This window comes from Trichomycterus rosablanca, chromosome 16 (genome assembly GCF_030014385.1).
Source record: "Trichomycterus rosablanca isolate fTriRos1 chromosome 16, fTriRos1.hap1, whole genome shotgun sequence".
NCBI classification, from domain to species: Eukaryota; Metazoa; Chordata; class Actinopteri; order Siluriformes; family Trichomycteridae; genus Trichomycterus; species Trichomycterus rosablanca.
Genome location: NC_086003.1, coordinates 9,578,474 through 9,722,652, shown reverse-complemented (window position 1 = coordinate 9,722,652; position 144,179 = coordinate 9,578,474). Strand labels below are relative to the sequence as shown.

Sequence of the window (144,179 nt, the reverse complement as noted above, 5' to 3'; positions counted from 1 at the left end):
TCTCTTGTAGATAATTAGAAATAATTACTGATAAATGTTAAGGCGTGGTTCCTCTTTCACTGACAAAGGTATGGTGGGCATGCCTTGACTCCTGGTGAGTCCAAAGGATCCGGTGTGGTTAGAGTCCATGCCAGTTTGTTTAGAGTCCAAACTCAAAGCCTGGTACCAGGTCAGTTGGTCCGAGTCCAACTGTGAAAGCCTGAACGGGTTCAGGTCGGTTGGTTAAAGTCCAACCGTTTGTGTGGTAAGTTATTTTCTGGTCCGTGTCGAGCAGTCGGCCCTGAAAACCAATATAGCAATTGCTTTGTGGAATAATCAGTGGAATTGATTAAGTTTCCTATTGCATGGTTAGCAATTGGTTAGTAAAGTCAGTGAGGCTAGAACTGGTCAGGGAAACTACTTACCGGGGTCTTGGTGAGGTCAGTATGTGTAGGATTGGTAATTTTAGTGATATGTTGTTGTTGTGGTATCCCGTGCATCAGGGTATTAATAGAAAAATTTGTGATAGAAGTAGTGTGTAGAGGAAGCAGAGGGGGGCAGGATCCACCAGTTATCCAGATGATGTTGGCTGATTTGTCGAGATATCATGTAGATGATGATGAGGATGACCTTGAAGGTGGGCCGGAAGACCCACTTCGAGCAGTATAAGTGCTACTAACTCTGCTTAATTAAAGGTAAAACCGACCAGACAAGATGAGGAGAGAGGACCAGCACTACGGATCATACACAGAGACTCGGAAGGACTGGCAGAGGCAGACACTGAGGGGACTGGAAGACCCACTCCAAGGGACAGAAGTGCCACTAACTGGACCTGCCTACAGGGAACAAACCACAGCAGAAAAGCCCGACAAAACCGACTATGTGGAAGAAGAGTCCAGCGGAATCAACGGAGCGGAACAAGACGAGGGGGGAGAATTTAGTTAGACTAGGAGACAAAAACATAAACATATAGTTCGCAGACACATAGACCAACTTTGAAAACACTAGTTAAGTGCAACACACATAGTTTAGCTACAAAACGCAAGGGGTTAGTTCAGGATTGTTTACAATGTATATATGTTTGGTACTCTGCTATTTTTAGGAAATGTTTGTGCTGCTGTGGAAACAGGTAAGACCGACAGGGGAGAATCCATAAGACATTAGGAGTCATACAGAGACACAGGAGCTATGGGCCCCTTCTGAATATCTGCAGCTCTGTCTGGTGGAGGACAACCTGAACGGACTTCCTGTAGAAGCCACGCACCCATTGTTTTTATTTTATTTTTCTCATGTTTGATTTCCTATTTTTTAAATTACTTTATTTTGATTTCCTGTTTTTATTATTTTTTGTTTGTTTGTTTGTTTGTTTTAGGGTTAGGAGCTGTTGCGATAGGTACGGTTCCTTTAGTTTAATTGGTAGCCTTTTTATTTTTAGAAACGTTTTATTGTATAAAATTCAGCCCAGTGGCCATGTAGTCAGAAGGGGTTAAATTGGGGGGTTGCTGACGGCTATCCTTATCTCCTGGGATCTAGAAACACCTAACCTATAGTTAAAAGTTATTGTGAAAGCATTAAGATGCTTTCAAGGGGGGGATTGTTAGGTTTTTAACATAACATCATTATTAAACATAAATTACATCCAGGCCACATGGTCTAGTGTTCAAAATGACGCCGTGACCTGGATCCTCCCCCCCTGACTCATACCGAAGGGGGGAGGCGGAGCCCGGGGCTTTTTAGCACACTTCATTGGCTCCACCAGCAGTAAAGGAGGAGGAGCCTAGACTAGTTTAAAAAAGGATGGCGGGCTCAGGTCTGCCTCTTTCTTACGTGGTGTGTCTAGACTGCAGGAGTAAGGAGCGCCGGCCGGCTTAGCTCTGATATATATTCACAGATTATTTTTACACTTAATAAAGTGTTTTAAAGAGTACTTTCTGGACTTCTCGACTGCTTTCTTCAGGACCTTTTTGAACCAAAAGATTCATCCTAACACATGTAACATTTAGTGCTGAGCAAATGCTAAACAATAACAGTATTAAGTATATTAATGACATCAAATTCATTATTTTTTTAAAACAAAGCAACAAACAGCTAAAAATGCTTGATAAGTAGTGAAAATGAATGGGGCTCTATGGGATGTTTGGAACTATACAGAGCTCCACAACCCGGAAGCTGCACAGAAAATATGTCCCGCCCCCTTTCCAACGGTTCCCTATGGGAGTGTCGCCACTCTGTTCTCTCTACCGCTCTGGGTTCGTCCAGTTAGCTGCGTCTTTCTGGTTTAAGTTTGTAAAAATGTCGAAGCGCAGGAAAGTTGATGATGAATGTCGCGTCTTTCAAGAAAAAAGGACAATGGATTTCTTTTTCGTAGAAGTGAAAGGAAAACCAGTATGTTTAATTTGTGGAGAATCTCTCGCTGTTCTAAAGAAAAATAATATTGAAAGACATCATACCACCAAACACGCAAAGTATAGCACTCTGCAGGGATCGGAACGAGCGGAGAAAATAAAGGTGCTCAAACATAATTTGATTGCACAGCAAACTTCCTTCACACGACCCAGAAAGGAACTGGACAGTGTGACTGAGGTGAGTTATGTGGTGAGTTCACTACCGTCACATTGAAATGATGATAAGGTAAGTCTGAGATCAAATATAAGCACTACATGTCATCAGCATAATTTATAAAGCCTGTATTATTTGGCTGTGTGTTGCATCATTGTAGTATGTGGCCCGTGACCAGATATGTAATTATTAATCTGGCCCTCGGTGGATAAAAGGTTCCCCACCCCTGGTTTAAAGACTTGCAGCGCTGTTTAAGTCACGATGGGGAATGTTTGCGGCTTCCAGAGGTTGGCAGACCACTTGTTAAAACATCGAGTAAGCAATGATTTGAGAAGTTTGTTGTATAAATGTATTGTCGATAGTGTGGATGATTTTAGATTGTTTAATAGCATGTATGTTGTTGATGCTAAACGTTTACAAAATTTCAAGAACCAATTAAATATTGTTAAATCGACGTCAGATGATTGGTGTTATTTGACACAGTTATGTAGAGATTCTAACGATGCAGCCCATGTGACTGTTAGTAAAATTCTGTCTCTTATGTCTACGAGTGACAATACAGTAAAATACAGTCATGTGCTTTGCCTATGCGCATACATATTAGACATTTGTGTGATAAAACTTTCAACAATGAAGCCGATTAATGTTTGTAAAGTGGTTGAAACACTTGTTGAACATCTAGTAGAGAGAAATGTAGATGTGTGTGTGAAATTTCTAGATTTCATTGATACATTGTGAGTCTTTGAATAAAACAGTCAACCAAACAAATCTGGGGGTCATTATTTTCTGCAATGTCGTCTATCAACATGGCAAATCTTTTAAGAACTGTTTATTACACACCGGCTAATTCAGGTTCATTAGGCGGTAAAAATCGTTTGAAACGGGGTGTTTTAGAGAATGCAGGCGTGTGTCTGTCTGATCAACAGGTTTCAGACTGGTTAGCTGGTGAGGATGCGTACACACTTCACAAACCCATACGTCATAATTACAAAAGAAACAGGGTTATAGTATATGGAATTGACTCTCAATTCCAAGCCGATCTTGTTGATATGAGTGCATATTCTAGGGAAAATGATGATTATAAATATATGTTGACATGTATTGACGTATTTAGCAAATACGCATGGACCCGTTTGTTAAAAAATAAGTCGGGTTTGGAAGTCTCAAAGGCATTTGCGTCCATACTAGAAGAAGGTAGAGTTCCTCAAAAGTTACAGACTGACAGGGGTAAAGAGTTTTTCAACAAACATTTAGAAAAATTAGTATCAAAAAACAAAATTACACATTTCGCAACAGGTAGCGAGCTAAAAGCCAGCGTCATAGAACGTTTTAACAGGACATTAAAAAGTCGTATGTGGCGATATCTAACGGCTATAAATTCCAAAAGGTACATTGATGTTTTACAAGATATAATGCGCGGTTACAACGATAGTTACCACCGTAGTATCAAAATGAATCCTGTCGAAGTGACAAAAGAAAATGAATCTATTGTGTTTGAAACATTGTATGGTGAACAAAACAAACTAGACAAGAAAACCACCTTGAGGTACAAGGTTGGTGATGTTGTGCGTATTTCTAAAGTCAGGGGTCCATTTACAAAGGGCTATGAAGAGAACTATACACAGGAGTATTTCACCATATCAGAATGTATTCAACGACATCCGCCCGTATATAGATTGGAAGATTATGACGGTGATATTATACAAGGTTGTTTCTATGAAGAAGAGTTGCAAAAAATCCACATGTCTAGGGATAAAGCGTTTAAAGTTGAAAAAATTTTAGATAAAAAGAAACGGTAAAAAAACAATGGTATTAGTGAAATGGTTAGGATGGCCATCAAAATTTAACAGTTGGGTTTCTGAAAATGATGTATTGGACATAGAAAGGCCTTAAAAGATGTGTAACTACGCAAAATAGTTCATTTACATGCTTGGCCAATATAGATGACAACGGTTTTTGTGTCACTTTGCCGAGCAATTCGTCTAGGTCTGTGTACCCTGACAACCAAATTTCTAATTATAGAACAAAACTAACTAAACCCATCGATTTAAAAGGTGACTGGGAAGTAGGTGTGTTAGAGTTTCAGTACCCACGAACATGGAATACATTTTGCGAGACAGATGCCACATTTAGAGTAAATGACAAAAAATTGGGTAAAACAACAAAAATAATGATACCCACTGGATATTATAACAATATACAAGCATTGGTTGACGAGATTAACATTCATATAGCAGAACATTCGATAGTTCTTGGTTATGACCAAATAAGACACAAGGTTTTTATTAAGACACGGTCTGATATAGGGCTGAAATTTTATGGTAAACTAGCCATCATTTTAGGTTTTACACCTGGGGTGTTACTAGAGTGTAGTGTTAAAACGAAAGATTCAGATGTCGAACAGAAACAGTACGCGCCACACCCTGCCGACATCTATGGCGGTTTCTATGCGCTGTTTGTTTACACAGACATCATTGATTACCAGATGGTTGGTGACAGTTTTGTACCCTTGTTAAGATGTGTACATATAAAATGTCGAAGCGCAGGAAAGTTGATGATGAATGTCGCGTCTTTCAAGAAAAAAGGACAACGGATTTCTTTTTTGTAGAAGTGAAAGGAAAACCAGTATGTTTAATTTGTGGAGAATCTCTCGCTGTTCTAAAGAAAAATAATATTGAAAGACATCATACCACCAAACACGCAAAGTATAGCACTCTGCAGGGATCGGAACGAGCGGAGAAAATAAAGGTGCTCAAACATAATTTGATTGCACAGCAAACTTCCTTCACACGACCCAGAAAGGAACTGGACAGTGTGACTGAGGTGAGTTATGTGGTGAGTTCACTACCGTCACATTGAAATGATGATAAGGTAAGTCTGAGATCAAATATAAGCACTACATGTCATCAGCATAATTTATAAAGCCTGTATTATTTGGCTGTGTGTTGCATCATTGTAGTATGTGGCCCGTGACCAGATATGTAATTATTAATCTGGCCCTCGGTGGATAAAAGGTTCCCCACCCCTGGTTTAAAGACTTGCAGCGCTGTTTAAGTCACGATGGGGAATGTTTGCGGCTTCCAGAGGTTGGCAGACCACTTGTTAAAACATCGAGTAAGCAATGATTTGAGAAGTTTGTTGTATAAATGTATTGTCGATAGTGTGGATGATTTTAGATTGTTTAATAGCATGTATGTTGTTGATGCTAAACGTTTACAAAATTTCAAGAACCAATTAAATATTGTTAAATCGACGTCAGATGATTGGTGTTATTTGACACAGTTATGTAGAGATTCTAACGATGCAGCCCATGTGACTGTTAGTAAAATTCTGTCTCTTATGTCTACGAGTGACAATACAGTAAAATACAGTCATGTGCTTTGCCTATGCGCATACATATTAGACATTTGTGTGATAAAACTTTCAACAATGAAGCCGATTAATGTTTGTAAAGTGGTTGAAACACTTGTTAAACATCTAGTAGAGAGAAATGTAGATGTGTGTGTGAAATTTCTAGATTTCATTGATACATTGTGAGTTTTAGAATAAAACAGTCAACCAAACAAATCTGGGGGTCATTATTTTCTGCAATGTCGTCTATCAACATGGCAAATCTTTTAAGAACTGTTTATTACACACCGGCTAATTCAGGTTCATTAGGCGGTAAAAATCGTTTGAAACGGGGTGTTTTAGAGAATGCAGGCGTGTGTCTGTCTGATCAACAGGTTTCAGACTGGTTAGCTGGTGAGGATGCGTACACACTTCACAAACCCATACGTCATAATTACAAAAGAAACAGGGTTATAGTATATGGAATTGACTCTCAATTCCAAGCCGATCTTGTTGATATGAGTGCATATTCTAGGGAAAATGATGATTATAAATATATGTTGACATGTATTGACGTATTTAGCAAATACGCATGGACCCGTTTGTTAAAAAATAAGTCGGGTTTGGAAGTCTCAAAGGCATTTGCGTCCATACTAGAAGAAGGTAGAGTTCCTCAAAAGTTACAGACTGACAGGGGTACAGAGTTTTTCAACAAACATTTAGAAAAATTAGTATCAAAAAACAAAATTACACATTTCGCAACAGGTAGCGAGCTAAAAGCCAGCGTCATAGAACGTTTTAACAGGACATTAAAAAGTCGTATGTGGCGATATCTAACGGCTATAAATTCCAAAAGGTACATTGATGTTTTACAAGATATAATGCGCGGTTACAACGATAGTTACCACCGTAGTATCAAAATGAATCCTGTCGAAGTGACAAAAGAAAATGAATCTATTGTGTTTGAAACATTGTATGGTGAACAAAACAAACTAGACAAGAAAACCACCTTGAGGTACAAGGTTGGTGATGTTGTGCGTATTTCTAAAGTCAGGGGTCCATTTACAAAGGGCTATGAAGAGAACTATACACAGGAGTATTTCACCATATCAGAATGTATTCAACGACATCCGCCCGTATATACAGTAGATTGGAAGATTATGACGGTGATATTATACAAGGTTGTTTCTATGAAGAAGAGTTGCAAAAAATCCACATGATAAAGCGTTTAAAGTTGAAAAAATTTTAGATAAAAAGAAACGGTAAAAAAACAATGGTATTAGTGAAATGGTTAGGATGGCCATCAAAATTTAACAGTTGGGTTTCTGAAAATGATGTATTGGACATAGAAAGGCCTTAAAAGATGTGTGACTATGCAAAATAGTTCATTTACATGCTTGGACAATATGGATGACAACGGTTTTTTTGTCACTTTGCCGAGCAATTCGTCTAGGTCTGTGTACCCTGACAACCAAATTTCTAATTATAGAACAAAACTAACTAAACCCATCGATTTAAAAGGTGACTGGGAAGTAGGTGTGTTAGAGTTTCAGTACCCACGAACATGGAATACATTTTGCGAGACAGATGCCACATTTAGAGTAAATGACAAAAAATTGGGTAAAACAACAAAAATAATGATACCCACTGGATATTATAACAATATACAAGCATTGGTTGACGAGATTAACATTCATATAGCAGAACATTCGATAGTTCTTGGTTATGACCAAATAAGACACAAGGTTTTTATTAAGACGCGGTCTGATATAGGGCTGAAATTTTATGGTAAACTAGCCATCATTTTAGGTTTTACACCTGGGGTGTTACTAGAGTGTAGTGTTAAAACGAAAGATTCAGATGTCGAACAGATACAGTGGGCGCCACACCCTGCCGACATCTATGGCGGTTTCTATGCGCTGTTTGTTTACACAGACATCATTGATTACCAGATGGTTGGTGACAGTTTTGTACCCTTGTTAAGATGTGTACATATAACAGGGGTCAACCATGATACTGTCACTATTAGATACAACAATCCACACTACGTATCGATAGCAAAGACACAGATAAACGATATCGCCATAGAAGTGAAAACTGACCAGAACCAACATGTAAAGCTACATTTTAGACCTGTAAAACAAGCAATTAGGTTTTGAAAATGGATACTTTCAACAGACATGCCATGGACCCCGAACGTTACATTTCTTACTATCAAAATCAGGCCGGAGGCCTCATGCCGGGCTATACAGGTAGTCCGGCAATGTATGGTGCAGGCTTTGGAGGGATTTTTAGAAATTTATTTAGAATGGCTATACCGCTGTTCAAGAGAGGGTTTAGTATAGCCAAACCACATCTAAAAACAGCCGCTAAAAACATTGTAAGCGATGTTGTCAGCAATGGTCTGTCACGTGTGATGGAACACAAACACAATCAAGATGGTTCGGGCATGTTGGTGATGGCACGAAAATCTGTAAAACGCCCACCTGGTAAGAGGCGTGGCTGTCCTGCTAAGAAAACCAAGCGTGCAACGAAAAAACACATAGTGTCAAAAAGGAAGAGAAAGGGTAAACAGACGCGGGCCCCATTCAGTAGAAAGACTTTGAATACCATATTCTAATCATGGCTCTACTTCATCGTATGTCTGAAGAGTGTATTAAATCAGAACTGGACTTGTTTACAGTACCTTTAACACAAACAGCTATAGAGAAAAGTACCTACAGTATGTCGAAATCCCTCCGTTGTCAGCAATATCCGACACAGCTCCATTGGAGTTTTTCATAGCTTGACATGGCGAAGATTATACGGATCTAAATAACACACTCTTGTACCTTCGTCTTAAAATCACAAGACCTGATGGAACCGACATCGATGATGGTGCAGCTGTGGGGTTGATAAACTATCCAGGGGCTACGATATTTTCACAGGTCGATGTGTCACTAGGCGACAGGCTGATATCGCAGAGTTCAAGTACATACCCATACCGTAGCATAATAGAATGTCTCGCAAACTATGGGAAAGATACCCTGGAAACTGTTTTTTCTGCGGGGCTATTTTATCAGGACACAGCTGGGCATATGGACGAAACGAACCCTGCAGGGAACAACCAAGGCTTGACAAAGAGGGCAGCATTTACAGATGGTAGCAATGTGGTGGAACTGTTGACCCCAATTCATAGCGACATATTTTTTCAGGAGAAATTGATGCTTAATGGTGTTGATATAAAAATTCGAATGACACGCTGTAAGGATGAATTTTGCCTAATGCGGAATGATGCATTAGCATACAAAGTCAATATGCTCTCAGCATCATTATTTGTTTAAAAAGTGTCTGTGTCACCGGGTGTAAGGCTGGGTCATGCACAGGCCTTGTTGTCGACAACCGCTAAATACCCTATTGATAGAGTGTGTCTAAAAAAATTTTCAATACCTGCTGGGACACGCGTTTCTAATCAAGAAAATTTATTTTTAGGAACGTTACCAAAGTCGATATTTTGTGTATGTTGGAAAACCAGGCTTTTACGGGAGCTTATAATAGAAACCCATTTGCATTTAAACATTATGACTAGGAGTGTCTAGCCGTCTATTTAGACAGACAACAATTTTCAGCTAAACCACATCAACCCGATTTCCAATCCGGCTCAGCAGTGCGAGAGTTCTTCCAGTTAGCCCTTGCGTCAGGAAGACATTTGAAAAACCAAGCCTTATCTATTAATAGACAGGAGTTCTTACAGGGCTACACACTGTACGCGTTTAATCTCACACCTGATGAAGAATGTGGTCAACATGTGTCCTTGGTCAAATCGGGTAATATTAGATTGGAGGCCCGTTTCAGACAACCACTCCCACATACCGTAAATTTGATTGTGTACGCCGTTTTTTATAGTATCATCGAAGTGTCTAACCGAAGACAAGTTTTGGTGGATTTTTTACTGATGAATAGTTTAGAACTGACAGCTGTTATGGATAAAGTGGCCGTCAATACACATTTTCTCTGTGTGTTAGCATGTGACCAATTACCTACAAATGTCATAAGGAAATTACCAACAATGACGATTATTAATACACACACATCTGATCTTTCTGGCGAACACTGGCTAGCTTTCTACATAAACGAAGATCGTGTTGGGTATTTTTTTGACAGTTTTGGAAACGCTCCCGACTATGAAATGTTTTCTAAAATGATTAGTGATTTTCTTAAAACCTCGTGCATAACACAATATTATTCTAACAGACAAGTACAAGCCATTACATCAAGCACATGTGGTCAACACTGTGTGTTTTTTCTATACCACATGGCTAAAGGGTACAGTTATGAAGAAGTGATGTCCAAATATGGTTATGATTTAGTAAAAAATTACAAAATGGTGTCAACTTTTGTGAAACATATGTATCCATGTATTTGTAAAAACAGATTGTTTAAATGTGTACAACATGTTCAAAAAGGAGAGATGTTTATTGTATAATATCTCGCTCTGTGTGTAATGTAAATTGTTAAATAAAAACAAACAAAGCAAATATTTTTTACTTTGACTCATTTATTTACAAATATACCATATGACAACTGTGACATCAAATTACATACATAATAACACATAATCAAGTAAACAATATACACAGCAAATAAATATACAATATTTAAAAAAGAAAAATTAAAAGTTTAACCAATTACTATCATCTAGAACGGGTGAGACTAATAATCTGGGAGTTTCAACAGGTGATATTTTGATATCGCACGCTGAGACGCTAGCCTAGTTGTTTGTTTGTAGCCTTTAGCTAAATAACTTTTTATATACGTATGTTTTAAACATATAATTTATACGTTAATCTTCCGTGTGTTGTTGATTTAGTTTTATTTTGTTTATCGTAAAAAAGCGCTTGTGTTTACTAACGTAAATTCGTGCTGTGTTGGAAACTAGGAAACTTCTGCTACCGGCATCCGAACGAAGCCGGTTTTGTTTGTTTTTGTACTTCAGCGCATAAACATCATAATTATCCAGAATTAAAACCGTTTTCGGTCCGCACGAAGCGCGTTTGTGTTTGGTTGTGTTCTGTATTTCAGCTCTTAAAACACCTCTGTTTTGTGGGGAGTTATAACCGTTTCTGTTCGTAGGAACCGCGTTTATTTGTTTTGTACACCAGCGCATAACACCGTTTTCCTTTAGAATTACAGCCGCTTTTGTCCGAACGAAGCGTGTTTGTGTTGCTTTGGTTGGTGGTTTTTGTATTCCAGCTCATCATCGCCTGTTTCATCCGGAATTAAAGCCGTTCTTCTGTGACTACCAGCAGAAGCGCCGGTGAATCCAACATAAACATCATCTCCAACTCATCTTGTAAAGCTAAGTATATTACTTTGTTACTATGGCCCCAGCAGGAGCTTTGTATCCATGTTCCGAGTGTAATATGTTCAGTTATTCCTTCTCCGTGTTTAGTGATAACTTTACATGTGATAAGTGTAGATTAGTGGTTAGTCTAACGGAGAAGATCTCAGTGTTAGAAGGGCGCATTCGGGCGTTAGAACAGACCACTACTAGTGAGGGCTTAGTTTCAGCTGTAGCAGTCCCGAATGCCAGCAGTTCAGGTACAGAACCCCAGACTCCGGCATTAGAGCCCTCACAGCGGGGCGACTGGGTGACGTCTCGGCGACATAGTCGTAGGGAAAAGCACCGACCATCTCAGTTGCACGTGTCCAACAGGTTTTCCCCACTCAGTGAGCCACCCGCTGAGCAGCCTGTTAATGTAAGTGCTCTGGTTATAGGAGATTCTCAGCTCCGACACGTGCGTATTGCAACCCCCATAGAGACACCAGCAACCATAGTCACTTGTATTCCGGGGGCCAGGGCGCCTGACATCAGAGCAAACCTGAAAGTGCTGGCTAATGCTAATCGTAGATTTTCGAAGATTGTTATCCACGTCGGCACTAATGATGTTCGTTTACGGCAGTCTGAGGTTACTAAGAGTAATGTTAAAGAGGTGTGTGAGTTAGCTAGGTCGATGTCTGAGGCAGTAGTGTGCTCTGGCCCCTTACCGATTCGACCCAGTGGCGAAACCTACAGCAGGTTGTTGTCGCTGAACCGCTGGATGTCTAAATGGTGCTCAGAAAACTGCATCGATTTTGTAGATAACTGGTCCACCTTTGAGGGAAGGCCTGGTCTTTTGAAGCGGGATGGTGTCCACCCCACGTGGGAGGGTGCTGCTCGCATTTCTTGCAGCATAGGTGACAGGCTTTACCACCGCGTTAGTGTAGCGGCAGATAGTGTTAAATGACTATCCAGAGCCAAGACCAGGCAGCAGACTAACAGGCCTAACCGACTGTCTGCGAGTCGCCATCGGACGTCACCCGGAATCCTTAGGTCACAAACCATTGAGACTGTGTCTGTTTACCGTGGCAGGTGTAAGCCAAAACAAAATCAAAAAGTATGTCATAATAACTTAATTAAAATTAATCTAAATGAGCATCATGAAAACCCTAGTAAAGTTAAACTAAAGTTAGGACTTCTAAACATCAGGTCACTTGCATGCAAAACAGTAATTGTAAATGAAATAATTACAGATAATTGTCTTAGTGCCCTGTGTTTAACCGAGACCTGGGCTAGACCTGATGAGTATCTAGGTTTAAATGAAGCATCTCCTCCGGGTTACAGTTATGAACATAAGCCACGTCTTAGCGGTCGTGGTGGAGGAATAGCCGCAATTTATGATAAAGACATAGGTCTTACTGTAAAATCAACTCCCATAACAAACTCGTTTGAAGTTCTTATCTCTGACATAACCAATAAATGTTCATCTGATAAAAATAGTATGTTTAAACTGGTTACTGTTTATCGACCCCCTGGTCCTTACTCAGAATTTCTTAACGAATTTGCCGATTTTCTTTCTAAATTAGTCTTATCAACTAAGAAAGCTCTAATTGTTGGTGACTTTAATATTCATTATGAGGATAAGTGTAATCCACTCAAAATTGCGTTTGATTCTATTTTAGAATCCTTAGGCATCACCCAAAATGTAACAGGACCCACTCACCGCTGTAAACATACCTTAGATTTAATACTTACTTATGGTATAAACATAGACAACCTGGAAATTATACCACAGAATGACTTAATCTCTGATCACTCCCTACTAATATATGAAGTGTCCCTGTCCAATAATATACAGCAACCAAATCGTTTTAAATGTAAGCGCACTATTACATCTGCAACTGCAGCAGCGTTCATAAACTGCCTACCAGAATTACCAAATATATCAGCATCAGAACCTAAAGAACTAGATCAGGCAACTCAAAACCTAGAGACCGTACTGCGCACAACCTTAGATAACGTAGCCCCACTCAAAACTAAACTGATTAGGGAGAAAAAACTTGCTCCATGGTACAATGACCACACATGCGCACTTAAACAAGCAGCACGGAAATTAGAACGTAAGTGGCGTCACACTACACTGGAGGTGTATAAGATTGCTTGGAAAGATGCTCTAACTGAGTATAAACATGCACTTATAAAAGCTAAATCTGTATATTATTCATCCCTAATAGAGAAAAATAAAAACAATCCTAGATTCCTTTTTGAGACAGTGTCCAAATTAACTAAAAACGTCAATGAAACTGAATCTAATATACCGCCTGACTGTACCAGTGATGATTTTTTAAAATTCTTTAATGACAAGATAGAAAAAATACGACTTCAGAGTCAGAGTGTGTCACTTGCCAATGTTAAGTATGGACTCACTCCGAGCAGCATTGGTGATAATAGTAACGAGTTAATCCAACTAAATTCCTTTAATCCAATCTCCCAAAATGAACTAACTGTGTTGATTAAATCATCGAAGTCATCATCGTGTATACTCGATCCTGTTCCAACTCATTTACTTAAAGATTTACTCCCAGCTATTGTAGAGCCCCTGCTTACATTAATCAATGCATCCCTTAGCCTTGGGTATGTACCTAAATTGTTTAAAAGTGCTGTTATTAAACCCCTGATTAAAAAACCTAATCTTGATCCACATGTTTTATCTAATTATAGGCCAATTTCAAACCTTCCTTTTGTCTCAAAGATATTAGAAAAAGTCGTTTCCAAACAGCTATGTTCTTATTTGAATGAAAATTGTATTCATGAAAAATTTCAATCAGGATTTAGACCCAACCATAGTACCGAAACCGCATTAATTAGAGTAGTTAACGAGTTGTTAATGTCTTCTGATAATGGATGTGTCTCTTTTCTTGTTCTATTAGATCTTAGTGCAGCGTTTGATACGGTCGATCATAACATTTTACTGGAGAGGCTAGAAAATACAGTAGGTGTTAAAGGACTCGCACTCTCTTGGTTTCAATCATATTTGACTGACCGCTCTCAATTCGTTTATGTAAATAATAAATGCTCAGAAACTACAAAAGTAAAGTGTGGTGTTCCACAGGGGTCGGTACTTGGACCGCTATTATTTACACTCTATATGCTTCCACTAGGTGAAATTATTCATAAACATGGCATAAACTTTCACTGCTATGCAGATGACACACAGCTGTATATATCAGCCAAACCAAATGATACTGACACAATCAGTAAGATAGAAGATTGTGTAAACGACATAAAAAACTGGATGTCGTGTAATTTTCTTTTACTTAATTCAGATAAAACTGAGGTTTTACTTGTTGGCTCTAAAGCTGCAAGAGACAAGTTGTCTAACCTGGTGCTAAACTTAAACACGTTCTCTGTTACTCCCAGCCCAGATGTAAAAAACTTAGGTGTCACAATAGATTCAGATCTCTCCTTTGATACACACATTAATAATATTACTAGAGTTGCTTTCTATCATTTGCGTAATATCTCTAAAATAAGAAATATACTATCTGTTAATGACGCCGAAAAACTGATCCATGCGTTTATAACTTCTCGGTTAGATTATTGTAATGCTCTTCTAACTGGATGCTCTGGTAGATCCTTAAACAAACTCCAGTTAGTTCAAAATGCAGCAGCTCGAGTGCTAACTAGAACTAAAAAATTTGATCATATCACTCCTGTTCTATCATCTCTACACTGGCTGCCAGTTAAATTTCGCATTGATTACAAAATACTTTTACTAACCTATAAAGCGCTACATGGTCTGGCTCCACAGTATCTGAGTGAGCTTATTAATCACTACAGCCCAGCACGTCCACTTCGTTCACAAGATGCAGGGTTACTTATAGTTCCTAAAATTAAAAAGACCAAAGCTGGTGGAAGAGCATTTTCTTACAAAGCTCCACAACTTTGGAATAATCTTCCTGCCTCTGTTCGGTATTCGGACACAGTCTCAATGTTTAAGTCTAAACTGAAAACATATTTATTTTCTCAGGCTTTTGATTAATATAGACAAAGGCGCAGAGCTTGGGGGTTCTTGGTCATAGAAACTTGTGGTGATCAGGGATGTTGGGTCGCTGTCGTTCTGCCTCTCTTGTCCAATCACTCTGGTTTGGGTAGGAGAGGTGGGCGCTGATGTCCTGTGAAAGCCTTCATGACCTTGTTACCTGCTCGCTCTCCCTTTTAGTTATGCTGTAATAATTAGGGCTGCCGGAGTCTAAAACTCTCTGTAAAACTGTTTGTCAACTAGCATTGTACATTATTAACTACATTCTCTGTTGTTTTACCCCGAGGGCATTCTGATGGAAACCTGTTTACCCGCCGAGGTTAAGGATTAAAGTCGAGACTGCCGGGACAACGATGCTGCTCCTGTCAGATGTGACGGGTCTGGAGTAATTGCAACGGCAAGAAATCACTACAGACTTTATTGAAGACTAGAGCGGATAACAACTCTATTATTATTTAATTGTTTATTTATCTATTTATTACCACTGTATGACTTTTAGATCATTCAATTCTGTGTTTGTATGATTTGTGTAAATCGTGTATTTATTTAAAGTATCCTCCAGACCACCCAAGAAGGATGGGCCCTGTTGAGTCTGGTTCCTCTCAAGGTTTCTTCCTGTAATTTTCAGGGAGTTTTTCCTTGCCACAGTCGCCCTCGGCTTGCTCAACAGGGGTTTTTGTATCTGTTGGTCCTGGATTTTGTAAAGTTGCTTTGAGACAATGTATATTGTAAAAAGCGCTATATAAATAAAGTTGACTTGACTTGACTTGATATGTCATTCAACGGTATGGCATAATCAGCAGGCATTTTATTTTTTAAGAAATTAATTTTTTGTCTGACAAGCTTGTTTGGTATTGTAGAAAAGAGGTATGTTTAAAACAGCAAAAGCCTCTAGAAACTCACCCCACCCCAGAGGTCTACGATCAGCGCTAATCATCGAGGTAGTGATGCTTTTCACCAAATCCAGAATATGTGACCCAGGGATCGTGCGTCCATTTAAGACAAATTCACCTGACTCGTTCCAGGAAGACACATCTTTTGACTTAGACATTTTATCTAAAACATACTGAACATTCCGCCTACTTCGAGCTGGTACATTTCTAAGAACATCGTTGATTACAGAATTCTCATCATCAGTCTGATCAACAATGTTTGTTTCCTTATTAACATTATCCACGGGTGGTAACAACAATGTTAAAGTCTTGGTTTCCATATCACGGTTTCCATATCAAGCTGGTGTTGTGGTACCAGACATTTTTTTTCAGCAAACTCCATCTCTACAGTTTGGCTGTTATCAAACTTGTTATAAATGGTAAAGCAACGCTTAACAATGGTAGTAGAAAACCTCCTTTCTGATTAATTACTTTCTTTTTCCGTGAAACACAAACTTTTTTTATCAGCGAAAAATTTTATTTCAGTCTTTTTCTTTTTTAACGTACGATATTGTTTGGGCGTGAGAGGTATGGTACCGTTAAGCACGTTAAGAGCTACTTCGCACAGAGTTAAGATGAGCTCATCAGATGCTGTTTGTAAAATAACACGTCTCTGCACCGGTTTAGCTTTAAATAAAAGTTTAAGAAGCGGTAGGTTTTTATATAGTCTGTCTGACATGTTGGTCTAGCGGCGTTTTTTCTGAATGTAAACAACAGGTGTGTTTGAAAGCAGATCTGTTCTGAGACGAAAGTTTTCAGGAGTCTTCGCTTTATAATCAATCAAAAGGTGGCCGAACGGTTTACTTACAGCATTTAGAAAACATTCCATGAAAAATTTGGTTGTCAGGGTACACAGACCTAGACGAATTGCTCGGCAAAGTGACACAAAAACCGTTGTCATCCATATTGTCCAAGCATGTAAATGAACTATTTTGCGTAGTTACACATCTTTTAAGGCCTTTCTATGTCCAATACATCATTTTCAGAAACCCAACTGTTAAATTTTGATGGCCATCCTAACCATTTCACTAATACCATTGTTTTTTTACCCTGTTTCTTTTTATCTAAAATTTTTTCAACTTTAAACGCTTTATCCCTAGACATGTGGATTTTTTGCAACTCTTCTTCATAGAAACAACCTTGTATAATATCACCCGTCATAATCTTCCAATCTATATACGGGCGGATGTCGTTGAATACATTCTGATATGGTGAAATACTCTGTGTATAGTTCTCTTCATAGCCCTTTGTAAATGGACCCCTGACTTTAGAAATACGCACATCACCAACCTTGTACCTCAAGGTGGTTTTCTTGTCTAGTTTGTTTTGTTCACCATACAATGTTTCAAACACAATAGATTCATTTTCTTTTGTCACTTCGACAGGATTCATTTTGATACTACGGTGGTAACTATCGTTGTAACCGCGCATTATATCTTGTAAAACATCAATGTACCTTTTGGAATTTATAGCCGTTAGATATCGCCACATACGACTTTTTAATGTCCTGTTAAAACGTTCTATGACGCTGGCTTTTAGCTCGCTACCTGTTGCGAAATGTGTAATTTTGTTTTTTGATACTAATTTTTCTAAATGTTTGTTGAAAAACTCTTTACCCCTGTCAGTCTGTAACTTTTGAGGAACTCTACCTTCTTCTAGTATGGACGCAAATGCCTTTGAGACTTCCAAACCCGACTTATTTTTTAACAAACGGGTCCATGCGTATTTGCTAAATACATGTCAACATATATTTATAATCATCATTTTCCCTAGAAAATGCACTCATATCAACAAGATCGGCTTGGAATTGAGAGTCAATTCCATATACTATAACCCTGTTTCTTTTGTAATTATGACGTATGGGTTTGTGAAGTGTGTACGCATCCTCACCAGCTAACCAGTCTGAAACCTGTTGATCAGACAGACACACGCCTGCATTCTCTAAAACACCCCGTTTCAAACGATTTTTACCGCCTAATGAACCTGAATTAGCCGGTGTGTAATAAACAGTTCTTAAAAGATTTGCCATGTTGATAGACGACATTGCAGAAAATAATGACCCCCAGATTTGTTTGGTTGACTGTTTTATTCAAAAACTCACAATGTATCAATGAAATCTAGAAATTTCACACACACATCTACATTTCTCTCTACTAGATGTTCAACAAGTGTTTCAACCACTTTACAAACATTAATCGGCTTCATTGTTGAAAGTTTTATCACACAAATGTCTAATATGTATGCGCATAGGCAAAGCACATGACTGTATTTTACTGTATTGTCACTCGTAGACATAAGAGACAGAATTTTACTAACAGTCACATGGGCTGCATCGTTAGAATCTCTACATAACTGTGTCAAATAACACCAATCATCTGACGTCGATTTAACAATATTTAATTGGTTCTTGAAATTTTGTAAACGTTTAGCATCAACAACATACATGCTATTAAACAATCTAAAATCATCCACACTATCGACAATACATTTATACAACAAACTTCTCAAATCATTGCTTACTCGATGTTTTAACAAGTGGTCTGCCAACCCCTGGAAGCCGCAAACATTCCCCATCGTGACTTAAACAGCGCTGCAAGTCTTTAAACCAATTTTCCAACCGTCAACAGCGTCGGCTACAAACTGTTCGGATGTGTGATCAACCAGCTTTTCTCTTATTTCCTCTAGCTTTTCCACAATGTATGGCTCGCACTGTAATTCACAGACAACTGTTTCGGCACAACCTTGAATTTTTAGAAGTGGTAAACGTATTCCAGCATGCTTTAGAAGTTCTGCTATGACATGTTTTAACCCCGGTGTGAACAGAATCTCTGTTATATCTTTATAGTATTTTTCAAAAAAGAAAATATCCGGCTCAAACAGATCCGAATGTCGAAGTTGACTGGGGTGATTCACTTCACAACCGAGACATGTTTCCTTCAGTTTGTTGTCTATTATGTGTTGCAGGATTACAACAATGGCTGACTTTATTAGTTTTAATGCAGTACTGCATACTTGTCCATCCACATCATCGATTGGCTCAGCTATAGCTTTCGCTTCAAGAGTATCAACGAGTGTTTCGCTATCTTCATTACCATCTGGTAACTTCTGATGTCTAGATGCCGACCCCTCCAATGGATCTGGTGAAAAAACCGACGGCAATAGGTATGTCATATTCATATTTCCAAGATGGACACCAAACTGGTCCAGTGAGCAGTCGTCTGACAAGGTGTTGAACACCGTTGATTCATCATAGCTGTAGTTCACAGCTCCACGGCACATGTCGATCGGCTCGTATTCTAGGCCCGGCCTTTGATATTTTCCCCACCATTCGGCCCCATGGTTGTCGGGATGGTCTGCTGGAAGAAAATCCTCAAACATGTTGACCTGCGTGATGACTCCGTCTTGATGTTCTACTCTGTGAATATGGTGGATGTTTGACCTGTCAATCAAACTAGCCTGTCGCACACTGAGGTGGGGGCAGAGGGGGGGTCATAAATCATATTTTGACAGATAGTGTATGATATTTACTACTCGGCTTCTTTCTTGTCACACTGCCATACATGCCAGCTTTGTGTAAAGCATATGAGATTGTTGTCTTGTGCAGAGACTGACCAATCTCAGCCATATATACTTCAAAAATTGCCCTTCAAAGTTGCCACTGGTCTCCTGGAAGCTTCCCTAATCAATATTTCCCTGGCTTGGTCATCCAGTGTGGAGGGACGACCCAAGCCTGATAAGGTGATGGTCAAGTCAATTCAAAGTCAATTAAAATTCATACAATAGATATTATCTCAAAGCAACTTTATAGATTTCAGGACCAAATAAATAAGCAAACAAAGGGCAACAGTGGCAATGAAAACTCATTTTAAATTACAAGAAGGAAACCTTGAGAGAAACCAAGGTTTGTGTGCTGCCATACACTTTCCACTTCTTGATAATGTTCTGAATGAATATTTAGAGGGGTTGTTAAAGCCACTAAAATCTTTTTAGTATCCTTCTCCTAAATTGAGCCTTTCCAGCAATAGTGATTTTTTGTGTTACTATGCAACTCTTGCAGTGGAATTCTCAAGGAACAGCTGGTTTTGTTCTGAAGTAATTAAAACCACCAAAGTTGATGTCAGGTGTGGTCCAGTTTGCCTGGTGTGTGATCTGGAAGGTGATTGTTTATACATGAGCAACTTACCCAAACCAGGTATTTCACAAATTAAATTATAATAATGTATCTTTTTTGTTATTTATTTGTCTTACTTTGATGATGAGGGTTAGAATGTTAAATACAGGTGGTAGACGTTTTTTATTTTATTTTTAGTAGTTAAACAGTACTTGACAACTTTCATGCCCTTGGCAAAAACATGTATATCATAATAGGATACAGTCAATATTTCAAATACCTCAAATTTATGAATTTTGGACAAACAAGAGTGTATTCAAACCAGTCACAGATAAAGAGCAGTTATAGAAATAAAAAAGAAGAACATCTTTAAACTGCAATGACATGCACTTTATGGCCAAAAATAGACATCCCTCTTAATTACCGTAATGAGGTGTTATAGCCTCTTTTACAAGTGGGATTCTTGTCCATTCTTGCTTGTTCTCCTCTTTATATACATTATTAACAGGAGACAGATCTGGACTGCAGGCAGGCCAGTCAAGCACATGTATAATGTCTACAAAGCCACATTGTAGCTTTGTTTAAAGTTAATATCCAAATAATTGGAAAAGGATCGTTTAGTAGTAGATCGTTTAGTTTAACTAGTGAACAAAACAACTTGAACAAACAGCTTCATTATTCAGTCCAGTCTGTAATAAAGTCAATAGTGAGTTCTAGACATTTTTAGTACAAACACAGCAGGTATGGCCGTCTCAAACTTGCAGGCTTCAACCTCAGGTGGGTAAACAGGTTTCCGTCAAAACCACCTCAAGGTAAAAAACAGGATATGTAATTAAAATGTGATAGGAAACCATTGAGTAAAATGTCAGTTTTGCAGAGTACAGCATGAGACTCCCCCATGTCTCTGCATCAATTGTGTCTTCACACATATGCAAGTCACCCATGCCATGGGCACTAATGTACCCCCATACCATGACAAAAATTGGCTTTTGTGCCTTACAGTGATAAAAGTTTAGATGGTCTTATTCATCTATGGCACATATAACTTAACATTCATTTTTTCCCAAAAACAAGCTGAACTGTGGACTCAGTTGAAAACAGGACATGTTTCCACTGTCTTTCAGACCATCTGAGATGAGCTTGGGCACAGAGAACTCAGAGGCATTCTTGCACAGAATTCATGTATGGCTTTCTCTTGTTTCAGGACGCATTACTTAATGTAGCAAAGGACTGTGTTAGGTGACGATGGTTTTCTGAACTACCATCGAGCCCATATTTATCTCAGTAGCATGATAGTTTATCATGCATTGTTGTCTGAGAGCTTAAAGGTCATGCACATTTAACAGTGATTTGCCCTACACTGAAATCTCTACAGAATCCTTGAATCGTTTTACAGTGTTATTAACAGTAGATATTGAAATACATTTATTTGCAAATGTGCACTGAGAAATGTTCTTCTTGAAGCATTTGGCAGTTTTTTCTGAAGTTCATGACCCGCCATTCTTTGTAAGGAATGATGCTTTGTTGCCCAATTATGGTTTGCTTTTATGCGAAATTATTATTTCCTCACCTGTTACCAATTCACCTGCTTATTGTGGAATGCTGTAAACTGAATATTTAAAATAAATATTGACTTTTTGTTTGTGTGTACAGTCTATGCAAACAGAACCAAATGTCATTCCGGTGGTACGTAGATTTATAGATCACGTAGATCTATATTAATTATATCGTTCATTTATTGTTTCTTGATACATTTTTTAGAATTCTGTCCCAAAGTTGTGCGCAATGGGCTGGGCAGTGGTGGCTGATATTTGAGATGATGAGAATTTAACTAGCGGGTTTTCTGTTTGTGCATGCCCTGTAGCAGGTGTTTAATCACTGTTAATGAACGCTCTCAAATAGGTTAAAGAAAGAACTTACTTTTCTAGCCACATAAGCAAATGGATGCAGTGATGTGAGCAGCTGAAACACTTTAACTGAGAGTTACACAATGCAGTGACAGAACTAAAAAAAGAAAAAATACGAACGTCAGTTTATGTTCATGTAAGTTACATAGTCGATGTTAGTTGCAGTCGATAATATCCACACAGAAAGATAAAGGGGAGTGAGGTAATGTTACGCCGTTCAGGAACGCAAACATCTTTACGGTTATCCGGTGAAATTACGCCTGCGCGTTTTTTAACCCATTAACCGCCAAATTTCTTCTGTTAGAACATGTACACGGCCTGTTTTTGTAGGTGACTGACAGGTGGCGTTACCAGACGGTTTGAAGTCCAAGATTTCCAAATGGGGATTATGGCAGTTAATGGGTTAAGATAAAAGTAAAAGGTTTAAAAACAACGAATGACACAAGGTAAATTCCCTAACGGCTCAGTGATTAAAGCGACATCAGTAATGATTTGAAAGCAAAATATTAGTAAATTAAATAAAAAAAGTCAAACTATTGTTTTGGCCTGTACTTTTTCTGGTATACGGAAAATAAAATATCCACAAATAGACATATTTTTTTCCGAAACATTTTAAGAAACTTCTAAATTTGTGTTCTTATATCCTTCACATTTGATGAAACTGCTTAAAAACATCCTAAACATAAATAGTTCTGACTTAGAAACAGCTTGCGCGGTAGTTAACTGACAATATTATTAGTGGTAACTGTGTTTATAATAATAATAATAATAATAATATAAATGTATGCATGATATATTTATATTCTACGAATTATATATTATTATTATTATTATTGTTAATATTATTAATTTTTAATAGCCTAATAATTATAATATCCATTATATATTATCTGTATTCTTTGTAAGATTAATTATAATAATAATAATAATAATAAACGTATATGCATGTGTTATTTATATTATTTCTAACTACAACAACAATAATAATCATAATAATAATCATAATAGGAACGTAAAAATGCTTCCATTCTAACAAAAAACAGAAATTACCTAGCGGCAAACAAGCAGATTAAGTTTCAGGCGTCCAGTTAATATTTGACAAAGAACGTCGGTGTAATAAATATAATTTATGGTATGACACATTTGATACGAACACGTTTTTGTAACACATCATGAACACATTTAAAATAAAATAAAAAGCGGGGTAATGCTTTTTAGCAGTTTTAATTATTCTTGCATTTATAAAGTCAGTCAGGAATTGGTTTGTAACCTTGATTCACACATAGAAGTTAATTTGCTTTTTTGACTTTTTAGTTAACCTTATATTTACTCAAAAGTGTTTTATTTGTACTTTTAAAGCAGTAATAGCTGAACTGTTACATGTGGATTGGAAGCCTATACTTGCCAATACTGCAACGTGTAATGTTTGTTTTACGCCTACACAGTAGCCTATAAAATAATTGTGATTAAATGGCATTTATTAAATCCGTGCCGTTTTATTAAAACAGGAATATTTTTTAAACAATAAAACACGCCATCCATCTGTTTACATACAACAAAATCATTAATTTGCTGTTAAGCATGTTTGTTTATTTTAAATGTAAATGCCAATGCAACATATGCATTAATAAGATTCTGTTTTGAGTGTTATTCTGCACGTGGACGAACCACATCCAGTTTTCGTCCACCCTGTTCTTAAATGTCAGTTTGATGTATGGAAGGTGCGTGCGTGCGGCAGAGCGATGGGTTCTACAACTTTTATTATATTTATTATGATTCGCTTAAGTACAGACCTATATTGTTTAATTAAGATATATTCTTGCTTGCATATAAACAAGTTTAAATAATTTATATTTATTACGCAAAAAATACCGATCACACATTACCGATTGTTTTAGCTAACTGAACTTGTAACAGTTATTTTTCAATTTCGAAATTGATTGTCTAATTGTGATTGGTAATCATCCTAATCAAATTGTTTAACTTGATTTTCTTTAAAAAAAATAATATTCCCATACGCCCCAGCTAACACAGAACGTTCCCGTAACGTTAGATTTTGGTTACCCTATGGTTATTTTTAGGGAACCATCCCATAACGTTATGGTAACGTTCTATTTTTGTAAAAAAAAATCAGCGCTGTTCCCGGTGTTACGGAGAATTCAGTTCCCCCTGTTTCCCCTTTAACGCGCATGTGCAAAAATCATGACGTTTAAAATCATGACGTTTTTTTCAGTCGCTTCGTTGAGCATCGGTTTATTTGGAATATGTATTTATAGCGGTATGTTCTTTTCACATTTCATGTTGTATGTTAGGTAGTTTGTGATTAAACACATACTTTAAAGTATTGAATGAACTACTGTCAGAGGTTTTATTGCTCCATCCCAAGTCAGAGGTTTTCACACTGCGTTCGTCTTCAGCCTTGCTGTCAATCAACTAGAATTAACGTGTCAGATTTATTTGTAAATAAATCCTAATACAGGACATGCTCTTATTCACACACTTGTTTGTTCTTTTCGTTTTGTCACGCAAGAAAAAGTTTTGGTGCACATACAAATAAACTATATCGCACAGGACAATAGTCTGTGTTATTATTTAAGGTTACTCATCTCAGCTGCACTACCATTTACTTTAAAGAACAGTTTCATTCATGGTGATCTCTCGTTCATTTAAACTTTACAAACTGCAGCCATGTGATTTTAAAATTAACAAACAGTATGTAGAACAAGTTTAACCTATAGATCAGTCCATTACACTAGGGGGGAACACATTTACCTGGAGACCTGGGGAATATGGTTCCCCACATGTATATCACTGTGTGTGTAATGATAAAACACTACAGTGATGCTGGTGATGTATTTAACTGTTGTCATTATGTAGAACAAGTTTAACCTATGAAACAGTCCATCAAACTAACAACACAGGGGGGGAACACATTTACCTGGAGACCTGGGGAATATGGTTCCCCACATGTATATCACTGTGTGTGTAATTATAAAACACTACAGTGATGCTGGTGATGTATTTAACTGTTGTCATTATGTAGAACAAGTTTAACCTATGAAACAGTCCATCAAACTAACAACACAGGGGGGGGAACACATTTACCTGGAGACCTGGGGAATATGGTTCCCCACATGTATATCACTGTGTGTGTAATGATAAAACACTACAGTGATGCTGGTGATGTATTTAACTGTTGTCATTATGTAGAACAAGTTTAACCTATAGATCAGTCCATTACACTAACAACACAAGGGGGAACACATTTACCTGGAGGCCTGGGGAATATGGTTCCCTCTAATTTAGATCGCTCGTTTTGCCTGAATGTTTGCGAAGTGTTCTGAGGTAAGTTTTGCTGTTTTTCTGGCGTTGTTTGTTAAAAATATTTAAATGACATTCATTAATCATGAGTTAAATATGATTATTGCCACTCTACTGTAAATGTTTTATTATGTCATGTCAACTTTTAACTTAAATTACACGTACCATAGGTAAAACTTTTCTGAGTGCGTAGCTAACTGCTAAATAGAAATATAAACACTTTAAATGAGATTACAATTGTTCATTTTCTTTTATATGTCAGTATGGATCCGACTCAGTACCAAACATTATTAATTTACAAAATTACTGGAAAATACCCAGAGTGTCAAACAAAGGCTGAAAAGTACGTCATTCGACGACGCGCACACCAGTACGTTGTCGAGGGTAAGACTTGCTGTTTAACTTATTTGTAGTTTGTATATATCTGACAATACGTATCCGACGTATTAGAATGGAGCCCCTAAAGGCCCGTAAGGTGATATTTTCAATATTTATCTTTTCCACACAACATAATTTACTATATATTCATGTTTGTAAATAATGAAATAACACAGTCACAATACAATAAACCACAAACGTAAATATTAAATCATTTAATCTATACTGAGTTAATGTCTTTGATCAGGTTACAGTATAAAAAAAATACTGTTAAACGGCATTTAAACTACAATTGTATTATGTTCATTTTAAGTGCCTGCTGATTTTAAATTTGTTTAACTTTCTTATTATTCTGCAATATTAAAGACCAGCTAAGATACACCATAATATGCACAATAATTTATATTAAAATAGAAATAATGTGTTCACAAGATGAAAAAGTCACCTTTTAGGACTTCAGGGGCTTCATATATTAGCATATAGTCTTATTAGAGTGAAAACATTCATGTTAGGGTTGCAGATGTATGTCCAGTTTTCAGCATTAATTAAAAATATTTTACTGCTAATATAAATTGTGAATTACTGTCAAACCCAACATAATATACTTTATTATACTGTAGATGGAGTACTGTTTTATGTGCGCCATAAGGGCACAGAAAAACAGCTAAAAATAAATGTGGTCAGAGGTGCTGAAGAAGCTGACAGAATTTTTAAAGAATTTCATGCCAGCGAGACAGGTGGGCATAGTGGCAAAGAGAAGACAGCACATGCCATTTCTATCAGATATTATTGGCCTGGAATGACAATTGACATCGAAAACTGGGTGAGTTTACTGATACATTGTTACTTTTAATATTTATAACAGTGCAGGTTCCATAAACAGATATTAAGAATGAAAAAAACTTTTTTTTCTACCTATTTGCAGATTAAACAGTGCTCTGAATGCCAGGCGAGTAGACCCATCAAACTCCAGGAACAGTACACTCCAATAATAGTGTGTTTTTTCTATTATTATTATTATTATTATTATTAGTACTAGTAGCAGTGTATTTTACAAATGTGTTCCAAATAATTAATTGCCTAAATTGTTTGTGTAGGTAAATGAACCATGGGAGTTAATAGGCATGGATTTGATTGGCAAGTTGTCAATGACCTCCACTGGAAATCAATACATTTGTGTCCTCATTGACTACTTCACAAAGTGGGTAGAGGCTTATCCACTTGCCTCCAAAACAGCAGAGGAAGTTTCAATGATCATTGTTAAAACATTTTATCGTTTTGGGGCACCAAAAAGGATACTCACAGACCAAGGCAGGGAGTTTGTTAATCAGGTTTGCATTTGCATTTACTTAACAGTTCACTTTCTTCATATAGTTGTTGCTGTCATTGTACTTATCATTTTATTATGACAATAAATATATATTTTTTTCAGATCAACAAAGAAGTTTGTGAATTGTTTGGGATCAAACGCAGCCTTTGTTCACCATACCATCCACAGACTAATGGGTTAGTGGAAAGAATGAATGGCACAATACAGCGGTAAGTTTAGTATACATGGATTTTGCACATATTTTATTGCAGATTGTAGTCCATCTGTTTCTCTGCATAATTGGTTTCATAAGTTGGTCTGTCCTCCAGCCCTTTCATCTAAGGCTAGTATGTCATGTATGGTTAAGCATTATTTGGGTGGTGGAGCTCTGTACAACGGTGACACCGTGGAGCTTTTAAACAAATCTGTATCACGGTTGGGTTGAGAATAGTCCACCAAACCAAAGCTATCCAGCTAACAGATCCATTAGTCCAGGCACTGACCAGTTACTGACTATATATAACTATACATGAGCAAGGTAAACCAACAAGAATAGTGTGGTCACAAATTTTACAGTCTGCCCAATATCCCAACAACACTGCTGTGCCTGATACACTCATATCAGTTTAACAAACATTAACATGCTACAAACAGGTCAGAGTCACTGATGTCTTGTGAATGCTCCACCACCCAACAATACCTGCTCAGTGGTGGTCCTGTGGATGGGTATGAACTATGATAAAACAGCCAAACACATAAGACAGATAAAGAGACTATTGACTAGTAATTAAATATGTACAATAAACACCTGTGTTAAATGGACCTGATGAAATTGATAATTAGTGTATGTAAGTGGTATCCATGATTAATGATCTTAATTATTCTTGATGTTGATGTACTATTTTGATTTTGTACTATGATTTGTATGGTGTATGTACGTATTTGTTTTGATTATTTGTCTTATGTAAAGCGTCTTTGAGTATCTTGAAAAGCGCTATATAAATAAAATGTATTATTATTATTATTATTAATAAAGTGTTTTACAGCACTTCAATAAAGCACTGTTTTGCTTCACTTGTACATTATGTTGCAGAAAGAGGAAAGTACTACAAAACTACACCAGCAAAAAACTAGTGAGCTGTTGCCATATACCTTCAATGTAGTATTTGTGTTTCAGAACCCTTGGGAAGCTGTGCAAGGACAAACCACAAATATGGGACAGATATCTTGATGCAGTGCTGTTCAATGTCAGAACCAAAAAACAACTGACTACACAGTATTCACCATTCTACCTAATGTTTGGAAGAGAGGCACGCTACTTCTCTGAAGTACCTGAATCTTTCAGTGTAAGTTTATTCACTGTGGTAACTTTTTTCAATGATATTCATGACTGTGCAGAAGTCTTAAGTATATAGTATATATATGTTGTGTTTAGTACAAATATTGTTATAGACATTTATTTTATGAATCCTGCTTTATCGAGTCCGTACAAAAACATTTTAGATTTACAAATATTATAAATAATAATTATAATAATAATAATAGTAATGTTACAGAAAAAAATTGTATGTCAGTAAAGAAAGCAATCTACTAAATGAGATTAAAAAAAGGAAGAAGCAAGTGTGACAGTCAATACCTCCAGAAAAACTGATCATCTAATTCCTTAATAAAACTGTATCATCTTAACCTGGGACGACTATTTAACAAAAAAGCAAAGTGTAGTCACACCTAATCCAAACTTTCTTTAGTTTATTACTGTTTACTGTTTGCTCATTGTGGTGTTTTTTTTTTTTTCAAATATTAAAAACTTTTTTACTATTTATTTGCATGTGCCTAAGACTTTTGCATAGTACTGTATTTGTACCTGTATTTATAGCTGCATTCCAATTTAGGGGCTGCATCCTTTGGCGGCAGCCTGAGGAACAGTTGCATCACAGCTGCATGACTAGGCTGTCCCATTTCAAAAAGCTTCCTACTTTTCCATGACAATGAAGGATCCAGTGGGTGGATCTTTCGCTAGTCAACATTTGCCAAGGTTCATTGCATGCCAGTGATGCAAACAAGAAATCCTATTTCTATTTGGCCTTCCTAGGATGTAGCCCCTGAATTTGGACACAGCTTATACCTTGTTTAAATATTTTTTTATATCACAGTTTGTACAAATAGAATTTACTTTTATTGCCTAGGTCAATCAAACAGTGGAAGATGTACTTCAGGCAGAGATAGTCCTGTCTGCCATACAGTTGCAGGACCAAGTATATGAGGCAGTAAAGAAAAATATGCAAGCCTCAAGGGACAAAATAAAAGCCAAAAAGCAAGCTTCCAGGGCTGCAGCTCACACTTTTGTTCCTGGGGAAAAGGTGCTGAGGAGAAACATCAGAAGTCAGCAGAGGAAAGGAGGGAAGTTAGAGAGAGATTTTCTGGGACCCTTCACAATTACCTCTTTACAAGGCAAAAGTGCTAATTTAGTAAATGCTGAAGGTGGGAAATTCACAAAAATTAGTCTGGATCACTTGATTCCAGTTGTGGAGGAAGTAGCTCGAATTCCCCACAGACTCAAAATGTTAGACTCAAAAAGTTCAGCACCTCCAGTAGAAAGCACAGCACATTTGGTCCTTAGCACAGCCCCTTCAGTCCCAAGCACAGCACCTCTGGTCCCAGATACAGACTCTCCAGGCCAAGGCACAGAATCTCTAGTTCCAGGCACAGCATCTCCAGCCCAAAGCACAGCATCTCTAGTTCCAGGCACAGATTTTCCAGTCCAAAGCACAGCATCTCCAGTCCCAGGCACAGAATCTCTAGTTCCAGGCACAGATTTTCCAGTCCAAAGCACAGCATCTCCAGTCCCAGGCACAGCATCTCCAGTCCCAGGCACAGAACCTCCAGTCCAAGAATCTCCCGTCCCAGACACAGAATCTCCCATCCCAGACACAGAATCTCCAGTCCCAGGCACAGCACCACTGGTCCCAAGCACAGCCAGTGCTCAATCTATCACATGTTACAGTGATCTTGAGAATAGTAAGTTGATTTATAAAAATAGTACTAATGTTAATAAAGTACTGCATAAAAAAATATCATTTTTAATGACCTTTTGTCACAAAGGGGCAGTCGTAGGCTTGTGTTTAAGGAACCAACCTTGCGACCGGAAGGTCCGCGGTTCGATTCCCGGTGCCGCCAAGTCATGATACGGCTGAAGTGCCCTTGGGCAAGGCACCTAACCCCGCTCCCCGGGCGCTGTGGAGGCTGCTCACCGCTCCGGGCATGTGTGCCCACTTCACTAGTGTGTGTGTGTGTGTGTGTGTGTGTGTGTGTGTTTCACTGCATGGATGGGTTACATGCGGAGGACCAATTCTTCTGTGTGCAAGCAGAATAGCAAATAGATCACTTTCATACTGTGTATTTAAAATACTTTCTTTGCTGAGAAATGTAGCTAACTTATGTACATTTTCCAGTTCTGAACAAAAAAATCTTGGGATTAATGTTATTTATCTCTTTCATAACTTTGGCAGTCATCAGTGCAGTTTGGTCTGGTAGAAGTGATTGTGTCCTGATGGCCAAAATTGGACCATATAAAATCTTTGAGACGGACATAGCACACCTTGGACCTGGCAGAGAATTGGAGAGCGAGGTACAATATTCTTTCAGTCTATAAAATATCATATAAAAAAAAATAAAAAAAATGTTTATTCTGTTTGATTTTTCGAAAGGTTATTAATTCATACATTTTTACACTGGTGAGGAAGCATAACCAGGAGCACGAGGGCAAGGCTTACATGATTGACACCTTTGCAATGACCAAAATATGGCAAGGGTCATATCAAATGCTAAAAAAGGTATGGTAATTTCAAACTGAGTCTATGTAGGTTTTTATAAAACATTTTCCTAATCTAATTTCAAATGTGTTTATTGAGCTATATTGCTTGTATTCTTTATTGCTTTTATTAATCTGTTTTTTTATTATTCAACTTCAGTGTGATCCAAGCCAATATAAGGTTCTTTTGGGTGTCATAAATGAACATAATCACTGGACTATTGCTGTGAGTATCCATAAATACACCTCACATTAATAGTAACTGGGAAACAAACCTGATTAAATCTGTAACAAATGGATTTCTGAAAGTCTAAGTACACTGCTGTCAGGGTACCCACTAACCCAGCATCTGCTGCATCACACCTCCCTCACTCCTATTCCCCAGTCTAATGATTTCACCTGCCTTCCTTTCTGTAGGCCTTAGCCACTTCCTCCTGCATCAGATTCACATATTCTCACCTCTTTTTATTTCTTCTATTCTTCTGTCGGTTTTTGTTTGTTTACTCTCTGCACCCTCTTAGTAGCTTCCTGTGCTACCATCCAGCATTCCTGCCTCTCAGATGTCCCATTTTGTAGGAGGCTTGTATTTGCACTCTCACCCGTTTCTTCTTTCAAACTTTTCTGAGTCCCTGTTTTTTCTAATAACGTCCTTTGCTGCACCTTACCTGCATTCGTCTCCATTCCAGCAAATCAACTGCAGTTCTTTAAGCAAGGACGGAAAAAGGTGCAGGTAAAACTTGTTAAACACAATTATGACTCAAGATTCTTTCTTAAGACCATTTCTAGCTCTACTTAGACCCACTATGCACCTCTTTGAAAATTTGTGTTTACACTTCTTTTTTGCATATTAGTAAAGAAAGCAATGTAACAGACCACCCTTTAGGCAAAAAATATATTATAATTGCCTACAAAAAAAGGAGCCAGTCAGAGCACCCAGAAGAACTGTGGCAGATTCCCCCAGATGCTCATTAAAAGATTTGACACACCAATGAGTAAAACATCTTTTTATAAACACTGCCAAAGAAGCATGTTTTGGTATGCACAAACTAATGTACACGTTGTGAATTGTTCGTTTTTAGGCCATTTATCCATCTAAAAAGAAAACATTGTTTTTGGATCCCCTGGGAGAGTCCCAAAAAAAAGTAAACAAGTGCCTGGAAACCACAAGGTAACGAATTGTAAGCAGCACTTTTAGTATGTTGGCTGTGGGAATAATTGAAATCTTACATAAATCAGTGTTTTTATAGAGCCTTTATGAGGAATAGAGGATGCAAAGTTTCAAGGTGGACGTGTGACACTGTTCCTCACCCAATGCAACGTGATGGCACATCTTGTGGTGTTTTTGTATGCAAGGTAAGCATAACTTAAATCATTTGGCTGTAATAAACGTATAACGCTATTATAATTTTAAACACTTTTAAGTTTGCAGAACAAATCCTGACAGAACAGCCTATCAGCTTCTCAAATGCAGAAAAGGCAGTTAACCTCTTTAGGAAAAAAATTGCAGTGACCTTAATACAGGAATCAGGTAAATGCTGCTGATGGAACTGTTACAGTTATGAAATGGTTATGAAGTTCATTTTTCATTTGATCAGTGCATTACATATTGACAAAAAATGAAAAATGTTGTTCTGTATGTTTAAGCAGACTGTATTTTATATTACTATTAATTAATTAACGAGAGTATGGGCATCTAATGCCAAAATTTGGTAATTCCAATTAGTCTTTTGACTTATTTGTGACTCTTATTAGTTATAAAAATGACAATTATTTAAGATAGATTTAAAAACAATTATGTTATTATGGATGCTATTGACAGTTGTAAAATGTATATACTCTAAAATGGATCCAGTCTGGAGCTGATTTATAGTCTATACAATTTTGTAGAAGATTTGAGTGATCTTTGTCGATTCTGTGGGGAAGACATCAACCTAAGTGATCCAGGGCTGACACCTGCATGGGTAATGAGACATTTCTGTTTTAAAGGTTTAAAAAAAAAGTTTAAGAACAAAAAAGAAATAGTAATAATGCCTTAATTTTATTGCCTTTTTCATTGCACTATGCTTGTACACTACAAGTAATTGACTTGTAATTGAGAAGTCTAATGTAACCATAAAACTATTTTGTGACATTTTATTTATCAATTGAAGGACTGTGTCATTATTTAGATTGCCTGTGATGGATGTGACAGATGGTACCACCAGTCATGTGTTGGCAACCCACCAGTAGATGAAGATTTTTACTGTCCTGCATGCACTGAAGATTAGACCAAGGTTAACTGGGACATTATTTATAAAAAGTTTGCTTGTTGCTGTATTTTATTTTATGTTGCTCTTTTAGTATATTTAAAAAGTAGATAGTAAATTAATTATTCATTTCTGTTTAGTAACTGCTTTATCCTGGTCATGGCCGTGGTGGATTCAGAACTGTTCCTGGGGAAATTGGACGTACGGCAGGAGTGCACTGTGGATGGGATGCTAGTCATTCCCAGGGCACCATCCACAAATAAATTTGCACATTTCAGATTTTATTTAATTTAGATTTTAAAGAATTATTTTTATTGAGTTATAAATATGTTATTTTTTCAAGTATTTCAGTTTTACTTTGCAGTGAGGTGGATTTCTTTATTATATATTTGAATAATTGTAATATATGCATAATTTAGTTAACACTAATTTCTAATACAAATATTTTGTTCTTAAAATGTGTGTGCCTGTAGTTTGCAATAAAAAAAGAATAATCACACAGTGATATACATGTGGGGAACCATATTCCCCAGGTCTCCAGGTAAATCTGTTCCCCCCTGTGTTGTTAGTATAATGGACTGATCTATAGGTTAAACTTGTTCTACATACTGACAACACGTAAATACATCACCAGCATCACTGTAGTGTTTTATAATTACACCCACAGTGATATACATGTGGGGAACCATTTTTTCCAGGTCTCCAGGTAAATGTGTTCCCCCCTGTGTTGTTAGTATAATGGACTGATCTATAGGTTAAACTTGTTCTACATAATAACAACAGTTAAATACATCACCAGCATCACTGTAGTGTTTTATAAATACACACACAGTGATATACATGTGGGGAACCATATTCCCCAGGTCTCCAGGTAAATGTGTTCCCCCCTGTGTTTTAGTGTAATGGACTGATCTATAGGTTAAACTTGTTCTACATAATGACAACAGTTAAATACATCACCAGCATCACTGTAGTGTTTTATAATTACACCCACAGTGATATACATGTGGGGAACCATATTCCCCAGGTCTCCAGGTAAATCTGTTCCCCCCTGTGTTGTTAGTATAATGGACTGATCTATAGGTTAAACTTGTTCTACATACTGACAACACGTAAATACATCACCAGCATCACTGTAGTGTTTTATAATTACACCCACAGTGATATACATGTGGGGAACCATATTCCCCAGGTCTCCAGGTAAATGTGTTCCCCCCCTGTGTTGTTAGTATAATGGACTGATCTATAGGTTAAACTTGTTCTACATAATAACAACAGTTAAATACATCACCAGCATCACTGTAGTGTTTTATAAATACACACACAGTGATATACATGTGGGGAACCATATTCCCCAGGTCTCCAGGTAAATGTGTTCCCCCCTGTGTTTTAGTGTAATGGACTGATCTATAGGTTAAACTTGTTCTACATAATGACAACAGTTAAATACATCACCAGCATCACTGTAGTGTTTTATCATTACACACACAGTGATATACATGTGGGGAACCATATTCCCCAGGTCTCCAGGTAAATCTGTTCCCCCCTGTGTTGTTAGTATAATGGACTGATCTATAGGTTAAACTTGTTCTACATACTGACAACACGTAAATACTTCACCAGCATCACTGTAGTGTTTTATAATTACACCCACAGTGATATACATGTGGGGAACCATTTTTTCCAGGTCTCCAGGTAAATGTGTTCCCCCCTGTGTTGTTAGTATAATGGACTGATCTATAGGTTAAACTTGTTCTACATACTGTTTGTTAATTTTAAAATCACATGGATGCAGTTTGTGAAGTTTAAATGAACGAGAGATCACCATGAATGAAACTGTTCTTGAAAGTAAATGGTAGTGCAGCTGAGATGAGTAACCTTAAATAATAACAGACTACTTATTGTCCTGTACCATATAGTTTATTTGTATGTGCACCAAAACTTTATCTTGTGTGACAAAACGAGAAGAAACAAACTAGTGTGTGAATAAGAGCATGTCCTGTATTAGGATTTATTTACAAATAAATCTGACACGTTAATTCTAGTTGATTGACAGCAAGGCTGAAGACGAACGCAGTGTGAAAACCTCTGACTTGCGGTGGAGCAATAAAACCTCTGACAGTAGTTCATTCAATACTTTAAAGTATGTATTTAATCACAAACTACCTAACATACAACATGAAATGTGAAAAGAACATACCGCTATAAATACATATTCCAAAAAACCGATGCTCAACGAAGCGACTGAAAAAAACGTCATGATTTTAAACGTCATGATTTTTGCACATGCGCGTTAAAGGGGAAACAGGGGGAACTGAATTCTCCGTAACACCGGAACAGTTCCGGGAACTCTGAAACCTAACGTTCTCTCATGTTTTTATGAAAACTAACAGAGAACGTTATCTAAAAGTTGCCTTAAGGTTTTCTTTCTTATGTGTTTAAAGTAACGTTCCAGTAACGTTCCCGGAAGGTTTTCTTATGATCTTTAAAGTTTTTTAGTAGGAACTTACCAAAAAGGCAGCCTTTTGCTTGAGACGGTCCATGTAGATCAACCTTTACTTACAAGTACCAACTATAAAACTATGAAACCTAACGTTCTCTCATGGTTTTATGAGAACTAACAGAGAACGTTAGTTAAAGCTTGTATAAGGTTTTATTTCTTATGTGTATAAAGTATCGTTCCAGTAACGTTCCCGGAAGGTTTTCTCATGATCCAGTGAGAGAAATTAGCTCTACACTGCAAAAAATGATTTTTTGACTTAGTAAATAGAGTGAAGTACTTTATACAAGAATATTCTAGTACAGTCTTGCTACTTAAGAATGTCACATATAATTTAGTGTGTTACTTGGTGTTTCTTTGTAATTATTTGTTATCAAATACATTAGTATTTATGTTCCACGCATGCGCATTGCCTGGCAAGTTCGGACATGTTTCACACACGGAGTGCAAAACGAGCTGCTGAGACTTTTGAATCTTCTCAAGTCTTCTCACCACAAAGTTTTTCGGTTGTTAAGGACATACTTTGGCCAAAGGGGACTGTTTTATGGTAAGTTGTCATTTTTTAAGAAATTATATTACCATGCCAGTTAATATTATAAATATTTAAAATTTGTTTAACTTTCTACACTATTGACTCCAAATTAGCATCCGTTAGCATGACGGGATAACTTGTTCCGTTTAATGAACGTGGGCTTAAAACGTTGGTTCTAAAATAGTTCTTTTGTCTAATGATTATGAAAGCCTGTTTTGCTACTTAAAAATAAATCTGTCTGAGGCTGTATAGTCCCGGGTCTTTCAAATACAAATGTGCATTATTAGGCAACCTGTGAGCAAACCTTGAGAAAGTAAAATTTAATTATAATATGTAACATAACATTCTGAGGTCTACATAAACTTTATAATTACTAATTTATGTTATTTTTTTTAATCTTTGTCTTAGGTGAAAGATGAGTTCAGGAGGATGACTACAGTCAGTCCACCTGGAGCAAGTGTTCCTGACAAACTTTTACTTGCATCTATTTTTATTTTTTACTGCAAGTTTTCAGAAAAATGTTTGAAAGATTGATATAATTTATTTTGTCCTTACACTGTGACACTTTTATAGTTTGTTTTCCATTTCCATTTTTTACTTTTGTGTAGCAAGTGAGACTTTAGAAAACACGCTGTTTGAAAGACATTTTGTCCACTGAACTGTAAGTAAAAAATGCATTTCCATTAATTGAGCAAAACAAATAAAAAAGTTTGACAAAAAATGTTCTGTCTGTTATAGTGGTTTTTGTATATGGTAATCATTGATGTTGAATTGAATAATAATTATTTAGCATTTTATAATATAGCATTTTAATAATATATAATATAGCATTTTATAAGCCATGTTTTAATGCTTTTAGTGCTGCAATGTTTCAGTAAAATCTACTAAGATACAGCTATTAAAATATTCTTGAAGCAGTGTGTAGCAAAGTAACATATACTGAAGAATTTCTAGTAAAATCCAGATAGAATTGTGAGTAACTTTTACTTGAATATATGGTCTGTTAAATGTACTAGCTTTTTTTTTTTTTTTTTTTTTTTTTTTTTTTTTTTTTTTTTTTTTTAATAGCTTTTACCCCTTTTTCTCCCCTTTTAGCGCATCCAATTGTTCAATTAGCATCGTGCTTCCTCTCTGTCTATGCCGAACCCTGCCCTGACGGAGGTGATTGAAGCTAACCCATATCCCCTCCGAAACACGAGCAGCAGCCAGATGCATCTTTGCCACCCACACATTGACGAGTTTGGCGCCACCCAGCGTTGCATGCGGAGAGACACACCCTAAGGGCACCCTCTCCCATCTCTGTGTAAGCGCCTCCAATCAGCCGGCAGAGAACGCAATCGCATTCTGACAGAGAGAGACCCACATCCGGTTCTTTGTCCCACCCCCCACATGAGCAACCGGCCAATCGTTGCTCATATAGCCACTCAGCTTCGAACCGGTAAAGCAAGGCTGGATTCGATACCACGCGCTCAGAATCCAGCCCTGGTTGCAGCGCGTTTCTTTTTACCGCTGCGCCACCTGAGCGGCATTGTAACAAGTTTTTTTTAAGTAAATCTTACTCCACATTTTTTGCAGTGTATGTATATAGCACTCTCCATTAGCACAACTAGAAAGTGAGGTTTTCTTGTCTAAAGTTTTCAATAATTTAAAGGTTAGTACAAGGTTCCCTTAAAGGTTTCAATAATTTTAAGGTTAGGGGAACGTTCCCAGAACTATAATGCACAACCAAACGGGAACGTTCTATTTCGGTAAATAAAACTTTCCTGGGGAACCAAAGGGCAACCAAAATGATTCTAATGTTCCCGGAACGTTCTGGGAACCAAAAATTGTTAGCTGGGGCCCCTCCCTTTGTCCACTCTATTAGACACTCCTACCTAGTTGGTCCACCTTGTAGATGTAAAGTCAGAGACGATCGCTCATCTATTGCTGCTGTTTGAGTTGGTCATCTTCTAGACCTTCATCAGTGGTCACGCTGCCCATGGGGCGCTGTTGGTTGGATATGTTTTTGGTTGGTGGACTATTCTCAGTCCAGCAGTGACAGTGAGGTGTTTAAAAACTCCATCAGCATTGCTGTGTCTTATCCACTCACACCAGTACAACACACACTAACACACCACCACCATGTCAGTGTCACTGCAGTGCTGAGAATGATCCACAACCTTAATAATAAGGTAATAATAATAATAATAATAACAATAATAATAATAATAATGTGGTGGTCCTGACCATTAAAGAACAGGGTGAAAGCAGGCTAAAAAAGTATGCAGAGAAACAGATAAACTACAGTCAGTAATTGTAGAACTACAAAGTGCTTCTATATGATAAGTGGAGCAATGGACAGTGAGTGTAGAAACAAGGAGGTGGTTTTAATGTTATGGCTGATCGATGTATATGTACCATCAAACAAAGAACTAAAACTAATGTTAAGCTGGTCAATATAATTTTCTTCCATAGGCTTTATGTTCTCTAAATAAAACATACAGTTACTATGGATTCCTATCAAATGATATGCACTTGAAGTCATCCCGTAAAATACGACTTGTCATTCCAAGCAAAAACTGTAGTAGGCCTAAATATAGATGATTATTACAACAAAATTATTAACACAAAATCGTCAAATTAATTAATGCAATAATATACTGTAGATTAAATAATACATGGAAATTAAGCAAAGGCCTAGTAGTATGGTAATGAGTGTGGATTTTAGGTCTGCATTTGATTAAGCCACTTGGGGTAAAGAAAAGTCCAGAAGCTTCATGAAAACAATTAGTAGGCTATTTCATATGGCAGTTTTGGGACAATACTACAGATTAATCATCAGCATTGTTAAATATTCTAGATTACAGTTTTACAGTAATATTACAAAAGATAAATAAATATGAGTCTGCATTTTTTTTCACGAAGCAGTATTCTATTTCCAAAATAGTATTTCCAAATCGATAGACAACTACAAACTTAAGATAACCATATTAAAGTGACCTCATCTGTTTAGTAGTGAAGTTAATTAGTCCGCAAATATAAGATACACAGGTCCATCCCGATGACTAGCAAAAATGTGATTTAAATAAGAGATTGTGATATTTATTAGGATGTTATTCTTGTTGCAAGAGAGAAAGAGAAAGAGAGAGAGACCTAAGACAGGACAAACAGTAATTCTACCTAAAACGGATCGAACAGTAGTTAAGCTGATATTCCCCTGCCAGTAGTTGCCCATCAGTATATGCGTGTCAGCTTTATCCTTCCATTCCTTCTTTAACTCCCCTATATATAATCAGCACAGTGAAAGTAGGCAAATTGCGCGTAATAATAAGCCTAATACATTCAACTCAATCTTTCCCCAGTTTTGGCACAACATTTATATAAACTGCTCTCTCTCTCTCTCTCTCTCTCTCTCTCTCTCTCTCTCTCTCTCTCTCTCTCTCCGTTTGTCAGTTTAACTCAGTTCAATAAACTTTATTGACATGACCATATTCAGTTACAGTACTGTATTGCCAAAGCATTATCAAACAAGAATCACACACACTCGCTGACACACTCGCTGTCTGTCTTGCTTGCTCACAGTAGTCTAAATTCATGAAATAAGTTCTGTGTATATAGGCCTAGTTTATATTATATACATATAAAGTGAAATTGTGAAATATTCCAAGTGGTAAAAGTGTCCTCAGGCTTGATCACGTGATCATTTGTAAACTTTTTGACTTTTTCATAGATTCACGCAAAGATACCACAGCTTACTCTTTTGCGGCCTGTGTTTGCACTAAAATTAAATGTCTTTTTAGACGCTGTAACAATCAGTCTGTAAAGAGCTTAGAATATCATCGCAGGTCAGCGAAATGTTCTCTTTTGTATAAGAGGTCTACACAATAATGTGCTGATGAAGAAGCTTTTAATCTAAAGTGTAATAAGTCAAGTCAAGTCAAGTCAACTTTATTTATATAGCGCTTTTTACAATATACAATATCTCAAAGCAACTTTACAAAATCCAGGACCAACAGATACAAAAACCCCTGTTGAGCAAGCCGAGGGCGACTGTGGCAAGGAAAAACTCCCTGAAAATTACAGGAAGAAACCTTGAGAGGAACCAGACTCAGCAGGGCCCATCCTTCTTGGGTGGCCTGGAGGATACTTTAAATAAATACACGATTTACACAAATCATACAAACACAGAATTAAATTATCTAAAAGTCATAACTGGTAATAAATAGATAAATAAACAATTAAATAATAATAGAGTTGTTATCCGCTCTAGTCTTCAATAAAGTCTGTAGTGATTTCTTGTCGTTGCAATTACTCCAGACCCGTCACATCTGACAGGAGCAGCATCGTTGTCCCGGCAGTCTCGACTTTAATCCTTAGCCTCGGCGGGTAAACAGGTTTCCATCAGAATGCCCTCGGGGTAATTAATAAGAATTGTCGTTCACACAATCACTCAATCACACAATCACACAATCACACAATCACTCCTCAAAGGGCCACACCATCTTGGCGGTCCACTCCAAAACGCTAACAGCAATAATTAGCACATCACACCAGGAACTTTCCCAAACACTCTGGCGCTGCTGGCCCGCAACTGCACACTACAACCACAGACCTCACTGCCTTCCAGCTGCCCAACTGTGAACTCCGTATTGAGGGCTCCGCATTCTCGTGCTCTGTGTCTATGCTGCTTGAACTGCCAACACATCATCTTCGACAGTGACAGATGCTCTAACTCATCACGTGATCTTGCTGAACTTTGGAAGACAATTGGAGGTATGCTTGCTGGATCAGAGTAAGCAGATCCGCCAGCAACACCCTCAGCCGCTTGCCCTTCTCAAGGCGCTGTTCCCAGATGAGTCATCACCCTGCCGAGCCGCTGCTGCAACACCATTTTCAGAGAGTTGAGACTGCCATGCTTTACCGATAGCAAATCCAGCAGCACACGAAGTGTCTCTCCATCCTGTCTTTGCTCATTTTATTAAAGAACTATACATCTTACAATAAATTACATCTTAAACATGCTAAAATCAGTGCATGTGTAAAAAGTAAAAGACGATGAAGCCATTGGAACCATTTTAAAGTGCCAATTAAAGGCCTAGCAACACACATAACCGCATTTAAACCACTAAAATTTTAAAATATTATAATATATAGACATAAAATGTCATAGCTTAGCCCTATATGAATATCACATGCCACTATATCGATACCATTATGATAACGAATCACCACAAAATCAGTCAACTTGCTATAACTAAGTGAGCAGCTTAGTTAGCATGTTTAGCCATGTCTAGCTTGCAGTATGGGAATTTATTAAACTACTTTAACCAAACTAATTTAACCTTAACTAAAAAATAATTTGTCCTTTTAAATGACTGTGAACCACAATGATATATTTTATTAAATAATCCTCTTGTCTGGCTGAGTAATCTTGTGTCAAATCTAAGTAGGCACACATTAGCACTTTGGAGTGAGGGGTGGGGTAAGAGCACATTTTTCAGCCTTTTGAAATTTTCATATGAAATCCAACAAAATTAATTACTAAAACTTTCACTGTGTTGCATTTATCTAAAATTTACATCAGCTAGGTAAAATTGTTGTAGGCTATGTGTCCTACTCACATTCTCAGTATGGTCAAAACATCAACATAGTGTGTGTGTGTGTGTGTGTTTGTTTATTTGGATTTTAACGTCATGTTTTACACTCTTTGGTTACATTCATGACAGACACACGGTAGTTACTCGTTACACAAGGTTAATCACTTCTCAAGGTTATATTGAACACAGTCATGGACAATTTTGTATCTCCAATTCACCTCACTTGCATGTCTTTGGACTGTGGGAGGAAACCGGAGCACTCGGGGGAATCCCACGCAGACACGGGGAGAACATGCAAACTCCACACAGAAAGGACCCGGACCGCCCCACCTGGGGATCGAACCCAGGACCTTCTTGCTGTGAGGCGAAAGTGCTACCCACTTAGCCACCGTGCCGCCCGTGTGTGTGTGTGTGTGTGTGTGTGTGTGTGTGTGTGTGTGTGTGTGTGTGTGTGTGTGTGTGTGTGTGTGTGTGTGTGTGTGTGTGTGTGTGTGTGTGTGTGTGTGTGTGTGTGTGTGTGTGTGTGTGTGTGTGTGTGTGTGTGTGTGTGTGTGTGTGGTGTTTGTTGTTGTGAGTGTGGGTGTGTGTGTGGTGTTTGTTGTTGTGTGTGTGTGTGTGTGTGGTGTTTGTTGTTGTGAGTGTGGGTGTGTGTGTGGTGTTTGTTGTTGTGAGTGTGGGTGTGTTGGCTGCTAGCCCAGACGCTTGCGTGGTTTATGGCTGTCAACCAAAAACCATCATCCCCGCCACAAAAAACATTTATCCTGCCACAATTAGGTATCTCTTTCAAAATTATTGGTTGCCCTGGGCTCTAATCAGTAGAGTAAACTCGCACTATTTTTCAATTTGGAAAGGACTTTTTAGCCCTGCAAAAAGGGCGATAAATAAAGCGCCTATTTCCCCTGCCATCACACAAAGACGCCACAGAATGCACTTAGTCTCGACCCATCTAATCATGAACCGCATTCAACAGCCGCCATAAATCAGAGCTTCGCATTCAGGGTGATTAGCAAAGCCATTTACACATGCACGCTGTTTCTTTTTCTTCCTTGCTCCCTTTCTTTTGTTTTTGTTCTTTGAATTTAAAATACAGACACCTCCATTTAATCCTTAAACTAGACTGTGTTTAGACATTTTTGGTCTTGCCTAAAATCAAAAATATAATTCTTCAGCTTTATTTACACATTTTACCTTAGAATATTCAAGTAATGAAATTTGAAATAAAGGAAATTATTTTGTAAATGTATAAAAAATTAAAATCACAATAACAGGATTGGAATAATTTGTGTTAATTACAAAACTCAGTCTGGTTATATTAATACCATCTTTGCACACTCAGATTGGGAAATATTTACCCATTCTTCATTGCAGAATTGTTGAATTTCATTGAAATTTAATGGTGATCGACAATGCAGTGCTCTCTTCAAGTCTATCCACAGATTTTCTATTAGTCCTTAAGGCACAGCTGGTTTTATTCTGGAATAATTAAAGCCACTAAAACTGAGAAAGGCTTTCAACAAGATTTTGGTGTGTGTCTGTGGCATTTTTGCCTATTTATCCAGAAGAGCATTTGTGAGGTGAGACACTGATGCCTGTCTCACAATCTCTAATCTAGTTCATCCCAAAGGTATTCAATGGGTTAGGGTAGGCCAGTCAAGTTCTTACCCCCAAGGTTTTGATGGACCTTGTTTGTGCATTGGGGTACAGTGATGGTGGAACATAAAAGGGCCATCCCCAAACTGTTCTGACACAGTTAGAAGCATACAATAATCAAAAAATGTCTTGGTATGCTAAAGTATTAGGACGTCCCTTGCCTGGAACTGAGGAGCATAGGTCAACCCCTGAAAAACAACCCGCATTGTCCCTCTTCCACCAAACTTTACAGTATACAGTATGCAGTATGTAAGGTAATGTTCTCCTGGCTTTTACCAAACTTAGAACTGTGATTCACTACACCACAGAACATGTTTCCACTATTCCAGTCCAGTGGAGACATACTTTAACCCATTCCATTTGACGCTTGCCATGAAAATCCATGACATAAAGCTGACAAATGTTTGTGCTGATGTTAATGGCAAAGGAGGACTGGAACTTGATGACTGTGCTACTTTACATGTTCTGTTACTTCATGGCCGAGTTGCTGTTGCTGTGAGTGGCATCCTATTACAGTACCACACTCAAATTCAGTGAGCTCTTTAAAATGAGGCATTCTTTCACAAATGTTGGTAAAGGCAAACTGCATGCCTAGGTTTTATATATTTTGTCATTCCATTTTTATTTCAAAAAATCTTTAAAAAGGGGTTGTTATGTTATTTTCAGTGGACAAAACAAAAAATAACTTCATTTGACCTCTCTGCAAAAAATGGAACAATATGGGTAAAGGATGCCCTTACTGGATTCTCATCCTTTAAATGGGTATGTTTGCCAGGACAAGAGTTGGGAGTTTGATGTATTTAATCAAGCTTAAAGTTTCCACTAAGTGCTTTGAAATGCAGTTGTTAATGTTTTCATATGCAACCCAGCTACATAACCTCAAAAAGCAAATTCCAAGGTTTTTCAAAATTTCCCTAACTTGACATCCCAGAAGATGACTTGACATCTGAGGAAAAAAAAATGACATCATTAAATCAAGTTTTTACTCAAACTTAACAGCGGCGGCTCAGTGGGTAGCAATGTCTCCTCACAGCAAGAAGGTCCTGGGTTTGATTCCTGGATGGAGGTTCCTTTCTGTTTGGAGTTTGTATGTTCTCCCTGTGTCTGCTTGGGTTTTGTCCGGGAGCTCCGGTTTCCTCCCACAGTCCAAAGACATGCAAGTGAGGTGAATTGAATTGGAGATACAAAATTGTCCATGACTGTGTTTAATATTAAAGACTTGAACTGATGAATCATGTGTAACCTGTAATTACCTGTCCTGTCATGAATGTAACCAAGGTGTAACCAAAATCCTAATAAATAATTACTTAAACTTAACAAGCTAATTTATGGTAAATGACCTTAAAAGTCTATCTCAAAGTGAAACATAATACTATCAAAATCTGTAACTTACTGTAAAAAGTTTGTACGAATCATATACTGTAGCTTCAAGTTGCAAATATGCAAAAATGGTGAACAGTCCAATCAGGAATGTGTTATCTGAACATACTAAAAAGTGTATTTTTAAAGTTTTGGGCTCAGGTTACCTTCCAAATAAAGTCAAAGGTGTTCTTCAGTCTTTTGGGATAGACCAAATAAAGGTATATATTAGTCCAAAAGTAAAGCAAATAGCTTGAGTGCAGCTTTCAATGCCTTCCATAATGACGGTACCTTCTACATTTACATTTTCAGCATTTAGCAGACGCTTTTATCCAAAGCGACTTACACGGTGAGCTGAACACAATGAGCAATTGAGGGTTAAGGGCCTTGCTCAGGGACCCAACAGTGGCAACTTGGTGGTGGCAGGGCTTGAACCGGCAACCTTTTGTTTACTAGTCCAGTACCTTAACCACTGAGCTACCACTGGCATTCTAGAATGATACCAGTGCTGGATTGCTCAGGGTGCAGTGCATTTTAACCTGGCTGGCTGGCTGTCTTCAGGTATAGCAGTCAATATCCCAACAGGAATCTATGTGAACTCTGTGACAGTACCTTCAGTGCATTAAGGACTTAAATGTGCCTAGGCACTCTTTATTAAGACATGGGATTGGTGATGCTCTTGTGTAACCACCATGTTTCATGTCTAAGTAACTGTTCTTTCTTTTCACATGCAAATTTGCAAAACTTACAGGAATACTGCATTTGTTTTGGTTTTTTGTCATCAATCTGCAAAGAAAAGAACTTTTAAAAAATGGATTTAAAGCCATGTAGATTTAAATACATTGTAAAAACATCTATTTTTGGTGCTTACACATAAAGGAAAAGTGTGTCTCAAAACAGTAATTATGGTGCTTACATTAACATTGGCTAAGTTAAAGGTTTTCTTCAACACATTGAGCAATTAATTTTCAACTTAGAACTCTTATAGTGAGTCTGGCTGGTGCATACAGCATTTGTAGACAAACAAGCTTGAAGCTTTCAATTAGTGTCTGTAATGTTTATAGGCTAGGGAGATTGGAGTGTGTGCAAAGAGGGAAATTTTAAAAATTGAATTAAAAAGTCTGGTGATAGCATCAACTTGGCGACATGTAAATATAGCTAAAATCACGGCACACATTCAGTTAAGTGTATGGGGATTTTGTCAAAGGACTTAATAGTAGAGACACATTTATAAAATCAGAATTTTAGCAGTGCCGAGCAGCAGCTCTTCTGACTAGAGAAACAGAAAAATATTTAAAAATGAGAACAGCTTTTTTGGAAATTCAGTGACTTTTTGATGAGCCCTCACGAAAGTATATGCTCACGTGCATCAGGCACATGCTCGTAATGTGCGCAATAACGGCATCATCAATCACTAACTACATTTTTTAAATACACACATTAAATTACTATTTCAAGTTAATAAAAATAACAAATTTGGTTTTTATATCATAAATGCGTAGGCTATGTTCTTCTGAGACCATGTGGCATATCATAGGGTGACCATAGGTAATCTCTTTTTTGGACCTAAAACATGCACCCGGGATGGCGGGATTTGGCTTTTGTAGCCTGCATGCGCTATCCTTTGCATGTTTTTGCACTGATTTCACCTTTCTTTTAAATCCCGCCTTTTTTTTAAAATGCCCAAGAGCAAATGAAAATTCACAGACGAAATACAGGAAAAAATATGTGTTTTTGTCTCAGTTGGGATCCTTGGGTGGCACTAAGATATAGGTTATTGTAATGCTGTTATAGCGCCACATTTTTTCGAAATAGCTCCACTGATGAACTATTTTATTAGTTGTTATTATTGTTTAAGGCTAAATGCTGAAATAAAAGTAATGAGTATCTGACCATAAATGCATTTGTTAGATGTCTTGTTAAAAGGTAGCTGTTTATTTATTAAAGTTTAATAACATAGTTGCTTGGTTATTGATGCATTTGTCAAATATTGAAACCACTACCCCATACACATTGCCATGGTGCCACCATATACATAAAATTACTTTGCCAATTCCCCAGCCAAGTGTTCTCAGCTAGCTTGCTACGCTACTTAATGTTAGCATTAGCATGTCATTCATTTTAATTTAGTTACTTCCAATTATTGCTATAGACAGGAAATATGGCCTACGGAAATGCAGTTGTGCGCAATAAAACCATAGCTAACAATAACTTACCTATACTCAAAAAGTTCTGCTTCCAATGAGTAAGTCCTGTGTCTGGAAAGTTCTCCTGCTTCACTTTTATGCACATGTGCACTGTGGAGCTGTAACTTTAATGTGTCAAGTGTAGTTTACTCAAGCATATTTAGTTTTACACACAAAATAAGTATACTCCTGAAATAACATGAGTAAAAATACTAGGATAGACTTATATAAGTAAAGTACACAAATTTTGTTTAAGAAAGTAATGGCATTACCTTTTAAAAAGTAATTAAAACATTTTGTTTCAAATTATAATTAAATTTCCCTCAAAAATCTGCCTAATAAAATTGTAACAGGTCCGTAATTTACATGTTTGGGTTATTCATTTAGGTTTTCTGCTTGACACTGCTGAGTCTACGAGATTATAAAATAAACTCACTGCGGACTCAGTGTGACTTTAAAATACACACATTTAGGCTAAACTGGAATGTCAGTCTCATTTAACATTAGTACCTGACTTCACAAATGCTATTTTAAATGAATGATGTACATTTCCATAGATACACTCCTGAATTGTGTGGAAAGTCTTGATTGTTAGGAATGAGAAGAACCCAGTCATTCTTTTACTTCTTCTTGTATCACAATTTGAATCATTTTCTTTATTTCTTACTTTCCTTCTCTTCTCACATTCCTTGTTTCTTTCTTTTTTTTATCTCTGTATTATTCCTTCATTTTATTAATTCTGTTGCCTAGCCATGTCTTTTCTCTCCTCCATTTGTCTAAATATTTTTCATTCCTCCTTTCTTCTGTCTTCCTGGCTTTTTATTCTTGTCTTCCACTTGTCTTCCACTTGTCTCTCTATTTTCTTTTATTCCTTTTAAACTTCAACACCAACTCAGTGCAGACCCTAAAAAGTATAATTGCGTGTATGTGTTCCTTTTCTTATTAGTGAATTTTACAGCTGCATTTACAGCATTTTTGTCTCATGCAGCCAGACTCTTGGCACATTCATAATTTATTCATGAGCTGCTTTTTAAGGCTTTGAGTTGGCATTACTGTTGTGCATTTAATCGAGCCCCAGTGGGGTGGCCGGAGGCAATGGCAATGTTAGAGATTTTTGTTTCTTTTTTAAAAGGATAATTCATCTAACCAGAGTAGCACTAAAGAGTAAGTGTTGCTGCTACCCTAAAGAAACAATAGAAAAGATTTATTAGGCTTTAGAGAAGAGAACGAAAAAAACACAGCTTGAGAAAAGGGCAGTTGCCAGAAGAAGGAAACTAAACAGTGCTCACTCATTTATATGAATATATATTAATAATTTAATTAAAGTGCTACTTCGACATAAATTGTTGTAGTGATACATATGGCAGTTAATCGTGTATGCCTGAGTTGTAGCCTAATGTCTGAGTCTAGACTAACATGACATTTATACAAGGATTGTAGGTTATAAATAGGGAGGTAGAATTATAATGTGAATGCTAATTATGCATTATGTATTAATTATGTATAAGATATATGTGTTAGTCTAATTTTTAGAGGAATTGCTGGGTATTTGCTAATGAAAAGTGACAAGTTTGTGGCCTAAAATGGGTGTAGACCTTTTGTGTGTGCAACAAAAGAAGGAATGGCAATTTTTTGAAGGGTTGGTGGTGCCAGCTACTTTTGTTTGATAAATACATGCATCTCTTTTGACTTTGTACTAATAAACATTAACACCAAACTGTAAGTTTTTATTATCATAAAAGTAAAAACAACAAGAGCTAAAAGTACAATAACTTTTATTATTGTAGCCAACCAACTTGACTGTATTTTGTGAATATAAACAAATTTAAACTATTTTAAATGCCTGCAACACTTAAAAAGTTGGGAAAGGGCAAAATCAGTGTAAAGTTTACAGACTATTCAAGGTCAAGCAGGTAAATTGGTCACAGGTGAGGGTACCATGATTGTATGAAAATTAAGCAAAAATGGGTCGTGGTTGACCACTTTTTCCAAATTTAAAGAGAACTGCCAATCAGTTCAAAACATTTTTAAATGAAAAATTGCAAATAATTTTTCTCCATAAACAGTACATGATAATGTCAATATGGCGTGACCTCTGAGCCCTTAGACAGCACTAAATAAGAAACAGTCATGCTACCTTGATAAATATTGCCCATGGACTTGGGAGTACTTTGAAAAATGTGTTATCACTGCTGCATCAAAAAATGCAACTTAAACTGAAGCTTAAACTTTACTCTTTGTAGAATTGCTGGCTTATATGGACCAAAAGACACTGGGATTGAGTACATTGAGTTCTCCATGCTAAAGATAAAAATAACTATCCAGACTATCACAAGTAAAAGGTGCAAAAGCAAATATACTCCTTGTAGTTAAACAGCCTGCAGCTAGCAGAACTAAGATTTGAACACACAAGCTTAAGGTGTATTAATGTTATGACTAATAACTGCTTTGGGTCGAAGTACTAACTTATTCATTGGTTGCATATAATTAATTATAAGTATATATTATATAAGTATATATTTATTAAGGGTTCAAGGGTAAAGCACATTCAACAGTGGTTTCTGGGTCATTGTTATTGGTTTTAAATGCTTTATTATATTTACATTCAAGTACAATTCAGTCTGAAAAAGTATGCAAAATACCGGGGTTAATGACTTTTCCAAACGTCAAGTGTACAAATGAAAGAGATGAAAATGGATGAATATACAGGTATATTTCTATGTCTTTAGATGTGTTCACTAGTAGGGGATTTTAAAAGAATGGCAAAGATTGTGAAAAGCTACAAAGGTATTTCTTTACACCTGGTTGTTTATCAATCTAAAAGAGACACTGTCTTTAAAGAAATGGAAATTAAGTGCGATTGCATGGATTAAGTTTTGTGGACATATAAGAATTTGTACATTTGTACTGATAAAAATGCACAATGCTAAGGTTTAGAGAAAAGAGCAATGTACAACAAAAACAAAACCTCATTTATATGGTGGGTTTGGGTTGCTTTGCTCGCTTAGAGTCTGGACAGCTTGCAGTTGTTGAAGAAACAATCAATTGAGAATTGTATTAAGACGCTGTACAGGAGAATGTAGCGCTCCATAACCAGAAGCTTAACAGCAGTTAGATGATGCAACAGCACCATGATCTAAAAGACATGAGTAAATGTGTGTTCTGGACTCGAAACTAAGTGGCATGACATAAACAGGGCTGTAAATGCAAGAAATTCCATCATTCACTAAATTCTTCTTTAACAGCATCTACAGAAAACATTACTGCTGCTAAAAAGGTTAATAGTTGTTAAAATACACATACTTTTCCAGTCTAAACTGTAAATGATTAATTAATACATTCTGATGTATTCTCATGTGGCTCACTAAAGGACAAAGGATGATTTGTAAAAAGTGTGTGTTTTGGACATAAAAGAACTAAAAAGCTGAAACAAAATACCACAATCACAGTGAGACTGGGACACAGCCATTATGCAGTGTTTTTTTTTTGTGTGTGTATGTGGGAGGGTGTAAAATATTGTTGTTATGGCTGTTTGTGTTCCATGTCCTAATAGCACAATGGCATCCTAACAGCTTTCATTTAGGCATGATCGAGAGAGATGCACTTACTCACATAAAAATGTCAAAAGGAAGACTGTTTGATTACAAGTTACAGCTGCAGTTTACAATGATGTGTGTGCCATGATCCTAAATCAGGAACATTATGCAACTATGAAGCAGTGAAGTATTCAAGGTAAGTTCCGTTAAGAGGACAGAATTTTAACCAAAAAAGAACCTTTAGGCATCACACTGAGTACAGCATCCTGTGGTTAGTGTTATTTTTTTCACTGTCACTTGCTAATTTGTCATCTTAACAAAGAATGGATCTCAAACTAGCAATTATTTTTCTGTTAATAAACATATACCACAGTGTTCAAAAAATAAGTGATTTTAAAAAAGTGAATAAAGCACAAAATCATTTTAATAACTTTTATTTCCATAAATGCAAATGTACTGAAAATACTACACTTTCAATTTTAAATCAAAACATTAACAAAACGTAGCCAGTTTGTGTTAATCCTTTACAGAAAGTTAAGAAAATGAATATTAGGCTTTAAAAACTCAAAAAATGTATGTATAAACTGAAAATGTTTGAGGTTTCACTTTACCTTAAATTACTGAACTAATATTTAGTGGCATAACAATTGTTTCCGAGATCTGTGTTGCATGGAGTCAACCAACCTCTGGCACCTCTGAACAGGTATTCCATCCCAGGACGATTAGACTACATTCCACAGTTCTTCTGCATTTTTGGGTTTTGCCTCAAAAAAATGCATTTCAGATGTCAGTCCACAAGTTCTCTATGGGATTGAAGTCAGGGGATTGGGCTGGCCACTCTATTACCTCAATCTTGTTTGTCTGTAACCAAGATGTTTTGGGTCATTGTTATGTTGAAACACCCATTTTAGGGACATTTCTTCCTCGACATGGGGCAACATGATCTCCTCAAGTATTCTGATATATTTAAACTGATCCATGATCCCTTGTATGCGATAAATAGGTGTAACACCATGGTATGAAAAACATCCCCATATCATCATTTTGTACCACCATGCTTTACTGTCTTCACAGCGAACTTTGGCTTGAATTCAGTGCTCAGAGGTCGTCTGACATACTGTCTACGGCCAGTAGACCCAAAAAGAACAATTTTGCTTTCACCAGTCCACAAAATGTTGAGCCATCTCTCTTTGGGCCAGTCAATGTGTTCCTTGGCAAATTTTAACCCATTCAGGACACGTCTTTTTCTTAACAACGGGACTTTGCAAGGAGTTCTTGCTGGTAAATTGGCTTCACTTAATCATCTTCTGTACTCACTGGTAACTTCAGATGTTCCTTAATCTTTCTGGAGGTGATCACTGGCTAAACCTTTGCCATTCTGGCTATTCTTTGATCCATTCGAACAATAGTTCCACGCTTCCTTCTGCATCTTTCAGGTTTTTAGATCATTTTAGCTGAGCAGCCTATAACTTGCTGCACTTCTCTGTATGTTTTTTCCCTCTACAATCAACTTTTTAATCGAAGTACGCTGTTCATCAGAACAATGTCTGAAACAACCTATTTTACCCAGTATTTCAGAAGGAAATGCACTATGACCAAGCTGTGCAACATTTGCCACCCTCCTACATTAAATAAGGGCCAAAATTGACACCCGTTCTTCTGCAGAATGAATGACTTCACCAATTGAACTCCTCACTGCTATTATTTTGAACAACCCTCTTTCAATCAAAGCTTCGATTACTCAGAATGAGTGGCATGCATGTCCTAATTGTTGGGTTTGTTTCGTTTTCAATACTCTACTACACTTTCAAGTAAATTTTTTGCTATGTAGAAATTGCATTTCTACTAAAAACATTGATTTATCAAGTTAATGGTGTTGGACTGCTATTTGTTTTAACACCACTGTACAGTCTTGTGAAAAAGTTAGGTCTTTTTAACATATTTAAACATATAACCATTTGAGCTTCATCTGAACAGTACTGAGAGATGGTGCATATAACTAAACAAAAAAAAATTTTTAATTATTTTTTAAACACAAGGTGTAAAATGTAATGAACAAAAATGGCATTTGCTTACATTAGATGTAAGAAGTTAAATGTATGTTTTGACCACACATGTTCATTTATGATTCTTATTACTTAAACTCAAGTAGAAATAAATTGTTTTTCTTGGTAAAGAGACATTTTTTTTTGTTTTTGTTCTGGATGTCTGACAGTGTGGTATGGAAGCTCCCCTGCAGCTGATCCAAGAAAGGGTATTGCAGACAGCTCAGCACATCACTGGCAAACGGATCCATGCTATTAGGAGACTTTTATTAAAAGCGCTGTGTACGCAGAGCCCGCAGCGTCATCTTGCACTCCTGTCACCCCAGTAACACATTTTCTGGAGATACAGGAGTATTTGTGCCAGAGCAAGACAAGAAGCAGCCTTTTTACTTCATTCATCACTGTGCTGAACTTCCAAATAGAGTAAAATAATTGCTGCCCACTGCAATAAACTCCAGACTACACTGATTAAACCACAATCAAGTATTTAACAACTTTTGTTTTTTTATATGCTTCCAGTTCATATATCCACTTTGTACTCACAGAAATGAAAATGTATTTGTAAACATAAAAACGTGTACATTAATAAAAAAAAGTATTTAGACCCTTAAATTAATACCATTTTACTACTTTATTGCAAAGCTGCCATTCAGAGTTGTTCTTACTATTTTTTTGGTTGTCCTGCAACTGTTTAATAGTGAATGCTGGCTTATCTTTTAACTACCTAATTAATAGTCATAGAGCATGGTTTAAAATGTCATGTGGTGCACTTGCTGGGTATTTGTGGTTTTCTTAACCCATCACTAGGGAATTAACACACCAGTAGTACTGACAGTGAAGTTTGAGTTTTTTTTTAATGGTTTTTAATGGAACATTAGGCAACATCAATGCCAAGAAATAGAGATGGCTGAATGGGCACAAATTCCCAAAGACACACCTTACAGTTTTGTGAGAATTGTTCTCAGATTTCTTCTCAGTGTTTATACTTTATAGCAGGGGTGGGGAACCTTTTACCCACTGAGGGCCAGATTATTAATTACATATCTGGTCACGGGCCAGACTACAATGACGCAACATACACCCAAATAATACAGGCTTTATAAATACATGATGCTGATATTAAGGTATGTAGTGTTTATATATGATCTCAGACTTACCTTATCATAATTTCAATGTGACGGTTGTGAATGTTTGGTCCTGACCAGCTGTGGAATATCTGGGGGCAATGACGCAACCGGTATGTGGCAACATAACTCGTATTTGTTATGTCTGTTGTCTCGTCTAAAGTTTCATTAATTGCATGAAGCCCAGACAATAAAATCTAGGAAACATATGGCGGGCCACAAATGATTGAGCGGGGGGCCGTATATGGCCCACGGGCCGGAGGTTCCCCACCCCTGCTTTATAGGTTTGGTTTGATTTAAACAAACCCTGGTGTGATTGCTCTGTTAGTGCAGCTCGTTACAGTAGTTGTGAACACTTCCTATCTGACTCAGGTGGGTCTCAGTTTGTCTCTAAACAAATCCTGGTGTATTTATTTCAAGTCTAAACACAATATGATATGATCCAAAGGCATCTAAAGAAACCAAACATGTCATGATGTCACAAGATGCGACACTACACGTGCCACGAGAGAACACAGTGCATTAAAAACAATTATTTTAAATATGCATTGAATTTCAGGTGCTGTGTTGACTGTTTGTCTATTTTACCACCTTTACCACCAGTAAGTGCATTAAGCCCAGCATGATGCATTGTTCTGACAACTGGCTTGCAAAATCATACCTGTGTCATCCATCATACTTTTTTGTTTTAGTTCAATTCAAAATTTCTGAGTGTGAACACTAAGCAAATCAGGACTAAAATGTAACAATATTTTATTTTGTTGGTTGGTCTGGACCACTACTACAAGTAGACCACTTTCCTTGTACTGTACACATGTATATGTATATATGAACGCATTCTTCTTCTTATAGCTGAAGAAATCACATTTAGTTCCCTCTATTTTAACATTAAAAAAAAAAAAAGAAATAATGATCAGTGTCCAAAAACATTTGGCCATATTGTATATTTGTTGCACGTATATGCTTACAAATACATACTTTCAATGTATATTTTTAAGTGGAGATTTTGTGTGTAAATTGAAAGTTGACCTGTGCCCTTTTTAAAACAAAAAGGATAACATTTAATCTTAATTAAACTTTATACTCCTCATTGTATGCACTGTCAGAGTAAGTATTTTAACAAAAATTATGGACCTTGGCTAATGCATCAGTTTTAAATGGGACATGATTTATATTTGGTGACACACAGTTTGCAAATAAAACATAAATTAGAAAATAAAGACAAAACACCAGAAGACAAAAAGTTCTCTTATCTCATCTAACAACTAAAATGTTTTATTTATTATTTTCATAAGAACACTTGTCTTAGAAAATGTTTGGATACTTTGCATTTAAACTGAGTGTAAAAGAAAGGCACTGCACATACAGGTCAGGAATAAACTGATTAAACTGTGAAAGTGGGTTTGAAATCAGTTAATCACAATTGATACATTCCCTTGTAAAAAAAAAAAAAAAAAAAAAAAAAAAAAAAAAACGCTATTTCAGGCATTGGGGAGATGGCTTTCCAGGACTGACCTATTGCAAAATAAGAATCAAGCTCTCCTCCAACAAATGCATAGAAATACGAAAAAGCAATGATAAGGGAAATAACTTACAAAGAAGTATTGGCTTTTTGTTTTTCCAAATTGTTGTTTGAATGTGTGTGTAGTGGGAGGTTTATCTTTAGGGGCTGCTAAGTGCTATCTGGAGTTCATGGAGCAGCATGGAGCCAAATATGGTCTTTTCAGTGTTGACAGTAAGGTGAACAGTGTCATCTTTCTGGACCACACAAACCAACAAGAGGGCACCTGAGCTTACAAGCTTGGCTGCAAACCTAAAAAGACACACAAAGTTAAAGTACATTAAAATACATTAATTCTGAACATTGTGTAACGGTATGAAATTCATGGGTGACTGCAACATGATACAATGCATTGTTATGATACATTTGTTACAAAAACAATTACCATGCCCTAATCAACATGCCTCTGCCAGTAGTCCTTTGTAATGGCCACACTTTTTGAGGGACATTACAATACTTAACTGAGGTTTGTTATACAAGTCATTTATGAACACAACAATTGACTATGGGAGCTGCATTTAGAAGGTAATGTGATCTGACTCAGTATTGTTCAGGACAAGAGTAATCATGCAGACACTTCTGGCCCTTTTTTTCTAGAGCATAAAACTTATCGAAGGTATGTAGAAATAATTTGATGATTGAAAAAAACAATAAATAAATAAAACAGGTGTAATAATGGGGCTTAAAATGGCATAAAATACAACTATAGCGTCAGTTTTCCCTTGTTGTTTTTAAATAAATACCAGTTAAAAAACTAAATGCTCCTGCAGTGATTTCCAATCAAAAAAGTATTTTTTAGCATTTAACTTGACTGTCTGAATAAATACATGCATGATTGTTAAGTGCATGACTTTACGCATAACAAAAAAAAAGGAAGGGATTAAAGTTAATAGTTTTTTAAAACTGCGCTTCAGCTAAAAATATCATCCTCAAAAATCCTTCACAAACTGTACATAAAAAAACTGAGACTGAAATGATTTCATGTTCATCTATATACTGCATATATACAGTGTATCACAAGTACACCCCTCACATTTCTGCAAATATTTCATTATATCTTTTCATGGGACAACACTATAGACATGAAACTTGGATATAACTTAGAGTAGTCAGTGTACAACTTGTATAGCAGTGTAGATTTACTGTCTTCTGAAAATAACTCAACACACAGCCATTAATGTCTAAATAGCTGGCAACATAAGTGAGTACACCCCACAGTGAACATGTCCAAATTGTGCCCAAATGTGTCGTTGTCCCTCCCTGGTGTCATGTGTCAAGGTCCCAGGTGTAAATGGGGAGCAGGGCTGTTAAATTTGGTGTTTTGGGTACAATTCTCTCATACTGGCCACTGGCCATTTTCAGAAGACAGTAAATCTACACTGCTATACAAGCTGTACACTGACTATGTTAAGTTATATTGATGTCATCATGGAGGAGTGGAAGAGGATTCCAGTAGCAACCTGTGCAGCTCTGGTGAATTCCATGCCCAGGAGGGTTAAGGCAGTGCTAGATAATAATGGTGGTCACACAAAATATTGACACTTTGGGCACAATTTGGACATGTTCACTGTGGGGTGTACTCACTTATGTTGCCAGCCATTTAGACATTAATGGCTGTGTGTTGAGTTATTTTCAGAAGACAGTAAATCTACACTGCTATACAAGCTGTACACTGACTATGTTAAGTTATATCCAAGTTTTATTTCTATAGTGTTGTCCCATGAAAAGATATAATAAAATATTTGCAGAAGTGTGAGGGGTGTACTCACTTTTGTGATACACTGTATATTGTGTATATATATAATCTTTTTTAGTTTTTATTTGTATATTCATCATAATTTTACTTTTTATAACTAAAATCACTAAAAACAAAATTGTTGGGAACACAAGAGCACTGTATTCACTCTGGCAATACCATTACTAAAATACTTGTTCTGAATAGAAAATTAACACAGCATGTGTTAACAAGAGTGCAGTGAGTGTGTAGAGTAGGCATGGCCAGTCTATTATCCGTTTTGATTAAATAGCTATTACAGTCTGAAAGAGTACCTTGTCAATTACTTGCCTTCTCTTTTGCTCACTTACTTAGACACAGGGGTCAAAGAGCAACTTAAGGGGAAGGGGGCGTGTGAGTGTGACTGTGCATGCACATAATTATGTGTGCTTGTGTGAGAACAATTTCATGCAAATATTGCGGGTGGCTATATTTGTCATGGGTATTTCAGGCAAGGTCTCTTTTTAAAGACAGCAAGAGATTTTGTTTATGTTTTCAGTAACTTGTGTCAAAACTTACAACTAAGTTAAACAGCCAACCAGGGCCCACACTGAACACTTCCCTTCCAAATATCCATATATATCTCTCTACCTCTTACTCTCTTGTTCTCTCACTCACACTATCTCTCTCTCTCTCTCACACACTCACACACACACACACACAGTGGGAGCCCTTAGGTGGCTGAAATGTTCCCATCTGCCTTAATTTACACACTCCATAGTGCAACAATGAACCGTTTAGTACACACACACTGGTCCTCTATTTAGCAATGACAACCATACACACCTCCCACTGTTCAGCACAATAAACCACTCACTTATTCCTCCCCCTCAGACAATAACACACACGTTTAGCTGTGACAGCAAGAGACAACGCTGTGCACAGAGGCAGACACAACTGCTGACCAGCTGCCCAGGGCTATACATCAGCTAAAGTGCACTACTGCATACACATATGTGCACACTCACACACCCCCATAAACATACAAGATGCAAGTGATATTGTATCATATCTGTTTAAAAAATCTCCCCAAGTTAAGCAAACTAAAGATTTAAAAGTTTTTGTTCTAATGTTCACCTTTACTTCGAAGCAACATTTTTAGTTTTCTAATTAGGTTAGTGCATTCAATGCCACTGTCTCAAGTCTATGTTGTTGGCCACAACTAATTATAAACAAATTCTAAACAGACAATAGTGCGCTTCTTACATTTCTTAAGCATAAAATAATAATAATAGTAATAATAATAAACAACAGAAACCATTTACCATTTTTATTTCTTACACCTATTGCCACTAATCTGAGCATGGATACTGACAGTTTAAGGAAAAACAACACTGCCCTCTACTGCTACACACAGGAAGTGACAGTCATCAGAACTGTTGAATAAACTCACTACTACGGAGTTGATTAGACATGAACATGAAATGTACATTCCATTATAATAAACGTTACATTAAGACTGTGTTCATTTGTACTAAGCACATAAAAAGGGACTAATATTAATTAATTCATTAACATTATTATAAGGTAGGTCCAGCTCCACCAAAAAAACACTAACTGAAAGATAGATCTATCACAGGGCATAATACACTCACCCTTTTCACTTACTCACACAGAGAGGCAATATTATACATAAATAAAATGATATCTGCATTTTAGCTGACAGTTTAATTAAAAATAAGTACGCATGCAAAAAACATTTTCATGACTTTTTTTTTTACTGACGAACTCCACTGTGTAAGATTTATTTTACAACAAAAAAGCATTTGAATTGTAGGAGCCTTTAAGTTTTATCAGAACGTTAGACTGTCTGTAGAATGTAGTACACAGGCAGTTTTCATTGGTGAATGTACACATTTTGAAGGACATAGATCCATGGAAAAAGCCTAACAAGACTTAAAAGAGGAAAGCATAACTGAGGAATAGCCTACAAAATCTACCCATAATTTATATTTAAGTTATATTTAGGTTATGTACTTCATGTATTCATAGTTATTTACGTATTTTAATTAGGGCTGTCGAAGTTAACGCGATAATAACGCATTAACGCAATCTCAATTTAACGCGATTTAAAAAAATAGTGCAAATTCTAGTTCATGTTGAGACTTGACTGGTAGAACCAACGTTTTAATGTCGGACTTGCCACCGTTGTTCATTTGCGGTTTGTTAAAATAATATAACTGAGCGTCGTAGGGATGCACTTGCATAATAAAGAAATAAATACACGGTATATTCACAAGTTGTCGGGAGCAAAACACTTTATTAACTTAATCTGTTACGGCACTGAATACCGGAGTCAAGCACGCTAGTCCATGAACTATGGAAGCCCCAAAAGGGTCAAAACACACTCACTTCGTGTAGAAACGTCCACTTTTCACATTTCACTTAAAAAACCTTGTTTTCTTTCAGATTTTATTTAATGCGATTAATCGCGATTAACTATATGAAATTCTGAGATTAATCGCGATTAAAATTTTTAATCGTTTGACAGCCCTAATTTTAATAGAAGACAATATTGCAATATAGTACAGGGTGAATCAAAAGTCACAGGACACTCTTATTTCAGAAACGAAAGGGAAAATGACACACAGTGGACCCTTGACTTAACGAATTTAAATGGTTCCGAAGGGCTGTTCTTAAGTCAAAATATTCGTTAGTTAAACCTATTTTTCCCATAAGAAATCATGTAAAAAAAATTAATCCGTGCCAGACCTCCCAAACCGTCCCTTACCTAACCTTTTTAATGTCTTAAATGGTCTTTTTTTGTTATAAATACCACTATATTTTCCCTTAATCTTAAATTATAGAATAGATAATACTGTAATAAACAATAATAAATACACAGTAGTACTGTACATAAAAAACACACATCTTAGTACAGCACATGCTGTACCATACACCATAATACATTTCATTCTTTTTTTATAAAATGTATCTACCAGAAACAACAACTCTTATATTTCTCTATTATTTCCTTCTTTATTTCAATAGTGTTGTATTTTGTTGGTTTAATTGCACGAAAGAAAGAATACTTTAATCAGCGGACTTCGTTCTTCTTTCTCACTCACTGTCCCCTCTGTCTGATACACAGTGACAGCTACTGGCAGGAGTAATTATACAACAACATGTGTAATAGATTTGTTCATTTTCTCACCACTAAGCTTTCTCTGCACCTTATTCGAGGCCATTTTAATATTGAATTTTACAAAATATAAAAACATTGTCCACTCACGGTATATACAGTGTATACAGCACAATTTGGACATGTTCACTGTGGGGTGTACTCACTTATGTTGCCAGCCATTTAGACATTAATGGCTGTGTGTTGAGTTATTTTCAGAAGACAGTAAATCTACACTGCTATACAAGCTGTACACTGACTATGTTAAGTTATATCCAAGTTTTATTTCTATAGTGTTGTCCCATGAAAAGATATAATAAAATATTTGCAGAAGTGTGAGGGGTGTACTCACTTTTGTGATACACTGTATATATATATATATATATATATATATATACAGGTCCTTCTCAAAAAATTAGCATATTGTGATAAAGTTCATTATTTTCCATAATGTAATGATAAAAATTAAACTTTCATATATTTTAGATTCATTGCACACCAACTGAAATATTTCATGTCTTTTATTGTTTTAATACTGATGATTTTGGCATACAGTTCATGAAAACCCAAAATTCCTATCTCAAAAAATTAGCATATTTCATCCGACCAATAAAAGAAAAGTGTTTTTAATACAGAAAAAGTCAACCTTCAAATAATTATGTTCAGTTATGCACTCAATACTTGGTCGGGAATCCTTTTGCAGAAATGACTGCTTCAATGCGGCGTGGCATGGAGGCAATCAGCCTGTGGCACTGCTGAGGTGTTATGGAGGCCCAGGATGCTTCGATAGCGGCCTTAAGCTCATCCAGAGTGTTGGGTCTTGTGTCTCTCAACTTTCTCTTCACAATATCCCACAGATTCTCTATGGGGTTCAGGTCAGGAGAGTTGGCAGGCCAATTGAGCACAGTAATACCATGGTCAGTAAACCATTCACCAGTGGTTTTGGCACTGTGAGCAGGTGCCAGGTCGTGCTGAAAAATGAAATCTTCATCTCCATAAAGCTTTTCAGCAGATGGAAGCATGAAGTGCTCCAAAATCTCCTGATAGCTAGCTGCATTGACCCTGCCCTTGATAAAACACAGTGGACCAACACCAGCAGCTGACATGGCACCCCAGACCATCACTGACTGTGGGTACTTGACACTGGACTTCAGGCATTTTGGCATTTCCTTCTCCCCAGTCTTCCTCCAGACTCTGGCACCTTGATTTCCGAAAACAGTACTTTGGACCACTGAGCAACAGTCCAGTGCTGCTTCTCTGTAGCCCAGGTCAGGCGCTTCTGCCGCTGTTTCTGGTTCAAAAGTGGCTTGACCTGGGGAATGCGGCACCTGTAGCCCATTTCCTGCACACGCCTGTGCACGGTGGCTCTGGATGTTTCTACTCCAGACTCAGTCCACTGCTTCCGCAGGTCCCCCAAGGTCTGGAATCGGCCCTTCTCCACAATCTTCCTCAGGGTCCGGTCACCTCTTCTCGTTGTGCAGCGTTTTCTGCCACACTTTTTCCTTCCCACAGACTTCCCACTGAGGTGCCTTGATACAGCACTCTGGGAACTGCCTATTCGTTCAGAAATTTCTTTCTGTGTCTTACCCTCTTGCTTGAGGGTGTCAATGATGGCCTTCTGGACAGCAGTCAGGTCGGCAGTCTTACCCATGATTGCAGTTTTGAGTAATGAACCAGGCTGGGAGTTTTTAAAAGCCTCAGGAATCTTTTGCAGGTGTTTAGAGTTAATTCGTTGATTCAGATGATTAGGTTAATAGCTCGTTTAGAGAACCTTTTCATGATATGCTAATTTTTTGAGATAGGAATTTTGGGTTTTCATGAGCTGTATGCCAAAATCATCAGTATTAAAACAATAAAAGACCTGAAATATTTCAGTTGGTGTGCAATGAATCTAAAATATATGAAAGTTTAATTTTTATCATTACATTATGGAAAATAATGAACTTTATCACAATATGCTAATAAAGGACCTGTATATATATATATATATATATATATACAGTAAGAGCAGAGTGTGAAGGTTCAATTAGCAGGGTAAGAGCACAGTTTTGCTCAAAATATTGCAATGCACACAACATTATGGGTGACATACCAGAGTTCAAAAGAGGACAAATTGTTGGTGCACGTCTTGCTGGCGCATCTGTGACCAAGACAGCAAGTCTTTGTGATGTATCAAGAGCCACGGTATCCAGGGTAATGTCAGCATACCACCAAGAAGGACAAACCACATCCAACAGGATTAACTGTGGACGCAAGAGGAAGCTGTCTGAAAGGGATGTTCGGGTGCTAACCCGGATTGTATCCAAAAAACATAAAACCACGGCTGCCCAAATCACGGCAGAATTAAATGTGCACCTCAACTCTCCTGTTTCCACCAGAACTGTCCGTCGGGAGCTCCACAGAGTCAATATACACGGCCGGGCTGCTATAGCCAAACCTTTGGTCACTCGTGCCAATGCCAAACGTCGGTTTCAATGGTGCAAGGAGCGCAAATCTTGGGCTGTGGACAATGTGAAACATGTATTGTTCTCTGATGAGTCCACCTTTACTGTTTTCCCCACATCCGGGAGAGTTACGGTGTGGAGAAGCCCCAAAGAAGCGTACCACCCAGACTGTTGCATGCCCAGAGTGAAGCATGGGGGTGGATCAGTGATGGTTTGGGCTGCCATATCATGGCATTCCCTTGGCCCAATACTTGTGCTAGATGGGCGAGTCACTGCCAAGGACTACCGAACCATTCTGGAGGACCATGTGCATCCAATGGTTCAAACATTGTATCCTGAAGGCGGTGCCGTGTATCAGGATGACAATGCACCAATACACACAGCAAGACTGGTGAAAGATTGGTTTGATGAACATGAAAGTGAAGTTGAACATCTCCCATGGCCTGCACAGTCACCAGATCTAAATATTATTGAGCCACTTTGGGGTGTTTTGGAGAAGCGAGTCAGGAAACGTTTTCCTCCACCAGCATCACGTAGTGACCTGGCCACTATCCTGCAAGAAGAATGGCTTAAAATCCCTCTGACCACTGTGCAGGACTTGTATATGTCATTTCCAAGACGAATTGACGCTGTATTGGCCGCAAAAGGAGGCCCTACACCATACTAATAAATTATTGTGGTCTAAAACCAGGTGTTTCAGTTTCATTGTCCAACCCCTGTGTGTATATATATATATATATATACAGTGTATCACAAAAGTGAGTACACCCCTCACATTTCTGCAGATATTTAAGTATATCTTTTCATGGGACAACACTGACAAAATGACACTTTGACACAATGAAAAGTAGTCTGTGTGCAGCTTATATAACAGTGTAAATTTATTCTTCCCTCAAAATAACTCAATATACAGCCATTAATGTCTAAACCACCGGCAACAAAAGTGAGTACACCCCTTAGTGAAAGTTCCTGAAGTGTCAATATTTTGTGTGGCCACCATTATTTCCCAGAACTGCCTTAACTCTCCTGGGCATGGAGTTTACCAGAGTTTCACAGGTTGCCACTGGAATGCTTTTCCACTCCTCCATGACGACATCACGGAGCTGGCGGATATTCGAGACTTTGCGCTCCTCCACCTTCCACTTGAGGATGCCCCAAAGATGTTCTATTGGGTTTAGGTCTGGAGACATGCTTGGCCAGTCCATCACCTTTACCCTCAGCCTCTTCAATAAAGCAGTAGTCGTCTTAGGGGTGTGTTTGGGGTCATTATCATGCTGGAACACTGCCCTGCGACCCAGTTTCCGGAGGGAGGGGATCATGCTCTGCTTCAGTATTTCACAGTACATATTGGAGTTCATGTGTCCCTCAATGAAATGTAACTCCCCAACACCTGCTGCACTCATGCAGCCCCAGACCATGGCATTCCCACCACCATTCTTGACTGTAGGCATGACACACTTATCTTTGTACTCCTCACCTGATTGCCGCCACACATGCTTGAGACCATCTGAACCAAACAAATTAATCTTGGTCTCATCAGACCATAGGACATGGTTCCAGTAATCCATGTCCTTTGTTGACATGTCTTCAGCAAACTGTTTGCGAGCTTTCTTGTGTAGAGACTTCAGAAGAGGCTTCCTTCTGGGGTGACAGCCATGCAGACCAATTTGATGTAGTGTGCGGCGTATGGTCTGAGCACTGACAGGCTGACCCCCCACCTTTTCAATCTCTGCAGCAATGCTGACAGCACTCCTGCGCCTATCTTTCAAAGACAGCAGTTGGATGTTACGCTGAGCACGTGCACTCAGCTTCTTTGGACTGAGTGGACCCTGCTCTTTTAAAATGCTGGATGATCTTGGCCACTGTGCTGCAGCTCAGTTTCAGGGTGTTGGTAATCTTCTTGTAGCACAACAATTCGTCTTTTAAGATCCTCAGAGAGTTCTTTGCCATGAGGTGCCATGTTGGAACTTTCAGTGACCAGTATGAGAGAGTGTGAGAGCTGTACTACTAAATTGAACACACCTGCTCCCTATGCACACCTGAGACCTAGTAACACTAACAAATCACATGACATTTTGGAGGGAAAATGACAAGCAGTGCTCAATTTGGACATTTAGGGGTGTAGTCTCTTAGGGGTGTACTCACTTTTGTTGCCGGTGGTTTAGACATTAATGGCTGTATATTGAGTTATTTTGAGGGAAGAATAAATTTACACTGTTATATAAGCTGCACACAGACTACTTTTCATTGTGTCAAAGTGTCATTTTGTCAGTGTTGTCCCATGAAAAGATATACTTAAATATCTGCAGAAATGTGAGGGGTGTACTCACTTTTGTGATACACTGTATATATATATATAGAGAGAGAGAGAGAGAGAGAGAGAGAGAGACGCTCAAAATCAACTTGTTCGTGTCGTCACGTGTTTCGCGAATTTTGCTTCATAATCTGAAATTTGTTCGTATGTTAAGTTGAAACAGATTGTTCGTAACCCAAAATGTTCGTATGGTAAACCGTTCGCAACTCAAGGGTCTACTGTATCAGTATACCCCAGCAAGTAATGGGTGAGGGGGCCTATCTTTTAGGCTATGTCCGGAACATGGCTGCCATCTTGAAAGCCGCCATATTGGATCAAGGACAAGTTTTTCCAATGGGAAGGTGGTCATGTAGCATATCAAAGAAGAGCAGAATTTTCTCAGAAATCAATTGCCGCAATCAGATTTGCAATATCATTATCAAGTTCAAAAGTTATCAACACAGAAAGTTTAAAACTTCTGTTGTTCGTTACAGGTAACTGAAAATGGAATTGACGAAAGAAGAGAGGATTGAGGTGATTCTGATGTCCAGGGAACGCAGCTGCTGTATAATAGCCGCAGACTTCAACAACCGACACCCAGAAACACCACCAATTTCACACAGCACTGTTGCATCCCTCATAGCCAAATTCCGAGAAACCGGGACTGTGGACAACAAGCCACGTAGTGGTCGTTCGAAGACCGCTACTGACGAAGAAACCTCAACAATGGTTTTGGCAGCCTTTGCGAAAAGTCCATGATGCAGCACGTGACGTCCTGCAGCAGAATGTGGTGTCAGCCAGTCATCCTTTGTACGGATTCTTCATACCAATAAGTGGCACCCCTTCAAGATCCAGCTGCAACAGAAACTATCAAAGGATGACCCTGATAGACGTGTCGAGTTCTGCACCTGGGCGTTAGACCAACATCAACGGGATCCCGCATTCGCACAGGGTATTCTGTTCAGTGACGAGGCCAATTTTTATGTCAGTGGTGAGGTCAACCGCCAGAACGTAAGTTACACACCACTCAACTTTTATCTCTGGGGTCATCTCAAACAAATTGTGTATGCTGAGAAAATCCCCAACAAACACCACCTTCAGCACCGCATCGTGGAGGCTTGTGACAGCATTTCTCCAGAGATTCTCATGCGGGTTCATAACGATTGGATCCAGCGCCTTCAGCTCTGTGTTCAGCACCAGGGACAACACACTGAACACGTCAAATAGCTGTGCATCACAGGGAATGTTCCTGGTTGTTGTTGCAAATTTCTGTGTTGATAACTTTTGAACCACAAGAGATATTGCAAATCTGATTGTGGCAGATTTCTGAGAAAATTCTGGTCTTCTTAGATATGCTACATGACCACCTTCCCACTGGAAAAACTTGTCCTTGATCCAATATGGCGGCTTTCAAGATGGCGGCCATGTTCCGGACATAGCCTAAAAGATAGGCCCCCTCATCCATTACTTGCTGGGGTATTCAGATATGTCATTTTCCCTTTCGTTTCTGAAATAAAAGAGTGTCCTGAGACTTTTGACTAGGTAAGGTATTGCAGAGGGGAACCATCATGACTCTCTCGACACACAAAAACACACACATTTGTATGTGTGTGTTGCTCAGTAAGGCACAATTTAGACATTTATAAATGATTTATTCACTATGCATTGAGCTTTCTTTATTGTGACCTTTATTAGTACATTGGGGGTCTGTTTCGTGGAAATCAGTAATAATCAATAATAATTAATAATAATATTAATAATGCACACTAAACACCCTTTAAGACCATGTTATGCAAATAACTGAGCATGAATTATTACCTATATGTACATGTTATTAGTGTAGTGAAACAGGCAGCACATGTGTGCTCTAGATAATGACAGGATTATTGCTGTATGTCAATTGATTTAATAAAAGTTTAATAAAGTGTTCCATATTCTAAATTGTAAAATGTTTACACACTCACACTTGCACTTAACCTACAGTTGCAACTCAACCAGTTGGGTTAGTTAGAGTAACTAACTTTTAAAGGGAATACAGTGGGTTTGATAAAAGGCAGGGCAATTACCTGTATATGTTATTTTCTCCTGATGGTACTACACCCACGTTAGCCACATTCACCACGTTTTTACTGACTGACGTGCTCTTGGATGGCAGATTGACAGTAGCAGAGGATTCGTTCATTCCAAGCAATTTTCCTGTAATAGACAATACATAAAAGTTTTTAAGTAAAAGACAATACATATAGGTCTTATATTTAAAAAAAATATATAAGTACAGTTTAAAATATGCAGAATTCATATTTTCAATCAAGAAAACCTTCTGGCAACTTCTGAACTTCACACAAGTGGTACTGAATATTTCAGAAGAACAGCAGAAGTATGGTTTGGTAGAAGAGGAATAATGGGTCAGAACTTTCTTTTATTGCTGGGATGTTGTAATAAAATCATTTAATCTTTGTTACAAATCTTTAGTTTTTAAAAGGTGTTTTATTGTTTCAGAAGGACAATGTTTTTGTGCACAACGTGAGGTCCAGGAATACATTGTTAGGTTGTTTATTTGGATTTGTACATACATTTTTACTCTTTGGTTACATTAAAGACAGATCAGCTAGCTACAGGTTACACACGATTCATTAGTTCAATTAATTCTAGTTCAATGTCAAATACTGTCACAGGCAATTTTGTATCGACGATTCACCTAACTTACTTTGGACTTTGGGAGGTAAACTCTAGACAAAAAGGACCCGGATCGCTTCACCTGGGAATCAAACCCAGGACCTTCTAAATGTTTGGCTGAATTTAAGGTGGAGAACATAAATCAGCCTGCACAAATGTCGGACCCAAATACCTCTAAAACATTAGAGATTAGAAATGGAATGTCAACGTCAAGTTTTTGAGCTGAATGAAAGAGCAGCAAAATCCAAAAAAGCCTTTTCCATAAAGTTGGGAGCTGTTATAAACACAAAGTAGAGACCAATTTTTTTCTCTAAGTCTGTTTATAAAGAGCCCACAGTGTGTGATTCTACAGATCACTGCTACAGATGATGCAAATGACGAGAAAGAATATGGGTATAAAAAGGGTAGATTTAAGTCATTCAAATCTTATGCTCAGCCCAGCAGATATGCTGTTTGACTAGAGTTGCCTCTGTCTTATTAATTCATTTCTTTATTTATTAGCATGGCAGATCAGCATGTTGCAAACAACTGTTAGAGGCATGCAATTTGTGTTTGTTTGTGTTTATCTGGAATATCAGCGAGTGGTATGCTACAGATTTTGTCGAGTGCCTTTTGTATAACCAAGGAGATTACAGCAGCCAAAACAGACAGCCACACAGTCAGCTGAGCCTGATTTGCGGGCTTTTGAACCATATGCAAAAAGTGGTGCTGACATTCCTCCAGTAATATCTTAGCCAGCTAAATCCCTTTTATTACCCATACTGCTGCTGCAATTTTTGTATAGTGGCAACTAGGGCTGGGCGATATCTCAATATTTTTTAGCTAAATGGCGATATACGATATATATCTCGATATTTTTTCATCCCATAAGGTAATAACAGCAAGACACTTCTGAGACAAAGCTACATGTTCCAAATTTTTTACAGGCACTTTTATTAATATTCATGCTGGGGAAGATTTACACAATAACTATTTTTCCTTAAAAAAAAAAAAAACTATTGTAAGAAAATGTTTGTTGTTTTCTAACGTCTCACCTGTCGTGTAATGTGAATTACAAAAATATTGTCTGGCCCTTTAAGAATGTTAAGTGTACAGTACTATATGGCGCAGGGAGCGAAGTGTGTAGGGAAAATAACAGAAACTGACCGTTTTCGGCTGTGCTTGTGTGAGCTTGCCTGTTTTGCACTGAGCTTGTATGACATTAAAAGTATAAACTAACGTGCATGTCAGCCCGTGCATGAGCTTGTATGTTTATATTGGTTTTTGAAACAAATAACGACTCGTTTTCTTGTTTTTCAACTTTGGGATTTGAAGTGAAAAACGAAAGGTACACGGCGCTCGAAGATTTTGAAGTTTTCGGCTTTCTCTACAGAATACATTATTCTGCTGCTCATCTGACACTTTGAATCCGAACCATCTCCAAATAATTGAGCCATTATTATTCTTTTTACTAACCAGCTCCTCTTCGATAGCTTCTGTCATGTCTTTATCTGTCTCCATGCTATCGCTGCCTGCAGGAATTACTGGTGAAGCGGTGGGGAGGGGGGAGTTGTGTTCAGTGAGGGAGAGGGGCGGGGCAGGTGAACATGTGCAGAGACAAACTGGGAGAAGAGAAAGACGAACTGTCGGATCTAATTGGAACGCAACATCTATATCGATATATGCGATATTGTCTTATCTTATATCGCGTATAAAAATATATCAATATATTGTAAAATCTCGATATATCGCCCAGCCCTAGTGGCAACAATGTCTTAGAGAAAAAAGATTCAGTTTTAACATACCGATAGCATTACAATTGTGTGATAACAGTGCTGTGTGTAGGTTTCATAATTTTCCTCCAAATCAGAAGCAAAACAAAAGAGGATTGTTGCTATCTGGAAGGAGAACTTCACAGTCAGTCCCCATGAGTCAGAGACAGGGTGGCTTAAGACAGCGTGGCAACTGTTAAGGAAGAAATCTGTTTTGAAGTTGTTTGAGTGGAACAATTTCTCTGTTCCTGTTTGAGAGGAGGGAGAGGAGAGAGGCCAGTGGCGGATGACCCACATGGCAAGGAGGCTGATACCATACCCAAAGACCACGACTATGCTTTGGATACCGCAGTTGTTGACTTAGTTTTCAATTAAAACATGTCTTTCAGAGAGGAGATCCTGTAGCTGAGGATTTTTGGGAACAAATTGAGAAGCTTACTATGACCCAGGGGTTTGGCAATGACGGTTTAGCTGGCTCAGACAGAGACATTTTTTCTTTTTACAAAGTAAGACGTCCAGATGGCTCCTATTAGAGATAGATAAACTAAAATGTGTTAACTGCGCTTGTTTGAATAACCAACTAACATCGCTGACCATAAGACAAAGCAAACCTTGAGGTGACCGAGAGGAAGATGACATTGAGTATGAGTATGCTGTAAATGTGTGGTAAAAAATGTGAAAAAGCATAGGCATATAGCCCAGATAGAAACTTTAATGAATGCTGCACCCCCCTGTGAAACAACTAAAAGGAAATTAACAATTGCCAAGAAATTATGAGAATAATTTCCTCTTTTGCAGACATTCCAGGTAGAACTCAGTCTGTTCCACTCAGGTTTTTAAGCTAGTTTGGGGATATGGCAGCACTTAAAAACAAATAACAACACTGCTTTGCTCATTACAATTAAAGTAAATTGCCAATACAAATGTGTGTGTACGTCTGTGTCTGAATATACAGTATGTGTGTTACCTTGCTCTCGGTTGAAGTCTTGTTCAGTCATGGTGATTGGACGGAGCAGCTCTCCCACCCCTGGCTGGATAGAGACTCTGAACTTCTGTTCTTTTGTACTACAAAATATAACATTATATTAATAGACACACTCACACTTCAATATTGCACTATTTGAGTGCCTCAGGGTACAAGTTACTCTGAGGTACTTTCTAATCCTGTGTATTTTATAAATGCATCGTGTTATAAAAATAGTAAAAACAGCACATGTAACAGTAGCTTTGCAACTAAATACAAAAAAACTAGCATCAAAGCAGCAACAGTAATTTGTTCTTAATTGATTGCCAATTAACAGCAAGTAACAGCATAAGATGTTTGATAACTAGTATTTATTATGCTCAATTTTAAAGCAGCATATGGGAATTATGAGGTAAGATTTTAATTTACCCTAGTATTCCCATATCACCCCATTGTTGGATTCACTCCACTGGCTATATGCAAGATGCATTTTTTTTTTTCAATTTATTTAGGCCAATATAACTGGTGTAAAAAACAAGGTGGCCCTACTGTAAATGTGTTTTATTTTGTTGACTCGTACACTGTAACAGTACCCTAACAACCATTTTCTTGTGTAAGTAGATTAACACTTTTCATTAGGTTCAGATCCCAGGACAGGGTTCTGATTAGGGTAGTGACTGAAAGAATGCCAAACACTTGCCTGTTCTTCTCTGCCAGTTAACACTAATGCTAAATGTTGCTACATAGTCAAATAAATCACACAGCAGCTGGTAAAGAGAAGAAGTTTAAATCAGTAAATGGTTTCTTAAGTATAAAAATATGTATATTGTATACAGTATATGTATATGCTATGGCTTCTGCAAATTAAATAAAACTTGAAAGATTGATGTTCTAGTAACTGTTTTAGCAGCAAATGGTGATCCTGACAACCTTTAGATTATTATACAGTAGATTAAAAATCTGATATGGTGCCAAGAAAAGTGAAAAATCGTAAGTGGCAGAGAAGTATGTGATAGAGGTGAGATGTGCAGTAGGAATAACAAACTCAGAGTATCTAGGATTAGCTTTGAGTCCTTTTCGTATGGTCACAAACAGGCTGATTTGTAGGGAGCAGTTTGAGAAGAGACTGGAGAGATATGCATTGAAGAAAAGAGAAATGGAAGGTGGCAGGAGAAAAATAGAGTACACATGCATTAATGAGAGGCTTTGTGAGATCTTTATATATCAGTTTGGATACTGGCCTAACTGAAAACACACAGCATTGCACACACGCACACACACAGACATAGAAAACCAGAGACAGACAGGCAGGCTGATAGACACAGTAGTGTCTCAATAGAGGAGCATTCATTAGCAATAATCCACCTTAATGTTGCTGTATAATCCATTTATGGCAATGTGATTCGTGCACTGCCACCACCTAGTATTGATCAAATGCTAATTAAAAAAAAATCAATTACATACTCCTCAAAGAAAGACAAATGCAATAAATTAGTTTATTAAAAACATAATACATATAACAAAAGTGTGAAATAACACATTACTATAATATCTGGCTATGCTTGTATGCATGTGTGAAAAACATCAACTGTGGTAGTAGTTCAAGTAAAATTTATTTATATTTACATTTACATTTTCAGCATTTAGCAGACGCTTTTATCCAAAGCGACTTACACAGTGAGCGGAACACAATGAGCAATTGAGGGTTAAGGGCCTTGCTCAGGGACCCAACAGTGGCAACTTGGTGGTGGCGGGGCTTGAACCGGCAACCTTCTGTTTACTAGTCCAGTACCCACTTAGCTATCACTGGCCCAGTTTTTTTTTTCTTTATATATATATAGCGCTTTTTACAATACACATTGTCTCAAAGCAAGTTTACAAAATCCAAAACCAACAGATACAAAAACCTCTGTTGAGCAAGCCGAGGGCAACAGTGGCAAGGGAAAACTCCCTTAAAATTACAGGAAGAAACCTTGAGAGAAACCAGATTCAGCAGGGCCCATCCTTCTTGGGTGGTCTGGAGGATACTTTCAATGAATAAGATTTAGCAATAAATAAATAAATAAATAAGAGTTATTATTCAGTCCAGTCTGTAATAAAGTCTGTAGTGAGTTCTTGACATTCTTGGTGCAAACACACCAATAGTTGCTTAATAGTAGTTGCTTCTCTAAAGCAAGACTAGCAAGCTTGCTACATTCTTAGCTATGTTATTACATAGCTAAGAATGTAGAGTTGAGGTCAAATGTCTAAATACACTTGTATGTACGTTAATGCACCCTTAAGACCTGAATGATTTCAGCAGCTGTTCTCAAGTGTGACTTAGCCAGGTATGCTAAGGCGTACTAAATATTATAGTTAAGTTACACTCTGTAACGGCAGACACAGCTTTTGTTTGTCTCCACAGCTTTTAGTTTTGCTAAGCGACTGCTCATATTTAACAATCTTAAAATTTAATAATCTTAAATAATATTTGATGGTGGTGTGGCATTATCCTCTGGGCAGGGAGGCTCTGCCTTAATGGGATTGTTTTAGCTCCCTTAAAATATTTTGAAAAAGCCATTTTTAAATAGTTCAACAAAATTTTTGCTTACAAAATGTGATAATGGCAAATCATCTTACTCAACCGCTTCTTATCCTACAGCTAGATTTTAATGGTAACTTTTTTCCACAGAAGTTACAGCTTAACAAATAAAAGTTATTTACTATGATGTAGAAAGGTACAAAGTTGTCATTGCTTGAAAGAGGATTATAGTAGTTTATATATATCTTAACATGCTTAAAAGTTTGTTAGCTTATTAACTGGCTTGTTTTTGGATTAATCTCCAGGATCTCTCTCTAATTATGTTATGTCAATTATGATATGACATGTTAATTATGAATAAGCAAAAACTGCTACTGATAAAATGATCTATTTTGATGGCATTCTACAATTAAGGGCTAATTAACATTAAAATTAACATTAACATTCTTTTAGTATTATTTTAGTATTATGCAATTAGAACACCCACAGACATTTAGAGAACATGTCAAACTTCATGTTTAAACTCAGCAAAGACTAGGGTTAAACCTGATTTTTTTTAATGCATTTTCTCGTCTTTCGCCCCTTCCCACACGTGTGCAGTAGCCGACTGCATCTTTTCACCTGCACAAGGCGAGTTCATATGCGGATCAGCTTTGTGTACAAAGAGCCACATTCTGATCCACATTATCCCTTAACTCCGTGCAGACGCCATCAATCAGCCAGCAAAGGTCATAATTGCATCAGTTGTAAGGTCCCTATCCGGCTCCATCCCTGTATGAACAACAGCCAATCGTTCATATTGCCTCCCAGCCCAGCCGGATGACAGAGCTGAGTTTCAAACTGACGAGTTTGAAATGTCAGCTTTGGTGTGCTAGCGTGTTTTACTATTGCGTCACCTGAGCGGCAAACCTGAAATGTTTGAGATGTGAAGAACTAACACGGTTTCACCTTAAAAAAGGAGAAATAATGGGTGTGTTCGAAAAGCTAGTGTGCTGTCTACATAGGCAGCATTTTACGTCATCCTGTGCGCGCTCCCGAGAAGGAGGCTGTTCGAAATCCTAGATGCCTTAAAATCCACACTTCTGAGGCATCTTATTATTTCAATGTTATTTTGGCTCAAGAACGAGTGAGCATCGGACGCTGCCTTAGTGATCAAGACAATCCCAGCATTCATGGCTGACGGGGCGGAGAAACAAATGGAGTTATTTTCAAACGTAAATAAAATATTACTGATTTTTAACTTGTATAAACTTGTACCGAGTGTTTTTATTTGCAAGTTCGGGCTTGTCAGGAAATTTAAGCGTTATCGGTACATGAAGGGAGATGTTATATTGACGTTAGCGTGCTGTGCTACCTCAGTTTATTGGTTTTAATGGCGAGATGCTAAATGCTAAACGCGAAATGCTAAACCCGATTGAATCGCTGTAGTGCGTTCGAATAACCTGACTTATAAGTCACTGACTTATTAGAATCCTCTCTACTAAGTCAGCTGCCTATGTAGACAGTAAGACAGCAAGGCAGCTCCCTAGGTTTTCAAACACACCCAATGTTTCATAAACTGTAATGTCTTAATTAAAAAAGAGAATGATCAGAAAATACTATCTTTAAAATTATTATATGTATTACACCATATAATATGTATTTCGTTTTAGTTTTTTTTCCATACTTTTCCATCTTAAATATTTTTAAACAAAGACAGTCAGGCCAACTGCCAAAGGAATTATGCAAAAGTTAAACAACAGTTCTTACCACAAGTTGAAATTAGCTGCTTGGGTTGAATCATTAAAGTCCACACCAACTGATACTGTTGCTGAAGCATTCCTCTCCAAACATTCTGTGACAGAGAAAGATATCCTAAATATGTATTATTATTTATTAAAAACAAAACAAAACAAAAAATGATCAGGTTATGTAGTCTTATCATGTGCTTCAGTATTTGAACATACCAATATTGTTAAAGCAGTGCATCTTCTGGGCTGTGGGTGAAATCTCTGAGATATGGATGTTGTTTAAGACTTGGTCACTGTTGTTGGTAAGCGTTAGCTGTACAGAAATCATGCGGTCATTATAGATACATGGTTGACGAGTGAAGTGATAGTGAGCAGCAAGGCCTTTCCCAGTTATGCAGTGAAGCAGCTCATATGAACGATCAGGAACAAACACAGGACTGCCCACCTGCAGACAAATGCCAAGTTACAAACCCTCCTGTACACACCATTGAATGTATTCATTACTGTAATAAATTATTATTCATCCTTATGAATCCAGTACACCAATACACTGAAAACATTGTAGATATTGTCTGTAGTTTTACATCGATGATCAACTTTATGATTACCAAATACATTGGTAAATCAGTGGTACGAACAGGTCACTTATCAAAATATAAATGGTGAAATTGACAGTTGAGGACATTCAGAGACATGCACCATAGCCCTGTTATTGTTGTTTTGGCTGAATGTTTTGGGTCAATGTCATGTTGACAGGCAAACTATTGTCCTATTCTGAACTTGTGTGCACTCTGTGGAGAGATTTTCTTCAAGGATGTTCTTTATTCGGTTGCATCCCTGTTCATCCCTGTGCTGTGTCTGGCAAAAAAAACAGGAACACTGCACATGTTGTTGCATCTAAAGAGTTAAACCTTTCCCACCAGAGAATCATAATCTGAACTCCAAGCATCTTGCCATATTGGCCTAATTTATGGAGTGCTGCAGAAACGGCAGTCCACCCAACTTTTACTCCAATTTCAGTGCATTTTTAAAGAAATTGTTGGGTGCTTTCTTACCTCCCTGACCAAGGTCTATATCCTTTAAGAAAAATTATGATACAAGTCTGCCTAAGATCTGAATGTGAAAAAAACATCACATTTAATAGTAGCCTTAATAATAGCCTTCACTCTTTTGTTAAAGCATTTCACAGGATTTTCTCTGTTTTTCTGTGGAAATCTGAGCCCATTCAGTAAAGGTCAGGCATGTTAATTTAAAGTCTGGCTTAAAAGCAACGTTCCTGTTCATTGCTAATGTTTTCAGTTAGGTTAAGGCCAGGGCTCTGTTCCACCAGGGTACAATCACGCTTTAATAAGAAAACAACCCTTTTTAAACTGCTGCCAAGTTAACTATGCCAGGAAAGCTGTCCACATACTTTTGGCCATATAGCAAAATGATTAGATTGTGAAATCCTATATTCGATTTACTGATTTGAAATACCAAACTAGTATTTCAGACCAGTATAAGAAACAATACTTAGTATTAGATAATTGCATTACTAGTGTGTTTTTCCTAGACACTTTCTTGTTCTCCATTAAATATGCATTTTAATGGCCTTTTAACACATAGCTGTGCACACATTCACACTCAGCCACCCATACACCCAATTTATGGAAGCATGTTTAGAGATGTCAGAGCAGCCAGTGTTGATAAAGCCTACTATAATATTAGTGCCGCTTTCAGTTTCCTGATTTACCTCGTTCTCAGCCTCAAATGCACAACCTGGCTAGTTTATTTCAGCACGTGTCACTCTGTTCAAGGACCAAACAATCTAATGCACAACACTCCACTTATCACTGCTGTCCTCTCTCTCATTCACTCACACGCACACACTATATACAACAAAGTGATGGCATCCTCTGATTTGTAAGAGTAAATAACAGGAGAATAACCTTGACCAGCCTGTTAAACACACACATTAGGAATTTATGTAGCAGAATTTGATTGAGCACCTCTATTAAGAATGAGCATAAAGGAAGTGTGGTGATAGATGGTGACTTACTGTAGTCACCTTCACATAACAGTAAAAAGTTGCTGACAAACACAAAACACACATACCAGGCCAAGAGAGTCAGAGGGAAGACTGACGGGAAGAAAAGAGAGAGAGGGACCAAATGTTTAAATTTACATTTTCGGCATTCAGCGGAAGCACTTACAGAAGTGCTTCCACAGTAAACTTTCCCTACTCTAGTTTAGGTAGACACCAGTCCAAGAACACACAATCTGATGTAACCCTGTTAGTACAAACTTTTTTTTAAGGAAATAAGAAATGAATAAGAGCGTTAGTTGTCAGCTGAAGTGGTTAGTAAAGAGGTGGGTTTTTAATTGTCTTTTGAAGACAGTTAGAGACTCAGATGTTCGGATAGACAGGGAAAGTTCATTCCAACACTTGAGTAAATAAATCAATTTCTACAGCAGTTTTCTGTATAATTCAGCTGTACATGAGGCAATTTGGTTTAAAAATGGAATTGAGACAGCGTTAAGAGAGTGAGACTAAAAGAGACTTTGTGTCAGTTTGTGTAAGTAATTTGGTCTGTACTGATCCCAGTGTGGTGGAACGTCAACATAACCTGCAGCCAAACACAAAAAGATTCAAGGGCAGGGGTTTATATTTGATATTTTATTTGAGTTTAATTTTTTAAGTTAGTCTGCTTACTGTAGAGCTTACATATTATTTATTAAACACTAAATACACACCAAGTGTTAATAGTGTAAGTAGGAATAGGCTAAAAAAAAAAAAAAAAGGTTATTTTTATATACAATATATATATATATATATATATAGTTAGTTTAGTGTAAAAAAGAGAATTGAAATTACTGAATGGTAATTATAAATGAAGATTTGCATATTTAAAATGTTAATAAAATTGTCAATTTAGTGTTTTAAAATATAGTAATTGACAGAATTGCAGATGGATGGTTGTTACAGTAAGAGTATTACATTGTCACTTTATCGATTAATTGTTACAAGATTTTTTTACCCATACCATGTTACCAAACATGCATATTAAAAGGTTATGTAATCACAGATAAAATACATAAAATTTTTCACTTCATCAATGCACACATTAAATTTAAAAGACCTAGAGGTGCCTTCTTTTTCAGTACTGTTTAAAATCTATAAACACATGTAATTCAATAACAATAAACTTAAAGTACAATATAAATGATCTAAATCTAAATATTACTATATGAAAAACCTGAGAGCTCCTCTCACAACTGTCAGAAAAAAACCCCAGATGACCCCCAAGCCTTTTGGGATGACATTGTGTGGACTGATGAGTTAAAAGTGAAACTTTTGAAACACAAGGGCCTTTTAAACTGGTATGAAATGCTAAAATAGCTTTTTTAGACAACTACACAGGCATGATTAGCTATGCGGCGTTTTCCAGGACCTGCCGTGAGCCTGAAAAGGATAAAGCAGTTAAGAAAAGTGAAATGAAATGAATTCTGCTCTTTATCATTACAATCTTTATTAGAGAATCAGGTCACCAGTCCATGAACTAATGTTTAAGTGAACTTGGTTTATGTATTAATCTAAAGCACAACAGCAAGTGCACCTCTAAATATATATAAAAAAAATACAAAATTAAGGTTTTGGAGCGGCCTAGACAAAGTTCTAGAACCACACTGAACACTATGCTCTGCCAGTACCTCAAATGCTTAGTTAATGCTTAATAGTGTGCACAATGAGGCTCAGTGTAAATTAAAGAATATGAACTTCAAGTGCATAATCGTATGCAAAAATTTTTAAAATACATCCACTTCTACAAAGTATTTTAAAATAATATTTTTTTTCTGCAAAGGTTAATGCATATACATATACACCGATCAGACACAACATTAAAATCACCTCCTTGTTTCTGCACTCACTGTCCATTTGATCAGCTCCACTTACCATATAGAAGCACTAAAATTACTGACTGTAGTCCATCTGTTTCTCTGCATACTTTGTTAGCCTCCTTTCATGCTGTTCTTCAAAGGTCAGGACTCTCCCAGGACCACCACAGAGCAGGTATTATTTGGGTGGTGGATCATTCTCAGCACTGCAGTGACACTGACATGGTGGTGGTGTGTTAGTGTGTGTTGTGCTGGTATGAGTGGATAAGACACTGATGAAGTTTTTAAACACCTCACTGTCACTGCTGGACTGAGAATAGTCCACCAACCAAAAATATCCAGCCAACAGCGCCCCGTAGGCAGCGTCCTGTGACCACTGATGAAGGTCTAGAAGATGACCAACTCAAACAGCAGCAATAGATGAGTGATCGTCTCTGACTTTACATCTACAAGGTGGACCAACTACTGTAGGTAGGAGTGTCTAATAGAGTGGACAGTGAGTGGACACGGTATTTAAAAACTCCAGCAGCGTCGCTGTGTCTTATGCACTCATACCAGCACAACACACACTAACACACCACCACCATGTCACTGCAGGGCTAAAAATGATTCACCACCTAAATAATACCTGCTCTGTGGTGGTCCTGGGAGAGTCCTGACCATTGAAGAACAGGGTGAAAGCAGGCTAAAACAGTCAGTAATTGACAACGTGCTTCTATATGGTAAGTGGATCTGATTAAATGGACAGTGAGTATAGAAACAAGGAGGTGGTTTTAATGTTACGGCTGATCGGTGTATATATATACATATATATATATATATATATATATATGGTGGTAGTATATGTCCAGCCTTTTCACATGGCACTATATATATACTGTATATATATATATATATATATATATATATATATATATATATATATATATACTGTATATATATATATATATATATATATATATATATATATATATATACAGTGTATCACAAAAGTGAGTACACCCCTCACATTTCTGCAGATATTTAAGTATATCTTTTCATGGGACAACACTGACAAAATGACACTTTGACACAATGAAAAGTAGTCTGTGTGCAGCTTATATAACAGTGTAAATTTATTCTTCCCTCAAAATAACTCAATATACAGCCATTAATGTCTAAACCACCGGCAACAAAAGTGAGTACACCCCTTAGTGAAAGTTCCTGAAGTGTCAATATTTTGTGTGGCCACCATTATTTCCCAGAACTGCCTTAACTCTCCTGGGCATGGAGTTTACCAGAGCTTCACAGGTTGCCACTGGAATGCTTTTCCACTCCTCCATGACGACATCACGGAGCTGGCGGATATTCGAGACTTTGAGCTCCTCCACCTTCTGCTTGAGGATGCCCCAAAGATGTTCTATTGGGTTTAGGTCTGGAGACATGCTTGGCCAGTCCATCACCTTTACCCTCAGCCTCTTCAATAAAGCAGTGGTCGTCTTAGAGGTGTGTTTGGGGTCATTATCATGCTGGAACACTGCGCTGCGACCCAGTTTCCGGAGGGAGGGGATCATGCTCTGCTTCAGTATTTCACAGTACATATTGGAGTTCATGTGTCCCTCAATGAAATGTAACTCCCCAACACCTGCTGCACCCATGCAGCCCCAGACCATGGCATTCCCACCACCATGCTTGACTGTAGGCATGACACACTTATCTTTGTACTCCTCACCTGATTGCCGCCACACATGCTTGAGACCATCTGAACCAAACAAATTAATCTTGGTCTCATCAGACCATAGGACATGGTTCCAGTAATCCATGTCCTTTGTTGACATGTCTTCAGCAAACTGTTTGCGGGCTTTCTTGTGCAGAGACTTCAGAAGAGGCTTCCTTCTGGGGTGACAGCCATGCAGACCAATTTGATGTAGTGTGCGGCGTATGGTCTGAGCACTGACAGGCTGACCCCCCACCTTTTCAATCTCTGCAGCAATGCTGACAGCACTCCTGCGCCTATCTTTCAAAGACAGCAGTTGGATGTGACGCTGAGCACGTGCACTCAGCTTCTTTGGACGACCAACGCGAGGTCTGTTCTGAGTGGACCCTGCTCTTTTAAAACGCTGGATGATCTTGGCCACTGTGCTGCAGCTCAGTTTCAGGGTGTTGGCAATCTTCTTGTAGCCTTGGCCATCTTCATGTAGCGCAACAATTCGTCTTTTAAGATCCTCAGAGAGTTCTTTGCCATGAGGTGCCATGTTGGAACTTTCAGTGACCAGTATGAGAGAGTGTGAGAGCTGTACTACTAAATTGAACACACCTGCTCCCTATGCACACCTGAGACCTAGTAACACTAACAAATCACATGACATTTTGGAGGGAAAATGACAAGCAGTGCTCAATTTGGACATTTAGGGGTGTAGTCTCTTAGGGGTGTACTCACTTTTGTTGCCGGTGGTTTAGACATTAATGGCTGTATATTGAGTTATTTTGAGGGAAGAATAAATTTACACTGTTATATAAGCTGCACACAGACTACTTTTCATTGTGTCAAAGTGTCATTTTGTCAGTGTTGTCCCATGAAAAGATATACTTAAATATCTGCAGAAATGTGAGGGGTGTACTCACTTTTGTGATACACTGTATATACAGTATATATATATATATACAGTATATGTACAGGGGTTGGACAAAATAACTGAAACACCTGGTTTTAGACCACAATAATTTATTAGTATGGTGTAGGGCCTCCTCTTTTGAACTCTGGTATGTCACCCATAATGTTGTGTGCATTGCAATATTTTGAGCAAAACTGTGCTCTTACCCTGCTAATTGAACCTTCACACTCTGCTCTTACTGGTGCAATGTGCAATTAATGAAGATTGGCCACCAGACTGGTCCAATTTAGCCATGAAACCTCCCACACTAAAATGACAGGTGTTTCAGTTATTTTGTCCAACCCCTGTATATATATATATATATATATATATATATATATATATATATATATATATATATATATATATATATATACAGTGTATCACAAAAGTGAGTACACCCCTCACATTTCTGCAAATATTTCATTATATCTTTTCATGGGACAACACTATAGACATGAAACTTGGATATAACTTAGAGTAGTCAGTGTACAGCTTGTATAGCAGTGTAGATTTACTGTCTTCTGAAAATAACTCAACACACAGCCATTAATGTCTAAATAGCTGGCAACATAAGTGAGTACACCCCACAGTGAACATGTCCAAATTGTGCCCAAATGTGTCGTTGTCCCTCCCTGGTGTCATGTGTCAAGGTCCCAGGTGTCAATGGGGAGCAGGGCTGTTAAATTTGGTGTTTTGGGTACAATTCTCTCATACTGGCCACTGGATATTCAACATGGCACCTCATGGCAAAGAACTCTCTGAGGATGTGAGAAATAGAATTGTTGCTCTCCACAAAGATGGCCTGGGCTATAAGAAGATTGCTAACACCCTGAAACTGAGCTACAGCATGGTGGCCAAGGTCATACAGCGGTTTTCCAGGACAGGTTCCACTCGGAACAGGCTTCGCCAGGGTCGACCAAAGAAGTTGAGTCCACGTGTTCGGCGTCATATCCAGAGGTTGGCTTTAAAAAATAGACACATGAGTGCTGCCAGCATTGCTGCAGAGGTTGAAGACGTGGGAGGTCAGCCTGTCAGTGCTCAGACCATACGCCGCACACTGCATCAACTCAGTCTGCATGGTCTTCATCCCAGAAGGAAGCTGACGCACAAGAAAGCCCGCAAACAGTTTGCTGAAGACAAGCAGTCCAAGAACATGGATTACTGGAATGCCCTGTGGTGACCAAGATAAACTTGTTTGGCTCAGATGGTGTCCAGCATGTGTGGTGGCGCCCTGGTGAGAAGTACCAAGACAACTGTATCTTGCCTACAGTCAAGCATGGTGGTGGTAGCATCATGGTCTTGGGCTGCATGAGTGTTGCTGGCACTGGGAAGCTGCAGTTCATTGAGGGAAACATGAATTCCAACATGTACTGTGACATTCTGAAACAGAGCATGATCCCCTCCCTTCGAAAACTGGGCCTCATGGCAGTTTTCCAACAGGATAACGACCCCAAACACAACCTCCAAGATGACAACTGCCTTGCTGAGGAAGCTGAAGGTAAAGGTGATGGACTAAACCCAATTGAGCACCTGTGGCGCATCCTCAAGTGGAAGGTGGAGGAGTTCAAGGTGTCTAACATCCACCAGCTCCGTGATGTCATCATGGAGGAGTGGAAGAGGATTCCAGTAGCAACCTGTGCAGCTCTGGTGAATTCCATGCCCAGGAGGGTTAAGGCAGTGCTGGATAATAATGGTGGTCACACAAAATATTGACACTTTGGGCACAATTTGGACATGTTCACTGTGGGGTGTACTCACTTATGTTGCCAGCTATTTAGACATTAATGGCTGTGTGTTGAGTTATTTTCAGAAGACAGTAAATCTACACTGCTATACAAGTTGTACACTGACTACTCTAAGTTATATCCAAGTTTTATTTCTATAGTGTTGTCCCATGAAAAGATATAATAAAATATTTGCAGAAATGTGAGGGGTGTACTCACTTTTGTGATACACTGTATATATATATATATATATATATATATATATATATATATATATACAGTATATATATATATATACATATACATATATATATACACATATACAGTGTATCACAAAAGTGAGTACACCCCTCACATTTCTGCAAATATTTCATTATATCTTTTCATGGGACAACACTATAGACATGAAACTTGGATATAACTTAGAGTAGTCAGTGTACAGCTTGTATAGCAGTGTAGATTTACTGTCTTCTGAAAATAACTCAACACACAGCCATTAATGTCTAAATAGCTGGCAACATAAGTGAGTACACCCCACAGTGAACATGTCCAAATTGTGCCCAAATGTGTCGTTGTCCCTCCCTGGTGTCATGTGTCAAGGTCCCAGGTGTCAATGGGGAGCAGGGCTGTTAAATTTGGTGTTTTGGGTACAATTCTCTCATACTGGCCACTGGATATTCAACATGGCACCTCATGGCAAAGAACTCTCTGAGGATGTGAGAAATAGAATTGTTGCTCTCCACAAAGATGGCCTGGGCTATAAGAAGATTGCTAACACCCTGAAACTGAGCTACAGCATGGTGGCCAAGGTCATACAGCGGTTTTCCAGGACAGGTTCCACTCGGAACAGGTTTCGCCAGGGTCGACCAAAGAAGTTGAGTCCACGTGTTCGGCGTCATATCCAGAGGTTGGCTTTAAAAAATAGACACATGAGTGCTGCCAGCATTGCTGCAGAGGTTGAAGACATGGGAGGTCAGCCTGTCAGTGCTCAGACCATACGCCGCACACTGCATCAACTCGGTCTGCATGGTCGTCATCCCAGAAGGAAGCTGACGCACAAGAAAGCCCGCAAACAGTTTGCTGAAGACAAGCAGTCCAAGAACATGGATTACTGGAATGCCCTGTGGTCTGACGAGACCAAGATAAACTTGTTTGGCTCAGATGGTGTCCAGCATGTGTGGCGGCGCCCTGGTGAGAAGTACCAAGACAACTGTATCTTGCCTACAGTCAAGCATGGTGGTGGTAGCATCATGGTCTTGGGCTGCATGAGTGTTGCTGGCACTGGGGAGCTGCAGTTCATTGAGGGAAACATGAATTCCAACATGTACTGTGACATTCTGAAACAGAGCATGATCCCCTCCCTTCGAAAACTGGGCCTCATGGCAGTTTTCCAACAGGATAACGACCCCAAACACAACCTCCAAGATGACAACTACCTTGCTGAGGAAGCTGAAGGTAAAGGTGATGGACTAAACCCAATTGAGCACCTGTGGCGCATCCTCAAGTGGAAGGTGGAGGAGTTCAAGGTGTCTAACATCCACCAGCTCCGTGATGTCATCATGGAGGAGTGGAAGAGGATTCCAGTAGCAACCTGTGCAGCTCTGGTGAATTCCATGCCCAGGAGGGTTAAGGCAGTGCTAGATAATAATGGTGGTCACACAAAATATTGACACTTTGGGCACATTTGGACATGTTCACTGTGGGGTGTACTCACTTATGTTGCCAGCCATTTAGACATTAATGGCTGTGTGTTGAGTTATTTTCAGAAGACTGTAAATCTACACTGCTATACAAGTTGTACACTGACTACTCTAACTTATATCCAAGTTTTATTTCTATAGTGTTGTCCCATGAAAAGATATAATAAAATATTTGCAGAAATGTGAGGGGTGTACTCACTTTTGTGATACACTGTACATATATATATATATATATATATATATATATATATATATATATATATATATATATATATACATACAGTGTATCACAAAAGTGAGTACACCCCTCACATTTCTGCAGATATTTAAGTATATCTTTTCATGGGACAACACTGACAAAATGACACTTTGACACAATGAAAAGTAGTCTGTGTGCAGCTTATATAACAGTGTAAATTTATTCTTCCCTCAAAATAACTCAATATACAGCCATTAATGTCTAAACCACCGGCAACAAAAGTGAGTACACCCCTTAGTGAAAGTTCCTGAAGTGTCAATATTTTGTGTGGCCATCATTATTTCCCAGAACTGCCTTAACTCTCCTGGGCATGGAGTTTACCAGAGCTTCACAGGTTGCCACTGGAATGCTTTTCCACTCCTCCATGACGACATCACGGAGCTGGCGGATATTCGAGACTTTGCGCTCCTCCACCTTCCGCTTGAGGATGCCCCAAAGATGTTCTATTGGGTTTAGGTCTGGAGACATGCTTGGCCAGTCCATCACCTTTACCCTCAGCCTCTTCAATAAAGCAGTGGTCGTCTTAGAGGTGTGTTTGGGGTCATTATCATGCTGGAACACTGCCCTGCGACCCAGTTTCCGGAGGGAGGGGATCATGCTCTGCTTCAGTATTTCACAGTACATATTGGAGTTCATGTGTCCCTCAATGAAATGTAACTCCCCAACACCTGCTGCACTCATGCAGCCCCAGACCATGGCATTCCCACCACCATGCTTGACTGTAGGCATGACACACTTATCTTTGTACTCCTCACCTGATTGCCGCCACACATGCTTGAGACCATCTGAACCAAACAAATTAATCTTGGTCTCATCAGACCATAGGACATGGTTCCAGTAATCCATGTCCTTTGTTGACATGTCTTCAGCAAACTGTTTGCGGGCTTTCTCGTGTAGAGACTTCAGAAGAGGCTTCCTTCTGGGGTGACAGCCATGCAGACCAATTTGATGTAGTGTGCGGCGTATGGTCTGAGCACTGACAGGCTGACCCCCCACCTTTTCAATCTCTGCAGCAATGCTGACAGCACTCCTGCGCCTATCTTTCAAAGACAGCAGTTGGATGTGACGCTGAGCACGTGCACTCAGCTTCTTTGGACGACCAACGCGAGGTCTGTTCTGAGTGGACCCTGCTCTTTTAAAACGCTGGATGATCTTGGCCACTGTGCTGCAGCTCAGTTTCAGGGTGTTGGCAATCTTCTTGTAGCGCAACAATTCGTCTTTTAGGATCCTCAGAGAGTTCTTTGCCATGAGGTGCCATGTTGGAACTTTCAGTGACCAGTATGAGAGAGTGTGAGAGCTGTACTACTAAATTGAACACACCTGCTCCCTATGCACACCTGAGACCTAGTAACACTAACAAATCACATGACATTTTGGAGGGAAAATGACAAGCAGTGCTCAATTTGGACATTTAGTGGTGTAGTCTCTTAGGGGTGTACTCACTTTTGTTGCCGGTGGTTTAGACATTAATGGCTGTATATTGAGTTATTTTGAGGGAAGAATAAATTTACACTGTTATATAAGCTGCACACAGACTACTTTTCATTGTGTCAAAGTGTCATTTTGTCAGTGTTGTCCCATGAAAAGATATACTTAAATATCTGCAGAAATGTGAGGGGTGTACTCACTTTTGTGATACACTGTATATATATATATATATATATATATATAGTGCCATGTGAAAAGGCTGGACATATACTACCACCACCCAGTGTAAAAATATTAGCAACATTAGTAGAGCACTAACTTAACAAACTATTTAGTCCAGTTGAAAGTACTTTACATACCAAAATGTATGTTCATATTAATTTCAGGATTTTGTCTCTGGATAAGAGCATATTTTCTTTTCCCTTTTTTGTCTGTTTATGTATAATTGTAGACATGTTTTACTAAAATTAAGCATCACGTCAATTTTATTACAAATTTTTTTTAATTCAAAATGAAGAATTTTATTTAATGTTTTAAATTAATTTAGTGGGATTTTAAGCTTAATGTTTTACTACTTCAAGATTGTTTGAATTATAAAGGTTACTACTTACTACTAGGTCTATTTATTACTTTGCACTAATTTAAAGTGGTACTGTAAAACACAAAGACAGTTAAATAAAAAAAAATGTATAACCATTTGCAATACAAATAAAAATGCAATGAAGACAGGCTGTGCATGTATTTGACAGGCATCTGAACTGGTCAGAACTCATTTGTGTTTTTTTTCTCATGCTAGTAGTAATAATAAGCCTTGCACTGGTTATGCTCCAAACAGAGTGGTGTCAGCCATGGCCCTAGGTTTTGGAAGAACAAATTATGACAGACCCTCTGTACTGTGATGAGGTCAAATTGCTGGCAGGTTTTAGCTAGTCGGCTTGAGCTTGTATCTGACAGTTTAATTTCCCATGGCCACAAAGATCCACCCTGAAAATGTTACCTGCCTAACTGCATTTTGACAACTTTTAACAAAGCAATGTGCATAAACGCACGGTTGGGTACGTTTGGTATGGAAGAACTTGACTGGTTCCAAGTGTCAAATGGTGTGGTGTAAAGCACACCACCAGTGGACTGATGGATGGGTCTGATTTTGGTGAAAATGTTACCTGCCTAACTGCATTTTGCCAACAACAGTGCACAAAGCAATGGGCATAAACGCACGGTTGGGTAAGTTTGGTATGGGAGAACTTGACTGGTCGGCACAAACCCCTGACCTTCAAACTCATTAAAGATACATATTACATAAAAGATTACAGGAGCTTTTATAAACTCCAATTCTAAATCCATACGGATTTATATGCAGTTGTTCCATTTATAACAACTTCCACTCTTCTAATAAGGCTTTCTACAAAATTTTGAAGTGTGGCAATTTAGCCCATTTATTTAGAAGAGCATTTGTGGGGTCAGACGAAAGAGGTCAGACCAAAGGTGTTCAGTGTAATTAAGGTCAGGGGTTTGTGCCAACCAGTCAAGTTCTTCCATAGCAAACTTACCCAAATGTGTGTTTTTGCACATTGCTTTCTGCACTGTGGCACAAACTTTAAAGTTGGCAAAATGCAGTTAGGCAGGTAACATTCTTTAGCCATTCACCAAAATCAGACCCGTCCATCAGTCCACTTTACACCACACCATCTGACACTTGGAATTGTTTTTTGTTATCTAAGGCTTGTATGCAGCTGCTTGGCCATGGAACCTATGCCCTGAGACTAGCAGTGCAGTATTTTTTTTGCTCATGTTAATGCCAAAGGAGGTCTGGAATTCAGTGCATAAAAGTAATCAATGCTCTGCTGATTTAATAACTATGTGCTCCAGCACTCTGCAACTTCACTCTGTAACTTTCCGTAATCTGCCATTTTGAGTTGCTGTGGTTCCTAAATGCTTCCACTTTTCAATAATACCAGTTACGGTTGATCAGGGAATATTTAGAAGGGAAAACTTTTCATAAACTGACTGGTTTCAATGGTCATTGGCCTTTTTTAATTGTTAAAGTTTATCAACATAGAAACTTTTAAACCCAATCCAAGTAAAATATTTAACTTAATTTATTACAGCAACTTTCTACTAGTAGCAAATGCTAATGCAAGTATACCATTCCTTTACATTAGGTAGCTTGTTGTTTGGGACTAAAAACTGTTAAATGTTCAATAGTAACACCTGGCATTATTGTTCCACAGACCATAATTTTTTATGCTTTTTGTAGTTTTGTAATAAGTTTTCACCATTTATGAAATACAAAAACACTACATTACTATGTAATATTTAATAACACTGAGAAAAAAGAATTAAGTGGAACAATTAAATAGTTGATCAAATAACAGATTTTTTTTCTGCAAACCTAAAAAACATAAAAATATGACTTGCTAAGTAACTGATTACACAAGGTTTAACTTTGGGCATGAGTAAACCTGAATGTGTGTACTTCAGTGTGATAAGATGTATGTGTGTGTGTGTGTGTGTGTGTGTGTGGTATTTCCACTGTGACGAAGACGATGCAGTATATTTATGCATAGTATTTACTTAAAATTAGTCTAGTAATCATGACCCTTATTTCAGCGCATTATGCTGCCACCAGGCCTTGTGGCTAGTATTTAAATGACCTCTAACAGCCTATAGCAGCACAACTGTTTATTCCTAATGAGCCTGTCAATCCAGCAGCACACTGTGGACAATCCCCCACACTGACATTTAATCTAACCCCCTTACCAAACCCTCCAACCATAGCAAATCAGTCACCCAGTTCTGTTTTACCCTTTAAGAGACCTGAATCTCCATGATAAGATTGTGGAAAAACATAGATCTAGGAAAAAATATTTAAAAAAAAATCTAAGGTGTAAATAATAAAAAAAAAGAAAAAAAAAGAAAAAGAAAACTTTGAAAGCTTGGCACAAACTTGACCCCCACTAACAGAATGTGGCAAAAAAGGTCCTTAATCAGGGAGATAAACAACAATTCACTCTAAAAAACCTTTAGAATTCCTATGGAGAGATAGTATAACCTGTCGGACAGGCAACCAGCTCTGCACCACTCCATATATCAGGCCTTCACAGTAGAGTGGCAAGTCAGAGGCCACTTGTACTTTTGCAACACAGCGAGAAGGATTCTGCCTAAACCCAGGTGAGCAGAGCGTGATTAAGTGTAAATTGATGGGGGACAGTGGTAGCCTAGTGGGTAGAGCTTTGGGCTATCAACCGGAAGATTGGGGGTTCAAATCCAGGCTCTGCTATGCAGCCACTGTTGGGTCCTTGAGCAAGACCCTTAACCCTGTCTGCTCCAGGGGCGCCATAAGGTGGCTGACCCTGCGCTCTGACCCCAGCTTCCAAACAAGCTGGGATATGCGAAGAAAGAATTTCATTGTACTGTACACCTGTGTATGTATATGTGACAAATAAAGTATATCTTCTTCTTCTTTGGACACCTATGCAGACCTGCAGTACTATTCCTGGACATGGAACCTGCTTGTCTTAGATGGCTGGGCTACTGATTTGTCCACTTCTGGTAATAAATGTAATGTTTTTTTGCATTACGAATGTATGACAAGTATGTGACAAATAAACTTTTAACTTATGTGATGGGAACTACATCATTTACATACCTAAACCTAGAGGCAATTAAGAGCAGAGATTTTAAACAAAATGCATGTGCACATGGGAAGATCAAGTCAAAGGTTTGACACATACTGATGAAAGTCAAGGAGTAAGCCCTAAAGCAGCACTCAAACTACATGCTGCAAAACAATGCCACCAATAAATGTGACACTCCAAAACAGTTAATCACAGACAAAACAGTCCAACACAAATTACAATGCTACATGATCAATTGCTATATGAAACCACTGAAATAGGAACTGACCGTTACAAATAAAAGCTAAACTAGGTCACATATTTAACTAAATGTTGAATATGCACACACACATGCAACAAACATACAAGCACATACCTGAATTGTAGACGTAGAGGAGAGGGAGAGGCCTTGAAGGTCAGAAAGAAGACTAGGAGAGAGGATAGAACTCTTGGGCCCTGTTCCTACAGCTGGAGAAACTAAATAAAACAATAGTGATGGGATACAATTAGAGTGAAAAGTTAAAAGTCACAGTGTTTTAAAACATCTCACAATATCATTTAAACTTTTAATTACTCCATTATAAATAATTAAAATATATAAAACATACCACCTATACAGTCAAGCAGAAAAGTCTTCACACCCCTTTCACCTTCTCCACGTTTTATTACATTACAGACTCATTCTATAATAGATCAAGTTCTTTTTTTTGTCACAAAATTCTAAATAATGTAAAATATATGTACGTAAGTGTGCACACCCTTTGATATGACACCCAAAAGTGAGCTGAGATGCATTTTGTTTTCACTGATACTGCTTGAGATGTTTCTACAACTTAATTGGAGTTCACCTGTGGTAAATTCAATTGATTGGACATGATTTGGGATTGCCAACACCTGCCTATATAAGGTCCGACAGTTGACAGTGCATATCAGAGCAAACTCCAAGCCATGGGGTCAAAGGAATTATCTGCAGACCTCAGAAACAGGATTGTGTCAAGGCATAGATCTGGAGAAGGGTACAGAAAAATTGCTGCATCTTTACAGATACCAAAGAGCACAGTGGCCACCATCATTCATGAATGGAAGAAGTTTGGAACCGCCAAAAATCTTCCTAGACCTGGCTGCCCGGCCAAATTGAGCGATCGGGGAAGACAGGTCTTGGCTCCAGAGCGCTCTGGACCTCAGACTGGGACGAAGTTTTATCTTCCAACATGACAATGACCCGAAACACACAGCTAAGAGAACAAAGGAGTGGCTTCAGAGAAAGTCTGTGAATGTCTTTGAGTGGCCCAGCCAGAGCCCAGACCTGAATCCAATCGAATATCTGTGAAAGGAGCTGAAAATGGCTGTGTACCAAGCTGTAAATAAATGATTTTTGCATTATAAATAAAAATTTAATATTTTCTAAACCCTGTTTTCACTTCGTAATTACTGGCAATTGTGTGTAGATGTTTGAGGGAAAAAAAGAACTCAATCTATTATAGAATGAGTCTGTAACATAATAAAATGTGGAGAAAGTGAAAGGGGTGTGCAGACTTTCCGGCTTGACTGATTAACCACATTTAGCATTGCTGCAGTACTGAATATAAATCATTAATTTAGTACCACAAGTACGTCTAACAACTTACAGTCATCCAGATCCAAAAGAGAAATCTCCTTTTCTTTCTTTGTTTTTTCTTCCAACTGTAAAAAAGCAAAAAAAAAAGTTTGAAGTGTAAAACGTAACTACAAAGAAACTTGTAGCACTTTATTTGTATCACTTTTAAATTATTTTATTGCTTTCATGTACAAACAAAACCTTTATTGACTCAAAACAGTAGAGACACTAAAATGTAATAAAAAGAAGGACATTAACTAAAATATTTAAATGACATTGTTAAAAAAGACAGCAATGAATACTTACAAAATACTCTTAGAAAAAATAAAATTAAACATATAGTGACAGAACAGTTTCTGTATTGGAAATATAGAAAAATATGTGAAAAGTAGAATTTCTTTAAAAAATATTTAAGAATATATTCTACTGTATATATTCTTGAAAAATAGGTAGGTGGTTGCCTACCGTTAAGTGACCATTAAAAAATAATAAAAACCATTAAAATATGGTAATGCCCGTCGTTATGAATAACAAACATGCAAACATTTACACACCCAGCACAGTTATGTCTCTTACCTTTTTGACATGTGTGGGTTTGCTTTTCTTCTTAAGTTCCGTCTGGGAGTCTGAATCCGAACCTGAGGAGGATTCTGATGAACTTTCCTCTGGGGTACTCGATTCACTTCCTGATACGGCTTTTTTCTTTCCACCCTCATCCATGTCACTGCAATACACATATTGATTTACTTGTATGTACTTTACTCACTTTCTTAACCGCTTATCCAATTAGGGTCGCGGGGGGGTGGGGGGGGATGTGGAGCACATCCCAGCTTTTCAATGGGCGCAAGGCACTCAGTAACACCCTGGACAGGGCGCCAGTCCATCCCAGGGCAGACACACACACATGCACACACTCATGCACACACTCATGCACACACTCATGCACACACTCTTGCACACACTCTTGCACACACTCTTGCACACACTCTTGCACACACTCTTGCACACACTCTTGCACACACTCTTGCACACACTCATGCACACACTCATGCACACACTCATGCACACACTCATGCACACACTCATGCACACACTCATACACACACTCATACACACACTCATTCACCTATAGGGCAATTCAATCTCCAATTAACCTGACTACATGTTTTTGGACTGTGGGAGGAAACCGGAGCACCCGAAGGTATCGAACCCAGGACCTTCTTGCTGTGAGGCGACAGCGCTACCCACCAAGCCACCGTGCCGCCTGTATGTACTGTACTTTAATATACAGTGTATCACAAAAGTGAGTACACCCCTCACATTTCTGCAAATATTTTATTATATCTTTTCATGGGACAACACTATAGAAATAAAACTTGGATATAACTTAGAGTAGTCAGTGTACAACTTGTATAGCAGTGTAGATTTACTGTCTTCTGAAAATAACTCAACACACAGCCATTAATGTCTAAATAGCTGGCAACATAAGTGAGTACACCCCACAGTGAACATGTCCAAATTGTGCCCAAAGTGTCAATATTTTGTGTGACCACCATTATTATCCAGCACTGCCTTAACCTTCCTGGGCATGGAATTCAACAGGGCTGCACAGGTTGCTACTGGAATCCTCTTCCACTCCTCCATGATGACATCACAGAGCTGGTGGATGTTAGACACCTTGAACTCCTCCACCTTCCACTTGAGGATGCGCCACAGGTGCTCAATTGGGTTTAGTCCATCACCTTTACCTTCAGCTTCCTCAGCAAGGCAGTTGTCATCTTGGAGGTTGTGTTTGGGGTCGTTATCCTGTTGGAAAACTGCCATGAGGCCCAGTTTTCGAAGGGAGGGGATCATGCTCTGTTTCAGAATGTCACAGTACATGTTGGAATTCATGTTTCCCTCAATGAACTGCAGCTCCCCAGTGCCAGCAACACTCATGCAGCCCAAGACCATGATGCTACCACCACCATGCTTGACTGTAGGCAAGATACAGTTGTCTTGGTACTTCTCACCAGGGCGCCGCCACACATGCTGGACACCATCTGAGCCAAACAAGTTTATCTTGGTCTCGTCAGACCACAGGGCATTCCAGTAATCCATGTTCTTGGACTGCTTGTCTTCAGCAAACTGTTTGCGGGCTTTCTTGTGCGTCAGCTTCCTTCTGGGATGACGACCATGCAGACTGAGTTGATGCAGTGTGCGGCGTATGGTCTGAGCACTGACAGGCTGACCTCCCATGTCTTCAACCTCTGCAGCAATGCTGGCAGCACTCATGTGTCTATTTTTTAAAGCCAACCTCTGGATATGACGCCGAACACATGGACTCAACTTCTTTGGTCGACCCTGGCGAAGCCTGTTCCGAGTGGAACCTGTCCTGGAAAACCGCTGTATGACCTTGGCCACCATGCTGTAGCTCAGTTTCAGGGTGTTAGCAATCTTCTTATAGCCCAGGCTATCTTTGTGGAGAGCAACAATTCTATTTCTCCCATCCTCAGAGAGTTCTTTGCCATGAGGTGCCATGTTGAATATCCAGTGGCCAGTATGAGAGAATTGTACCCAAAACACCAAATTTAACAGCCCTGCTCCCCATTTACACCTGGGACCTTGACACATGACACCAGGGAGGGACAACGACACATTTGGGCACAATTTGGACATGTTCACTGTGGGGTGTACTCACTTATGTTGCCAGCTATTTAGACATTAATGCCTGTGTGTTGAGTTATTTTCAGAAGACAGTAAATCTACACTGCTATACAAGTTGTACACTGACTACTCTAAGTTATATCCAAGTTTCATGTCTATAGTGTTGTCCCATGAAAAGATATAATCTAATATTTGCAAAAATGTGAGGGGTGTACTCACTTTTGTGATACACTGTATGTTTAATACAAAATATAGGATGGAATTGGGTCACAAGCTATAATTTAATGGTTGTGATCATGGAGGATGTGATTTGGAGCTTGCTCCAAAGTCAGCAATGTAAAGGTAGTACAAGTTTTTCATTTATGGAGCTTGCTTTGTTCACTGGGCAGTTTGAGTGAAGTCATTTTGCTAGTTTAACACAACACAGCCGAAGGTACACATCTGTTCAGACTGGTACGTTATGCTCCATCAACCATATTCCAAAACCATTTTTTTTTTTCTAAAACTTTTATTCTTGGTACTACACACTATATGACATTGCACTATACACTATGCAGGTTCTAGTGCAAAGGACATCTTAATGTCTTTTCGGTCATCTTTCCAGTCATCGCAATCTCTGACAACCAGATGGTGAATAGTGGTATGCTTTACATCCCCCCCAGCTAATGCTTGATGCCAACCATTTCCTGGTCAAACAAACTGGCACCCTTGTAAACAAATATACATGTAAACAGTAAACGTGTTACAGTTGAATCTGATTGGCGCATCTTTTAGTTAGTTGGAACATAAGCTAATGCATTTCAGAATACATGTTTCCTTACTTAACAATTACTGAGAACCATGTACTGACCAATACTACAATTGTCTTTAGGTCCCGTCCCCCTCACTTTTTAGATTGGACATTGTCTCCTGTATTTATTGTACTGTTTTTATATGCACTGTGTATATTGTGTTATTTGCACTTTGTGTTGCCTTCATGTCCTGGGTATGTAGCTTGGTATATAAGTGGTCCATGGTATATAGCTTAAAAGGACTGTAAATCTTTTTGAACTTACATATGATTGTACGATTTGCAATGAAAAATGACATATTACATTTAAAAAAATTTACGTTTGGTTTCAGACTTTTTACTGTTTCTGAGTATTTAGTATGGCCATGTTTATAACAGTGCAGCAAATTAATTCAGTTTTTTTTATCAGTGAATTAATAACACATGCTTTAATTATAAGAAAAAGATTTAAGGACATTTTGCACAAATTGGTATGACTAATTTCACAGTTGTGCTTCCTTGCCTTTTAGTAATGCCAAATACCAAGAAAGTCTGAAATGTCTGTATTGAAATATTCTAATATGCTGTAAAAGTGACCGTTACCTATCTCTGCTGGGTTTCTTTCCTTGCTGAAGTTTCTTTTCGGTCAGACTTCTTTTCTTCTTCCTGTCAGTGTCTGAGTCACTGCTATATTGGGACTGGATAGAGCTATTGTCAGACTGCCTGCTACTTTCACTCTTTTCCTCACTCTCATCTGAGCTCTCTGATTCTAGAAAAAACAAGTACAGATTAAACTTAAAAACAGGAAAAACTTAATATAAACTTCATATGCAAACCAGGAGTGTAAGACTTTACAATATAAATGTTTAGTCATCTTTGCACATTTCAACAAGGAAACCCAACTTCAAGAAACATCGACATTTTGTAAAATGCAAAAAAAAAAAAAAAAAAAAAAAAAAAAAAAAAAAAAAAAAAAAAAAAAAAAAAAAAAGTATTTGTAAATTGATAATTGTCTTAAACATTTATTTAACAGACAAACGTATTTAGAAATGACTTTTAATGCTTTGGCTGACCAACTTTATTGTATTTTGTAAACATAAACTACTTTTAAATTTAATGCCTGTAATATTCAAAAAATTTATGAGTAAGACAAGGTAAAAGTTTATATATTTAAGTAACACCATTTTGAAACATTCCACAAAAAGCAGGTGAATTGGTAACAGAACCTGTCATGCTACTTGGATAAATATAGCCACATGTATTTTGGGGCTTGGGAATACTTCAGAAAACAGTCATCACACAGTTTGTCACTGCATTAAGAAACTTGCAAAGAAAAAACCATACATCAATTTTATGCAGAAATGCCACCAAATTTTCTGGGGCTGACCTCATCTCAGATGGACGACAAGACAGTGGAAATGTATGCGATAGTCAGATAAATCAGGAAAAAAAAGACAAAAAGAACCATCCAGATAGTCGCCACAGAAAGGTGCAAAATAAACCACTTCAATTCATAAATCAAACAGCTCATGATCTATAGCCAAATGGTCTATTTTTCCCACTCGTGTGTGTGTGTGAACTTAAGCACAAGGCTGGATCAAACTGATTACAAATATTAACTGGGCCGTAATCATTTTAAAAGCCATCAGATTGCACTCACATACTAAAAGAATAACATTATTATGCAATAAACCCATTTCCAGAAAAGCAGGAACAATTTGTAAAATGCAGTAAAAACAAGAATCTGTAATTTGTCTTTATTTAACTGATTAAAATAGAAAGAAAAGATTTCCAATGATTTCACTTATCAAATTCAGTATATTTTGTAAATTGAAACAAAATCGAATTTGATGCCTGCAGCACACACAAAAAGTTGGGACAGAGGTGTGTTTACCAATGTTTCATCACCTTTGTGGTTTAAGAAGTACAGCCAATCCTGCTTTTTTGCTGTGTTTATGGTCCTGCAGGCTCATGCTTTTGTCATCCTTCAGTGGTCAAGTGTATGTTAAAAGCTTTTTCTGCTTGTTTGCATTCATTACTGGCCTGTTTGTATTTAATGTTGTCCCAGGGGTTGCATTTTTTACCCTGCTTGGAAGAAATTTTTGGGATAATCTTTTTCAGAGTAGCAGTAAACCATTCCTTTGGTTTTGTGGTGTTCTCTGGTACCGCCATGCTCAGTCTCCATCGTTGGAAAGTTTGTACTATCTATGTTTTTAGGGAATTGTGCACTTGTGTCCCATGTTGATCATGATTAATCTGATGCAGTGTGTGGTCCCCCCCAGTTTCTGCACTTTAGTGTTTTTTTGCAGGGCATGTTGTGGACTTCCCCCTGCAATGACAGCAGGTGGGGATGCTCTTAAGTGCAGTCAAACCTTGACGATCCTATTATGAGCTTTGCTGGTGGGAGCAGTTTTGGTAAAGTAGATTAAGTATGTGTTTGTTTGAATGAATTCTGTGTTGGTTACATCTTGAGATGCCAGTTCCTTTGTGATTTTTTTGCCTCCGCCATATCCTCTAGCTGCCTGTATTGAATGATGCCTTTACTGCTACTACGGGTTCAGTGGGGGTGAGCTTTTGCACCTACACCAGAGAAGGTTTTAATGTTAATTTGATTGTCTGCTTGTAACTTCTTGCCTGACTTTAGTTTCCTGGCATCTTAAACTGTTCCAGCGATGTTCATTACATCTTTTTGAATTGCAAAAGATGATAGTTTCAATAGAGGCAGTTCAGGCTTTGTAGATTCCAGTAACACAAATACAATGAATTTGTCGTTTAAACAGAAAGGGTTGGTTTCAAGTAGCGGTTCTAGGTTGTCCACCTGTTAGTTTTTTTTTTTTTTGGGATTAGATTCAGTACTTTTAAACATTAAACAAATAGTGACTCAAGCCCCACTAGCCAGGTTGCCACTGTTGGGTCCTTGAGCAAGGCCCTTAACCCTCAATTGCTCAGACTGTATACTGTTAACTGTACTGTAGGCTGCTTTGGATTAAAAAAAAAAGCGTCTGCTAAATGCCAAAAATGTACATGTAAAGGTAGATGTTATTGGTGCTCGACTGACCCTGAGTCTTCTAGGATTCTCAATAGAAAAACCTGTCCTCACAAGCAGATTGACTAAAGTGGATCTCACGTCTATGTGAAGTTGGGACCAAACTGCTGTGTTGGGGCCATGGCAGCCACAGCTATCACTCCTCTTAAACACCAGGAACTCTTTCTCCACAGACAAGGGTCACACCTCATGGCAAACAAGGCGCCTTATTCGCTTGCCTTTTATAAGCAGCATGAACCTAGGGCTAGGAACCTATTCTATCATGGTCCCCACAGAAAGTTCCTCCTTTTATATCCAATCATGATTCCATCACCTGTTATCAATTCAGCTGCGTATTGTAGAACTCTGTAACTTCAGTATTCAATATTCTTTTAACCTTTCGTTCTTATTTTGCTTCTGTCCTAACATTTTTGAAATGTGTTGCAGGTATTACATTTTAGATGTGTTTATATTTACAGAATACAATGAAGTTGATCAGTGTACACATTGAACAACTTTTCTTTCTACTTTTGTTAGTTAGTTAAAGATTTAAGGGTATTAACAAATTACAGATTCTTGTTCTTTCTGTGTTGTACAAAACATCCAAAATTCTGGAAATTCGGGTTTGTATATTTTTATAGACTTATTGAACCTTCACTGCTGCTACCGCTGCTGTCCTTGCTGCTGCTTTCTGAGTTTTCTTCATCAGCAGCTTCTTCCCCATCAGAATAGAATTTGTCATCTGATTCAGCAGATTTGGTTTTGCTGGGGGCTGGAGCCCATTCTTTGACCTTCAAAACACAAACACTTGAATTAGTTCTTTATTTGATTATGTACTACTGTAACATATAGTATCTGGAACCAGGATATTAGCAGCAGATCCTTTTAAGTCCTAAGTTGCAAGGTTGGGGCTCCATGGATTAAATTTATTTGTCTAGTACATCCCACAGATGCTCAATCGGATTGAGACCTGGGGAATCTAAAGGCCAATTCAACACATTGAACCCTTTGTTATGTTCCTCAAGAGAAAAAAAAAATCAGGTAATATCTTTAACAAAACAACTTGTGCCACAATTGTGCAACCAATTAAAAAACAACACTTAAAGATTTTGGAAATTTGATACCATGCCTCTTTTCAGAATCTCTTCCGATCGTCCAGGGTCCTATGTCCTCTTGTGTACACTCTCTTTAGCTTTCAAACCACAGGTTTTCTATCAAGGTTTATATCAGAGGACTAAGATGGCCAAGACAGAACTTGGCTTTGTATTTAGTGAACCATTTTGTGTTAATCTGGACATAGGATTTGGATTATTGTCTTGTTTGAAAAGCCAATGAAGACCAGTTTTAGTTTGCTAGGCATGTGTTTCAGGCATCTAATTCAAAATGTGTTTAAATGTACAAAATACAATCAAAGTCATTATAAGTGAAGTCATTATAAGTCATTTCTTGGTACTTTTGTTAGTTACATAAAGTTGAAGACAATTACCAAATCTCAAATACATACTAACATTTTTGAAATGTGCAAATTACAGATTCTTGTTCTTTCTGTGTTGTACAAAACATCCAAAATTCTGGAAACACATGGGAAATAGGAAATAGCCAATTGCATCTTATAAATATAGTAAGTGATGCATGAATATGCATCCTTTGCATAAGACTTTACCGATTCCATATCCTCAACGTTTCTCACGGACTGGTCAGGAGCCACAGTGGGCCAGTCTGATAGCTCCAGATAGCCCACAGCTTTGGAGTTAAGTGTGTGGGACAGTGTACCAAGCTGGAAACGATCACGATCTGAGAGAAGGAGGAAAAAAGAATTGGAATGTAACATTTTTGTCACTTTTCAAGTACATTCTACACACCTTTAAATACCAATAACTTACCATGGCATTCAGAGGGGCATGATATTGCATTAGAGCTAATTAGGACATACAATGGCAGGTTATTATTAGGCCAGGATAAGCACCATTAATGGAGCTTCACTTTGCACCATTTATTTTTCACACAAACACTGTAGAATTAAATAGGCAGCATCTATGCAACATTGTTAAGTGAGGTTCCAGATGTAATGACTCAATCGCATAGCCAAACTGAACTATGACACTAAAATATGTAATTACGTACACAGGAGATATCAATCTGTCCAGTCAGAAAGCATAAGCAATTGTAAATCAATTTAAAGTAATAACAGTTGCACTACAGACGCAAAAGCATGACAACCCACATTAAATGCTTTTACAGGTGGTGGCCAGACAATTACACTCTTTATTCTTTCTGAATAATTCTTCTCTAGTTCTGAGTTTTGCCATTATGTGCGCCATAAAACAATACACAGTTATGCCACTTTAAATGTAACTCCATGTTTTTTAATGTGCTTGCACTGGTGAGTGTGGCAACAACACCCAAAGTTGAACACTACTATAATGACATAATTAACATGACATCAAACATGACACCAACATCACATTTTTATTCATACCATAATGAAGTCTGTAGTATTACACCATAAGTAAGTTTTGGTAACAATAAATAAACAATACCAATGGTACATATACTAACCAGTCATTATATAAAACAAGAAGAAAAGAAGTAAGACCTTTAAAGGCAGACTGAAGCATCGGGGCAGGTTTGGGTGCTAGCAGGATTCGTCGAGCATATTTGCTTAGGGCACCGCTTTTCTCAGTGGGAACGATCAGCTGACGGATAAAACGTGTACGATCTCTGATGTCGTAGTTCTGATCATACTTTCCCAAATTTAGAATGTACTGCGTAAGTAGCTTAGTCTAAAAAGATAAGCATAAGAATAAAAAACTGTGTTACATTTTATAAAGATAAATGGTACGCAACATCTGTTTTGCACTGAGCAGCAGATAATCTTTTCCCAAACATTTCATACGCTGTGTAAGGACCCTGATTGGCGGAAGAGATGCCTGTGCAGAACGCAGGGGCAAGAAGAGGAGGGCTGTACACGTGTCAAAAAAGGCATGTACAGCGACGTGCTTTCCTCGGATGCAATCTGGTATCTCTGGTAGCAGCGGAAGACAAAAATTGAGTGCACTAAATCGGGAGGAAAATGGGGAGAAAATGCATTAAAAAATTTTTTTTATAAAAAAACTAAGGCAAAAAGGTAAAGAAATAAACAGTATACACCCAAGACCACTAAAACCACTTGAAAAACTCTAAATATAAGTACAGTATCAGTCGATTGTCAACATCAATTCAATAGTAATATAACTTGCAGCAGCTGGATTGCTAGCTGAGAGGATGGTATGTGAAATTTAAATGTGTAATAGTCACATTACGACAAGTTTTACGTCAGGGCAGTGAACATTAGAAAATGTTTAAAGACTGACCTGATACAGAGTGTTAGGCCTGGCACTTTATGACCAGTGCTTATTTGAGTTTAATGGCACTGTGTACACAAAACTGTGCATAGGTTGAGTCCTTCGCAGGTAACACATGTAACAGTTTTTGTGTTATTGTGGCAATTCTTTGTTGAATTTCACATTGCACATTTAATTTTTTCAATAAATTATACAAATAGATACAAATAGTAATTTCGCATTAACATGTGTAAAAGAGCTTAACTGTATACGTGTTACCTGTTTGGCATTTGTAAGATACAGTTTGGCCGCCAGGTTCACTGCTTGCATCTTAACAATGTCTTCTTCATTGGTAAAAGTCTTCGCCACCTTTCTCAGAACATCAGGGGCGATTTTAGGTACATGCTCACAATACTCTCCAGTGAGCCACAGAATGCTTGCTCTTGCCATAGGGACCTGAACACACATTGGTACAAAAAACAAGAAAAACAAATTGTAAGGTCTAACCTACCAGAACAGTGGAATAGCCAGATTAAGTAAAACATTTGGAAAAGGGAACTAACTGCCCTTTTCTGTATACATTTCAAATAGGATTTAATTTAAAGTTAAAAGTTAAAGTTAGAATTAATTTTAAGTTAGGTATAGGCACATTACTAAGTTATAGTAATACACTAGTCAATAAAATGTACCACAAATAAAGTTATTTAAGCGTGTGTGTGTGTGTGCTGCAATCTTACAGTAATGCTGTCAAACAGCTTGGCCATGTGTCTAATGATGTCATTGTGTTGTAAAGGCTGAGTCTGCAGTAGCTTCTTAATGACCACGACACTCTCGGCAACAACGGTCTCTGGGGTAAAATGTTAAAATTGTTGTTAGTTAGTTTTATATATATATATATATATATATATATATATATATATATATATATATATATATATATATACAGTGTATCACAAAAGTGAGTACACCCCTCACATTTCTGCAAATATTTCATTATATCTTTTCATGGGACAACACTATAGACATGAAACTTGGATATAACTTAGAGTAGTCAGTGTACAACTTGTATAGCAGTGTAGATTTACTGTCTTCTGAAAATAACTCAACACACAGCCATTAATGTCTAAATAGCGGCAACATAAGTGAGTACACCCCACAGTGAACATGTCCAAATTGTGCCCAAATGTGTCGTTGTCCCTCCCTGGTGTCATGTGTCAAGGTCCCAGGTGTAAATGGGGAGCAGGGCTGTTAAATTTGGTGTTTTGGGTACAATTCTCTCATACTGGCCACTGGATATTCAACATGGCACCTCATGGCAAAGAACTCTCTGAGGATGTGAGAAATAGAATTGTTGCTCTCCACAAAGATGGCCTGGGCTATAAGAAGATTGCTAACACCCTGAAACTGAGCTACAGCATGGTGGCCAAGGTCATACAGCGGTTTTCCAGGACAGGTTCCACTCGGAACAGGCTTCGCCAGGGTCGACCAAAGAAGTTGAGTCCACGTGTTCGGCGTCATATCCAGAGGTTGGCTTTAAAAAATAGACACGAGTGCTGCCAGCATTGCTGCAGAGGTTGAAGACGTGGGAGGTCAGCCTGTCAGTGCTCGGACCATACGCCGCACACTGCATCAACTCGGTCTGCATGGTCGTCATCACAGAAGGAAGCTGACGCACAAGAAAGCCCGCAAACAGTTTGCTGAAGACAAGCAGTCCAAGAACATGGATTACTGGAATGCCCTGTGGTCTGACGAGACCAAGATAAACTTGTTTGGCTCAGATGGTGTCCAGCATGTGTGGCGGCGCCCTGGTGAGAAGTACCAAGACAACTGTATCTTGCCTACAGTCAAGCATGGTGGTGGTAGCATCATGGTCTTGGGCTGCATGAGTGTTGCTGGCACTGGGGAGCTGCAGTTCATTGACCCCAAACACACACTCCAAGATGACAACTGCCTTGCTGAGGAAGCTGAAGGTAAAGGTGATGGACTAAACCCAATTGAGCACCTGTGGCGCATCCTCAAGTGGAAGGTGGAGGAGTTCAAGGTGTCTAACATCCACCAGCTCCGTGATGTCATCATGGAGGAGTGGCAGAGGATTCCAGTAGCAACCTGTGCAGCTCTGGTGAATTCCATGCCCAGGAGGGTTAAGGCAGTGCTTAATAATAATGGTGGTCACACAAAATATTGACACTTTGGGCACAATTTGGACATGTTCACTGTGGGGTGTACTCACTTATGTTGCCAGCCATTTAGACATTAATGACTGTGTGTTGAGTTATTTTCAGAAGACAGTAAATCTACACTGCTATACAAGTTGTACACTGACTACTCTAAGTTATATCCAAGTTTTATTTCTATAGTGTTGTCCCATGAAAAGATATAATGAAATATTTGCAGAAATGTGAGGGGTGTACTCACTTTTGTGATACATATACATATATATATATATATATATATATATATATATATATATATATATATCACACACACACACACACACACACACACACATACATACAGTATCTCACAAAAGTGAGTACACCCCTCACATTTCTGCAAATATTTCTTAATATCAGCGTTGCCGCCCCAACACTCTGGAACTCTCTGCCCTCGACTCTTCGCTCTATTTCTTCTCTTTCTGCTTTCAAGGTGTCTCTAAAAACTCATCTCTTCTCACAACATTTTCATTCTACTTCTTGAACTTATATCTCTAACCTATCCTTACACACTGTTGAATTGTTTTTGTTTTGTTTTTGTTTTGTCTTGTTTTGCGTGTTGTCGTTTGTTTTCACTTTTTATACTGTACAGCGACCTTGAGCTTGGTGAAAGGCGCTATATAAGTTGAACTTATTATTATTATTATTAATATCTTTTCATGGGACAACACTATAGAAATGAAACTTGGATATAACTTCGAGTAGTCAGTGTACAGCTTGTATAGCAGTGTAGATTTACTGTCTTCTAAAAATAACTCAACACACAGCCATTAATGTCTAAATGGCTGGCAACATATTGTAAGTGAGTACACCCCACAGTGAACATGTCCAAATTGTGCCCAAAGTGTCAATATTTTGTGTGACCACCATTATTATCCAGCACTGCCTTAACCTTCTTGGGAATGGAATTCACCGGAGTTGCACAGGTTGCTACTGGAATCCTCTTCCACTCCTCCATGATGATATCACTGAGCTGGTGGATGTTAGACACCTTGTGCTCCTCCACCTTCCACTTGAGGATGCCCCACAGGTGCTCAATTGGGTTTAGTCCATCACCTTTACCTTCAGCTTCCTCAGCAAGGCAGTTGACATCTTGGAGGTGTGTTTGGGGTTGTTATCGTGTTGGAAAACTGCCATGCGGCCCAGTTTTTGAAGGGAGGGGATTATGCTCTGTTTCAGAATGTCACAGTACATGTTGGAATTCATGCTTCCCTCAATGAACCGCAGCTCCCCAGTGCCGGCAGCACTCATGCAGCCCAAAACCATGATGCTACCACCACCATGCTTGACTGTAGGCAAGAAACAGTTGTCTTGGTACTCCTCACCAGGGCGCCGCGACACACGCTGGACACCATCTGAGCCAAACAAGTTGATCTTGGTCTCGTCAGACCACAGGGCATTCCAGTAATCCATGTTCCTGGACTGCTTGTCTTCAGCAAACTGTTTGCGGGCTTTCTTGTGCGTCAGCTTCCTTCTGTGATGACGACCATGCAGACCGAGTTGATGCAGTGTGCGGCGTATGGTCCGAGCACTGACAGGCTGACCTCCCACTTCTTTAACCTATGCAGCAATGCTGGCAGCACTCGTGTCTATTTTTTGAAGCCAACCTCTGGATATGATGCTGAACACGTGGACTCAACTTCTTTGGTCGACCCTGGCGAAGCCTGTTCTGAGTGGAACCTGTCCTGGAAAACCGCTGTATGACCTTGGCCACCGTGCTGTAGCTCAGTTTCAGGGTGTTAGCAATCTTCTTATAGCCTAGGCCATCTTTGTGGAGAGCAACAATTCTATTTCTCACATCCTCAGAGAGTTATTTGCCATGAAGTGCCATGTTGAATATCCAGTGGCCAGTATGAGAAAATTGTACCCAAAACACCAAATTTAACAGCCCTGCTCCCCATTTACACCTGGGACCTTGACACATGACACCAGGGAGAGACAACGACACATTTGGGCACAATTTGGACATGTTCACTGTGGGGTGTACTCACTTATGTTGCCAGCTATTTAGACATTAATGGCTGTGTGTTGAGTTATTTTCAGAAGACAGTAAATCTATACTGCTATACAAGCTGTACACTGACTATAGAAATGAGACTTGGATATAACTTAGAGTAGTGTTGTCCCATGAAAAGATATAATAAAATATTTGCAAAAATGTGAGGGTGTACTCACTTTTGTGAGATACTGTATAAATATATATACACACACACGCACGCACGCACGCACGCACGCACGCACGCACGCACGCACACACACACACATATATATACTGTATATATACATACAAACATACAGTGAAACCTCGATTTAACAGACAAAATCTGGAAAACCAAATGACCGGTTCGATTGTTTAAAATTCCAGCGAGAAACGTACCAAGACCAGTAGTTCTAGCCCGCGCACGTCTCTCTGTTTACACCTTTAATCCCCACTATACGTTCACGGCAAAAACATCTCCTCCATCACACAAGGTAAACTAATTTCTCTGCAAAATATTTTCGCACCCCCTGAAAAAAAATCCTCGCTGTTTCAGGCAATCAAATTTTACGGACCAGTGCACCCCCCTTTTAGTCTGTTAAATTGAGTTTACAATGTATATTCACATCCCTCCTCACAAATGCATACAACACCTACATATCTGGACAAACCCAAGAAACCACCGACAGAACCTTAGTAAACACCTAAAACACCTTAGCAACCACTTCAACAGCTTAGTAACCCCATTACTCCATTGGGACAGTGGTAGACTAGTGGGTAGAGCTTTGGACTATCAATTTTCTTTTCTAGCTCTTATTATTATTATCTACAGAACTTTTGCTTGACCGATAGACACAGTGTCGGATATACTATTCTAGGGCAGGCTCATTATCACAAATTCAAAGATGTTTTGACCTGCACTCACTTGCCCCCATCCTTCTATTCATTTTTGCCCTTACCAAAAACATCTTACTAGGGGAATTAGAAAAGCATTAAAGAATATTAGAAAATCATTACTAGTACAGTCGGGCGATAATTTGGTAATCTATTTAGAATATTTGCTGAATGTTACCATTTCGGTTAGAGAGCAGCAGCACTAGGCCGTTAAGGCAGGCATCTGTGATCTCAGAGATGTTAGTCGCACATCTTCCAATTGCCTGGATGGTAGAGGCTGCAAATGCTTTATCCTGGCTTTTAACGTATGTCTGAAATATGAAGGTCATACACACACACACACACACACACACACACACACAAACACACACACACAAGGTAAGTGATTGTTTGTTTGTTTCATGTAATACCACAATCCAATACCATCAACAGTGGGGAGGGTGGAGAATAATGTACAGTAGTTATGGAGCATGTTTAAATTATTTAACTAGCTAGGTACAACACTTGACCATCCTACCCACTTTTATATAATCTGATTATCTCAAAATTAATACATTAGTACCTACAGTAACCTACAGTAAACTAATCAATTAATCAGGGTTGTCATGAGGAAACACTGAAAGAAATGTAATTTGACATTAAATAACATAGTGACATGTTTAATCTTTGAAACAATCAAACAATATTTCTTGTTTGGCCATATCTATGGGTCAAAAACTTCTGATCAGTCATCTAAGCATGTATTTTAACAGAAAGAATCAGACCCTAGTAAATGTAAGGGACATAGTGCCTGATTTATATTAATCCAGTTTTATTATTTATAATGCAAAACATTGCATTGAACTAGTGAAAATTCAAAATAAAAGTATTTTTTCTAGTGGCCAAGTGTAATTTATTTAGTTCGTAATATTTTACTAATGCTCTGTCGATATCAAAAGTAATGTACCTCTGTTTGCCCTTATAACTCCTTCCAGTATATTGTTATCGTCTGAGCAGCTTTTGGTTCCTCTCAGTTTTAATTTTCAGTAATATATTTTGCAACATCTTAAGGGCTCACCTTTCTGGTTGTATTAAACATAGCCTAACACTTCATATTAATAGCAATACATTTTACTAACTACTACTTTATCTAGGTCAGAGTCACTGTGGGTCCAGAAACACTGGGCAAAATACAGCAATACACTTTCAACAGGGTATCAATACGTTTAGAAACTTACTTCAAGATAGCTGCCAATTTAACATGGTTATTTATGTTTCTAAGCAACAAAAGAATGGGACTGAGCAAGTACATTTGCTTGCCTATTTGGCAGGCTAATACACGTGTGATTTTTCAGCCCTGCCAAGGTAACACTAAAGTCAGCTTTATTTACTAAGAATTATTTGCTATTGACAAAAGGCAATCAACAACCACCTCTCAAATCAGACATTATTACCTGGAACTCCCGGAGTATGGTGGACATGTTGGCTTCATTTGCCAAGTTAGTTAAAATTTCCAGCTATCAAAACACACAAAATGATGTCATTAATGTGAAAACTGTTTAAACAATGAAAAAATAAATGTGTGTCGGTAAGTGTTAGATAATACTGTGGCAAAAATAATTACTTTATAATTTGGAGAATTACCTTTAGCGTTTTAATGTGTGTAGCGTCTGTAGATCTTACATAGAAACTCTTCATATACGGCTCAAACATGCCCTAAAACATACATATCAACAGACCCACTTTACTCACAGCTCTCAATAATTCTCTGGCATTCAATACTTTCAATATAATTAAAAATAAGCCAAAGAATGTTTATTCACTACAAATACAAAATTAAAATAAATTGATAACTGAGGGGAAATGAAAAAATACACGACTATGCATAATTTTTTTTATACAGGGGAATAAAATACTAATTCAAGCATGTTCAGTGTCTCTGAAATAATTTTTCTCTATTAACAGCCTGTTTCCACAAACCCTGGACTCGAGCTCTGACCTCAACCACATTAAACACCTTGATGTTGGACGAGGAGGGCTGGCTCGTGATCTTCATTATAGTTCATTTTAGTGTCTGACCACATTAATGCTCTTCTGGATGAATGGGCAAAAATCCCCACAGACAAACTCCTAAAATGTTGTAGAAAGGCTTTCCAAAAGAGTAGAAGCTGATATAGTTGCAAAGGGGGGACCAACTCCATAATAATGCTCATGGCTTTAGAATAGGATGTTATAAAAGCTCCTGTATGTGTAATGTGTAGCTGTCAATAATTTTGTCCATCTAGTACATCTGTAAATAAATTCATGTAATGCTTCATGTTCGATGCTTTGACATCAACTCATCTTATGGCTCCTTTAAAACTATTCTGTGTCAGTAGTATGCCAATGTATATTAGAAAATGCACACAGAGTACTTTGAGTGATTATTAAGCTTTTGGCTATGTAAACAACAAACATTAGTTGCCTTTAAACATAGAAGACCAAATATACTGTCTGTTTGTTATGTTAAATCTAGGACTGCATAATTTACCTAGCACTAATTCTGACACAAGTGCCACTTTCATTTGTGGCTGTGTGTTGTGCAGATTAACTAAATGTTTCACTGTGATCTGATTGCAAAACCATCTCAACAATGTGTTTAAAACAATTTTGCTAAAATATCAAAGCAAAAAAATACTGAAATACAATTTGTACACAATACCTTTCTCTGGACAGACATAGTGGCGATGTTTTGTAGTACAATATACTGAACCTCCCTAAAAAAGAGCAAGAGATAGATTGGTTTATGAATTTCAAATAATTCATTACTTGTTAAAGAATGAGTGTGCACACAGCTACCTGTGGCTTCTCAGCAGTCGCACCAATGACTTGGTAATAACATTCAATTCAAGTTTAGGGGCCAGGTGCCAATATAGCTGTGCCACAGCCATAACCACCTGAGCGAGAAAGAGAGAGACAGAGCGAGAGATATCAAAACAGAAAGTAAGTAATGTTCATGTTAACTTCATAGCTTGCTGTTTCAATTTAGCATATATGTTTATACAGTAATTGAAAATTGGGCAAGTTTTATAGTAATCAATAATAATGACTTTATTGACAATCTTGGCAAAATTACTTTCAACATAGTAAGAGACTATTACAAATAATTATAAAACTGCAGCTTCCAAAGTAGTTTTAGTGTTGTGGCTGGTAAAAAGCAAAAGAGCTGTAATTGATTGTGTAAAAAAAATAATAATAAGTAAAATATGGCCATCTTTCTCAATATACAAAATACATATTAGCTTCAATAATAGCAATACATTTTAGGTAGGGATGCATCAATACCATTTTTTCCCAACCGAGTACGAGTACAAGTACATGTATTTTAGTACTCGCCGATACCGATACCTATTTAGAATGATGCAATCTGGAGCATTATGGAATAGTGTAGTTTTTAGAGTAAAATAGTGCAGTGGAACAGTTGCTTGGGTTGCCATCACTAATTGTAAAACAAAAAAAACAAAAAAAAACACCGCACAGACATCATTGAGAAAGCTTCTGACAAGCTAACGTTAACGTTCATTAATAAACGCACGTAATTAACGTTGTGCACATCATACATGCGATGCGATTCTGCTGATTGAAATATTTACTTTAAAAGGATAATACAGTCCGATCCCATCTGAGCCGATTCTATCAGCACATACAGTACATTCGTGGTTCACCTCGGTAAATCGTAAACGACTCTGAGTCGGCTCCCGCTCTGTGGTAATAACCAGTATAATTAAGCCTGAGCTTTATAATGTAAGCGAGTCACACAAAATGTTCTATAGTAGTTGGTGTTTATTTACAACCGCAACATTCATTATAACAGTAAACACGGAGAGATGACTGAGAAAAGAAGCTTAAAATGAGTCGACTCCTGAATCACTTGTATCGACACTGTGAACAGAGTATTGAACACAAACACGTCCTACAACCCCTGGCAAAAATTATGGAATCACCACTCTTGGAAGATGTTCTTTCAATTGTTTAATTTTGTAGAAAAAAAAAAAATCACAGACATGCCACAAAACTATCATTTCTCAAACTGTCAACCCTCTGGCATTAAGAAACAATAAAAAATATGGAATCACTCAAATCTGAGGAAAAAATTATGGAATCATTAGAAAACACTGCACCATTATTACTTTGTTGCACCACCTCTGGCTTTTATAATGGTTTAAACTCTCTGAGGCATGGAGTTAACTAATGACAAACAGTATTCTTCATCAATCTGCCTTCAACTGTCTCTTGCTGTTGCCAGATCAGCTTTGCAGGTTGGAACCTTGTCATTGACCATTTTCTTCAATTTTCACCAGAGATTTTCAAATGGATTGAGATCTATTTGCAGGCCATGCCATTGACATTATATGTTTTCTTGAAGGAAAGTTTTCACGTCCTTTGCCCTATGGCAAGATGCATTATCATCTTAAAAAATGAAGTCATCATCACCAAACATCCTTTCAACTGATGGAATAAGAAAAGCGTCCAAAATTTCAATGTGGACTTTGGCATTTATTGAAGACCATCTCCCCTGTGCCTTTACCCGACATGCAGGCCCATATCATCAACAACTGTGGAAATTAACATGTTTTCTTTAGGCAGTTATCTTCATAAATTTCATTGGACAGACACCAAACAAAAGTTCCAGCATCATCACCTTGCCCAATGCAGATTCGCGATTCATCACTGAAGATCACTTTTATCCAGTCACCCACAGTCCACGATTGCTTTTCTTTAGCCTACTTTAACCTTGTTCTTTTCTTTTTAGGTGTTAATGATGGCTTTTGTTTGGCTTTTCTGTATGTAAATCCCATTTCTTTTAGGTGATTTCTTACAGTTCAGTCACAGACATTGACTCCACTTTCCGGCCACTTGTTTCTCATTTGTTTTGTTGTGCATTTTCTGTTTTCAAGACATATTGCTTTAAGTTTTCTATCTTGATGCTTTGATGTCTTACTTGGTCTACCAGTATGCTTCCCTTTTACAACCTTCCCATTTTGTTTGTACTTGGTCCAGATTTTAAACACAGCTTACTGGGAACAACCAACATCTTTTGCGACATTCCACAATGATTTATCTTCTTGAAGGAGTTTTATAATCCTCTCATTTGTTTCAACTGACATATCTTGTGTTGGAACCATGATTCATGACAATCTGCTTTGTGCAACAGCTCTCCGAGGTGTAAGCACTCTTTTTAAACTGAAGAATAATTAGCAAATCTAATCTGCTGCAGATGTTTTGTTTTTAAACTGCAAATTACAGAGTGATTCCATAATTTTTTCCTCAGATTTGAGTGATTCCATATTTTTTTCCTCTACTTGATCTAAAAAAAGCAATTGTGACTGACCACAACTATTATATTTGTTTCTTTTTTTTATTGTTTCTTAATGCCAGAAGGTTGACATTTTGAAAAATGATAGTTTTGTGGCATGTCTGTGATTTATTTTTTTTCTACAAAATTAAACAATTGACAGAACATCTTCCAAGAGTGGTGATTCCATAATTTTTGCCAGGGGTTGTATAACAGCGGTCGCTGCTTTTGTAACCGGTTATCTTCGCTGTTAGCTCTATTTTGAAGGTTTTTTTTTTTTCAAACGGAACTAAATAACATTAAACGTGCGTGTGAGCATGGTCAGTGAGAATAATTCAATCTGTCTCCCGTGGGTGAAAAATGAATTGCTTTACTTTTAGAAGTAAAAAAATCTCGCAATGTCACATCTTATCACGGTTGCTTATTGGCTTAGAAGGACAAATAGGTCAGTTTCTAGTCTGTGATTATGAGTCAGTTAAGCAGTGTTTTTGGAAAAAGAAACCTTGGCAGACACCAAGTTCAGGACAGCCTTTAGTGTCATTATGCCATAAATAAGCTCCTACCTAAGTAAAGGCCGTAAAAATCGATTCACAGACCGTGAAATGAGCCGTTTCCTGGAAAATATGCAATTCGCTGCGATTTAACATTTTTCATTCATGTAGCAAATAAAATATGAGGCACAATATGCAATATGAGGTGGCCCTATCAATCATACGGCATCATAATTAAGTTAGTGTAACAGACTTATCTGTGCTGTAGTGTGCTGACAGTGTTTTATGTGTTTATGTATTGAGTGCATGTTGTCCTTCTGGGGATTTCATAGTCAATGTAAAAGTGTGCTTCTCTATATACATGATCATCTCTCTTTAGTCTGTGCTCAAAAGAACAAACCAGTAAAATATTGTGCTCCCGATAATTTGTCTATGTACAGCAGGGGTGCACAACATACAAAACTCTCGATCCGGCCCGCCAAATGAAGTGCTGATGTCACTTTAAATTCACCGGGTAATTCCAGGAAATTGCGACTGAAAAGTAAATTATGTAAATATAAGTTACCTCAGCGGTACCATGTGTTTGTCCAAACCAAGTACGAGTAAAAAAAGAAAAGTGGATCTCCAGCATAGGAAATTTAACCCTGAATGGACATATAAGTGTTTTCTTATGTCTGCTGTGCTTGCGACCACATTAATCAGTTGGTCTCAGAAAGATGCTGCAATATCTCCCACTGACCAACACATTTCTTGTAAGTACCTGATGTTATGTAACTGTATTTAGGGCTGGGCGATTTTCACGATTAATTCGAATGAACGTTTTCACATGATGTTAGAAATGTGACAATCGCGATTGTTTACATACTTTATATTTTAATTAAAATACCAACATGTCATGAGGCAGAAACTGACCAGACGCTCGCGAAATATAAATCAGGGAAATTTAATATCAAAAGGGCAAAAACAGTGTACAAAATCCAAAACCAGAGGATAAACCGACAGGCAGGAAACGGAAGACAGCAAGGATTATACACGGTAACGGTTAGATTCAGAAATAAGGACACAAACACGATCGGCAAAACTTCACAACGAGACTCAAACAGAAGAGTTTAAATAAGATTCATGGAACCGAACACAGCTGATCTGAATCAAAACTCCGGAGACGGTGAGCGCGATCAGGATTGGCTGACCGGGGACATGTGACAGTCACGTGACAGTCCAGGGGCTCATGGGAATTGTAGTCCATATGGTTAGACATGGAATGTGCCCCCTCCATCCACTCCCCAATCACAAGAGGACGAAATCAAAGCTGAGCTGAGTGCTTATTTGATGTCCCCCAGTGTAGATACTGATACAGACTCACTTATATGGTGGAAACAGTAAACAGGCTTGTGTTCCTTTTAAAAAACATGTAAAGAACTGTTTGTGGTTTTGCACTTTTCTTATGCTGCACATTATTTAAAGTGAGTTGTTTGTGAGTTTTTTATATAAAGGATATAGCTAATTAAGATTTCTATTTTGTTCAAATTATTGTTAATTATTGTTATATTGTTATAAAGTTTGAGTTACTTGAAAGGATAATTATAGGTGGTGCTGTTACTATTTTTGCATTTCTGCAGTCTTTTAAATTAAAAATTTTCAATTGCATTATACAAAAACAGAAAAAAAATTGCAATCGCAATCGAGACTCGATAATACATTTGAAAATAATCGAATTTTTTTTTTCAATATCACCCAGCCCTAACTGTATTACAAATGTATGTGGACAGATCTGTAAAAATGAAATGTGTGGCCCTCTGGTTTAGGTGTTTATGTGAAATCGTCCGTTGGTAAAAAGAAGTTGTGCACCCCTGATGTACAGCTTGTTTCTTCCTTTATAAACACAGCAAACTCTAAAGACGCTCAGTTACATTAGCAATCGGTTACACAAACTGTCCAAGATGTTGACGTGTAAAGCAACTAAAAACACAACTCGGGTAAAAAACTTGAAAAAAAGTTTGAAAAAAGAAACTCCCAACCAATTATTTGAACGCAGAGGAGTGTGTGTGAAAGAACAGACGAGAATTTTCATCTTTCACTATTAAGGTAAAATGTGCTGTGTATTGTAGCTTCCATTTATTCTATCATTTAATGTATTTATGTTATTAAATGACTGCCGTGAAATGTGGCCCTTTTCTCTAAAAATCTGTGAAATCTGTGAGCAAATTGAGCAAATTTCCCAGTGAATTTGTAGGGTCCTACTCATTATGTACTCAAAGTATTATTTAGTACAGCAGTATTCAGTTTGAGATGCAGCACAAATTCTACCACTAGAGATGTTTTGACTCTTCCCTGCCAAGCAAGTAAACAAGTATGTGCACAAAGCTGCTCTGTTACAGCTGCATACATGTGCATAATCACATCACAAGTTTGCTGTATTACTATAAAACACACAGTGTTCTTGCTTGTGGTGATGTGAAGATTAAACTTACAGCAGTATTTCTGCTTTGCAGTAGAGGTTTAATGTTGCGCAGTAGTAATCTGTGATCTGGGTCCATCACATATGGTTTTGTTTGTGCGGCACCATCTTGCTTCTCCTCTTCGGAATCATAGAAGGCCTTTTCACTGTTTTCTTCAATAACCCCATCCTACACACACATGCACACACACAGTAGAAAAACAAACCAACAATGAACAGTAAGGTGTGTACTCATGTACATTTAAAACATATACAAATGTACAACATGTAGCACACCTACACAAATAAATATAAATTTGACACAGAGAGAGAAAAGTGCACCCTGTCCCGATTACTGAAGCTAAAAAATCTTCTAAACATTATACACTTATTGACATTATCTTTAAAGCAATTTATTCTTAGGAAACAATGATAACTTATTTTTGAGTGTACAAAGTGAGTTTCTTTTTTGATATTATAAACAGCAGCCTTATTTGTTGCCAAAAGTGCATCAGCACAGCATAAATTAAGTTACATGTTGCCCAAAAAGGCAGTGGGATGCCTCTTCCCATATCTGAGCAATAGCTTCCCCTGTGCAAACTGATTTTGTCACTCACTACCTGCAGGCATCTTCATTAAAGTGTACTTAAACTTAAACTTAAACTCCAAAAATAATATTTAAATAGTAAAAACCCACTGGATGCCCGATTTTGATTAGAAAGAACAGCTTTTGATCATCTAACAGCCAAATCCTTTTTACATAATTATGACACTCTGTAAAGTTAGCTATGCTAATCCTATGTTAATCCTATAATGATATAGCAGCCCGCTTAACTGTGTGCATAATCCACATAAAGCACAATAATTATGGTAAATTCAGAATTTGGGTACTAATAAATAATTTACAATGTATTTATGAAAATGTAGTCTTATTACATTTATAATGGTATGAAATGGTACGAAATATTTTGCTCCTAGTAAATAAACTGTTAAGAATTGACAGCTGTAGAAGACCTGGGACAAAGCCGGAATAGTGAATGCAGTGCACAGATTTCAAGTAATCTATTATTATTAGATGGTAGGAGGATGTGGAAGTGTTTCCAATCTATTTTAAATGAGTGCAAAGAGGCAGAGAGGTTTTTAAACCTGTTTAATTATCATAGAAAGCATACTTAGCTACTGTCAAGGAACAAATTAATAGTAAGGCCAAGCTTGTATGGTCTTATGCAGCTCTTAGATGATTTGTGGTGGGATGCTGGCACTTGTTTGATGCATGAATGAAGTACACTGAGCCTCTAATAGGTTTAATGCTTGTATTTAAGAAGGCAATGAACCTTTATTCCAGTGTTCATTAAACCACCCTTTAATAATATAAGCAGTTTATATAGGGGTATTAGTACCCTAAAAATAGGAACATCAGTGGAAAGTGTTATCACCATAGGGTGCACCTGATCCTATAAAGCTGCTCATTAAAGGTTAAAGACATCATTTAACTTCATCCAAACATTAAACCATCCATATGTAGAAAATATTGTAAAAGTTGAACAACTAGACAACTTTACCTTTATTGCTCAGGGGTCTAGGTTTTATGAGTATGTGTGCTTAAAGTATACGTTGTAATAAAGCCTGGTGCAAAAAGGTGCTCATTCTTTAAGTGGTGTTTAAAAACTTCTCCATAAGGTAACTGTCTATCCACGCTAAGCATCGATTGGGATTACTCTTTCGAGTTTGACATATGCTGCCATAGATTTTGAGACTGATAAATATCAAAAATAATTGGCAATCAAACTAATAGAAAGTTTCTATAAAAGTAAACATTTTTATGTGGTGTTTTTTACCTTAAAAGACTTAACACAATTCAGATACAGTTTCAAACTCATATTAGCTATGTGGCATCAGGTTGACCTACCATGAGCTTTTTTAGTTTTAATTTGAATGTTATAATAAATAAATGAATAAATACATAACTAAATAAATGTATTTTGGACATCTGATGTTTAAGGTTTGAAAATGATGGTTTAAAAGTTTGGTGTGTCAGATCTACCAAGAAGGGAGGATAATCTGATGTGTTGGAATTATTAGGATGAACAGTTTTACAGAATCGTTTTTGGGTGATGAGTAAACAAAAGTGATAGATTTCATAAAGCTTACTGAACATACTAAGCATAAAAATGACTAGTTTGACTGAACCAAATATTCATTGTAAGAATTGCTCATTACCACAACTGCTATTAGGAAATAGTTACAGAAATAAAAAATTTGTCCATAAAGATTCTCATTTAATTAGCAGATAAAATGTGGTTTCTGGTGTAGGAGGATCAAGGAAAACACTGTGACTGTTCTATCACAGATTCCTCAAACTATCAATCTACATGTTGGACAAATATATGAACAAAATTTTATTGTGTTATTCAAAGAAAGAACAAAAACTAATAAAGACATTATGTAACCTGTAGTATGTAATACAAGTAATTATTATGTCTGATTTATAACTACACTTTGTGTATAATATGTGATTTCTAATTGTCAATCAAAATGAACTATAATAAGAAAAAAATAATGCCTTTAATAACTGTCATTTCCATTCTAGCAAACTGCTAGTAGTTATAACCCAGAATAATGTTAGGCAACAAAAAGTGCAAAACTGTCCAAAGTTAATTTTATTCTGTTAAAACTGAAAAGAAATAATATAAGTTACATGAAATCTTCTTCCCTGTATTGACTTACTCTGCCTACCTTTACTACATCACAACTGAATCTGCATGAATTCTAATACTATTTGGAAAAGGAAAAAAAACTAAAAACGTATGTGTCATTATATGTTAAGACAGTGGTTTACCACAAAGCAGGACTTGTGTTGTATTATAACAGTGAAGTTTCTTATAAAGTTAAGATGCAGCCACACAGATACAAGTAACCATGTTTCATTTTCTTTAATTACATTTATAAAATAATTTTTATATATAAATATTAGTACCTCTTTCCATGGACTGATAAACTGGGTCCTGGCATAACGGGTAAGCATGTTTATGATCACCACTTGTCCCCATTCCTCTACATCCATAAGCAAGTTGCACAGCTTGCGGTAGTTCTTATGGATGAGGTCAATTCGATCAGGACAGACCTCCTCAAAAGCCATCACCACACTCCCTGCAACCAACTACAACACACACAAACACACACACACCTCAACTTCTTATTAACAGTTGACATAGAGAGCATTGACTAAACTGGTGTGGGAAAAACTCACATTGATCGCTTTTTTAATCTAGTTTTTTACATTGTGTTATTATTTGATAAATGATCATACTGTATTTTTTTATTGTGAATATTAATTCTGGCATTGGCAATGAATTTGTCCCACACGAACACAAAAGTTTATACACCTGTGCTAGCTTAGCGCAAACTGCAGACACAAGTGCAAATGCAAAAGCATGTACTACGTCTAATCAAGCTTCTTAGCTGTTAAAAAGCCTAAAATGGCAAAAAAAAGGTGCAAGGGTAGAACAAATCCACTGTGACAATGCTCCTCCTGTGTGTTCTAATAACGATGCAGACAGAGAGTAGAGATCTGAAAGGGGTGACCACTGTCTGAAATTCACAGTTCTTAAAAGAAAAGCCTGTTAAAACAGTCTAGGACACTGGAGAACATTAGAGATTCTTTTGTGAACAACAATTGGTAATAGTAGGATGTCTTGTGTAAGTTATTATTCTGGGTGTTATGATTAAAAGCTGTGTGTATATACCTGTACATTCCCAGTGCAATGTACAACACTGTAAAACAAAAGTTATTTCTTCCATATATAAGTTGTTTTTCTTTGTTTTTAAATTGCTGTTTAAACTATTGTTAAAGACTGTTGTTATAAGATTATTATTAATATTATAGCTTGTTAGTATGGTCTGACCCCTTTGTACAGTTTTTTTATTATATAAAATTGAGAGAACCATTGAGACAATTATTAGAACTACGTTTATGCTTTTTAATAAAAATAAAGTCAGGATCAGACTGACATAACAGTTCAAAAGAAGCATATACTGTTGACTGATGGGTCATATCTTAAGAACAACCAAACATAAGTGGTTGAGTAGATCAAATAGATCAAAATGTTAGATTATAGGTTTAAAATGGCCCGACTAAACACCACTGGATGTTTTATTTATCTTAGAAAGATTTATTCACATAATATTTAAGCTTTTATGCAAATGTTCTGCATTTGTATGTAGGTTTTATTATACATAAACACTTAAAGTGGCGTTGAGAGCGAGGGGAATGGAAACCTCATTTTTAAGTACCACTTTACCCAGCAGTATCTTCAAGGTAAATTACATACCATCTGCCCCTCGTGTGCACACACACGTTCGCTCACTCACTTTCTGGCTTCATTTTTGCAGGTTGACAGTGCCCTAATGGAAGCCATCGCTAAGCAAATGGCTCCCCTAATAACAATAAATTTTCTATGAAGTTATAAAGGGGGGTGTGGGGTACACATTCAGTCATGAATTCTAGGCAGGGAAAGCTGGGTCATCAGAGACACTGCACTGCCATGATTGATGCTACCCCTGCCGGTTGGAACCAGCTTCCTTAATACACAGGCCCACACAAATTCATTTCCACAAATGGATGAGTGTGTCACATTCACCTGGCTCATTATGATAAGATGTATGGTAAAGCATCTTTCAGCAAAAAAATAAAAGATATAACATCCTCATATACAAACACTATTACTTCAACACTGAAAACACATTTTAGCTCCTACAATAAACACCTTATTAGCTTGCAAGCAAACAAATGTAATTAGCTTCCACAATGAACACATTAGTACTCTTCACAGTGGATATACACAATAAATACACTTCATTAGCTTTCACACTGAATGCACATTATTAGCTTCTGCACTAAAGCCACTTTATTAACCTCAACACTAAACACACTTTATTAGCTTTCACTCAGAACACGTGCTAGCTTCTACTCAGAATACACGTTACACGCTTCAACACATTTGTTACTTAGCAGTTTTAGTAATTTTACACCTATTGTTAGCTTTTATATCAAAAACAGATTATTAGCGACAGATTATTACACTAAATGTACATTCTTAGCTTCTATACCAATCACATTAGCTTTTACAATAAAAGTGTATTAGTTGCTTTGACACTAATATCACATTTGCTACCTTTTACACTAAGCACATTATTGGCTTCCACACTGAACACATTATTAGCTACAGACATAAACAATCTTGTTGTTTTGCCACAAAATGACCTAATCTTAAATTACTATTAGTTTAATTAATAATATCTGTCTACCACGTCGCTACCAATCAAAGCGTACTATTACATGTGCTACTGCAGCTATGTTCATTAATGTCCTACCAGAATTAATGACCGTCACCATCAAAGCCTGAACAGCTCAAACAGGCAACAGCTCAAACACTTAGTCTGTATTCTGCACAACCTTAGATAATGTAGCACCAGTTAAAATTATGACAGAGAAAAAGCTTGTTCCATCTAATGCAAACAGCACAAAAATTAGAGCACAAATAAACTTAAAACATTTTAATCAGGAGACAGACTCAACCATAGTACTGAAACTGCATTAATTAGGGTAGTAAATGACCTATAAATGTCTTCTGATAATAGACATGCCTTTTTTCTTGTTCTATTAGATATTAATGCAGTGTTTAAAACTGTTGATCATAATATATTACTGGACAGGCAAAAAAAATACAGTAGATGTTAACTGACTGACTGCTACTGATTTGTCCATGTTCAAAAAATGTTTGGATACTACAAAACTAAAATATGGTGTTCCACAGAGGTCAGTATTGGGACCTCTATTATTTACAGTCTATGTGCTACCATTAGAATTTTTTTATATTAACATGGCATTAATTTCCACTGCTATGCAGACAATAAACAGTTGTATATACCAGCCAAACCCATTGATATCAACAGAATTAGTAACACTGAAGAATGTGTAAATTAAATGTACTGCAAATTTCTTGAACCGCCTAAGCAAACTAGTGCTTTTTATTTGGGATCGAACTACAGATCTGTTAGCACTGAGCTAACTTGCTCCGTGTTTTACATTTCTTATCCATATTTGAAATAAAAGCACTGAGTTTTAGCCAAGACTGACACTTATCTTACAAACGACACATTCACAGCAACTAACTCCATCCAAATTACACAAAACTTGAAACTTGAAAACTGTTGAAAAATACTTTGTGTGCAGTGTTCATACGAATAACATGTGTCAAGTCAATAATCAATCTCTGTTAATCAAACCTTAACACTAAAAATTATGGAATTGTATTGAAAAACACGATAAAACCAATACAAGCGTTAGAGACCAGCATCATCTCTGATAGCAATAACAGGATAAATAACATCCATATACAGTGGGGCCAAAAAGTATTTCGTCAGCCACTGATTGTGCAAGTTCTCCTACTTAGAAAGATGAGAGAGGTCTGTAATTTTCATCATAGGTACACTTCAACTATGAGAGACAAAATGAGAAAAAAAAATCCAGGAAATCACATTGTAGGATTTTTAAAGAATTTATTTGTAAATTATGGTGGAAAATAAGTATTTGGTCAATAACAAAAGTTCAACTCAATACTTTGTAACATAACCTTTGTTGGCAATGACAGAGGTCAACCGTTTCCTGTAAGTCTTCACCAGGTTTGCACACACTGTAGCTGGTATCTCCTCTAGAGCAATGATGTTTTGGGGCTGTCGCTGGGCAACACGGACTCCACAAATTTTCTATGGGGTTTCTGGAGACTGGCTAGGCCACTCCAGGACCCTGAAATGCTTTTTACGGAGCCACTCCTTCGTTGCCCGAGCGGTGTGTTTGGGATCATTGTCATGCTGGAAGACCCAGCCACGTTCCATCTTCAATGCCCTCACTGATGGAAGGAGGTTTTGGCTTAAAATCTCACGATACATGGCCCCGTTTATTCTTCCCTTAACACGGATCAGTCGTCCTGTCCCCTTTGCAGAAAAACAGCCCCAAAGCATGATGTTTCCACCCCCATGCTTCACAGTAGGTATGGTGTTCTTGCGATGCAACTCAGCATTCTTCTTCCTCCAAACACGACGAGTTGAGTTTTTACCAAAAAGTTCCATTTTGGTTTCATCTGACCACATGATATTCTCCCAATCCTCTTCTGGATCATCCATATGCTCTCTGGCAAACTTCAGACGGGCCTGGACATGTACTGGCTTAAGCAGGGAGACACGCCTGGCACTGCAGGATTTGAGTCCCTCTCGGCGTAGTGTGTTACTGATGGTAGCCTTTGTTACTTTGGTCCCAGCTCTCTGCAGGTCATTCATCAGGTCCCTCCGTGTAGTTCTGGGATTTTTGCTCACCGTTCTCATGATCATTTTGACCCCACAGGATGAGATCTTGCGTGGGGCCCCAGATCGAGGGAGATTATCAATGGTCTTGTATGTCTTCCATTTTCTTACAATTGCCCACAGTTGATTTATTCACACCAACCTGCTTGCCTATTGTAGATTCACTCTTCCCAGCCTGGTGCAGGTCTACAATTTTCTTCCTGGTGTCCTTCGACAGCTCTTTGGTCTTGGCCATGGTTGAGTTTGGAGACTGACTGTTTGAGGCTGTGGACAGGTGTCTTTTATACAGAAAATGAGGTCAAACAGGTGCCATTAATACAGGTAACGAGTGGAGGGCAGAAGAGCTTCTTAAAGAAGAAGTTACAGGTCTGTAAGAGCCAGAAATCTTGCTTGTATGTGGGTGACCAAATACTTATTTTCCACCATAATTTACAAATAAATTCTTTAAAAATCCTACAATGTGATTTCCTGGATTTTTTTTCCTCATTTTGTCTCTCATAGTTGAAGTGTACCTATGATGAAAATTACAGACCTCTCTCATCTTTCTAAGTAGGAGAACTTGCACAATCAGTGGCTGACTAAATACTTTTTGGCCCCACTGTAAATAGGCAAAACCTGATACATGCTGAAAATAAAGGTTAAATTAGTAAACATAGTAATCCAAAACTGACCGTGCTTTTGTCCTTTAGCAGTTTCTCAATCACTTCAATCAGCTGCTCCTTCTGATCTGGATCTAGGCTAAAAGATTAACAGTTGGAAGGATTTCAACAATTTACTAGACTCAACATTAAACCAGAGGCCATGCCAAACAAAATCAACAGTGTTGCAGCTGTAGTTAATTTGCAGAAGAGACAGGTGCATGTGTGTGTGTGTGTGTGTGTGTGTGTGCAAATACCTGTACAGCTTCTGTATGGCATGAGCAGCTGTTTTCCTGACGTAAGGTGAAAGGTCAGTGGCAGCCTCTTTGATGGCCAGCATCATGATAGGCACAATAATGGGTACACGAATGCTAGAGAGAACCCTCAGTGCACTAGCCCTTATCAGCTGGTTTGGATCCTACACACATACAACCACATACACTTAAAATCAAAGCCATACTGGTTAGGTCACTGGTTACAGGTACCTACTGTGGTTTTACTGTTTACAAACAATCACAGCGTATGACATGTTCAATTTAAAATGAAAATATGACTTTTTCTTCCTATATATGTAATTTGTTTAATTGCTGCTGTATTCTATGGACGGAAATGATTATATTGCTTCCAAACTTTTCAGGCAAAGTCCACTAAATGCAATGAGCAGTTTAATAGTGGCAAATGCAAGATCTTTCTGTTCTTATTTAAGTATTTTATCCACTCTTTTCTTGCAGAGCTTTTGCAATATTACATTATGTTTAATTTCTAACCACAGATTTTTCTACCCACAGTAGCTGATCATACATTTTGAAGTGTTTCAACTCATGAGTTCCTATGTCACATCTACTTTTAAATATGAAAAATGTGAATATTCATTAGAATCTATTTTTCCATTTTCATCTAGTCATGAAATGTTATCTGTGTCACTGGCTCCCACACAACCTAAAGTATAACAGATCCACCCCCATGCTCAACAGTTTATTATATCAAAACTGCCACCTTCTATTTTCTGAACACAGGCCACAGAGCTTCATTTTTAGATAATGAGTTCATAGCAGTTATTTTGAAAGTGCCCCTTGGTAATCAGATGTTGTATTACATTCTTCAAATGCTGACTTTTGGTGATCCACAATTCAGTGTTAGCTAATCCTTCCAGCAGGTGCTTTGCTATCATAGAGGGATTTCTGTTTGCCTTACTGAAAAGATACAAACAGATCTATTCAAGAGTTTTCTGTATCTTCCACATATCCTTCTCCTAATTTTCCCCCCAATTTTCTCCCCTAATCTAGGCCGTATCCAATTACCCTGATCGCGTAACACTTCAACTCTACTGATACAACCCTCCACTGCTGACTGAGGACCTTTGCAACTGACACACACCTCCGCCGACACATGATCAGTACCGACTGCCTTTTTTTTACCCACACAAGGAGAGTTCATATGCTGTGCACGAAGTGCCACACCCTGATCAGCATTATTCCACAACTCTGTGCAAGCACCATCAATCAGCCAGCAGAGGTCGTAATTGCACCAGTTATGAGGAACCCTGGTCTGGCTTACCAACCCTGTGAACAACAGCCAATCATTGTTCATGTTGCTGCCCAGCCCAGCCGGATGGCAGAGATGAGATTCGATACGATGTATTCAAAATCCCAGCTCTGGTGTGTTAGCGTGTTTTACCGCTGCGCCACCTGAGAGGCATAATCCCTTGATTTATCGTTAACTGCCATTTTAGACAGAGAAAAATGCCACCTATAAGCACTTATAAAGCCTTTACCTGCTTTATTATTATATATTACCTTCATTTTTGACCACAGTCTGCTCCTTGGAATTGGGGCTGGGCAATTTAAGTAAAATACTCATATTTCAATATGCTTTAGAGAAGTGGCCATATACGATATGATGAAAACCTTGTATAATCAATATTTATCTAGAACACTAAAAAGAGCATGCTGTTTTATAACTGTACTTATCAAACTGTATAAGTTATATTTAAAATAATAATAATAAACATAAGACAATTGCACATCCAGCATACTGCTTGTAACTTCGATTGCTTCCAACATGAAAACAATTTTGTAGGCCCTACTTAAATAAAAAGTAGTAATCAGAATCTCAATTTAATGTGTTCAGAAAATGTATTTAACTGCTCCCAGTCCTTTCAAAATATATGCAACAACGATTTACAAACCCAGTTTCCAGAAAAGTTGGGAAATTATATAAAAATACAATAAAAACAATAATCTGTGATTTGTTCATTCTCTTGAAAGTAGAAAGAAATAACTGTTTTGGCTGACAAACTTGATTGCATTTTGTAAATATAAAGTGAACCCAAGGTTGAGTCTTTGTAAGCAAAGATGGGTCATGGCCAAACTTTGTAAAATAATCAACACAAAAAGAACAATTCTCATGCAAGAGTGCAAATAATTTAGTTTTACCATCTACCCTACATAATATTGTAAAAAGAAAACCCTTAAAAAAGTGGAAAAGTGAAAAACCCCTGTTGAATGCGTGTGACCTTTAAGACCTCAGATGGCACTGCATGAGAAACAGTTATGCTACTGTGATAAATACAACCACATGGGCTCCAGAGTACATTAACAGTCCACCACTGCATCAAGGAATACAACCTGAGACCGTATTATGCAAAGAGAAAGCCACACATCAAACTTATGTAGAGTTATCTGTGCCCAAGCTCATCTCAAAAAGATGACCCATTTGTGCAGCCAACCATCACAAAGTGATAACAGCAGAGTGAATGAAATAAGTTCCCAAATAATTAAAAAGTGTAATTATTAGAAACTGTGATGCAACACACACAACTTTGTTTAGATTTACAAAATACAATGATGCTGGTCAGTAAAACAGTTTACAATATTTTCTTTGTACTTTTCTCAGTTAAATCAAAGTTCAAGAGAATGAACAAATAAGAGATTCTTGTTTTATTGCATTTTACAAAATTTTTCTGGAAATATGGTGTTTTTTTTGTTTTGTATTTATTACAATGGTACTGCGCTACATGGTTGGGTTTCAGTTTGCTTAAACTGCAAACCCCCAAGAACTAGAATGTATTTGACCATAATTTACCTTGAGAGCACGCTGAAATGTGCTAATGGACAGAAGAGCAAGATCCTGCTGTTCCTCTGCATATCTGACCAGGTACACATAAACAAGCTTCTTCAGCTAGACACACACACACACACACACACACACACAAGCTGTTATGCATGATATCAAATATGACTGTACTGAGGGGTGCTAAATGTACTTGTCTGAGAAAACATCTTCTAACCCTCATAGCTTTTCGTTTGCTTTCACTTAAAATCTAAAATATTTTAGGAACTAAGCACAGTGGTGAGAGATCCTGTGCTGCATTCTGACCACACTCCAAGTCCATATAGAAACTATAACATAAGGTGGTGAAATGAGAGGATCCCATTTCCTAATGTAACACAAATGGTTTTAAATCAGAGGTTGAACGTTAGCTTACAGATAACTTACAGTGTGATTGACTCTACTAAGCAATAAAGGGGAATGACTGGGAATGGTGGGGCATTCCATCATCATCAGTGCACCAATTAAACGCAAAGCAAAACTAATCAGTCATTTCATGAATAAAGACATTACCCATCTGCCACACTTTTATTCACATTTGCATACGAATTTGTATCTTGGCAGTGACTTTATTAGTAGTGTGTGTGTGATATAGAGCAAGCATGAATGTGTTTATGTGTTTTAATGTCTATTTTCGTTAAAAAATGCATAGAAACTCAAATCTGCATAGAAACTACAAAGTATAGAAAGTTTTTTTTCCCCAAAAGTTAATGTTTGACATCCAGCTAAGGTTTAAAAGTTAAAATATCAATTAAATTAAATGTGACAAGTAGTGCCTGTATAACAATGACTAGCCGCTGCTATCAGCTTGTAAAGCCATACTCAGCTACTGGAGAAAGGATCAGAATCTGTGCACAAGGTCATTTTGAAAATTGATTCAGTATTAAATAGTTTGTCAGAAAACCAATGTGTGTAGGTGTTCATATACACTAGTTATGCATATCTGTGTTACTCTCACCTCAATGTTTTTGCTTGCAACATTCTTTACTACAGCAGGAAACAGTTCTGATGCATTCTTTCCCTTTGCTATCAGCTGCAAAAAACAATTTAGGAATACATTTAGGAAGCACACATAACAGATTATTTTAGTGACGCTACTGTTGGACCCCTGAACAAGATGCTTAACCATTAATTGCTTGAATTGTATTCATGCACAATTGTAAGTTAATATGTTTATATGTGGCCAAAAGTATTTGAATGCCTGACTATGAGCTTGTTGGACATCCCATTTTAAAAACAAATAGTACAAAATTAGTCTTTTTCTTTTTTTTTAGCTATAACAACATCCACTTTTCTGAGAAGGCTTCTTTGAAGACTTTGAAGAATGTCTGTGGGAATTTGTGCCCAAAAGAGCATTTGTATGGCTGGACACTGATTTGGGTCGACAAAGTCTCAATTAATGCTTCAATTTATTCCAAAGTTGTTCACTTTGGGGCTGAGGTTGGGCTCACTATGCAGGTCACTAAAGTTTTTTTTAATACCAAGCTATTCTTTTCATCTTTATAGAGCTTGCTTTGTGAACAGGAATACAGTCATACTGGAACAGGAAAGGCTCTTCCTGTTACTGCAAGGTTGAAAGCATAAAATCCATGTACAATGTGTTTAGCTGTTAGCATTGCTGGACCAGCTATTTATTAAGTTTATTATTATTATTATCATTACATAATAATTGTTACTATTAGTGTGATTAAAGTATACATGTTGATCTATTTCACCTGCATGGGAGGGGCCTTTCCCAGCTTTTCAGTGGGCGCAAGGCCGTTATCCCCGTCTCTGTGCAGGTGGCATCAATCAGCCAGCAGAGGTCGTAATTGCATCAGTTATGAGAATCCACTCTGGCATCCAACCCAACAGATGAGCCAATCATTGTCCTATAGGCGCCCAGCCTGCCGGTAGCAGAGCTGACATTCGAACTCATGAGATCAAGGTGTTAGGTCTGAATTGTTTAAAAAACATTTAAGCAGCCTGGTATAACCAATCCTAGTGGGTTATTATTGTCCTAAGCACATTAAGAACCAGGGGCCTGGGTAACACAAACACACACTGATAAGAAACACTGATAGAAGTGTGCCTGAATGCCTTTATCTAAGAAAATAGCCTGAAAGTAGATTTAGATGTTGCACAAAATAACAATCATAGTTAATATTTTGAAGCAAATGTTCTGTATTGTTACCCAATAGCTTTTTATTATACTCAAAGCTTCACATACACACAAATGCACTTACCCCGACCACCCGCTTCATGGCCTCAAGCTTCTGGGAGTCCTTGCTGCTCTCCAGCATCTCCTTCAGGTCTTCGTTTCTGCGGATTATTTTTAAATTAAATTCCGAATGACACCTACCCACACACACACATGCACTCACACTTCCTTTCACAGAGAGATTAATTTCACACTGATCTGCTGAACCCTGATACAACCAACATGCTTGATTTGTTCTGGCCCAGATTTAATCAAGCAGCTCACCTGGATGAAGTTTAAAATTAAAAAATCTCTAAACATTCATAAAACTGAAGATAGATAGCCGAGCGAACACACCTACAATGGCCTAGTTCTCAAGACAAAAAAAATCAATCACAGCATGCAGCAATCGATTCAGGCAGACAGAATGTGGGATATTTTATTAGATTAGACATAGCTCTCCCTGTCCCCTTTCCCTGCCTCTTCATTTCTGTTTATATGTCTGATTTTAAGTGCAGGGCATGCTTAGATACTTTGTTCTAGAAACTGTAAAAGTTATTTGTGATGGCAAAAAAGGTTTAGACTTGTATAAGAGTCAGCTGCTGGGTTACACAGATGATCAAACTAGTATAAGCCTTAGCTAAATCTTTAGGATCTATCACAGGGGGTCTGAGCTCCTAATATTAAGTGAGTGGGAGTATTTTTTACCTAAGCTTGGTGATTAGAAACAGTGGATTGATGAGTATTGAATGAACATATGAAGCATTGATACCTCGTTACTTAAATAAAACACCAAATTGTCAAGGTCTACATAATAACGTGTTGACTAATTAATAATTGCTAGATTTAATAACAATACATTTTAATACAGAATGTAGTGCATCTTTTCCTTCATTCATTTATTGTGTTTTACCACCAATGTATCCAATTTAGGTTTGTGGTGGGTCCCCCAAGAGGTCGCCAGTCCATTACAGGGCACACATTGACACACACAGGGTACTTCAGCATCTCCAATTAACCTGACCAACCGCAAGTCTTTGGACTGTGGGAGGAAACTGGAGCACGTACACAGAAGGGACCTAGACCATTCCACTTGGGAATTGACCCAAAAACCTGCTTGCTGTGAGACTACAGTGCTACAGATCGTACGCCATAATTAAATCACACAACGACAAAACTAGTGTTGTCTATCTTAAATGAGGGGCTGAGATCAAGGAACGTTCAGATCAATGTTAAGGAAAAAACAGCTGTGCTAATAAATATGGCAAATTTCCTTATGGCAGAAGGTCTGTGTTACTGTTTAACATAAGGTCAACAGCAGGTTTTAGACACTGTCTTTTAGCACTTCTTCCAGCCTTTGTCTCATGTTTACTAATTGGGGTAATTTATATGCTGCAGAAATCCTGTCTTGCTGCTGCATAATTTGCTGTAGTAATGTGCGTGTAATATCAACGAGCAGGAGGAGATGTGCCATAATCAAAAGCTAAATGGATCATAATTATGTCAAACTAATGGAGCTTGGTAAATTAGGAATGCCACTTTATGTTCAGCTGTGTCTAACTGACAACACTTAACCATGTAGCATTTAGAGCCAAATTTACTACCTATCCTACTACCTCCATTAATTACCGTTTATACGAGCCATTTCTTAGATTTCTCTCACTTACACTTTCAGACCTGACACCTTAATGGATAGTGCAGTGTCAATCCAAGCATTTGCTGTTATAACCCCAAACAGAAACAAGTTGGTACGGTATAGAAAGTTCAAATAAAAGTGTTTCTTACATTTACTTTGACTTTTATTTTATTGCAGAAAGTGTAAACCTAAGATATTTCATTGTTATTTTTCTTTGAATTTTGTGTGCTTTCTTGTGAAACTAAGAAAAATATGTATTATTTCTACTATTATTATTATGTAGGTATTACTGTAGTTTCTAAAAATTTAGGTAAAACCTTACAATCTGAATGAACTGATTTTTAATTTTCAAGCAGGTAATGCTGTTCTATATGGTTTGTTTAATATGTTTATTAAAATGTGTTCTTTAAAGTATATGTTAGGGCTGGGCGATATGGATCAAAAACAATATCTCGATATTTTTTAGCTGAATGGCGATATACGATATATATCTCGATATTTTTTCATCCCATAAGGTAATAACAAAAAGACACTTCTAAGACAAAGCTATATGTTCCAAATTTTTTACAGGCACTTTTATTAAGATTCATGCTAGGGAAGCTTCACACAAGAACTATTTTTCCTTAAAAAACAAAAGAAGAACTATTCTAAGAAAAAGTTTGTTGTTTTCTAACGTCTCACCTGTCGTGTAATGTAAATTACAAATATATTGTCTGGCTCTTTAAGAATGTTAAGTGCACTATAGGGCGCAGGGAGCAATTGTGTAGGGAGCTCAGAATTGATTGTTTCCGGCTGTGCTCATGTTCTTCTGTTGTTTTGCACTGAGCTTGTGTGACATTAAAAGTAGCGTTCTCGTTAAACCACCCCTCACATGTTTGGACTTTATACTAATGTATAAAGTCCAAACATGTGAGGGGTGTGAGGGGTGTAAAAAAATATGATAAACTAACATGATCACGTACAACATCCAGTATAGAAATCACTCCCCAAAATGTTTGTTTTTACAGATAGAGCAAATATATGTACGTCACATATACAAACGCACAAGTCAGAACAACAGGAGACGCACCGTTACGTTATTATTACTGTCTCAACACTTGCATGATTTACACTGTTTATATATGAAGTAAATACGTGCATGTCAGTGCGTGCATGTTTATTTCCGTTTTCCAGTATTGGTTTTTGAAACGAATAACGACTCGTTTTCTTGTTTTTCAACTTTGGGATTTGAAGTGAAAAACGAATGACCAAAGGTACACGGACCTCGAACCTTTTGTCTGGACTTGTTTTTGGCATTCTCTACAGAGTACATTATTCTGCTGCTCATCTGACACTTCTCCACCACTGAATCCGAACCATCTCCAAATAACAGCCATTATTATTCTTTTTACTAAGCAGCTCCTCAACCGTCTCCATGCTATCATGGGAGTTTTACTTACAGAAATGTGTTCTGAGGGCAGAAAGAATTGGCGGTGGGGAGGGGCGAGTTGTGTTCAGAGAGAGGGAGAGAGGCGGGGCAAGGTGAACATGTGCAGAGACAAACTGGGAGAAGAGAAAGACGAACTGTCGGATCTAATTGGAACGCAACATCTATATCGATATATCCTATATCGCCTATGAAAATATATAGATATTTTATAAAATCTCCATATATCGCCATGCCTTTGTCATATATACACATACAGGTGTACAGTACAACGAAATTCTTTCTTCGCATATCCCAGCTTGTTTGGAAGCTGGGGTCAGAGCGCAGGGTCAGCCGTTGTGGGTTTTGGGCCTTGCTCAAGGGCCCAACAGTGGCTAAATGACAGAGCTGGGATTCGAACTCTCAAACTTTCAGTTGATAGCCCAAAGCCCTACCCACTAGGCTACCACTGTCCCAAAAATCATACGGTTATGATACGTATGAATATATATACATATTTCAAAGTACATGTGTATACATAAATAATTTCTATTACATTCATTTATTTATTTATTTAATTTGGACTTTAACATTATGTTTTACACACTTTGGTTACATTCATGACAGGACTGGTAGTTACTGGTTACACAAGATTCATCAGTTCAAGTTTATTGTTAAACATAGTCACAGACAATTTTGTATCTCTAATTCACCTCACTTGCAAAAACCAGAGCTCCTAAAGGAAACCCACGCAGACACGGGGAGAACATACAAACTTCACACAGAAAGGACCCGAACCACTCCACCTGGGTATCGAACCCAGGACATTCTTGCAATGAGGCGACAGTGCTACCCACCAAGCCACTGTGCCACCCTAAACAATTTATATACTTACAACAAAACAACTTACTGACAATTATATACTTTCACCACATGGACAAAGCATAAAAATAAATACTTTTGACAAAAGATGAGGAGGGTTATAAACAGGAGGACAATTTAAGCAAATTGTGAAAAACAGTTATGTACCACAACAAGAACTGAGTTATAAAAGCGCTTTAAAAGATTAACGGTATTTATCTAAAGTGCATCATTATGTGGAACACTGGTCGTTTTAAAGAAACATTACTAACAATGAGGAAAAGGCCGAAGGCGATGCTCTGGTAGATCCATACACAAACTCCAGTTAGTTTAAAATGCAGCAGCTCGAGTGCTAACTAGAACTAAAAAATTTGATCATATTAGTCCTGTACTATCATCTCTTCACTGGCTGCCAGTTCAATTCCGCATTGATTACAAAATACTTTTACTAACTTATAAAGCGCTACATGGTCTGGCTCCACAGTATCTGAGTGAGCTTATTAATCACTACAACCCAGCGCGTCCACTTCGTTCACAAGATGCAGGGTTACTTATAGTTCCTAGAATTAAAAAGATCACGGCTGGTGGAAGAGCATTTTCTTACAAAGCTCCACAACTTTGGAATAATCTTCCTGCCTCTGTTCGGGATTCGGACACAATCTCAATGTTTAAGTCTAGACTGAAAACATATTTATTTTCTCAGGCTTTTGATTAGTACAGACAAAGGTGCAGAGCTTGGGGGTTCTTGGTCATAGAAACTTGTGGTGATCAGGGATGTTGGGTTGCTGTCGTTCTGCCTCTCCTGTCCGATCACTCTGGTTTGGGTAGGGGAGGTGGGAGCTGTCTCTCCCTTTTAGTTATGCTGTAATAATTAGGGCTGCCGGAGTCTAAAACTCTCTGTAAAACTGTTTTACTTAACTAGCATTGTACATTATGTACATTCTCTATTGTTTTACCCCAAGGGCATTCTGATGGAAACCTGTTTACCCACCGAGGTTAAGGATTAAAGCCGAGACTGCAGTGCCAACTTCTGCCAGATGTGACGGGTCGGGAGTAACTGCACCAAAAATGACAAGAACTAACTACAGACTTTATTAAAGACTAGACCGAATAATAACTCTATTATTATTTATTTCTTTATTTATTGCCAGTTATAACTTTTAGTTCATTTTAATTGTGTTTGTATGATTTGTGTAAATCCTATTTATTTAAAGTATCCTCCAGACCACCCAAGAAGAATGGGCCCTGCTGAGTCTGGTTCCTCTCAAGGTTTCTTCCTGTAATTTTAAGGGAGTTTTTCCTTGCCACAGTCGCCCTCGGCTTGCTCAACAGGGGTTTTTGTATCTGTTGGTCCTGGATTTTGTAAAGTTGCTTTGAGACAATGTCCATTGTAAAAAGCGCTATATAAATAAAGTTGACTTGACTTGAAAATCACAAGGACAATGAAGTCTAGTACAGTGTAAGATGTCAAAACATTTAACAGCCTGGGTTCAAACAATGGCCTATTATGTGCACTACCTCAAAAATACTTAAAGAACCCCCAATTAAATTATGACTTCGTTATATAGCAGGGGTGTCAAACTCACGGCCCGCGGGCCAGATCCGGCCCGCCACGTCATTTTATGAGAGCTTAAGCGACTGTACGATTGTTGTGATGGTTCAAGTAGGTACAGAGACACGCTTATAATTTAATGGGAGTCCTGCGCCTTTAAACGGCAACCAGTGACATCGTAGTCATGGCAACTAACTTTGACCTTCGCTGAGAAGCCATGTGACTTTTACGGCAAAAGAACGCGGGTAGTAATGTAAACAATAATAATAAATATAAATAATTATCTTGCAATATAATACCAAAGCATCGTCTGTAAGTAGTAGTGGCGTTTATATTCTCAGTTGTTAGTAAATGTTTAGTGAGTATATCACAGCGTTTTGGTTACAAATTTACCGTAATTAAATACAATACAATAACTGCTGTTACTATAGCAGTTAGTATCTTTACACAAAATGCTAACTCGTTAGCGCTATTTTACGTTTGGTTAAATCTCATATTGTACCAGATGTAACACTTAACTACAGCTGTGTGCTTGTACTGTATTAAGTTCTTTATTGTTTTTATTGTTTGTATTTTTACTTCATTCTGGTGCACACAGTGTATAACACAGCTGGGAAGCAAATAAAACCGACTGTATTCTGAAGAGAGCTGTCTGTCTGTCTGTCTAGCTGAGCAAGGGGGATCAACTATTAGTGAGGGCAGAACAGTTGTCTTAAAATACACTGTAAAAGCCTACATTAAGTGCATCTCTCAAAATGCATGCTGATTTTGTGACCTGAAAAGTGACACATCCCGCTAGTAGATGATGTTAAGAAATATTTACACATAATCCCAAAATGTACAAGAAGATAATTAAGCAGAAGGAGGAAATGTAATGAAAATGAAAACAAGTTTGTGCTTCAGGAAGAGAAAACTTGTGTCTCTTGTGTTATGAGGCCGTGTCTGTGGTAAAGGAGGACAATATGAATGCAGAATTTAGCCTCCAAGAAAAACAACAGACTGCAATCACAGCAGAATACGTTACAATCGGCCCTTTGAGGGCCACATTAATGCTGATATGGCCCTCGGTGAAAATGAGTTTGACACCCCTGTTATATACTGTAGTATAAGCTTTGTATGGTCTTGGAATTTACTGGTCACATGCTGCCCCCTGCTGGTTTTACACATTTAAACTTATTACAGATGGTAAAACATTTGGTTTAGGCCTTAAACAAGCATATACTGTACATTAAGCCTTTGCTTCCAGAACAGCTTTAGCCCTTCTTGGAATGCACTTAGTCAAGTTCTAAATGGGCTGTGGTTGGATGTTCAACAAGGAGATTTTGCAGTTCTTTGACAGATGTAAAGTTGGCAGAGAACTACTTAAATTTTAATGCTTAATTTTGATTACCGGGGAGGCACTTGAATAGTTGTACTTCTATTTAATTCAAACTATACTGGAGAGTTAGCAGAAGACAATGTGGGTTTGGTTTCTACAAAAATAAATGTATTTGGATGTAAGAAATATACTAAATTTACTTACTTTTTTTCATTGCTCAGTTGTCCAGGTTTTGTGTTAGCTTTTGCTACATTTGTTTTTAATGGCATCACTGTCATGACTTCCAGCTGTATGACACTCCTAATGTACATGTTTTGTTAAGACTCAAAAATAGGCTCATAGATGAGATCGTATATTTTTCTTGCTATTTAATGGCTGTATTACTGGCCAGTGATCTTGACTTTCCATTGAAACATTAAATACTTTTTTAATTATAGTAAATAGCAAAATCATGCGTCCAGTATTTAACTTTATGGAATCTCTGTTAGTTGTCTCATGTTAAAGAAATCCTACATCATGAAGTGTCAAAGTTTTTTCTTACTGATGAGATCCAGTTAACTGGAAATAGAACTCTGTGCAGCTGTGTTAATGACTGCGGTTGTGTCACTTGCAGATCTACACATCACTTAATACCACTCTGTGATTTGTATATTGTATATTGCCTGTTAATGTAATGGTGCTTTATTACATTTCAAAATACACTTGAATACACTTCATTATGCAGCCTTCATCCTGCTATTTGAGGTATATGTACAACACATTCCAAAAAAGTTGGGATGGTAACGCATTTACCAATTTGTAATGGTGCCATCCAAATGCCATGACACAACCCCATACCATGACAAACCCTGGCTTTTGCACTTCTTGTTGATAATAGTCTGAATGGTTCTTTTTGTCTTTGGTCTAGAGCACACAGCGTCCATTTAAAAAAAAAAAAATGAAATACTGATTTGTCTGACTACAATACACATTCCCACTGTGTGATGTTCCATTCCAGATTCCTCCAAGACCAGAGAACTTAATGCTGCTTCTGGGCCTCTTTTTTACGTGGTAATGTTTGAAGGGGCATTATTTGTGAAGGTAACTCTGTGTTGTAGTGACTGACAAAGATTTGTAAAGTAATTCCTTGCCCATGTGGTTATATCTACTGATGAAGGACTGTTCTTGATGCAGTGCCGTCTGAGGGATCCAAATTTCTTGAATTATTAAATGGTAATATGCACTGTGAAAGGGAGAAATATTTCTTGCAATATTTTGAGGAACATTGCTGTCAGTAACATTTCAAAATTTGCTCATTTTTGCATCTCTAAAACTCAGCCTTTTGCGGTTACTGCTTTTGTACCAAATCATGATTACAATTACCTGTTGACATCACCTGTTAAATATTCTTTATTAAGTATAAATATAAGTAAAAAGTATTTTATAGTATATATAAGTGATTCTTGACTTTCCGTTGCAACATTATAGTTTACTATTATAGTAAACAGCAAACTCGTGGGTCCAATATCTGACTTTATGGAATCTCTGTTAGTTGTCTCGTGTTAAAGAAATCCCACATATTGAAGTGTCAAAGTTTTTTCTTACTGATTAGATGCAGTTAACTGTAAATAGAACTCTGTGCAGCTGTGTTAGTGACAGTGATTATGTCATCTCAGACAAGCATCTTTGTATAAGTTGTTTCCAAACATCACAGGGTTCTGGGGGCATGTATTTATTCACAAGATCTACACGTCACTTAAAAGCGCTGTGAATTGTATATCGCAAAATGTCTGTTAACGTAATGGTGCTTTATTACGCTTCATAATACACTTAAATACACTTCATTATGCAGCCTTTATCCTGTTATTTGAGGTACAGGTACAGATTTATATGTACAGATGTCAGGCTGGCAAACGCTGGTAAGATCAGCCCGACACATCACTGCGCATGCACAGTAGGAGTTCGTACTGAAAGTAAAATAAAAATAGACTTTATATATGCATACTTACTTTTTGAAGTCTGTACTGAAGAGACCAAAGCCGGTGGTTGGAGTGGTCTCCTGTCCAGCTTCCACTGCTGTCTCCGCTCCTCCTTGATCATTGTACGACAAACTATTCGCAGACATTGTAATATCGAATCTTCCTTTATATGCAGTATTAAAGTAGGTGGAAACTGTATACACTAAATGGCGTTTGTGATATATTCCGGACGATAAATCAGATTGACGATGGTTCAAAGTTACGAAATGCTTTTTTTCTCGATTTGCAACTTTTCCTCCTTCCACACACAACCGGAAGTATGAGTTGGAGAAGTTTGAGTCACATGACAGCCGCGTGACTCTACTAATAAGTCAGCGCTAACGCCTGACCTGCTCTTCTAACGACTAAATCTTGTATCGTTTATTTGAAGCGATTGTTAACAAAGCCAGCCTGAGCAGTTTATTATAGTTTAACCAGACATTGCGTTTTTTAAAGAATTACATCGGCTGTAAATCGTATAATCTACGGTATAAACAATTTACACTGTCAGTACTAATACTGAAATGCCACATGGATGCTAAGCATCAGTACTCGAGGCCCGTACATAGGTTGATCATTCGTCATCATTTGCCTCTAAATTGCCAAAAAATCTGCTTTTGCTGTCAGCAGTTGCTATTCTTTGTTGTGAAGAAGGAAAAGAACGTTTTACAAACTTAAAAGAAGTCATTATAATTTATAATACAATGCTTTGATAGGTGTGAGCAGGCCAGCACACGTCTTGAACAACTGTGTCCACTATGGGGCAGACACACTAGATGGAAATATTGAGAACATCATCTTCAAAATACACAAGTACTTTAACTCATGCAAAACCAGTGGACAAATGCATCACTTGTCTGTTGAGTCACTGAGATGGCTTTTGTGTACACAATACAACTTTAAACACGTCTTGATTTTTATAGCTACTTAATTAATGATCAAGGACTGTTGGTAAAGTCTTCAAGAAAGCACACCTGAGCACCCCAGAAGGTCTGAAAAGTGTCTAGTAAAATTGTGGATTCTATTATTATAGCAATTGACTTTTTATTTTATTTTAATTTATATTCATGAAAAGAAACTGTTTTGTAAAAGCTGTTAACAGCTAAAGTACAACCCCATGTGAGGAAAAGTTGGGGCAGTGTAGAAATGCAAATCAATATATATATATATATATATATATATATATATATATATATATATATATTGTAGTTCAACAATTACTGACTGTAGTCCATCTTTTACTCTGCATGCTTTGTTATATACAGGTCCTTCTCAAAAAATTTGCATATTGTGATAAAGTTCATTATTTTCCATAATGTAATGATAAAAATTTAACTTTCATATATTTTAGATTCATTGCACACCAACTGAAATATTTCAGGTCTTTTATTGTTTTAATACTGATGATTTTGGCATACAGCTCATGAAAACCCAAAATTCCTATCTCAAAAAATTAGCATATCATGAAAAGGTTCTCTAAACGAGCTATTAACCTAATCATCTGAATCAACGAATTAACTCTAAACACCTGCAAAAGATTCCTGAGGCTTTTAAAAACTCCCAGCCTGGTTCATTACTCAAAACTGCAATCATGGGTAAGACTGCCGACCTGACTGCTGTCCAGAAGGCCATCATTGACACCCTCAAGCAAGAGAGTAAGACACAGAAAGAAATTTCTGAACGAATAGGCTGTTCCCAGAGTGCTGTATCAAGGCACCTCAGTGGGAAGTCTGTGGGAAGGAAAAAGTGTGGCAGAAAACGCTGCACAACGAGAACAGGTGACCGGACCCTGAGGAAGATTGTGGAGAAGGGCCGATTCCAGACCTTGGGGGACCTGCGGAAGCAGTGGACTGAGTCTGGAGTAGAAACATCCAGAGCCACCGTGCACAGGCGTGTGCAGGAAATGGGCTACAGGTGCCGCATTCCCCAGGTCAAGCCACTTTTGAACCAGAAACAGCGGCAGAAGCGCCTGACCTGGGCTACAGAGAAGCAGCACTGGACTGTTGCTCAGTGGTCCAAAGTACTGTTTTCGGATGAAAGCAAATTTTGCATGTCATTCGGAAATCAAGGTGCCAGAGTCTGGAGGAAGACTAAGTACCCACAGTCAGTGATGGTCTGGGGTGCCATGTCAGCTGCTGGTGTTGGTCCACTGTGTTTTATCAAGGGCAGGGTCAATGCAGCTAGCTATCAGGAGATTTTGGAGCACTTCATGCTTCCATCTGCTGAAAAGCTTTATGGAGATGAAGATTTCATTTTTCAGCACGACCTGGCACCTGCTCACAGTGCCAAAACCACTGGTGAATGGTTTACTGACCATGGTATTACTGTGCTCAATTGGCCTGCCAACTCTCCTGACCTGAATCCCATAGAGAATCTGTGGGATATTGTGAAGAGAAAGTTGAGAGACACAAGACCCAACACTCTGGATGAGCTTAAGGCCACTATCGAAGCATCCTGGGCCTCCATAACACCTCAGCAGTGCCACAGGCTGATTGCCTCCATGCCACGCCGCATTGAAGCAGTCATTTCTGCAAAAGGATTCCCGACCAAGTATTGAGTGCATAACTGAACATAATTATTTGAAGGTTGACTTTTTTTGTATTAAAAACACTTTTCTTTTATTGGTCGGATGAAATATGCAAATTTTTTGAGATAGGAATTTTGGGTTTTCATGAGCTGTATGCCAAAATCATCAGTATTAAAACAATAAAAGACCTGAAATATTTCAGTTGGTGTGCAATGAATCTAAAATATATGAAAGTTTAATTTTTATCATTACATTATGGAAAATAATGAACTTTATCACAATATGCTAATTTTTTTAGAAGGACCTGTATATATATATGCGGCACGGTGGCCTGACAGTAAAAGGGTCTTGGGTTCAATCTACAGGTGGGGCTGTCTACAGAAACCAGCCTATTATCTAAGCTTGGCTTCCCACTGTCACCGTTTTGCTTGTATTTGATTGGGCTATTAACGACAAGCAAACTTTACTGTGTAATATATGTTTGGCCAGCAGGTGCCACTGCAGAGCTATCAAAGAAAATTGCATAAACGTTTAAAATTGCGCAAAACTGCATACTACACATTGCACTATATATGGAAAATATTCGTGCGTTTTATATTTATAAGCAGCCTGCTGAAATTCTCTCTCACAGTCCTGGTTGGGACGTGAATCCTCTATTAGTCCAGGGTATCCATGCTTTTGTGTTTTTTTTTTTAATTAAACATTTCAATTTAATTGAAATGTACAAAAACTCGACAGGATACAGAATTAGCACAAGTAACAAAGTCATTACAACTTGTATTGTATTGTTATTGTACAAAGTATTAATACAGTCAAGTCAGAAAGTCTGCACACCCCTTTCACCTTCTCCACGTTTTATTTATTTATTTAGCTAATTTATTAAAATTCAAAATGTAAAATATCATATGTACACAAGTGTGCACATCCTTTGATATGACACCCAAAAGTGAGCTGAGGTGCATTTTGTTTTCACTGATACTGCTTGAGATGTTTCTACAATTTAATTGGAGTCCACCTGTGGTAAATTCAATTGATTGGACATGACTGGGGACTGCCAACACCTGCCTATATAAGGTCCCACAGTTGACAGTGCATAACAGAGCAAACTCCAAGCCATGGGGTCAAAGGAATAATCTGCAGACCTCAGAAACAGGATTGTGTCAAGGCACAGATCTGGGGAAGGGTACAGAAAAATTGCTGCAGCTTTACAGGTTCCAAAGAGCACAGTGGCCACCATCATTCATAAATGGAACCACCAAAAATCTTCCTAGACCTAACTGAGTGATTGGGGAAGAAGGCCTTGGCCAGGGAGGTGAGCAGGAACCCGATGGTCACTTTGACAGAGCTCCAGCGTATCCTTGTGGAGATGGGAGAACCTATTAGAAAACCTGCTTCAGAGCACTCTGGACCTCAGACTGGGGTGAAGGTTTACCTTTCAACATGACAATGACCCGAAGCACACAGCCATAAGAACGAAGGAGTGGCTTCAGAGAAAGTCTGTGAATGTCCTTGAGTGGCCCAGCCAGAGCCCAGACCTGAATCCAATCAAACATCTGTGGAAGGAGCTGAAAATAGCTGTGTACCGATGTTCCCCATCCAACCTGATGGAGCTTACAAGGATATGCCAAGAGGAATGGGCAAAAATGTCCAGAAACAAATGTGCCAAGCTGTACGCCTTGAAGCTGTAATTGCTGCCAAAGGTGCATCAACCAAGTGTTAGGCTAAGGGTGTGCACAGATATGTAACCCTTAAATAAACAATTTTTGTCAGTAAAATAAAATTGCAAATTTCGAACCCCTGTTTTCACTTCGTAATTATTGGTGAGTGTGTGTAGATGTTTGAGGCAAAAAAAGAACTTAATCTATTGTAAAATGAGTCTGTAATAGAAAAAAAAAACTTGGAGAAGGTGAAAGGAGTGTGCAGACTTACCAGCTTGACTGTATATGGGATAACTTAAAACTTACACACCCACAAAAATACAAACACATCTAGTGCTTTTTTGTTTGTTTTTACTAAGTTAAAAGAATTGAAGAAGTGAACTCAGAAAGAATAGGTATATTGGAACAGTTTGGTTTGGCTCTGAAAGATTCATCAAGTTTTAATCATATGCTTATTCTACTTAAAAGCAGCAATGACTGTATTTTCACTTTACACTAAGGCTCCGTAAAGCTCTGGTCAGGCCACTAGAATTATAATTAAAAAATTATACTCTTTAAAAGGAATAAGAAAATCAAGTTTAGTCATAAATTGCTCATTTAGAAGTACATTACCAAACTCATCAAATACAGATAAAATAAGGATTTTTCCCTCAACTGTTTTGTCAGCAGTATGCCATAGGAGGGTTCTATGTGGTGAAAATTGTGGACAAAACATAACTTCTAAGCAAGCAGAGTCTGTTAATAGTATTTAGAGAGATATTGGAAGTTTATTTGTTGTTGTTGTGCTCATCTCCGGTTTATTTTCCGGTGTGTTTTGTTACCTTTAATGTAAAGCGACCTTGGGTTTGAGAAAGGCGCTATATAAGTTCAACTTATTATTATTATTATTTGGAATGAGAAACCAGAGGTTGGATTAATAAGACATCTAACTGTTATTTTTTGAATTTGTGTGATATATTATTTTTCAAAGTAACTTAAATTGTTTGTTAATTGGATAAACAGTTTACCTGCTCAATCACTTGGTGAACCTTTACATTATTGTCGAGCCGTACAGCTGAAAAATGGAAATCAATGTCAGGAGTACACCTTCAAAAGCCTGACATCTATTCCACTGGGGATCTTGTGTTCTGAGGAACCCAGCGGAATAATCATTATCCCACCTTAATCAGGTTTACACCAATAACTCAGCAGCAGCATATAAAGCTGTCCCATCTCCACACCTTGTCCCGTCTGACCACATATCAATAGAAATTATTCTATCTTACAGACTTCTAATCTGCAGAGCATGACCAGCTGTTAAAACTATCCAAGACTGGGGTTAAGAACCCACTGCTGCAGGACTGTTTTGAAAACACATACTGGGAGTGATTTACATATAGTTTAAACTCAGAGAAATACAACTCATCTGTTTTGGCTTACATAGCTTTTTGCACTGATGCTTGTTGACCACCTAGACCATGAAGATGTTCCCAAACCAAAAGCCAAGGGTAAGGGATGCTGCCTATAGGTCGGGGACATGCTGGCTAGTAATGCCCGGAGAAAACTGAGGAAGGGCATTAAAGAAGCCAAGCGCAGATAACAGCAGCGCATTGAGGTCAACATTGAAAACAACAATTCCTGCAGCATGTCCGTTAAAACCCTAACGGACTACAAGAACAGCACCCCACAGACCAGCTATGACGGCATGCTTCCTGACACCCTAAACCAGTTCTTTCCACACTGTTGTCAACTCAACAGCAGAGTGAGAACTCAAAGACCACCACTATCCAGGGAGGTGCCTGCACCTGCCTTATAGCACCATATCCACTCTGAGGATTGACATCACCAAAGCAGCAGGATGTATACTAATTGGCAGGGTTGTATACTAACATCTTTAACATGACTCAGACCCATCACTACCGTGCCTGTGCCCAAAAAGCAATCAGCCAGCTGTCTCACTGATTGAAGTGCTTTGAAAGACTTGTCCTAACACATCGGAACCAACATCCCCACTGATCTGGACAGCCACCAGTTTGCCTACCGTGGAAACAGATTGACAGGTGATGCAGTCTGATTGCCATTCACATAACCCTGTCCTATCTGAAGCATCGTAACAAATACAATAGGAAGCTATTTGTGGACTTTAATTTTATTTTATTATAATAGACTGATAGACAATCCTAGCAAAATGGAAGTAACCAACACACTCTGCTCATGGATTCTGGTATTTTTCACTAACAAACCGCAGAACGTAAGAGTGGGCAACCACACATCGTCCACTCTTACCCTGAACACAGGAGCAGTACAGGGCTGCGTTCTCAGTCCAGTCCTTTTCACTCTATTTACACATAATCGCGCACCCATCCACTCCTCTAACACTATAGTGAAGTTCGCTGACAACACCACTATAGTGGGACTAACCAGAAAATGACAAGACTTACAGTGGTGTTCAAAAAAATAGCAGTCCAACACCATTAACTTGATAAATCAATGTTTTTAGTAGAAATGCTATTTCTACATAGCAAAAAATTTACTTGAAAGTGTAGTAGAGTATTGAAAACAAAACAAACCCAACAATTAGGACATGCATGCCGTTCATTCAGAGTAATCGAAGCATTGATTGAAAGGGGGTTGTTCAAAATAATAGCAGTGAGGAGTTCAATTGGTGAAGTCACTCATTCTGCAGAAGAACGGGTGTCAATTTTGGCCCTTATTTAAGGTAGGAGGGTGGCAAATGTTGCACAGGTTGGTCATAGCGCATTTCCTTCTGAAATACTGGGTAAAATGGGTTGTTCCAGACATTGTTCTGATGAACAGCGTACTTTGATTAAAAAGTTGATTTTAGAGGGAAAAAACATACAGAGAAGTGCAGCAAATGATAGGCTGCTCAGCTAAAATGATCTCAAATGCCTTAAAGTGACAACCAACACCTGAAAGATGCAGAAGGAAGAGTGGAACTACTGTTTGAATGGATCAAAGAATAGCCAGAATGGCAAAGGTTCAGCCAGTGATCACCTCCAGAAAGATCAAGAAACATCTGAAGTTCCCAGTGAGTACAGAAGATGATTAAGTGAAGCCAATTTACCAGCAAGAACTCCTTGCAAAGTTCCGTTGTTAAGAAAAAGACATGTCCTGAATGGGTTCAAATTTCCCAAAGAACACATTGACTGGTCCAAAGAGAAATGACTCAACATTTTGTGGACTGGTGAAAGCAAAATTGTTATTTTTGGGTCAAGTGGCCATAGACAGTATGTCAGATGACCCTCGAGCACTGAATTCGAGCCAAAGTACACTGTGAAGACAGTAAAGCATGGTGGTACAAAATGATGATATGGGGATGTTTTTCATACCATGGTGTTACGTCTATTTATCACATACAAGGGATCATGGATCAGTTTAAATATATCAGAATACTTGAGGAGATCATGTTGCCCTATGTCGAAGAAGAAATGCCCTTAAAAT

At 37.9% G+C, this 144,179-nt stretch overlaps 1 protein-coding gene and 1 long non-coding RNA gene across 3 annotated transcripts; one reads left to right on the top strand and one right to left on the bottom strand.

Moving 5' to 3' along the window:
• Positions 1-31,136: 31,136 nt before the first annotated feature.
• LOC134330749 (uncharacterized) lies at positions 31,137-33,592 on the top strand. The gene is made up of 7 exons (XR_010015033.1): positions 31,137-31,204; positions 32,058-32,146; positions 32,226-32,331; positions 32,401-32,506; positions 32,866-32,939; positions 33,147-33,251; positions 33,365-33,592. It is a non-coding gene; the product is annotated as an uncharacterized LOC134330749 (long non-coding RNA).
• A 21,417-nt stretch (positions 33,593-55,009) lies between these two features.
• On the bottom strand, positions 55,010-136,814 carry ap3b1a (adaptor related protein complex 3 subunit beta 1a). Of its 2 annotated transcripts, XM_063011085.1 has the most exons (27): positions 136,545-136,814; positions 127,831-127,906; positions 126,564-126,638; positions 125,579-125,674; positions 122,752-122,912; positions 122,528-122,594; positions 117,472-117,654; positions 114,529-114,684; positions 109,070-109,167; positions 108,933-108,987; positions 107,876-107,947; positions 107,686-107,748; positions 106,431-106,563; positions 101,905-102,014; positions 101,447-101,623; positions 100,441-100,627; positions 99,508-99,638; positions 98,497-98,635; positions 95,423-95,588; positions 91,981-92,128; positions 91,436-91,490; positions 90,184-90,284; positions 74,784-75,012; positions 74,587-74,671; positions 70,320-70,417; positions 66,992-67,121; positions 55,010-55,545 (listed from the first exon to the last, which is right to left on the bottom strand). In XM_063011085.1, the coding sequence occupies exons 1-27, from the start codon at positions 136,658-136,660 to the stop codon at positions 55,395-55,397; spliced, it is 3,258 nt and encodes a 1,085-aa protein (XP_062867155.1). In that variant the 5' UTR covers positions 136,661-136,814; the 3' UTR covers positions 55,010-55,394. The 2 variants fall into 2 exon arrangements, with proteins under 2 accessions (XP_062867155.1, XP_062867154.1); XM_063011084.1 differs by lacking the exons at positions 127,831-127,906; positions 136,545-136,814 and adding an exon at positions 127,321-127,481 and having other exon boundaries at positions 55,011-55,545.
• Positions 136,815-144,179: the final 7,365 nt, after the last annotated feature.

Coding starts and splice junctions, on each gene's coding strand:
- ap3b1a (XM_063011085.1), bottom strand. CDS start 136,660: ATGTCTGCGAATAGTTTGTCGTACAATGATCAAGGAGGAGCGGAGACA. Junction 107,749..107,875: donor CACACATTAAAACGCTAAAG/GTAATTCTCCAA, acceptor GTGTTTTGATAG/CTGGAAATTTTAACTAACTT. Junction 90,285..91,435: donor TCTTTTGGATCTGGATGACT/GTAAGTTGTTAG, acceptor TGTTTTATTTAG/TTTCTCCAGCTGTAGGAACA.